The sequence below is a fragment of the Petaurus breviceps genome, unplaced genomic scaffold, assembly GCF_028583685.1.
Source record: "Petaurus breviceps papuanus isolate PSGF00001 unplaced genomic scaffold, PetGlider_PUasm1.0 90779, whole genome shotgun sequence".
Classification (NCBI taxonomy): Eukaryota; Metazoa; Chordata; class Mammalia; order Diprotodontia; family Petauridae; genus Petaurus; species Petaurus breviceps.
The window spans coordinates 416,042-560,220 of NW_027187344.1; the positions used below are offsets into that span (position 1 = coordinate 416,042).

The 144,179-nt window shown below is 37.9% G+C and overlaps 4 protein-coding genes and 1 pseudogene across 12 annotated transcripts; 1 reads left to right on the plus strand and 4 right to left on the minus strand.

Annotated features, from left to right (window-relative positions):
- Nucleotides 1-1,747: 1,747 nt before the first annotated feature.
- On the minus strand, nucleotides 1,748-12,257 carry ENTR1 (endosome associated trafficking regulator 1). 2 transcript variants are annotated; one of them, XM_069069197.1, is made up of 8 exons: nucleotides 12,034-12,257; nucleotides 9,684-9,799; nucleotides 8,504-8,911; nucleotides 7,999-8,072; nucleotides 6,696-6,807; nucleotides 4,556-4,618; nucleotides 3,348-3,487; nucleotides 1,748-2,837 (listed from the first exon to the last, which is right to left on the minus strand). In XM_069069197.1, exons 1-8 carry the CDS (start codon nucleotides 12,101-12,103, stop codon nucleotides 2,744-2,746), a joined length of 1,077 nt encoding a protein of 358 aa, XP_068925298.1. In that variant the 5' UTR covers nucleotides 12,104-12,257; the 3' UTR covers nucleotides 1,748-2,743. The 2 variants fall into 2 exon arrangements, with proteins under 2 accessions (XP_068925298.1, XP_068925299.1); XM_069069198.1 differs by lacking the exon at nucleotides 4,556-4,618.
- Nucleotides 12,258-12,333: 76 nt separating this feature from the next.
- On the plus strand, nucleotides 12,334-31,537 carry PMPCA (peptidase, mitochondrial processing subunit alpha). Of its 3 annotated transcripts, XM_069069194.1 has the most exons (13): nucleotides 12,334-12,487; nucleotides 18,157-18,359; nucleotides 18,546-18,625; nucleotides 19,473-19,555; nucleotides 20,601-20,695; nucleotides 24,025-24,125; nucleotides 24,981-25,244; nucleotides 26,604-26,696; nucleotides 26,787-26,905; nucleotides 27,073-27,163; nucleotides 27,752-27,814; nucleotides 30,292-30,436; nucleotides 31,207-31,537. In XM_069069194.1, the coding sequence occupies exons 1-13, from the start codon at nucleotides 12,402-12,404 to the stop codon at nucleotides 31,374-31,376; spliced, it is 1,593 nt and encodes a 530-aa protein (XP_068925295.1). In that variant the 5' UTR covers nucleotides 12,334-12,401; the 3' UTR covers nucleotides 31,377-31,537. The 3 variants fall into 3 exon arrangements, with proteins under 3 accessions (XP_068925295.1, XP_068925296.1, XP_068925297.1); XM_069069195.1 differs by lacking the exon at nucleotides 19,473-19,555 and having other exon boundaries at nucleotides 18,546-18,636; XM_069069196.1 differs by lacking the exons at nucleotides 12,334-12,487; nucleotides 19,473-19,555 and having other exon boundaries at nucleotides 18,217-18,359.
- On the minus strand, nucleotides 25,976-26,378 carry LOC138147042 (large ribosomal subunit protein eL27-like; annotated as a pseudogene).
- Nucleotides 31,538-37,219: 5,682 nt separating the features above from the next.
- On the minus strand, nucleotides 37,220-62,267 carry INPP5E (inositol polyphosphate-5-phosphatase E). 2 transcript variants are annotated; one of them, XM_069069199.1, is made up of 11 exons: nucleotides 62,167-62,267; nucleotides 57,550-58,644; nucleotides 54,739-54,862; nucleotides 53,215-53,312; nucleotides 51,451-51,575; nucleotides 49,962-50,081; nucleotides 47,305-47,412; nucleotides 45,116-45,277; nucleotides 44,855-44,970; nucleotides 41,749-41,885; nucleotides 37,220-39,872 (listed from the first exon to the last, which is right to left on the minus strand). In XM_069069199.1, the coding sequence occupies exons 2-11, from the start codon at nucleotides 58,398-58,400 to the stop codon at nucleotides 39,740-39,742; spliced, it is 1,974 nt and encodes a 657-aa protein (XP_068925300.1). In that variant the 5' UTR covers nucleotides 58,401-58,644; nucleotides 62,167-62,267; the 3' UTR covers nucleotides 37,220-39,739. The 2 variants fall into 2 exon arrangements, with proteins under 2 accessions (XP_068925300.1, XP_068925301.1); XM_069069200.1 differs by lacking the exon at nucleotides 62,167-62,267 and adding an exon at nucleotides 61,600-61,687.
- Nucleotides 62,268-63,541: 1,274 nt separating this feature from the next.
- Nucleotides 63,542-114,035, minus strand: SEC16A (SEC16 homolog A, endoplasmic reticulum export factor). Of its 5 annotated transcripts, none has more exons than XM_069069202.1 (32): nucleotides 113,885-114,035; nucleotides 102,232-106,020; nucleotides 100,448-100,584; nucleotides 97,002-97,099; nucleotides 92,910-93,036; nucleotides 91,609-91,801; nucleotides 90,756-90,930; nucleotides 89,720-89,862; nucleotides 89,205-89,266; nucleotides 88,943-89,081; nucleotides 88,187-88,432; nucleotides 86,089-86,186; nucleotides 85,139-85,220; nucleotides 84,687-84,804; nucleotides 84,376-84,487; nucleotides 83,805-83,910; nucleotides 82,315-82,455; nucleotides 81,028-81,141; nucleotides 80,371-80,563; nucleotides 77,862-78,125; nucleotides 76,906-76,988; nucleotides 74,295-74,342; nucleotides 73,941-74,093; nucleotides 73,227-73,307; nucleotides 72,661-72,717; nucleotides 70,882-70,996; nucleotides 69,775-69,912; nucleotides 69,271-69,356; nucleotides 68,606-68,680; nucleotides 67,943-68,002; nucleotides 66,926-67,000; nucleotides 63,542-65,183 (listed from the first exon to the last, which is right to left on the minus strand). In XM_069069202.1, the coding sequence occupies exons 2-32, from the start codon at nucleotides 105,943-105,945 to the stop codon at nucleotides 65,115-65,117; spliced, it is 7,302 nt and encodes a 2,433-aa protein (XP_068925303.1). In that variant the 5' UTR covers nucleotides 105,946-106,020; nucleotides 113,885-114,035; the 3' UTR covers nucleotides 63,542-65,114. The 5 variants fall into 5 exon arrangements, with proteins under 5 accessions (XP_068925303.1, XP_068925302.1, XP_068925304.1 ...); XM_069069201.1 differs by lacking the exon at nucleotides 113,885-114,035 and adding an exon at nucleotides 113,474-113,603; XM_069069203.1 differs by lacking the exons at nucleotides 67,943-68,002; nucleotides 113,885-114,035 and adding an exon at nucleotides 113,474-113,603.
- Between the last annotated feature and the right edge of the window lie 30,144 nt (nucleotides 114,036-144,179).

Sequence of the window (144,179 nt, forward strand, 5' to 3'; positions counted from 1 at the left end):
TAACACACAGGTAAAGGGGAGACTGCCCATAGATGAGTCAGTGACCAAAATACTTCAGGGGCAGGGAAGGCAATGATTGTAAAGACTAGAGTTTATTCTTTGTTTAAAAGATTTGGTACCACCTTTAATCTGTTTCCCTAGGAAAAGGTAGTTCATCCATCACTCACCTTTCCAAGGGGCTTTTTTTTTCTGGAGGAAATAGTACTTTCTGACATTTTCACTTTTACTATAAACAAGGTTTTAAATATGCTTCTACAGGGACCAAATTCTATTGGGACTGGAATGATGATGATCCTGGGAGAGGAAGGAAATCTGCCAAAAACACAGAACATCAAAGCTAAATGGGACCCTAAGGAGGCTGCCTGGCATAGTATTTATAGTATCCATATACATTATGGATATACTTGGGAGCCAGAAAGATCTGGTTTCAGATCCCAACTCTGATATAACAGAATTTTACTTAACTAGTAAGTAGCAGAGGTACCAGGTTCTCTTAACTCCAAATCAAGTATTTCCTTTCTTGATAGTTTCCTTGGTTGAGCTTCCTAGGAGTTTTCCTACAGGTTTTTTTTTTTTTGGGTTCTTCCTAAGGGATGGGGCCAGAAGCTATCTCAATAGTTTTCAAGTGGTACTTAATAAATACTTGTTGATTGACTAACAGTAGTGGTACTTGGTCTCAGATAAGGTGAGCTGGCAAACTTGGGCTGACTGCTTAGGGGTGGGGGGAGAGGGAGTGCAGAGAGGAAAGGGGAAATTAGTACTTGTTGATGGGGTCCAGTTAGAAAAACAATTTTATATTTAACATAACTATACATCTCTTGTTAAGTGTACTCCTGTAATTCCTGCCTACTGCTATGTGAGAGCCTGTGAGCCTGAAGGTATGTCTCTGAAGTAAGATAACTGAAGAGACATTTCATTACCAATATAATGCAGGACATTCTTAGAAAAAAAACACCATCAAATTAAAACATCTGATTAGAAGCAGTATGTGGCAAACATAATAAATGCTTCCATTGTAGCCCTTTCATACTGTCTTATTCTATTAGTAAGACAGTGTAAATAGCATAGGTATGCTATTTATTTTATAAATGGGGAAAGAGTCCAAGAAGTTAAAGCATCTAAATCATCTAAGATTGAACTGCTTAGAACTCAAGTCTCCTAGACTCTTTGGTTCAGTGCTTTTCCCACTAGGACACACTGTCAGGGAAAAAATGAAAGCAGTAGTTTGTATTTTAACACTTGGATCCATCATGTTTGGTAGTCTATACTCTATATTCAGAAGTCAGTGTACTTTGATTAGCATTTCCTTAAGTCAAAATTTTAATGTCTACCAGTAGTGTTTATATGTGTCATGTGTTTTATACATTTTTTTTTGAAACCCAATTTTTTTACTTTAATAAGACCAATCTGATCTGCAAGGATCAAAGTGCAAAAAGTGGATACAATATGGTACTAATAAGGCCACCAGCATGGGTTAGACATCCCCATGTGGGCCAGCTAGCTTCACTATTTGATAACCAGACTGTACTTCTAATCCCAACCAGCTATCTTGCAGATTCACCTTGCTGGTCCTAAGCATCGGGCAAACTCACAATAAAAACTGATCAATAAATTTGTGAATCAACTGAAAAGTGAATGCCCTGCTTGTGATGTAGTAACATAATGTTTGAACATGAAGGGCAGATGGTTTTGTAAGAAATGAAGTGGTAAAACACATCCTAATTTAGTAAATATCAAAGTTGTCACATTATACAGATGGAAAAAAACTATAATTTATTTTAAAAAAAATCCATTTACATCAAACAGCAAAAAAACCTATAGAATTTCAGTGCCCTCATTCACATCATAGAAAAGTTCTGGAAAGGCACAGGATAGAAAGTTCCCATGCCAACCTGGAAATGTCTTAAAACTGTTGCATCCTAAATTTAGCTGTATAAAATGTCATTAGAAAAGCTTAGTGATATACCATAGCATAAGACTTGGTATTTAAATATTAAGAAACCTGGTAAAAAGGTATACTTATTGAGTTTAACACTATAGAATAAATTCCTGCAGCAAACTTAGAAGAGCAACACATTGGTACTGAGAAGCCTGTTACAACTTCTAGCACTTTAATTGGTAATTGGTACTTATAGCCTGCATATATATGTATATATTTGTTTTTAAACTATATTTCTTGAAGGCACAAGTGTGAATCTTCAAGTTTTTAGGAACATTGGGAGATTTAAGAGGCACAGATACCCTAGGCAAAAGTCAATAGTTTATTATGTATGTTTTGTGTTGCAATTTTTATTCTTTTTCTTTTCCTTTAAAGGAGTGTTAACAAAAGACACTCAAGTTAGGTTCATCTTGTGATTAATATCCAGAAAATACTATAACAGACAATAGAAAGCAATACTTATTTCAGAACTCATTTTCATGTTAGAAAATTCCCTAAAAACATTAATTTCCCCCCTTTTCAAATGTTGGTAAGAGAGTCTTTGTTTATTAGAATTTGTGAAATATGACAGTTCACCTAAAAGAGTTAATATAAACTGCAGACCCACCTCAAATCCAACAGTTGCCACCCAAATGAGTTTTAAGGCTAATAACCCTGTGTATAGGTCATGAAATTTATATTTCATGATGAGTACTGAGGAAGATGACTGTATATTTAAAGACACAATTGTATTCCCCAAGTAAAGCAAGAAGTGATTTCAGCATTTAAGAGGAGCTTTAAGCTAGAAGACATTTCAGCGATTTGTCAAGGCTCTTCTTCCTTAATTTCAGAAATTCTGTCTACGGACTTAAGGATTTCAGCAACAAGATTCAGTGTTTCAGCTCCAGAAAGCAACTGCCTAGAATGAAAACATAAAAGAGATATAAAATATATAATTTTCTCTCCTTGTTTGAATGTAAGTTCCTTGGGGGCAAATCTCATTCACCTTTACTTCTTCCATTCTGGCAGAGCCCTGTACGTGGTAGGCATGCAATAAATATTTGCAAAATTAATCCATGTATGTTATTTACAGTGCCCAATTGTAATAAGATATTAAAAGCAAGGCAGAGAATTCTAGAATCCAAGAAAAAGATCAAGTAAAATAGAAAAAAAAATTAAATTAGCTCATATTTTTAAAAGAAACTAACAAGATGGATTAATGAGCTCACTGAAAAGATGACAATTATGCTATTCCTATTTTCCTGTGATTAAAAAAAAAATCACCAATTCCATGCCATCTGTCTCTTAAGTACATCGGAGGTGACAAAAGAAGAGCAGTATCCTTCTTATTCCCATTAAGCTTCTCATTGTGCCAGCTGGTTGTCCCCACCACTGCAACAATATTCCATATATCATACAGAGAACTTACTTTATTGAACTATGTGCATTGTTCATGACAACTCGGAGATTCTGCAAGGCAACATCTGTGTTTTGTTTAACTACTGTCAAATTGGCAGACTGACCAGATCGAAGGGCTTCATTGTCTCTCTTATAGTTAGTAAGCTGAGCCTTTAGAAGAAAGATGATATATTAAGATATATGATACAAAATAACATACTGGGCAAAACAGCATGCCTATGCTAACTTTCTCATTAGAAACCTCAAAAGAGCAGTAGAGACTTTGTCATTCAGAGTAGTTAGGAAGTTTTGCTAGCTGATAGCCTATAAACTTGTTACATCATTGTTCCATTGTCATAACTAGCTTTGCTCCTGTGAGATACATGGGATCAGCTTATGTTTTTTTTTTCTTGGCTAAAGAGTCATTAGGCTCAATATCTGCCACTTATGCAGTCAAATCTGTACATTAAAAATATCTTTCACATGTATATGTAGCTAATATCATAAGCTAAAATCACCTCCCCAATTCTTGCATTCTCCCTTTGAGTGATCACTTTGCCATTTGAACTGTTAAGCTCATCCATATTCTACTTGTGTACACATCTTATTATCTCTACTAATTTTTTAAGTTTTTTGAGGGCAGGGACTGCCTTCATCATCTTTAAAGCAGTACAGTATAATGACAAGAGCACCAAACTTAGGTTTGGAAGACATAAGTCAATCTCATTCTTGCCACTTACTGTCTGTGTGACTGTCAGCAAGTTATTTGTGCAGAGTAGGGATTTTATAAACATTGATTTGAACCTCTCCAGATGTTTCCTCTTCTGCAAAATGGGAATGATTATACCAGCTCTATCAGCCTCATAAGGCTGATAAAAGAACCAAATGAGGATATACGCCAAAGTGATTTGTAAATTGTAAACTGCTGTACAAATGTGACAGTATTAGTGTTATTATCTATATCCTCTTTCCTACCTAGCACAATGTCTTATACATATTAGATACTTGGTAAGTGTTGGTAGATGCATTTGCTGAAGTAAAAATGAATCATTCACAGTTATGGAATCATAAATTCCAGGACTTATCCCCAATTCCTTTGAATTTAGTCCAATTGAGGAGGAAAAAAAGGAGGAAGTATTATTAAAGGTTCACTTCCATGTTTCCTTTCTTGCACTGATTTGCAGCACAAGGTAGTGATACATGATATGCCTCCATGGAGGAACTAAAAATGTATTTTACCTGAAGCATATTTATTTCCTGCTTTAGTTTTGTAACTTGATTTTCTGCCTTCACAGCCCGCTTCTGTTATAAGAAAACCACTGACATTATAACAGTAAATTCTGAAAGCCACTTAAAACATATGGTTATTAATTCATTCATTCAACAAGCATTTACTAAATGTCTACTATATTGCTAAATGCTAGGGATAAAAATTTCAAAACAATGTGTTCTCCACAATCAACTTACTTTCTATTGAGGGAAATAAGATTTAAATTAAAAAATTCAATATAAAATATATACAAAGCAATTTCTAGGAGGTGTCATTAGCAACTAGGGAGGGGGAGGTTAAGCTTCTAGGGGTGGCATTTATGCTAAGTTTTGAATGAAGTCAGGGCTTTCTAGAGGCAGAGATGGAAGAGGGAAGTCCAGGTATAGAGGGCAGAGCCTGTGTAAAAGCACAGAGAGGGGAGACAGGATATCATGTATGAGGATTAACAAGCAGGCTAATTTGGCTACAATGCTGAGAGCATCAAGGATTGGAATATGCAATGTCTGGAAATATACAGGCTGGAGCCAGATTACGAAGGGCTTTAAAAGTCAAATGGACAAATCTGTATTTAGCATAGAAGCAAGAGGACCCTGAACCTTCTTGAGCAGGAAAAGTGTTATGGTCAGATATATACTTTAGAAATACCACTTTGGCACCTGTCTAAAGGACAGACTGGAAGACAGAGAGGATGGAGGCAGGAAGACCAATTAGGAGACTATTGTAATAGTTCAAACAAGAAGTGGTTAGGGCCTAAACTAGAATGGTGGCTGTATGACTGGAGAGAAGGGGTAGATGGAAAATACACCATGGAGATAGAATCAACAAGACTCTACCAATGATTGGATTCGAAGAATAAGTGAGAAGAGTAGATGTTAATATGAAAAAGATTTGATGATGCTAGTACTTGGCTGTTAAAATTTCTTGATAATATCCACACAGTTAGTTATATTTTTAAGGAAATGGAGACCTGCTACCTGCTATTTTTATTACTAGCTACCAGATCACCTGAATTAACATTCTTAACCAAATTTTGGAAAAAGCTAAATTTGCAAGTTTTTATCTTAGAAATAAGTTGCTTGAGAGATAATCTCAATTCTCAAAGAAAGGTATTATAGGTCTTTGAAAGCAAATAACTTGTCTTTTATGTTATCAAGAACCTTGATGCTTAAAAAATACTTAGTTGAAATTAATCACATTTAATTGTCATTAGCATCTACCACAACAGAAGTATGTAAGCATTAAAATAATGTATGTTGCAGGTAAATAACAACAGCAAGTTTACTAATTTTCAAACTAAAACAGTAAAAGTTAAGTGAAATTGATATTTTATCTAAGAAACCCACCAAAAGAGGTTTACACATTTAAAATCTGGTTAGACCATACAATTTTCTAATCATTAACTTAGAACTCCTTTCTAATCTGACAGCCCACAGAAGGAGTAATTTTTACAACATTCCACATAGGCATTTATCACTGTCTGAAAACTTCCCAATGATAGGACATTCATTTCCTTACCATTCCATTCTGGAATAGCTTGGCTTATTAGAAAATTCTAACTTCTATCAAGCTGAAATTTTTAAACTTTTACCAACTGATCCTACTCCTGCTCTGCTAAGCTTACATAGAATAAGCCAACTCTTTTGTATTCCATAGCCATCTTGAAAGGTCAAAAGCATCTATCTCTATTCCCAAAAGTTGGCTTTACAATATCCTATTTTTAACTCTATTTTACAGAAGGATATTTTAAGTCAAATGAACACAAAAATCCAGGTCTACCTGGCACTTTTTGCTGTGACTAACCCTATAATTTCATGAGCACAGGGAACTTCCAGTAAGGAAACATCCATAACCAGGCCAGATAAACACTCACTCAGCAACTTAACCACCATAAAAAACTGGAGCATTAAGATGCAAAGTGATTTGCCTAGGGATACTTGTAACACTAGCTATATTACTGCTCAACTAAATGCACAAAATACTAAAATGATGTTATATCCATCTTGTAGCTGACAGATAATAATTCATTCCTTCAACAGAATTTTCTTGACACACACATACACCTTATAGTCTCCCAGAAAACAAATTCAAAGAAAATTAAAAATTTTTTACAGTCATCAGTTCAAGATTTTGTTCCACTTGATGTACCACCGATTCAAGATCATGATAGTCGCTTTCCTCTTTTATAATTTTTGCTTCCAATTTCTGCTGAAGTGTTCTTACCCTTATTGGGACAAGGAAAAAGATGGGTTATTTTAATGACCATGGTTCTTTCAAAGAAGGCTGCTCAATAAATCTGTTTTTCAAAGAGGATTTAATATAATAGGGAACAGCTGTAGCATAACTATTGCTTGGTTCACAAATAACTTATTAGCATCTTTCAGTTAACTTTTTTTTAAAAAGTAGCTGATTACTGTTTTAAGAGTTGAAGTCTCTTTAGATACATTTTCTTATAGTTTCTCATACCAACTTTGTGATCCCCATTTTACAGATGAGAAAACTGAGGCTCAGAGAGCTTAAGTGACTTGCTCAGCATGTCACTGCACCCAAGACAGGATTTGGAAAAAGATAAATTATATCTAGTCAAAGGACTTGAGTTCAAATCCTGGCTCTGCCACTTACTTCCTATATAACCTTTAGTAAGTCATATAATGTCTTGGAGCTTAAGTTTCCTCATCTGTAAAAGAAAGCCTTAAGACTAGATGCCTTCTGACTAATGTGGAAATATGTTAAATGTGATTGTACATGTATAGCCTATATTAGATTGCATGCCATCTTGGGGAGGGGAAGAAAATTTGGAACTCAAAACCTTATAGAAATGAATGTTGAAAACTAAAAATAAAAAAATATGTATATTTTTCAAAAAGACTAGATGCCTTCTAAAGTACCTTCTAGCTCTAACTTAATGACCCTGGGATCACTCAAGTTCAAATCCATTATCTCTCCACTCTGTATAAAGCCTCTTGTTTTGGTCAGTTTATCTCGCCAATTTTATTATTTAAGGAGTGAAATGTTCATTTCAAATAACAGCTGACATGTATGTACAGCTTTTAAAATTTGTAATACACTTCATATACGTTCTCATTTGGGCATTCCCTTTTACAGAAGAGGAAACTGAGGCTCTGCATACTCATCCAGGTAGTAGCAGAGGAGGGGTTAGAACTCTTGTGTTCTTAACTCCAATGTTAGCACTTTATCCTCTCTGTCATGCTGCTTCTCACAGAGCAGGTCTATTATATAACTAAAAAAATTTGATGAAGAAGTTCACAGGAAATCTTTAAACAGAAAGGAGATTTATCAAATATCATCTCTTAGATCATGGACTATAACAGCAAAGCCATTGCCCTCCATTTACATAAACCAATCCTATGGGAAGATAAATGAAATTCATATTTCTGGATGTAAGTGTACATACATTTCTGTCTGAGATTCAGAGAAGTTCTGAATCTCACTAACTTTTCTTCTTAGCTTACAGTTTTCTTCTTTAAGCTGCAGAAAAAAGAAAATTAAAATGAGAATTTAAGATTCTAAACTGGTCAACAGCCTGCATACAATTAGTTGTGAAATTTCTTATTTGTAAAGGTAAAGAAATCTAAGACAATGAATAAAGATGTTTGGGTTTCTAAGATGTTTTATCCAGCTATGACACAAGTATTCTATTGTACTCACATCTCCCGTACTTGCATTCATTACACAATACTGTTTAAAGCAGCTGCATTCATATCTGTGAGCAATGCCAAAATAACTAACCATAGTAAACAGCCAACAAGCTGTAGCAGCACATTAGGGCTGATTGTGTCCTTTGCTCCAAAGGCATAGAGGCCATTAGGAAAGCAAGATCACTAGTTTTTCTCCATGAGAAACTTTCCAAGATATTTGAGGTTTATCAGGTAGAGGAAGAGCATTCCATCCACACTTACTGCTTCATAGCTTATCTGCAGCGACCGAAAATGCCTATCTCCCAAGTATTCTCCATGAGCAGCAAATTCTTGTGTATTATTCACTTGAGATGTAGGAGAAACACTTGAGTCACTATCATTTAAGGTCCATGGAGCAAGAGACTCGATGCCTGACAGTTCAGGTGTGTTGGTAAAAAAAGAAATATATGTACTACGTGGTGATGTGCCAGTAGCAACTCTGGAAGCATGAGTTTCTTCCATGGCAGATGGTCGGTAAGTCCCACTCCAATCATCATCTTCATCTTCATCCAACAAATCTCCAGCACCAGTTGGATCTTGGAAAAAAGGTTCCTCATAGTCTAAACCATATCCTACAGTTTTAGAAGTTGGGGAATTATTTTCAAGTCCTAATGCATGTCTTGTAGATTCCTAACAAAGAAGAAAGTCAAAAGTTACACTGAACAGTTTCTTTATTAGTCTAGAATAATAATACTGGTAATTAGTAATTTTTTACAGTCTTAGGTTCAATGTATTTTTATTTCAGAATTATAAAAAAATACCTCACTTCATTTAAAAGAGGTAAGTTGAGAAGATAGATGGAACACGGGGGGGGGAATAAATCATCTGCGTGTGACATTATGATTTGATTATATTACTACACTGATACCAAACTCTTCCGTGATTAACAATATCCTATGGGAAAATGTAAACCAATAGTGAAAATTCATTGAGATTTTTTTTCTCCCCTTACTGAACTTAAATGCAAATCCCTTCACAATGTATGTGTGATGACCAACTTTGATAGACTGGACTCTTCTCAGCAATGCAGTGATATAAGTCAAACCCAAAAGACTCATGATGGAGAGAAATATATGCATCCAGAGAAAGAACTAAGTTTATATCCAGGTGGAAGCAAAATACCTGATCTTTTTCCTTCTCTTATTTGGTTTTATGTCCTCTTTACCATTTTTCATTCCAGCTGGTACAATCCGTCCTTATAACCTGACTAATGTATAATGTGAAAGTATTTACAGATCCTATACTTGACTATAAGCCGCCATGGGGGGAAGGAGAGGGAGGGGGACAAAATGTGAAACTCAAGGAATTGTGGAATTGAATCCTGTAAACTAAAAGGAAACAAACAAATTAATAAAAAAAAAATCAGTTCCATTAAAAAAAAATGCAAATCCCTTTAAGTTACCTTAGTGTAAATTCTAGCATTTGTTGTTTCCTCTTTGGACAGGCCAAGGTTCTTGGTTTTCAGAAATTCTTTAAAGGAAAATGGATTTGCTTCATCCAGATCTTCAAGATTATCATCTAAAATAAGAAAAGCATATTTCATGAATGCTTAAAAGTGATTCAGATTTACTAGAAAGGAACCTTCCTTTTAGTTTTTCTTATAAGCAATATCATCTAATCCAGACCTAGAAACACCAACCCCCATACCGACTCAGGATAATTGATTTTAACAAGGTTAGTGCTAAACTAAAGTGAACTGAGGTACAATTAAGAAACTTAACACTTACTAGCAACGAGACACCTCTACAAGTAACTCCATTCTAAATTCTTTTATTCTTTTTCCTTTACCTCAGAGGACTTTACCTGGCAACTATCTCAAGTTTCCATATCTACTCTGTGACTTGCTTTACTTTTCTACTTCCCTACTTCTTTCAGTCTCCCATATAGTTAACTGCACTATCCTGATTTTCAGAACCTCCTAAGCCATGTTGCCTTTTCAGACCTTCCTTCTAGCCCTTTTATGCATTTTTATCAGGTCTCCAATCTTCTTGCTTTCCTCATCCCTCAGCTCCCTCCTACCCCGATCCAAGATCTAACAACTCTTTTACTGTTAGGAGTCCAGCTCCTTCCCACTCCCAAACTAGGAAACCTCCCTCTTTCCCCTCCAAACTCTGTTGAAGACTCATTTATTCACCATCCTCACCTGCTTTGTGTTTTCCCACCTCCATACTTTTGCCCATGCCTTTCTCTTCCTCCTTATCTGAGCCAATCCAAATCCTACCCATATTTCAAGGCCCAACTCTAATCTCACTTTACTCTTTCCAGACATCACCACCTCATAGCAATCTCTGCTTGACATGAATCCCATTCACATATATTTTTATCTGAGTTTCAGCAGTGTTCTGAATCTCATTAATTTTTCTCCTTAGCTTTTTACTGAGTATCTACTACATACATAGTGCAGTACTAGGTGCAGAAGACGATAAAAAAGGAAAAGACACAGTTCCAGGGGTTAAGTTGGGAGAATAGGACATGTCCAAGTAAAAAGGCAAAGAATGTAACATGTCACCAAGTGCTTTAGGATTAGTGCTATGTAAATAATATAGGCAATAAAAGATTTTAGATGTTAAGTTCCTTGACAACAGAGATAGCATCTTTCCCAGAGTAGATTCTCCTAAGGTAAATATTTGAGTGACAAGTTAGAGCTGCAGTCCTGGAATACTTAAAATCTCTACAATCACATGGTATACATAAAAGATTAGATAATTACAAAAGAGGACATAAAGCAATACCTGATAAGCCAAACGGGCAGTGTAAGTGCTCCATCCATTCTTAAGCTCCATGTAGCATAGAGCACACAAAATGAACTCAAATAACTACAATATACACAATTCAGTTTGAACATTTGAATACTCCCATCTGAAAGACCCCAATGCACAAGTGTAAGGGGATAAAAAGATGGATTGGAAACTATGAGTTTAAATCATAGCTCTGTCACCAACTACTTATGTGCTCTTGTCTTTTCCCATCCTATCAGTGAGAGGGATTGGGGCTAGAATTTAGATTTTTCTACATTCCTTTCCTTAATGGGTAATTCTATGGCCCAGCATGGACAATTAGAGGGTACTGGGCTGAGTACAGTGAATTGCAATGCTACTGGAGCTAGAATGGTGGAAGGCTATATTACGGCTTCAGAGAAATGGCTCTCTGTAGAAGGTGGTGCCTCCAACTCATAGCAATCTGAACAAGACATCTACCTCTTCTGGGCCTCATTTCCCCATCTGTACCAAAAGTCCCTTCCAGGCTGGATGATTCTGTGATTCAAGACTCAGATGCAAAATTAAGGGACATAGGGCAATCATAGATAGGAGTTCAGAGTAATGTCTTTCAGAATGGTCCTCAATCCGGAAAGCCTGTTGTTCTCACCACTTTCTCCTCTATAAAACCGGCAGTAGCAAACATTGGGTTTCTAAAATAATTTGCAATCTAAATGACTCTCCCCGCCTTTCCCTACTCCGGGGTGAACTTCTTAATATAGATGACAGACTAAAGAGTTAGGTCAGGCCTTGAGCTGTTAAGAGCCTGGAAAGCTCCCTGGAGACTGTGGAAGTCTAAGCAAGCCTCCTTAGAGGAGGAACATCCCCCACCTGGGCCAATCTTGGACCTCAATTTCCACTTCTGTACCCTGAGCGGATTGCCTAGATCTCTAGGTACGCTCCCTTCCAGCTCACACACCTAAGGCAGAGCAACTACGCCAGAGCGGAGCGGAGGACCGGAGGGAGGCTCTGCCAGTCTCGGTCGCTAGGTCTCACCGTCCTGAATGATGAGGCTCCGGGCTCGAGACAGCGGGGTGAGCCCCGTGCGGCGGGTGTAGCCAGACATCCCCGCACGGCCTTGACTCTGCCCGTGGACGGGGCCAGACCTCCACTACCTGGTCTCCATAGCCACAGGTCAGCTCGTCTAGGTTCAGCTCAGCTCGACCTAGCTCCGCCCGGTTCAGCTTGTCTCGGGTCTTCCGGTCCCCTCCCGCCTACTTCCGCTTCGCCCACCGGGCGCCGGAAGCGCGATCTCTTGCCCCGAGTGCAGGCGGCGGCGGAGGAGGCTGCCAGACCGCGGGGGCGTGGCCGAGAGGGGGTGGGGAAGCGGAAGTGACCGCAGAAGCGCTGGGCGGAGGCGCAAGATGGTGGCGGCGGCGGTGTCCATAACGGGGGCAGCTGGAGCGGCTGTGCTGCGTGGACCTGGAGTCTGGGGCCGCTCTCGCATGAGGTGAGAGGGGCGAGACTGCTGACTGACGGGCAGAGAGATGGAGGGACCAGGGCCAAGTGTGGGGAAAGACCAGGACTGCCCGGCCCAGTCCCAGGCCCCTCTGGGGGTACTCCGACGGAGGCCCCGAGGGGCCCGGCCAGTGACTGCAGCCTCGCTCCCGGCTCTCGTGGCGCCGCCCTCTGGAATCTTGACCCTTCGTTTCGTCTGTTCCCCTGCTCGGGACAGGCCATTGGACCAATCAGAGCCGTTTCCGCGTGGAAATGGGCACATGGGAAAACAGGATCCTGCTGTATGACCATGTGTAAGCAGCTTAGATTAGGACTGGGATTAGATTAGACTGGGAGAAGTCTAAAGACCAAGTAGTTCAACCCCCTTATTTAACAGAGGAGAAAACTGAGGCACGTGTGTCTAAAGTGACTGGCCCAAAAGTCGATCGTTGATAAATTTTAACGCCTCTATTTAGTTGCCTTTAAGGTTAAGCTTCCCCGAAAACATGCAGTTCTCTACCAATATGCAGCTTATCTTTTCCCATTAAAAACCTCCATGAGTCCAGAAAGGCCCTGAGCCGGTTCAGTTACAAAGATAAGACAGTACCTTCATCTATCCTGTGCTCCTATCATAGTGTTTCCTCAATATGTCCTGTGTTTTCCATTCCTTTGCTGTTATTTATATATTTCCCTCAGCCTAGAATGTCCTTCCTACAGTCTTCTTCTGGAAGAATGGTAATGCTGCTTTGAATGCAATCCCCTATAAACGACTCCTCTTTCCCTACCTTTATGACTTAAAATTCTCTAAGCTTGAAATATCCTACTTCCTGCTTTGGCATGAGCTCATTTTCCTAAAAATCAAGTCAAAAGTGACCTCCTCCATGAAACCTTTTATTCTCCTCAGATGGTAATGATTTCACTCACTTGGGACTTCATGTATATTGGGTCTGTGCCTTTCCAGATTTTTTTCAGATATTGTGCATTATTACTGATGTGACTTATTTCCATCATAGACTGTAAATTATGTGTTACATATGATATTTAAACTTTGTATCTCCTATCACCTGGTTTAATACTAAACACCAAGTAGTTGGTTAACAAATGCAAGTTGAATTAATTTGGACTTAGAAAAGTTGGATTAAGTGATTCTTCAGGTTACTTCCAGCTATAAAAGGCTATGATTTCTTCTGTGTCATCTAGAGTAAATGACAGAACCGGGCCTAACAATTTATGGTTATGTATAACTATACAAAATACTTTTTCCACACAACTCTGTGAAAGAGGTAGTGGAAATGCATTCCCCCCCTTTACATATGAGGAAAACTGAGAGATTATCAAGTGCTCATGCTCATCTTGTAAATATTACAGCTAAGATTAAAATATGGCTCTTCTGACTATTTCTGGCTGCTCCTTGTTTTCTTCTGCTTGTCATGGAATTTAAGCTGAGTACAAATATTTTTGTCATAAAAGTCTTCCTAATTCTTCTTTGTCATCAGTATATTGTGTCCTGCCTTAGTAATACTCACAGATAGTATTCCTACTGTTACTTATAAGGATTGTGTCCTCATGGCTGGAGAGCCAGTTGATTGATAGCTTTTTCTTCCCTTTGTACATGTGCTGTGTAGTCTCTCTAAATGAGTCATTATTCACTCCTCTACTTTATGACTTGGATCAAGAACTGTGTTCCTTGGTCCAGTTCTGTAAACCTAATGCCTCCTATATGTCAGAAACTTTCAGATGCAGTCACTTTTCTGTAAGACTTTGCTGGTAACTAAGACAAAGGGGGCCAGCTGCCATCCATCAGGTTAAGCAAATTCTTTGGCAGGCAGGTTGGATTGCACTCTTCTCCTTCAGAAGAGTGTAAAAGCCACAAATCTCTAGGCAAACCCATAAGAACAATGAACTAGAAACAACCCTAGAAAGCACCTTACCCGATACTTTCACTTTTACAGAGGAAGAACCTGAGGTGTTAAGTAAAGTGATGACATTGTCACACAGTAAATTAGTAGTAAGGCTATGACTTGAATCTAAGTTTTCTGGTGTCTAAACTATTCTTTTCACTATGCTACTTTCTCTCTCAGGAATATTAATTAACTTGAACTTAATCATAGGGAGTAGTGACTTAAATATTGAGGAAGAATTCTCACTACATGGTGCTGGAGGGGAATTCAGTATAATTTGGTTCCAGAATGCCTTTGATTTTTTATTGTACATCATCACAGGATGTGCTCAGAATGTCTATTTGAAATGATAGGATCATAGCTCTAGAACTGGAAATGACTTCAGAGCCTATCTAGGTCAGCTCCCCTCCCTTATTTTACAAATGAAGAAACTGAGATCTAGGGAAGTTGGTGACTTACCCAAAGTCATACCTTGTAAATGTCAAATATGGCATATGAACTTAGGATCACCAGCTCTAGAGCCAGTGTTTTTTCCTAACATTACAGGCTGCTTTGGTTTCCAGAGTGACCATAGCTGCTGCTCCTGAGCAGCCCTTCTGTGATTTAAAGTAGAAGCCACTGGTACCAAATGGTTCCTAGACTCAGATCATAATTGACTTTTTCAAGTAATTTTGACATCAGCTTTTGTGGTAATTAATACTAAACTACTGATCATGGCAGCTTCTCTTTTATACATTGTATAAAAAGCTTTGCTTTATTTCATCACAAATTTTTCTTAGACTTTGTACAAATATATCTAGAATCATATCTTTAAAATCTACTTCAGGCCTTTAAGGATCTGTCATTTTGTCAGTTTGGGAGTTCTCTCCACTGACCACTACAATTCTTTGATTTAGTAGATTCTGTTCTTTGATTGGTACTATAACCAAAAAAATCACATTACAGTCACTATGGTTCTGAGCCTTTCCAAATTTAGCACATGACAATGACAAATAAGCACATGACAGTATACACACACATAATGTGCATCGATTATATATATATATGTATGTGTATATGTATGTAAATGTATGTCTGTATGTGCATGTGTACACACACCCACTCCATTACCAGGCCCACAGAATTTTTTCAGCTTGATAGAATGTGTCTGAGCTTTCACTCTGTTGACATAGCTGTCAGGATCTCCAGGTCACCACCATCCATGATGAGGCATTAGTGTAGAACTCAAAATGGTGCTTTTAAAAAATATATGTATATATACTATCACTATTGAAGTAAATAGAACTCCCAGACTCCCTAAGTTACAAATGAAGAAATTGAGACTAATAAATGGATTGTCTAATGACACATGGTTGGTTAGTTATTTTTTTTTTTTTAAAGCAATTGGGGTTAAGTAACTTGCTCAAGGTTACACGGCCAGGTGTTTCTGGGTGGGTGCTAAGTGTCTGAGCCCGGGATTCGATCTCCAGGTGTTCTCAACACTGGAGCCAGTGCTCTTACTCGCTGTGCTACCTGGCCGCCCCTGGTTGGTTAGTGATTAAAGCAACAAGAACTAGAATTCAGATTTCTTAACTCCCAGTCTGATTTTTTTTCCATAGGATTTAGAACTGAAGGAGATCTTTTCAGGGTTATCTAATCCAACCTCCTCATTTTGCAAATGAGGAAAATTAAGTCCAGAAAGGTTCCATTTAAAGGGACACAGGTAGTATATGTCTGGGCAAGGAATGATAAACATGGAATCTCAGAGCTGAAAACATCCAAAATTATCTAGTTAGTTTCTATCTACATAAGAATCCTCTCTCCCTCCAAAAAAGCAAAAAAAAAAATTGGGGTGGCTAGGTGGCATACTGAAGTTGGCTCTGGAGTCAGGAGGACCTGAGTTCAAATCCGGCCTCAGACACCAAACACAAAAAACTAGCCATGTGACCTTGAGCAAGTCACTTAGCTCCAATTGCTCTGCCTTCCTCCAAAAAAGCAAACAAACAAACAAAAAGAATCCTCTCTACAGGATTTCAGTCAGTCTAGTGCAGATTAAGTACTTACTCCATGTAGGTACTGTGCTATGCACTGGGAATGCAGACAAAAAGAAAATAGTTCCTGCCCTCCTGGAACTCATTCTTTCACAGGAAACAAGCTATACTCATATAAGTAGATGCAAATATATACAAAGTAAATAAAATGTAAATTTAGGGGAGAGGGGTTGGATCAGGATGGTACCGCCAAGTCTTGAGGACTAGAGGCTTAAGAGGATGAAATCAGGAAGGTCTTAGTGTAGAAGGTAGTGCTTGAACTGAACTTTGAAGAATGCTAGGGATTCTAAGAAGTAAGGGGGGAGGGGTATATTCCTGGCATGGGACAGCCTGTGCAAAGGCCCAAAGGTCAGAAATGTAAATGGAAAACAAAAAGCGGGCCAGTTTAGGTGGGATGGTGAATTCATACAGGAGAGTAATGTGAAATAAGCCTGGAAAGGTTGCAACAGACTGAGCCAAAATCCACTGGAGCTTCAGCAGGAGAGTGACTTGGTCACAGGGCAACTTGATGGCACAGTGGATAGGATGCCAGGCCTAGAGCCAGGAAGACTCATCTTGTTGAGTTCAAATCTGACCTCAGATATCTACTATCTGTGTGACCCTGGGTAAGTCACTTTTACCCTCTTTACCTCAGTTCCTTATCTATAAAAGGAGCAGGCAAAGGAATTGCAAACCACCTCAGTATCTTTGTCAAGAAAACCCCAAATGCAATCATGAGTTAGACACAACAACAGGTTCTGCTTTAGAAATGTCACTTTGGAAGCTGTATGTGGAGCATGGCTTGTAGTCTAGGAGAGAGAGTAAAAACAGGGAAACCATATCTCTTACCTGACCAAGAGGTCATGCAGCTTTTGTTTGAATACTTTCCACCAGGTAGAACCTACTACTCTCACTGCAGCCCAATTCAGAGCTTTTTTGTTTTTCTTTACCTCAAGTCTAAATGTGTTTTGCAGCTTCACCCATTGCTCCTACTTCTATAGCCTTTTGGGACCAAATTGAAAATAATCTAATCCTTTTTTTTGTCCTAACTCTTCTCATACTTAATGACAACTATTATCTCTCCCTTAAGTATTCACTTTGGTTTGCCCTTCTCTGAACATTCTCAGCTTATCAGGTGTTCTTCCTAAACCATGACACCAAGAACCCAGTACTCCAGATGTGTTCCTCTAACTCCAAATTTAGTGTTGTTTACACTGTTAATGCACTGCCTCAAAAACACTCACTAATTTTATTTATATTATGCTTTATGGTTTAAAAAGCACTTTCCCTACAAAGCACTCAGGTAATTTGTACAAGTACCATTCCTTTTTTTTTTTTTTTTGGCCTTTTGGAGGGCAGTTGGGGTTAAGTAATTTGCCCAAGGTTACATGGCTAGTTTTTTTGTGTGGGTGTTAAGTGTCTGAGGCCAGAACTGAACTCAGGTCCTCCTGACTCCAGGGCCAGTGCTGTCCTCACTGTGACATCTAGCCACCCCGTGCCATTCCTTTTTATGGGTGAAGAGACTCAGGTTTAGAGAGGTGCACTGATTTGCTCATGGTCATATTCTTAAATGCCAGAGCTAGGATTTAAAATCAGGTTTCCTAATTCCTGGTCTAATGGTCATTCCCTTAGGATACAGGAATGTCTGTAATATCCTTTAGAAAGGAAGATCTCAGTCATGCGTATATCATCTGCATAAAGGTGACTATCACTGGTTATTTGTAATATCACAAGTGACTACTATTTTAATTGAGCATGCATTCCTGCTTTAGGTTTGGACTGACTGCATCCAGACGGTTTAGTAGTGGCAGTGCGTACCCCAACATTCCACTGTCTTCTCCCCTGCCTGGAGTGCCCAAACCTGTTTTTGCAACAGTTGATGGACAGGAAAAATTTGAAACCAAAGTCACAACATTGGAGAATGGACTTCGTGTGGCATCCCAAAATAAATTTGGACAATTTTGTACAGTAGGAAGTAAGTACATTTGTTGGTCAGTGGCCAATTATTTGTCTCATTTAGTTTGTGCATAAGTGTCTTCTAGTAAACAGTTAATTGTTTTAGTCATTGTTAAAGTCATGAATTATTTAGGAAATTGGTTTTCTCTTTTTTTCTTTCTATAAATTCTGGTTTAACTTGTTAATTTTTTCTTTTTGTTATTAGTTCTGATTAATTCGGGATCAAGACATGAAGCAAAATATGTTGGTGGAATTGCTCACTTTTTGGAAAAACTGGCATTTTCGGTCAGTATCTGGTATGTGGGGTTATTGAGTAGATAGTCTGGCTCTCAAGCTCTCCTCACCTCTTGCCTTGATTATTGCAATAGCTTCCTAACTGTTCTTCGTGCTTTAAGTTTGTTCTCTCTCCAGTTCCTCCTAAACACACCTGCCAAAGTGATTTTCCTAAATAATTTAGTCTGATTATATCATTTCCTTACTCAGTAAATTTCAGTGGCCCCCTCTTGCCTCAAATAGAAGTTCATCTGTTTGGCTTTTAAAACTTGTCACAACATGGGCCCTGACCTACCTTTCTTATCTTAATAACATTATTCTCCTTTCTATGCTCAGTAGGCCAACCAAACTGGCTTTACTGTGCCTCACATGTGACATACTGGCCCCTGTGCCTAGAATCTACTTTCTCTTTATGTTAACCTCTTAGAATTCCTGGTTTCATTTAAAACTACTACAATTTAAGGGGAATCCTTTGAGGGCAGGGACTTTCATTTTTGTCTTTGTATCCCCAGGGCCTGCCAAAAAGCTTACCATAGAGTAGGCACTTACTAAGTGCTTACTGTTTGGTTGATTATCAAGCCAGACTGTAATAACAGTAAAGAAGCAGATGTTGATGGCTAAAAACAACTTTGGTGAAATAGGAAGGATATTTGGATATAATTTTCATCTCAGCAAAGAAAGCCAAAGGAAATCAGTAAAGAAACCAAGTTAAACCACTAAATTAGTACGAAAAAGATGCAGCAATTTATTTGGAGATACTTATTTTTGTTTCTGGAGGTTTCATTATTTTTATGTGCTTTGAAATTAAAAGTAGATTGTTTTTAAAAATATGAACTCACAAGGAATTTTTTTTCCCTAGTCTACTGCCAGATATGGCAGCAAAGATGAAATTCTTCTTACCTTGGAAAAGCATGGGGGAATTTGTGACTGCCAGACATCAAGGTATATCAGCTGCTGCCTAAAATAATTTTTTAAAAGAATTTCTTTTTAACACAGTTTGTTGTTTTTTTTTTTTAACATAATAAATACTTCCCAGATGTTCCCCAGATAAATATTCCCTTCAAACTACTTTCCCTGAAAACTGCTAAGCAAAACTGCCTAGTAGCAGGTCATATGTCTCTTTTTACTTTTATTCTTTACTGATTATTAATACAAAGGTCACCTACTTTAAATAATGCTTAGTTTCTTCTAAGATAATGATCAGAAAATCATGGATTTAGAGCTAGATGGTACTGCGAGAGGTCATGACTCTGATCATCATTCAGAATCACAGTTCTTCCTTTGAGAGTACCCTTGAAAACACCACAAAGTTTTCAAAGTAGCGTAGGGTAGACCCTAAGTTACAAATTACATGGGATAGGAGAGACAAAACTATAATACCATACATCTGTATGGAAAAGCATCTACAGAATGCTATATACTAGTGAGCATAAACATGTAGTACAAGAGGGAAAGTTATGTAATGGTTATCAATGTATCAAAATCAGTTTTTCTTGATTCGTAATTTCAGTGACTCCCAACTGCCTACATGATCAAAATTTATATTCAAACTGAGCATTCATATTCAAGTCCTTTCAAAATTTGGCTTCTTCCATTCCACACTATAACATGAACTTTATACTCAGGTCACTTCACTGTCTCCTCAACCATTCCAGGTGTCTTCGGGGCTATGGCTTGCATTTCTTCTCTATCCCCTTCACTTAGCAACTAGTATGTGTTCTTTACACATTTTAACCAGTGAATTTTTAAGGTACAGAATGAAAATGTCTTGTTGATAGAAAGAAATAGAATGTGCCAGTGTTCTTAAAAATACCATTAATAGTTACTGACCCAATAGTAACTTTATTGCTCAGAATGAGACTGCTTCTGCAGAAATAGTTGATTCCCTCTAGGATGTTTCATTGTTAAATGACAGCTTAAAAAGCTAAACATAGCCATCCAGAATACAAGTCATTTTCTCTTCACAAATTCCATTGTGGTTTTTCAGGGATACTACCATGTATGCTGTGTCTGCTAATACAAAAGGACTGGATACTGTGGTCGGCTTATTAGCTGATGTAGTATTGCAACCAAAGTTATCAGGTATGATGCTCTGGTACTTCTTGAGGCGCCAAACAACAATAATTGCTATCAAGTATCTCCTATTATTCAGCATAGTATATACTGTATATACTTCTAGGGAAAAGAGTAACAAAGGCTGTGCTTTTATGCAAAAATTTCAAGCAAATCAGATGGAAAAAATTGATTTGTGATGTGATAATTAGCAATGGAGTAGTTTTTTTATCCATTTTAATTTTTTTTTATTTTTCAAATGTTTTATTAACTTCTGATTTACATCATTCATTTCCACCAGATTTTGAGTTAGAAATTTTCTCCCCATTTTCCCCCTACCCACCGCCCCAAAATAGCAGTCCCACAGGATATCCCCTCCTCTAGGCTGCTCTCTCCCATATTTTCTCCCATACCCCCTTCGACTTTTCCAGTGGATCTCTATGCTCTAGTGCCTAGTGCCTGTATATCTTATTTCCCAATTACATGTAAAATAGTATTAATAGAGTGTGTGTGTGTGTGTGTGTGTGTGTATTTGAGTATTTGATTTTAAAACTTTGAATTCAGATTCATTCCCTTCCTCCCTTGTCACCCACCCTTATTGGGAAGATAAGCAGTTCAGTATAGGTTGTACCTGTGTGGCTAATGCAAAACAATAACATAGTAGATATATTGTAAAAGACTGACTATATTTCCCTCCTTCCTATCCCACCTCTCACTTGATCTATTCTCTACTTTGATCCCATCCCTTTTCAAAAGTGGGTGCTTCCAACTTCCCTCACCCCCAGCCTGCCTTCCCTTCCATCATCCCCCCTCTCATCCCCTTCCCCCCCTACTCTCCTGGAGGGTGAGATACCCTATTTAGTGTGTATTTCGTTCCATCCTCAAGCCAAATTCAATGGGAATAAGGTTGACCCATTCCCTTTTGCCTTCCTATTCTTCCCCTCCATTGTAACCATTTTCCCTTGCCTCTTCTATGTGAGATAGTTTATCCCATTCTGTCTGTCCCCATCTCCTCTCATTATATTCCTCTCTCACCTCTTAATTTCACCTTTTAAGTATCATCCCTTCCTCTTAAATTGGTCCTGTGCCCTCTATCTATGTATACCTGTAAACATATATACACACATTTACATATGTATTCATATGCCCATATACCCTCATATATAGACATAATATATTTCTATTCCCTTCCAACTACTGAGAAAAGTTTCATAAGTTACAATTATTGTTTTTCCATGTAGGAATGTTAATAGTTCAACTTTGATAAGTTCCTTATGATTTCTTTTCCCTGTTTACCTTTCATGCCTTTTTTACTTCTTGTATCTGAATGTCAAATTTTCTATTCAACTCTGGTTTTTTCAGCAAGAATGCTTGAAAGTCCTCTATTCCACTGAATGACCATATTTTCCCCTGAAATATGATACTCAGTTTTGCTGGGTAGGTGACTCTTGGTCTTAATCCCAGCTCCTTTGATCTTCAGAATATTATATTCCAAGCCCTTCGATCCCTCAGTGTAGAAGCTGCCAGATCCTGGGTTATCCTGATTGTGTTTCCACAATATTGAAATTGTTTCTTCCTGGATGCTTGTAATATTCTCTCCTTAATCTGGGAATTCTGGAACCTGGCTATAATATTCCTAGGAGTTTTCTTTTTGGGATCTTTTTCAGGAGGTGATCGGTGGATTCTTTCAACCTCTCTTTTGCCATCTGGTTCTAAAACATCAGGGCAGTTTTCTTTGAGAACTTCCTGGAGGATGATTTCTAGGTTCTTACTTTGATCATGGCTTTCAGGTATTCCAGTAATTTTTAAATTGTCTCTCCTGGATCTATTTTCCAGGTCAGTGGTTTTTCCCGTGAGATATTTCACATTGCCTTCTATTCTTTCATTTGTTTGGATCTGTTTAACAGCATCTTGATTTCTCATAAAGTCATTAGCTTCCATTTGCTCCAGTCTAATTCTGAAGGAATGATTCTGTTCAGTGAGCTTTTGAGATTCTTTTTCCATCTGGCAAATTCGGCTTTTTAAGGCATTCTTCTCATTGCCTTTTTGAGCCTCTTTTGCCATTTGAGTTAGTCTATTTTTTAAGGTGTTATTTTCCTTAGTCAGGCTGTTGGACCCTCATTTCATAATTTTCTTGCATTGTTTGCATTTCTCTTCCCAATTTTTCTTCCACTTCTCTTATTTGCTTCTTAAGGTCCTCTATGGCCTATAACCAGCTCGTGTTTTCCTTTGAAACTTTTGGTGCAGGAGTTCTGACTTCACTGTCTTCCTCCTGTTCCATGCTTTGCTCCTTTTTGTCCCCAAAGTAGGAGTCTAATGTTGGAATCTTCTGTCTGCTTTGTTTCCTTTGCCTGGTCATGTTGCCCCTCAGTCACTTGACCCCTGGACTTTTTCCCACAGTAGGACTCTGCCACCAGACAGGGGAGCTTTCATCCCAAACGCTGGGGTTTTCTCAGTTGCCGGAGGTATTAGATGGGTACCCTCTCTGAGGTCTCCACACGCTCTGGCAAGCTGGACACACACTCCAGGACTTCCACCCTAGACTGCAATCCAGATCCCAGAACGTTAAAGCAAGAGCGATTACCCCTCAGACTGGTGCTTGGTCCCCCTGTACTCTGCAGGCCAGGAGCTGAAGCTGCCATGTGGAACTGGCTGGCTGTGCGGGGTGTCTCAGCGGCTTGTCGCCCTGGGGGCAAACGCCACGCACTCTTACTGGGTCCCAAAGTCCAGACTGCACTGACCTCTCACTTTGTCCTTTGCGTCTGTGTTGATAAATCTGGAAATGGCCACAGCTACTGCTGATCTGGAGTCCCTCTGGCCAGCAGCTGGTTAGGCCCACCCTGGGGCTAAAGCCTTCTCTTCCTAGTTAGAGAGAGATCCTGATCTTTTTTGGTGGAAGAGGTTTCCACAGCACTGAAATCATAGATCCTTGATATGTTGACAAGATTGATCCTGCTGCTGCTATTACTAAATTATGTACAGCACTTTAAAGGACTTTGCTGTTCATCATTTCATGTAAGTCTTCAGTAATCCCATGACTTAGGCTATATAGGTAATATCCTGACATTACAAATGAGGAAAGTGAGGCAGAAAGAAGTTGACTTGCTTATGGTCATATAAGTAGGTAGGGACAGAGCTAGAAGTAGAATATGCCCCAGTTCGGTGCTATTCCTTTGATACCACATGAGGTACTTTCTGCTAGTCTGGAGCACAGTTGGAGAACCCAGAAATTAAATAACATGTCATTTGACTACTCTTAATTTATGTTTCTTTGTACAAATGAATTAGCTTCTTACTCTTATGCCTTTTCTTGGATTTAGGATGGTGACTCTTATGCTTTGGATTCTTTGTTTTTATAGATGAAGAAATTGATATGACTCGAATGGCTGTACAGTTTGAATTAGAGGACCTAAATATGAGGCCTGATCCGGAGCCACTTCTCACAGAGATGATTCATGAAGTAAGATAAGCCACAGTTGGATTAGACCCATCATCCATATGGCCTGTACTCTTTCTGTTGTTAACCCCAAAGGGCAGTTTGATAGTTTATGCCTGTGATTTCATCCATACAAGTTAACCCGTTACAAATCTATTATCTACATAAGAAATCAAAACTTCGTTAGAATTAAATTATACACCTTCTTGTATAAAAAGATTAAAGATTTCATTTTATTTGTCCTGAAAACTACTTCCTTAAGAAACATTTAGTTTTAACATTTTCATCTGGAGAAGTAGATTCAGTCATTATATTGATAACACATGCTTCTGCTGAAGACCTCCTCACATGCCTCATCATGGAATGAAACTTGAGTTTTCAGAAATTAATTGCAGTTGAGCACAAGGTTTGAAAGATTCTTCGAAGCTAAAAGGCCTCAAAGTACAGGCCTTCTGGTGGAATGTGTGTGTGTCTGTCATGTAAGGACCAGCCTACCTAAGCTCAGAGAAGGTCATCACGTGAAGGTTGGTCACTATGTAATAATTGTTTTTTGGCCACAAAGACCCATCAAGACTGTCTCATGTCTTACCATGCCTTGTCTTAGCATGGAAGGGTTATGACTTGCATAGGTGAAAGGACTCTTATACTATCATGAATTCTTGAACTATACATAAGTAGGTGATTACTCTTTGTAAGGTAGACTTGAAAAACTGTTCTGTATATATCTGATGTACTAGAAATAGCTAAAGGATGCTACACATAAACTTTTCTCAAATGTATTGCAATGATAAAAGTCATTAAAGGCGTAAAATTTATTTTGATATTTGGGCAGACACAAAACTCTGAGTCCAGTTCCTCATGCCTTTCTTCTCTTATCAGGCTGCATACAGGGGAAATACAGTGGGTCTCCACCGTTTCTGTCCAGCAGAAAATATTCCCAGAATTGATCGAAAAGTACTCCATTCATACCTGAGAAACTACTACACTCCTGACCGGATGGTACTGGCTGGTGTAGGGATAGAACATGAGCAATTAGTGGAGTGTGCCAGAAAATATCTCCTTGGAATAAATCCAGTTTGGAGTAGTGAGCAGGCCAAGGATGTTGACAGATCTGTTGCACAGTATACTGGAGGGATTGTCAAGGTAATGCTAAAGTGAACTATCAAATTATAACTTTTCAGGGGCATCATAAAACTTTTAAATTGCATTCTGATCTAAGTTACTTTTTAAGGTTTATTGGTAAGGAATTGAAAATTTGAGAGGTGGTGAACTATAAGGACAGACTGTTGCATGCATTCTTAGATTCAGTCACTGCTGATACAACTATTATTTTGCTAAACTGTTTTTCTTGATTATAGGAGTTGGTTTAATTCTGGGGAAGGAGATAGGAGGAAGTAGATCCAGAAATAACTTTCATATAAAAAACAAAAGGTATCAGTAAAACTTAGGAAATTTTGTCAAAGGAATTAAAAATTAGTTGTCACCTTTGGATATGAATTTTACTCAGTATTGAAATTTGTTATAGACACTTGGAGGAGTATTTCCACATAGTATTGACGGTTAAACTGTTGCTACTTACACATATATATATATATATATATATATATATATATATATATATATATAGCATTTTATAAAGGACTTTCATATTTGTTATAAGCTTGTGATGTGAACAGAGTTTTACAAATGAGGAAACTGAGGTTAGACAGCTATTCATCATTCAGGTGACCTTAGTACCTGGTTCCTTTGATCTATAATCCAGCACTTTTTCCATCATACTATTATATTACTGATAAGTCTTTTCAGTAGAGGCTTAAAAAAAAATTTTTTTTCATTTTTAGTAGACATTTTATTTACTGACCAACACAGTAGTTCTAAAACCGTAGCTTCTGGATAAACCATTTATTTTTGCCTATTTTGTACCTTTCCTCAAACTTGACCTTGGCCTCTCTCCTTGCTTTACGTTTTAGTACAGGTTCACAGAACACATCCTTGTTGACAACTGTTTTGTCCAGTGCGATATCCACAGAGTATCTGGTGGGCATGAGGTGGTTGTAGTTATAAACTTTAACAAAGGACATGATTTTCGATCTCTTGGCAATCTTCTTTTTGCCCATTGGCTGCAGTCACTTTTCGAGGGTAGCGGTCAATACCTGCATGGCTGCAGGACCTGTCAGAGGTTCCATCATCAATGTTCTTGACGATGACGGCTCTGCTCCCTGAGTATCGCCCAGCCAGGACCAGCACCACCTTCCCGGGTTTCATGAACTTGCCCATTTCAACATGAAGCGAGTCGCTCCTATAGCCAAAAGTGGCTTTAAAAATTTTTAAGTTTAATCTAGGTGTATTTACTGAAATTTTCTCATGACCTTTAAAAAACCATTTCAACTTGGGTTTGTTTGTCTGGCTCAGATGATGAGCATTATATTCGCCACCTATTGTTTGTAAGACCTACTTGTTATTAAGGCATACTTCATTCATTTGTACTTGTGTTCCTCACAGATAGAAAGAGACATGTCAGATGTGAGTCTAGGGCCCACACCAATCCCTGAACTCACACATATTATGATTGGACTTGAGAGCTGTTCTTTTTTGGTAAGTGTTAAGAAGGACGATGCCTAAATTTGTGTTGCTGAATGTTTAATCTACTCACTGATTTGGTTCTTTTTCTCCAATCTCCTGCAGGAGGAAGATTTCATTCCTTTTGCAGTTTTAAACATGATGATGGGAGGAGGAGGTTCTTTTTCAGCTGGTGGACCAGGAAAGGGAATGTTTACAAGACTCTATCTCAATGTGCTAAACAGGTTGGTAAGAATCTTAGAGAAAGTTTTTCTTAGGGTTATTAAGCCAAAGTGAATGATTGCATTTTAGGATACTGATTTTACCTTGGAGGGTTTTTTCCTTCACGTGTACATTTTGTATTTGACAAAAAAAGCAGCACTCATGTTAAAATTTGGGTTTCTGTTTATAGGCACCATTGGATGTATAATGCAACCTCCTATCACCACAGTTATGAAGATACAGGCCTCTTATGTATTCATGCTAGTGCTGATCCTAGACAGGTAATTGTGGTGGCTCATTTTTAATTTCTAAAGCCGTATAAAACCTCTAAGATTCAATATCTTACTTGTTTTTATTAGTTTAATTTAGTAAGCCAAGTTCATTGTAATATTAAAGTACTTTATTCAGTACTTATATGACCTACCTGTAGCTTTCCTAGGGAATTCCTTAGAAATGTAGCAGAGCAGCTGTGTTGCAAGGGAAAGAACACTGGACTTGGAAATTAAAAGACTTAAACTTAATTCTCAGCTCAGCCATTTATTACCTTTGTGACCTTGGACAAATTACTTAACTTCATTGTGTCTTATCTTCATATGTGAGATGAAGTTGAGAATATATGGAGAGAACGTATTTGTGTCTAAGTAGGTACACGCACATCATATCGAGCAGTGTGATTATCATATGTTGTCATGTATTTTGGCAGAGTGCTTTGTAAACTGTGAAGTGCTGTACAGACATTAAATTGTTATCATATGGTAAGGAGCTAAGGTTTTAGATTGCATTTAGTGATGTTATTAAGATTATTTAACTGCTTAAAGAATGAACCATTGTTTGCTAATTATTATTTCCAACATCACATTCTCTTTTAGGTTCGAGAAATGGTAGAAATCATTACAAGGGAATTTATCTTAATGGGTGGAGCCGTGGGTGAGGTAAGTTATGCTTCTTTCCATATCCTGTGATTAGAGGAGTCAGTTGCAACATCCTGGCTATTAGAATAACACTGAAGGCAAAGAAATTATTCTCAACACATATTGCTCAATTTGAATATTAAATGTAAGTAAGGGGCAGGTAGCAGAGAGGATGAAGTACAATTGGAATATGAGATTCGTGGTTATATATAATTTGGGGATCAAAAATAAAATTCACGGGGTGGCTAGGTGGTGCAGTGAGTAAAGCGCCGGCCCCAGAGTCAGGAGGATCCGAGTTCAGTTCTGGCCTTAGACACTTAACACCCACACAAAAAACCTAGCCATGTAGCCTTGGGCAAGTTACTTAACCCCAACTGCCCTCCAAAAGGCAAAAAATGAAAAATAAAATAAATAAAATTCACCTTAATAGTATTTTTTTTAACTCAAGTTTATTTGCTTAAGTCTGAAAAACAGAATACCTTTTTGTACATAATCTCACTGAAACATAAACTAGAAAATGTGGTTTTACTTCTAAAAATTCATGGATATTTAGAGAATGAAAGAGAAAATAGTTGAATCAAATGACTTTTGAGATTGTAAATTTGGGTGACTGGGAGAATGCTGGTATTCTCAACTCAAATAGCCAAGTTTGGAAAAGGGTAACAGGTTTGGAGGGAAGATCATTTGCTTATATTTTAGATGTGTGTGAGATGCCACTAGGACATCCACATATAGATGTCTGGCAAATAATTAATGAGGTTGGACTACAGTTCCAGAGAGTAGGGCTAGATGTCTAGATTTAAGAGCCATCTGCAGCTGGATGGCAGTTAAAGCTATGGGGTTTGATGGATTACTAAGAGGGGAAAAAAAGGGACTAGGATAGAGGTGCCCACATTTAGGAAATAGAACACAAATGATTATCCAGCCACAAAGCTCTGCAGGAGTAGTCAGAAAGGTAAGGGGAAAGCAATGTACGGAAGTTAAGGGTGGAAAGAGTATCTAAAAGCTGAGGATGGTCAACAGCAGCAAAAGCCATAGAGGGAATCAAGAGGAAGAGAACTAGGAAAGGCCATCAGATTCAGTGATTAAGATCATTCATAACCTTGGAGAAGTTTCAGTACAATGGTATGGTTGGAAACCGAATTACAAGGGGTCAAGAAGTGAGTAGGAGGTGAGGACATCAAGACAAGATGAGTTTAAAACACCTTTTATAGAAGTTTGCCTGTGAAAGGAGGAAAGGATAGGATATCTTGAGGGGATGACAGGGTCAAGTGAAAGGCTTTTAAAGGTTGGGGGAGATCTGGATAGACATGTTTATATGGCAGCTGGGAAGGAGCCAGTAGAAAAGGAGAGACTGAAGATGAGATGGAGTCTTTTAAATGGAAAGGAGACAAGGGGGATGAGATGTGAGGTTTAGTATTATTGATTTAGAGCTAGAAAGGACAACAGGTTGTGTAGTCCCATCCTCTCATTTTATAGATGAGGAAATGACAGCCCAGGCAGGTTAAGGAATTTGCCCACTTAGACACATGAAGTAGGTATTGGAGATGGGGTTTTATCCGAGGTCCTCTAATTCCAGAGCAAGTACTTTTTCTATCATACCTCATTAGCACAAGGGGATGAGTTGGTGGGTGGCCTTCATACAGAAAAGAGACTTTGTCAGAGACTGGGACAAAGTAAAGAGAATATGAGGATTTTGAAGAGTAAAGGAAAAAAGAGGGAGTTATGTACTCGTTTTTCTTAAAGTAGAAGGTGAGGTCTTCTCTCAGGTTGGAAGAGAAAAAAAGGAACTGCTACTACTCTTATGTCAGTGCCGTAGACAATGATGAAAGATGAAAAGGAAGACTGCAGCATGAAAGACTAAGGGTTAGAGATATTAGGATTCAGGATAATGTATGTGGTTGAGCTGGTCAACTGTAGGGTCATGACATGAAGGGATCAGCGTAAAGGCAGAGTAAACATGATAGATTGGAAAAACAGGATAGGGTTAAAGGATTATCAGTCAAGGTGAGAGAACAGGTTTGGAGAGAAATGAGGCACTGAGGGAGATAGAAAAGTAGGAAGTCATTCAGAGGAAGAAATTTCAGAGGTCAGGATTATTATGGGGTATTCAGTATGGGTAATAATGAGAATTAAGATATTGTAGTCCCTGATGTGAAATAAAGTTAAAGGTTATAGGAATTTAGACCAGGATATTTGAGGAATTATCAGTGTCACAGTTCAAATGGACAAATATCAGAATTTGTTAAGGGCGGGAAGGGGAAATCCTGTCTTGATTTTGTAAACATGGGCATTGGTGAAATCAAATCAATCCCATGTTTTCATGATTTTCAATTTAGAAAAACATTCCTGTCTTCTGAGGGCTTTGCAATCCTTGTATTTTCTCAGTTGTGGACATAAATGAATAGACAAAGTTGATTGTATTTAGTGTTATTGATAAACTTTTTCCCATGGCTAATATTCATAAAATCTTGTAAAATGGTTATTTAAACATCCAGGTGGAGCTTGAGAGAGCCAAGACACAACTTATGTCCATGCTCATGATGAACCTAGAATCCAGACCTGTAATTTTTGAGGATGTAGGGAGGCAAGTGCTGGCAACAAACTCCAGAAAACTACCTCATGAATTGTGTGCTCTCATTCGTGAGTATTACATCCGTATGTGTGTTATATTTATAGTTATGCTAACCCAAAGGATTATAATGGCCATTTCTGGTCATATTCATTTCGGCTTTGGCCTTCAAAAAACTAACTTACATGACTTTTCATCCTCATCCTCTAACATAAAGCATTAGTGGAGCACCTGTTATGTGCAGAACTCATTGCCAGAGATCTTCATGTCCTTTAAGTAGTTTATTAAGTAGACTGTTATCAACCCATATGTTACCGAAGGGATTAAACCTTGTTACTTTAAGATGGTGAAATTCATAATGTACATCTTAGCTTGATACTAGAGATGGGATATAGGTAATCGTTGTTCAGTTGTTTCAAGGCAAACCAGAGTTAAGTGATTTGCTCAGGATCAAACAGCTGGTAAGAGTCTGAAGTCAGATTTGAACTCAGGAAGGTGTCTGTCTTCCTGACTTCTGGCCGGGCATTCTAGTTGCCATGGACAAATGGGTAGGGTGTTTTAATTAGAGCAGATACTGAGCCACCAAGAAAGAGCTCAGCTCAGGCTGTCCCAACTAGTCTAACCCTTCCTCGACCAATTCATTGTAGCATTAACAACTTTTAACTTCCTTTTAATACAATGGAATTTTTCTTCTTTCTCCTAGTTAGGTCTTTGTGAATTCTCTCTTAATTTGTTTATTGTCATCAAAGTGAATTTAATCTCGAAAATAGCAGCTCTAGTTTAAGCAAAAGTACATTCAGAGCAAAGTAGTTTTCAAAATTCCTGTTTTCCTCTGTCCTAGGTGATGTGAAGTCAGATGATATCAAGAGGGTAGCTACTAAAATGCTTCGGGGTAAACCTTCAGTAGCTGCCCTGGGAGACTTGACAGACCTGCCCACATATGAACACATTCAAGCAGCACTAGCTAGTAAAGATGGACGACTGCCAAGAATGTATAGGCTTTTCCGATAAGGAACTGATAAAGCCTAAACCACCCTGAGAATCCAGGGGAGCATGTTTTTTATGTATTATTCTTGGGATTGTTTTAATTTAGTACAAAAAAAAGATGTTTAATTATACAGAATAAGACATGTAGGACTGTTCTCCGGAATTAAATCAACTTCTGAATTAAACCTTTCCAGACTACACAACTTGATTTTAAAACTTTCTCAGGATTAAGTATGATGGCCACTGGAATAAATGTTTAACCACCTAAGTGTATAATTCTTCCTCTCCTTAAGGCAAAGGAGAGGTTGCTAACAGCTAAAAATAATCTCCAATGTTAGAGATGGATGGATACTTAGCATGAATTTTTTTCTTTTAAGTGATATGCAGGATCCATTTTGAGATTGATGTCCTAAATCAGGTAAGAAGACTGTGGGTTTTATCCAATCTAATGGATCCGTGTGGTGATAATATGAAATAGAGTTTTTCCTTCCAATTCACTGGAGATTACATAGCATACATACAAATCCTGCTTACTTGACTTGAAGTTCCCAAAGATAATACTAAATTAAAAGTGTACTCAGATCTAATTCTGAACTGGAAAGCGAGTTCAGAATTACATGGGAAACATTCACTTCAAAGCAGTATTGCTTTAAGCAAAGTAAGTATACTTTTTCCTTGCAGCTTTCCACATTCATTAGTTTTGCCCTTGACTAGGGAAATCAGCCTCCCTTGGAGGCAGCTAAACCAGAAGAGCACATAGCTTTCCTAGGGCTTTGTAGGGAGTGAATTAAGTGAAGACTTTCTCTTTCAGCAGTTCTTGATTGACCCAAACATTAGTAAATATGTTCTGGATAATTTAAGCCTGGATAGAATAACAGTACCAGGGTTTGTTTAAAAAAAAATTTAAATTAAAAGACTTAGGGAGCCATAGAAATAATTTGTTACATATTATCAGGAGTAAGAAAGGTGTAGTAAATGTATAATTTTTATATGCAAAATATCTTAAAAAGCAGTCTGGCTGATTGAAACAGCAATCACTGTTCAGTGCTAAACTCTCATACACCCAGCTCTTAAAATGAAATAGGGATCAGGGAGGGGATGTAGTTTATTGTTCTATAGAAAGGAATGGATCCTCAAACTTTCTTATTTATAATTAGAAAGCCTGGCCTCTTCTAAAGGTTTCTGAACTGGAATAGCCATACACAGTATTGTTTGTGGTTGACATCTTAAAGAAATCAAATAAAGATTTTTTTTAATGACTAATGCTAGGTATTTCATATTTTGCTAGAAAGTTTTCTTTAAGCCCCATATTCTATTTACCCCACTTACCCCTTAAGAAAAGGGTACAGATTGGTTATATCTACATAAAATTTTAACTTACATTAAAACTTAGTGGTGGTCTCTTCATATCAGGTTTTATGCCACACGTAATAGGAAGCAAAACTTAAAATCAAATAGTAGATAGCTGCAGTGTATGGATTGCACAGTTGCTAGAAATGTTTGTATATATAATTGGACTTGATTTAAAAAAAAAAAAGCAGATTTTTTTGTTCCTTTCTATGAGCTTGTCCTTTTGATTATTTATTATCTAGTGGCTCCTCCATGCTTACAAATATATCCAGCCAGGACTTTCTCATCCTTAAAAAATTTTCATTTGATCATGCTATCTACTCAAGTTGTCATTCTGTAGCTTAATTAAAAAAAAAAAAAGATTCTGAATTTAAAACGCAAAAGAGCATTTCCATATACACAAGAATACCAAGAAGATTTTATATGAAACTCAATCTCTTTCATACCACTTGACTTTTTCTTAAAGTATATCATCTACATCTTACTTTCAGAACTGTCCTGCTTGTCTTCTGAATTTCTCTTCAGAAAGTGTTAAAAATGGTCCTCCATGGGGCAGCCAGGTAGCACAGTGAGTAAGAGCACCGGCTCCAGTGTCAGGACGACTTGGAGATCGAATCCCAGGCTCAGACACTTAGCACCCACCCAGAAACACCTGGCCATGTAACCTTGAGCAAGTTACTCAACCCCAATTGCTTAGGGGAGGCCAGGTGGCTCAGCAAGTAAGAGCACCAAGCTCCAGTGTCGGGATGACCTGGATCAAATCTGGGCTCAGATACTCAGCACCACACCTAGAAATAACTGGCCGTATAATCTTGAGCAAGTTACTTAACCCCAATTGCTTAAAAAAAGAAAATGGGCCTCCTTTGGGGTATTGTTACCTCAAACTGAGGCAAAAGGAGAGAAATTCTTATAAGCCTAGTCAAGCAAAATTCACATAGTGGCCATATCTAAAAATGTCACTTTCTGTACCTTGCGACCATTACCTCTTACATTCGTATACCTCAATTTGTTCAGCCATTTTCCAGTTTTCTAAGAGGCAAAGATGCCCCCTTTATTTTTATCCCTAAGTACCTACCCCCATCTCTAATCTTTTAGGATCAAGAAGTTTGTTTTGCTTCTGACTATTCCCTCTCTGGTATTATCCTCTCTCTTAGTTTAACTTAACCCTATCCATGCTTGTTTTCCCTTGTTGAACAGTTTGATGTATTTCTACACCATAACTTCCTTTGTCCCTTTCCAAAAAGTGAGGATCATCTGATGCCCACTTTCCCCACACCTTCTTTTTATTCTCATGCACTATTACACTAATTATTCCTCCTTTTACAGCCCCCTACCCTCACCCCTTTTCAAACCCTTAGAACCAGTCTACCCCTAGATCCCTTATCACTGCCCTTTGAAGACAAGGAAGTTCACTCCCATTAGAATGTTATTTTCTACATCAGATAGGTCCTCCTAATTGGATCTTTAGGGCCTTCTCTGGTGATGCCTTGGGCCCTTCAGAGCCCCTAGACCTGGGCCATCTCAGGCCTTCCACTGTGGTGTTGCATTGGTGTGCATATTAGAAGCTCACTACCACGGGGCTTTTTAAAGGGAGCCTTCCACTCTTGGTGCCTCTGGGCACAAAGCCTTGTAGGCGACATATGTCCCTAGCTGCCTCTGGCTTTTCAGAGGTAGGGTAATAGGTTTTTCTGTTGCCTATGGACTTCTGGCTGACTGCATTTCTGGTGTGGAAGAAATTACTTAAGAATTTTCACTGGATTTCTTCATCATTCAGTAGGGAGGGAACTTAGGGTTTTGCTAAAGTATGTGGAGCTGGGTTGCCTGCCTCTCTCATTCATGGAGGCATCTTTAGCAGGAAGTCCAAATTATATCTTCTTTCTTCCTTTCATAGCCAAAATCCTAAGAAAAGTGGTCTACAGTTCTTTTGCTCTCATTTTTTCACCTTCGACTCATTTCCCAACCTCTTACAACATGGCTTCTAACCCTACCACTATAATGAAATTTCTATTTCCAAAATTATAAATGACCTCATTTATTAAACCTGGTGGACTTTTCTCAGGTCCTCCTTCCCTCTTGTTCTCTGTAGCTTTTGACACTATTCATCCTCCTCTGCCCCTAGCTACCCTCTCCTTTGGTATCTGTGCCATTGCTTTTATTCTCCTTACATGGCCTCCTTAGGTCATCATTCACCTACCCTTTTAAGCATGGAAGTCTCTAATCCTTCTTCTTACTCATAGTGATCTCAACAGCACGAATGGCTTTAATTGTCATCTAGCTACAGATAATACCCAGATCTATATATTCAGCCCTGCTCTCTGGAATTCCAGTCCCATACCAATAATTGTTGGGCTTTTTCAACTGTTGGCCCATTTGGTATGTCCAAAATGGAACTTATTTCTTCCCCAAAACCTATCCCCTTCAGAAACCTCTAAACTTGCCTGTTTCTATTGAGACCACCATCCCTCTGGTTATCCAGGTTCATAAGCTCAAAGTCAGCCTCAGTTCTTTCCTGTCCCTTAACACCCCTACAGCCAATCAGTTGTTGAGTCTAGTCAATTGTACTTTCATGTGTCTTATCTGTCCTACTCACACCCCTTTCCTACTCTGGGCACTAGTACCTTTGGCTAGCCTCCTAACTGGCTTTGTTTCCGGTCTGTACTTTTCAATAAGTCTTCCACATAGCTTTCAAATTATTTCTAGGTCACAATTCTCTATCACCAGGTTACTCAAAAAATTATATTATCTCTTAGATACAAACTTCAGCTTGCCATTTAAATTTTTGACATGAAGTTCTCTCTCTTTTTTTTTTTTTTTAAGCAATTGGGGTTACGTAACTTGCTCAAGGTTACACGGCCAGTTATTTCTGGGTGTGGTGCTGAATGTCTGAGCCCGGGATTCGATCTCCAGGTCGTCCCAACACTGGAACCGGTGCTCTTACTCGCTGAGCCACCTGGCTGCCCCTAAGCAATTGGGGTTAAGTAACTTGCTCAAGGTTACACGGCCAGGTGTTTCTGGGTGGGTGCTAAGTGTCTGAGCCCGGGATTCGATCTCCAGGTCTTCTCAACACTGGAGCCGGTGCTCTTACTTGCTGTGCTACCTGGCCGCCCCTATGAAGTTCTCTTTTGGTCTCAACCTACCTTTCCAGATTTCTTTTCATATTATTTCTCTTTATACACTATTTTCCAATCAAACAGGTCTGCTAGTGGTCCAAATCCTGCATTTCTGCTTTTTTGCAAAGTTTAGAATGCACTCTTTCCTTATGTTTGGCTCTTATAATCTCTTCTTTCAAGATTCATCTCAAGCCTTTCCTGATCCCAGTTGATAAATGTTTTCTCCTCAGATTACTGCATATATGTACAAGTTATGTCCTCTTGGTAGAATGAGCTCCTTGACAGCAACGATTTTGTATCTTCACTGCTTAGCCCATGGTGGGCAATTGACCTCAATACAGATTAAATACCTAATATGTACAAGGAACATGATAATGCTAAATACTAGATTTACTAGACAGCTTAGGTAAGAATAGTTTAAAAGTTTAAGTATCTGTGTCTCAATTTTCTGATGTTAAGTTGGAATATTTCATAAAGAAAACAAAATGTCCTTAGCTTTGTGTAGACACCTTATATCCCACTCACAAGTTAGTTACTGATCTAACAGAAGCTTCTGTGCAGTTTTGGCACACTAGCTTAACTAGTGGCAAGCTTTTTTGAAAATTTCTTTTGAAAATTATAGTGCCTTACTAGTAATCTAGTTGAAATTCTAAGAGACCAATTGATGAATGGTCAAATGTCCTAAAATCTAATTATACAAATGCACATTAAAAGAACCCTGTAGTTTCATTTCATACCTAACAGATTAACTTGACAAAAAAAGAAAATAACAGATTTTGGGGGGATTGCAGGAAAACAGGCACGCTGATGCACTGTGGCACTTACAGTGCTGCAAATTGGTCCGGGTATTATGGAAAGGAATCTGGCACTATGCTCCCAAAGTTATTAAACTGTGCATATCCATTGAGCCAGAGATAGGACTACCAGGCCTATGCCCCAAAGAGATCAAAGAAGAAGGTAAAGGACTCATACACAAGTATTTTTAGCAGCTCTTTTTGTAGTGGTACAGAATTGGAAACTGAGAGGGGGCCCATCAATTAAGGAATGGCTAAATAAATTATGGTACATGAATAGAACACTGTTGTATTGTAAGAAATGAAAGGGATAGTTTCAGTGATTCCTTGGAAGGCCTATATAAACTATTAACCAAGTGAAATAGAACAATTGATACAATTCTACATACATCTTGACAGAGAAGTGATCATTGAAAATGCAGAATCAGACTTACTTTTTTGGACATGTTCAATGTGGGAATCTCTCTTGCTTGATGATGAATTTTTTTTTTAACTAGAGTTTTGAAGGATTTTTTTAGGGGGGGGAAGATGAGGGGGAAGGCTGAAGGGAGAGAAAGATTTTTCTTAACTGGAAAAAAAGTACCAAGAGAAGATCAGGAAACCACAGACCACATTTTGGGTTTGTTTCTTGGCAATTTAGTTTTAATTGTGTAAGTACAAAAAATATATAGCTTAAGTAAGAAAAAATTCAAGATGAAAACAATTTATCAGAGACCTGATACACAAAAATCTTTTAAATAAACAACTTGGACTAATCAAGTCAAAATTTTAAGCAGATTTGATTATTGCTTGGGAAATTGGCAAATAATTTGCTTTTCATAACTTTTGCAATTGTAATTTGTGCTCAATCAAAATTATTGTAACTAATTTTTCAGGAGTGAATTCATTTCATAAAGAATCTAAATGTTCATGGTTAAGTAATTTATTCTACACAGAATTAGTGATTTTAAAAATCAGATTTATATAGTACCTTCTTCCCAAGTTCTTAAAAATTACCATATAAATGAATTCATGTATTAATTACAGTTGAAGAAATAAAACTTATTCCTCCTCATTTGTAAAAAAAAAAATTTCTGATTGAATCTGCAAAAATGTGCTCAGGTCAAATCATATTACAACAAAAACCAACATGATTTTTAAGTGAAATGTATGTCCCGCTTATTTAAGCAATATTTTATACAACATTCCAATAAAATGAAACTGAACAGTTCTTTGGAATTCTTCCTAATAGGATCTTACATATAAGAAAAAATAGCATTTCTATAAATGTCTTAGAGACTGAATTTTGTTTTCAAAATGTTCTTTGTTGACTCAAACAAAATTTTATATTTGAAAATTCAAATTCTGTAGTCTATTCCTAAAGCAGAAATTGGGAGCCTCACTTAAATACACTGTCTTCTGATGTATTTACAATAAATTTGCTTATAGGTTAGAAAATAGAAATCACATAATTGAAATTCAGAAAAATTCTGGTCAGTTGTTTTTTAGTCTTTTCAACTCTGAATATTATATATATATATATATATATGTATATATGTTTATATATATTTTTCTGCTAGAACTCTAAAGTCACTAAGGAAACACACCTACAGGTAGGATCTAGGTTCCCTTTATAAATTTTAATATATACATTTATTTTAAAATATAAATGAGAAAAATAAATATTAATTTAGAAGACTAGATTGAATCCACCTTGATTGCCACATATTCAAAGGCATGACATTTTTTGGTTATGAAACAAGAAAGAAAACAGTAATGAGTTGTAAACCCTCTTAAAAATCTGTAGTTGTTTCTCCAGGATTAGTGCAAAATAATAACACTCCAAATATTCAAACCATTAGGCAAGTAAATGAAAAGGATTTTAAACGATGCTATTCTGTGGTTGATTCTTTAAAAAAAAAAAACAAATGACCTGAACAGAGCAAACGACAGGACTATCTGCAAACATATCCTTTCTACAATGTTCCCTTGTTTCCCAAAAATCTTGAAGTAGTTCCAGAAAATGCCACTTGGGGGTGACTTCCAATAGAATGTACGGCTGATAAAATTTTTAAGGATGAATAATGAAGTTCTGTGATGACACTGCATGTATCATATCAATCCTGGAGAATCACCTCGTGCCCTCCTCATCCTTGGAGTCAAGTGGGCTTTTAGTTGGTGCTCAGATTTTCTAAGGGCAACCAGATTGTCCAGCATGGCCTCTTGTCCTCTTAAGAGTGACCCCTGGGTTTGGGGTTCATGTCTCAAGGACAGTCCTAAGTGAACCTAAACCACAAGGTTAGCCTTTAAAACTCCCCCAAGTACAACTGACAAACTGCCTGCTCTACTCCCATGACCTAATGCCCTGGGTAAGGGAGAGAAGTGGGCTATTAAGCAAATGGCTTACAATCCCATGGCATTCTATTCAGTAGTAAATGGGGGATGGCGTCTACAGGAAAGGATATTTCTATATAGGGGTTGGATATGTCTTTGGAGGCTAAATGTAGAAAGAACACACATGTACCCCTAAGAGTTAAGATGCACTAACTGTGGGGCATATGGCCAAAATAGCTATTTTTTAAAAAAGTGAAATTTAGTCAGTAATGTTTTAAAGAGCTCTTTGGCAGGAAATATTAAGGAAATAAAGTACTGCCTTAGATCAAATAAGCTGTTAGGGCAAAATGTAATTCAGGTGTTTGCCAAAGCTGAGTGCCAATGATTGTATTAATGCACTATTGGAGGAACACAATTGAAGAACCCTAAAAAAGGCTAGAAATACCTGAAATGTCAATAAGGACAGTTTGCCTTGCTCATAATAGCAGTACTACAAATAGAAGAGTGATTTATTTATTTACAAGAAATCTAAATTGTTCTTGGGATACCTGTCCTTCCTGGGACACTGATAAGTTAGGTACCACACCATTACTGAATTTTCACAGCCAGTGTGTTACTGTTTTTTTGTGAGATACAGAGAACAGAACAACTTTTAAGATAGTCTTCATGGGTCATTAAAGATGGAATAGTTGATTATATACAAAATGACTTCAGTCTTTTACAATGAGTTCTCTAGATGCAAAATGAAATACTCATTTGGCCTGCTAGGGTGATTTTTCCCTTACTGATGGCTTATCAGGTTCTTAGAAGGCAAGCTTTCTCAGGAAACAGTACAAATCAAACTGGATTTTTGATCTTTAAGTGCTTGCTGTTTCTGAAGTTCCCTTGAAATACGTCTTTTAATTCCTAATAAATAGAGGTCTCGATCAAATTTGCCAGCTGCTAGAGGAATGCTGTAAAGGAAAAAGAAACTGATATGGATATGGCTTCTTAACCACAAAACCAGGCAACAATTTGAACTATGTAAGAGTTACAACAAAATGACATTTCTTTGCCTTTGGCACATGCATACATTTTCTGGGTGCCTTTATAAAGGGCTCTTTGTGATTGAGTACAATAGCTTTGGTTAGTGGTCTCCAAACACCTCTAACTGGGTATGTATATTTACTTATTATATACATGTACTGCTATACTAATAATTATATTTATCTTAAACCTTACATGAAAATAGAAATTTAAAAGGATAAAATAAAGATGAAATAACCTTTGATCCTAGATGTAATTAGAAGCTTCTGGTATTTACTAAGTACCCAATTGACATTGCCAGTTGTGTGGAAGAGGGGAGAGACCCAAGGGAGGGCAACCTATTAGGAGGCCTTTGTTATAAAACACCATGGGTTGGTAAAAATAAGATTCAGGAAATAACTGAATCTGTGAGAGGAGGGAAAGTGAGGAGTCTTATGAATCTGGAAGACTAGTGGTGCCCTTAATAGTCATAGAAAGTTTGGAAAAAGGAATGAGTTTGAAGGGAAAGATAATGTAATGAGATCTGTGATTCAGTTTTCAATCCATCTGTGTCTGCTCATCCTGTGCACTAAGTCCTACTCAAAATACAAAACTAGGAGTCAGGACTCTTACTGGGCACTGCCCTGGAGAGCAGAGCCCACTTTCCAAGGAGGAAACTTAGAGCCACAAGGTGATGTTGGGGCAGGAGATAAGTACATTGTTTTTGTTTTTTTTAAAGGCGATCAGCATGATGTGACCTGTTCAGAGTCACACAGTACGTGTCTGAGTCTGTATTTGAGTCAGGTCCTCCTGACTTTAGGGCCAGAGTTCTCTCCACTGCCACCACCTAGCTGCCCTGGGATAAGTGCACTGAAATAGAACAAAGGGGCCCCAATTTGGAGACCATAGCTTTTCTTTCTGGTCTTAGCTCCTCTAGCTTTCTAATGTTCAAGGTAAGCCTGAGTCATCAAAATGGTCATTAAGTGTATAATGTGTTCAAGGCATTGGACATACCAAAAACCAAAACCAGCCCCAATCTAAAGATCATATTCTCCTGCTTGAAGAGTTGGCTTGCCATCCAACTTTGAATGTCCCAGTCATATCTATATCAAAAAACTTTGTTTTAAGAGGAAAAATTTTATGAAAGCAAGCTTTAAATTGGGCCTATTTTCAATGAGTTAATTTAGAGATGATTTGAGTTTAACCTCTTGCCCCAACCCCTGAGATAAAAATAAAGATGTCACACAGAGACACACCCCTATATTCTTAGAAAATTATAGTCCATGAGATTCAGATGCAACTTAGAATTTTTTTAAAAAATCACCAGGACTTTTAGTGAAACAAAAAAAAGATCTGCACTTGGCCGGGGGCGGGGAGGGTATTACACAAATACAATTCAAACAAATCAATATAAAATAATCACTTTAACATTAGCTATTGGCCCATGGTAATGGTTTCTCTGATTTATACAGCTCCAAAATGTGAAGATATGATGTTGAATTTACATCAACTCATTCTTTTTTTTGTTTTGTTTTGTTTGTTTTTGGAGGGGGGAAGGTAAGGCAATTGGGGTTAAGTGAGTTGCCCAAGGTCACACAGCTAGTTTTGTGTTAAGTGTCTGAGGCTGGATTTGAACTCAGGTCCTCCTGACTCCAGGGCTGGTGCTCTATTCACTGTGCCACCTAGCCACCCCTAAATCAAGTCAAATTCCAAATTCAAACACCACCACTTCAGGACCTGACAAGAATCAGAACTCTGGAAGTCCTAACCCTAAGATGCGCTGAAGTGACCCACTGTTTTAAGATGCATGAATAGGGCACTAACTTGTCTCTCCCAGGTCTCACTTTTACTCGGAACAGACCATACACTGGGCGATGATCAGAAGTCTTGATTCCAGGACAGGAAGAATACTTGACTGGGTAAATGTCATCTTTTTGACGGCTTTTATATACAACTCGGTCCTATAGGGAGAGATTACAAAAGGGAGGGAAACAAAGCTGAATTCCATAGTAACACATGATCTGCTCACCTTTCATTTCTTTTTTAAAAAATTTTATAGATATATTTTGTTTTTACTTCACCTACATTCCCAAATACATCATCCTTCCTCACTTTCCTAGAGAGAGATCCTTTGACAAACAAGAAAAGAGGAAAAAAACAGTTCAGCAAATCCACCAAGCCTGACATTAAGTGCAACGTTCACACCTGTTATGTCCCATTCTCCTCTCTCTTCTCTGGGACCAGGCTGAATCACTATAATTTCACAGCATTCTGTTCTTAGTGTTTGTTCCTCTTCACATTTACATTGTGGTGGTCACTGTGTACCCTGGTTTTTTTTTTAAACTTCATTTTATATCATTTAAGTGCTTTTCAATATTCATATTTTCTCACGCTGCAGTAATATTCTATTATATTCATTAATTTTAACTTGTTTAGCAATTCTCCAATCAATGGATATATGTACTTTGTCCCTAGCTCTTTGCTACTATAAAAAGTGCTAAAAGTAAGATTTTTATATTTATGGGAAAAAAATTTTTTGAATCTCCTTGGCGTATATATACATCCTAATGACATCTGCTATTGAAAAGGCATGGCCATATTAGTCACTCTCTTAGCATATTCCAAACTGCCTTCTAGAATGATTGCTTTAACCATGTATCAGTCTGCCCACCTTTCTGCAACCTCTCCAACACTAACTATTTTCACTTTTTATTACCTTTGTCAGTTCACTGGCGTTGAGATGAAACCTCAGAGTTGCTCTGATTTGCAAGTCTCTATCTATTAGTGATTTTGGAGCACTCTTTGATATGATTGCTAATATTTTAACAATTCTTTCAACTGTTGTTTATACCACTTATACAAAGGAAATGGATTTTGGTCTTACGATAAATCTGTATACCTCTATGCCTTTATTAGAGATAACTGCTACAAAGATTTTTTTTGTCCAATCAATCACTTCCCTTTTTTTTCAGTTGATTTTGTTTGTGCAAAAACATCCAATTTCATGTAATTGAAATGATCTACTTTATCTTTTGTGATTTTTTTTTTGCTTGTTTGGTTAAGAATTGTACCCCTTGCAACAACACTACTCAGTCTATGTCGCAAAAGAGATAAAAAACCAAAAAAAGGACCTATATGTACAAAAACCATTTATACCAGCCCTTTTCTGGGAATAAAAAATTGGAAATCGAGAGGATGCCTATCAGTTGAGAAATGGCTGAGCAAGTTGTGGTATGTGATTATGATGGAATAATACTGTACTATAAGAAATGATGAGCAGGATGCTCTCAGAAAAACCAGGAAAGACTTGCATGGGTTGATGCAAGGTGACATGTACTATGTACAATGTAACAGCAATATTATGAGATGATCAGCTGTAAATGACTTAGCTATCTATTCTCAGCAATACAATGATCTGAGACAACTCTGAAGGACTTATGATGAAAAATGCTACCTGTCCCCAGAGAAAGAAGTGATGGTGTCTGAATACAGACCATAGCACACTTTTTTTTTAAACTTTCTTTATTTTTCTTGAGGTTTATTTTGTATCTTTCACAACATGAAACAAAATATATTATGGATATGTTTTGCATGACTACACACAAATAACCTACATAGAATTACTTGCCTTTTCAATGAGGGGAAATGGGGAGGGAAGAAGGGAGAGAATTTGAAACTCAAGGTTTTAAAAAGAAATGTTTGAAGTTGTTTTTACATGTAATTGGGGAAAAATAAAATACTAAGTAAATAAAAAAGAATTTTCCCCCTAACCATAGTAGTGAAAGAAAAGAGACCTGATCTGGTTCTTTTCTAATATTGTAATTCCCCTTTCACTTCTTATGTTCTATTGTTTAAAACAAACATCACTGATCTCAATCCATTTCAGAACTCACTTCACTTTGAAGAATTTATTTCATTTGAGAGTTACCTGTGCTCACAGTTTGTATTTTTTTGAGGGGGGTGGGTGGGGTGGGTTGTATTCAAAGATTAGGACATTAGACTATAGAGCTGTCTTAAAGTATACCTTAGAATAAAAAAAAATCCATTTCTTTTTTCTTTCCTAATGTTCACTGGTGATTCTATTCAATGAGTCCTTGACAGGCAGCATGTATGTTTTCTCATGTGTTATGAAAGAAGAAGATAGCTACATGCATAGAATCTATCTGTTCCACTAGCTAAGCTTTAATAGTATATAACAGATCCAATGGTTTCTTAACCTTTGCCCATTCAAGAAGCATTACCACTATGGGGGAGTGTTTGATAGCAGACTTACAGCACAGGAAGGAAAGGTTCTAAAGCTGAGGCAGCAAAGGAAAGTCCACTGGTACTTAATGGGTATTTCATTAAACATTAGTTCTGTTAGTTCCTTTATGCAAAGAAATCTGGCTTTTCTACAAATGCATTTAGTAGAAATGGGAGTCTCAGAAAATATGTGGGATTTTTCTTTTAGTATTTACAGCTAACCGTTATAACTAATCAGATGATATATTCTTTATAATAACATTATTCCCCCCTGCCAAAGTCTGCTGAAATCAAATCTGATTCTATGGAGCCAAGAAAAAAATATAAGCTAAAATTCTAGGTAGTTTCTACATAGTGGAATTTTTAAAATAATCATTGTGACAACCAAGAGTCCACGTGTACAGATTTTCCAGTGGGATATCAATTTTGGAATTAAATGGGCTAAGCAAGGTCCGGGTTTCTTCAAACATTAAGTATTTGTTTTGGCAGATGGCCATAGGTAGTGTGTGATCCAATATGACATATGCAGAAAGAAGACTAAGTCAGTGAAGATGCAGGTATAGCCATGTACAACAGCGACATTTATGAGCTGAAGTCACACTCTCAGGAATATGTGAGCCTGCAGCTCAACACTGAGAAAAAGGCACTGCTTCCCTGCTAGGAAGGGGAAGGAATGAAGACCTCTTACTGTATAAGAAGGCGTCCTCTGCTTGGAAGTGGTATCATAGCTGTCCTTTCCAACATCAAATTTATATGAAGGGAAAAAGTGAATGTCTGCTTCCCTGAACCCCTTGAAGATGGATCCTGTAAGGCAGAAAGGCAAAGCAAGGATGATAAGGATGACTTTCTGTCCCAAGGTTCTGCCTGTTTTCACAAAGTCCATCAGGCCAAAATACCTCAGCTTTCCAAAATTTAAAAGCGAACAGAAAAAAATAACAATACTACTTACCTTTTTTCATTTCTTTAATAAGTTGGTCATGCTGAAGTAGCTCTGACATGTTCATCTCCAGATTCTGTTTCAGGATTGACTCTACTGCCATCCGTCCACCATTCAGTCGAAAATTGAAGTCTCCAAACCAGAATACTTCATCAAATCGACTTGTGACATCCACTGAAGCAAATATCAGAAGGTTCATTAGTGCCCTATTTCCTGAGCACCATAACACAGGTAATTTCAGATCCTGGCTTTTAGCCATGGATTAAAACAAAACTAGTAGGGATACTTATTGGACATAAAGCCCTGAATGGCCCAACAAAGACTCTCAACAAGAACTCATTAAATTCTAAGGACTGGCTATCTAGAGAAAAAGACCAGTTCTGGAATAGACAGAGAAGCTTGTCTAGAGCTGTTTAAAAGTAGCAAGGAAGAACGTCTGCTTAGCTATGCAATGGCCCACTATTTTGTAGGGTTCCCTTGACATTCAAATGCACAGAAAAATTCATACTAATAAAAAGACAAGGGTTATGAAGAGACAGTTTCAAAATAGAAAACATAAGTTTCTAATAATCAAGTAAAACATTTTTAACAAATATTCAAAAAGATGCAGATTAAAACAATTTTGAGATATCACACCTCATACCCATTAAATTAGCAAAACTAATTAAAAACAACAAAAATAAGTGCCAGTGAAGGAACAAGCATAATCATTCATTCCCAATGGAATTTAAAATTTGTTGAATCTTTTTGGAGAGCAATCTGATAGTACGTATTAAAAGTTACAAAAACAGATGTGGCTAGGTGGTGCAGTGAGTAAAGTGCTGACCCAAAGTCAGGAGGACCCGAGTTCGATTCTGGCCTCAGACACTTAACACCCACACAAAAAAACTAGCCGTGTAACTTTGGGCAAGTTACTTAACCCCAATTGCCCTCCAAAAAGAAAAAGAAAGTTAGAAAAATAATCATATGCTTTAACCCAATAAATTCATTATTGGGAATATACCCTGAGAGAGTTATTGAAATTTTTTTTAAAAGAAATTGTTCAAAGATTTCCCTAAAAGAATTATATGTAAGAGAAAAAAGTGAGAAACGTTTAATAATAGGAAAGTTGCTAAATACATAATGGAACATTAAAGTACTAGAATTCTATAATGTAATTAGAATCAATGAGTATAAGGAATACAAAAAACATAGTGCTTTATGAAATAATCCAAAGTGAAAAAAGTAGAACCAAAAGAACAGATTATATTCTAATTACAATAAAGTAAAAGGAAAAGCAAATGAAAGTGAACAGGCAAAGAATCCTTATGAGGACTTTGAGAGAATGACTGGCACATTGTAATACATTATATGCTAAAATGAACTTAAATGCAAATAGTTCCTAAGCAAGTTTAGTTGGTTGTACTGATCGTCAATGTTATGTTTTTAATAAAACACTGGAATTTTAACATTTAAATAAAACATTGACATTTTAAAATCTCCACTGATTTTTTTTCACTTCCACTTAAAATAGTCACAAGTCATCCAATGACAACGTGTAGTATTCTATCCAAAACAGAATAGTAAAAGAAGTCTTCCTGTTTAGTATGAACAAGGTACTATTTCTGTATCTCAAGTTTTCTTCTGCCAAATGGAATAACATTAACAATGAATGTGACCCTTGCAGACAACTGGGGTTGAGGAGATTTAAAATTATGCCCTCTTATACATTATGATGAAGGATGATCATAGACTAAACATTGTTTTTAGAATGGTGATTTTCTATAAATGAGACTAGTTAGCTAGAAGTTTTTTCTACAATTTATTTTAATTTCTACATTTGTTGATCTTAAAATTACTTCCGATGTGCTCCTTTTTTGTTTTGCACTTCTTTATATATATTACATAATGATATACATAAATATTACTATCTCTATTGCCCCTTGTGCCCATAGTAGACTCTAAGGGCAGGAACCATGACTCATCTAAACTTTGTATCACTTCTAGAGCCCTGCAAAGGACTTTGCACATAACAGACAATTAATAAGTGCTTACTATATTGCATTTTAATTAAAATTTTTCTATTATACAAGTCCCTAAGGCACAACAGCAAATATTCTTTCTGTTTAAGTGACTATGTAATTCATTACAAATGATAAAGAGAAAAATGTATAATGTCAGCATTTTTTTAAAAAAATGTACATTTAGATTTGAATACTCACAGGAACTAGATTGATATGGGTTTGTAACTGGGACATTCTTAGGAAGTGTAAGTGCTTGGATAGTTTTACTGTAGTCTAAAAGTCGGTCAGATACTTTCCCATCACCAGCTGCAAAAAAAGAAAGAATTAAAGCAAGTGTGTGACACATAAATTCATAAATTAAAACAAGGCCAGATACTCTTTGGACATTTAAAGTATGATTCATTTAAAGAAGACAAAAATTCCTGGGTCACAATGATTCCATTTTCAGAAGTTGATCTAAGTTAGCCAAATGTACAAAGTTTGGGGATTTAAAACAACATATTCCCTATTTCCCCTGAAAAATTTAATTGCCCATTGTGAAGAATTGACCACTGTGTTTACACTGACAGATACCTACAAATTTGGGGTCCAGTCTTTGACTCTTGTTTTATTAAGTCTGCAGAAGCCTTGATACAACAATCATAAAAAATCACAATTTCAGATCTGTCAGAAATAAAAGATATTTATGAAGGGTCTAAACCCCTTATTTTACATATGAAGAAACTGAGGCCAAAAGAGCAAGTGATTCATCTAAGGTCATAAGTGGCAGAGCTGAGAACATAATCTAAAATCATTTGACTCTTATACTTTGGTATTCTTTCTGCTGTTGCTGTCTTGTGCCACTATATTGAGAAGACTGTCTTAACTAATGTTATAGTCTGATATTCAAAGACACCAAAAACAAAACTCCAAAACAGGTGTGGGAAACCTGTGGCCTCAAGGCCATATGTGACCTTTTAGGTCTTTGGGTGTGGCCTTTTGACTGAGTTTAATAGAACAAATCCTTTTATTAAGGGGATTTGTTCTGAAGTTTGGATTCAGTCAAAGGGCCTAGATGGCCACATGTGGCCTTGAGGCCACAGGTTCCCCACCCTTACTCCAGACCTTCCCTTGTGCAAGTATTCACTGAATGATGTTTCAGGTGAATGGGAAAGAGATTGAAGAAGAGGATTCTGAAGGGTTGAACTATGATGGCTTACATGTCCCAATTACTTAACCTTTTGGAAAACAGTACAATTTCTCTAAGGTCTCAAGAAGCCAAAATGGTTATTTAGCTTTCTGAAGGGTTAAAAAAAAATGGTGATGGGGCGACTAGGTGGCCCAGTGAATAGAACACTGCCCCTGGAGTCAGGAGGACCTGAGTTCAAATCCAGCCTCAGACACTTAACACAAAACTAGCCTTGTGACCTTGGGCAAGTCACTTAACCCCAATTGCCCTACTTTCCCCCCTCCAAAAAGGAAAAAAAAAATTGGTGATGCAAGGAAGTTTCACCAAAGATCCCTGCTATGCTATGCTACAGTATATTAGGTAATCATCCAGAAAATTTGGCCCTTACTACTCTGGTCCCTCAAGTACTAGTTTCTCAAATCTGGAGATAACTGATAGCCTAGAGTGAATTGCCAAGTGTACACAAAGGTTAATTGGATTTTTTTGGGGGGGGGAGGGAAGAAGGGTAATGTTTATTCTAAAAAGTTAAGATGCACAGTAAATAGAGTGCCAGGCCCAGAGTCAGGAAGACTTGAATTCAAATTCTACCTTAGACACTTACTAGCTGTGTGGCTCTTGACAAGTCACAACTTCTGTTTCAGTTTCTTCATGTGTAAAATGGAGTTAGTAATGGAATCTACCTCACAGGGTTGCTGTGCGGATAAAATAACAGAATATCTGTAAAGTGATTTACAATGCTACATCAATGTTAGCTATTATTAAATTATCAAACTTTTAAATTTAGCTATAATAGATCTATTACTGAAGATGAAATCATTATTGACACAATAATTCACATCCATTTTAAGTACATCTTACTTTAAAAAGTATCCAGAACTGGCTTGAATAAGAAAACCAAAGTTTCTTCTCATTTTCCCTAGCATGGGGGCCCTCCAGGCATATATATTTTTGACAGTGAAATTAGAAGGAAAGTCTTGGTTTTCTTCCTCACATTAAAAAAAAAAAAAGGATATATCTAAAATATGGTGTTTGGAACAATTATAACATGTTGCACAAATTAACTGTATGCATTTTTACATATTTGGAGTTAGGCTTTTCTGAATTCATAAGCTGCATTTATTCGATTTATGAAGTCTCTACTATGTCTGACACACAATGCTAAGATCTGGGGAAACAAAAACAAAATATGTTCAACTCTCAGAGTTGACAAATACACTATGTATTTAAACAAGTAAATACCAGGGGCAGCTAGGTGGTGCAGTGAAAAGAGCACTGGCCCTGGACTCAAATCCAGCCTCAGAAACTTAACACAAAAACTAGCCACGTGACCTTGGGCAAGTCACTTAATCCCAACTGCCCTCCAAAAAGCAACAAAAACAAAACAAGTCAATACCACATCTCTGGAGGGTCAGGAGATCATCAGTGACTGAGGGATCAGTACAGGCCACGCAGTATATTAAAGAAGGTGCCTAAGACATTCCTTGAAGGAGTGAGGGATTCTAAGGCTCTGAGGAGGTCTCTTCATTTAATGATTGAGGAATCTACTGATTAATATAAAAACATCCAATAGTTTTATGAATATCATGCATGAGTAACTGAGTGGTACTTTATTCAATGTATTCAATTATAGAGATGAAAGCAGTGAGGTTTTAAAAATAAAATTTAACTCAGAAAATAAATGACTTACAAGTGAAGTGAGATGTAATAAAAAGAAAGGAGGTGCCAAAAAAGGTGAAGCTGACTCCCAATGACCCTTTGGTTTTTATCTGAGACACAATTCGAGTTGTTACTGTTGAATATTCTACCTCTGTATGTGGGAAGGAGAAAAAAAAGAACACAATTACTTTCCTATTTAAACTATTTAGTTTATAATATTGTTGCCTTTCCAATCTTTCCCAAAGAGGCATGTCTAACAAGTTTATCAGGAGCGGTTTACTCATTTTTTCCAGGGGGCAGAGGCTATCTGCCTGAACATTAAACCATCCTAGACTGCTATGTTTTGATAACTGTGTTTACTTTTTAGAATTCTCCTGCCTCTACCCACATTGGAAAGCTATCAGTTACTGGGATTCCTACCTCTGAGACCCTTCCTTCCCCCCAACACATACACCTAATTTTCTGCATCCACGTTACTTTGAGTTAGGCAAGGAGAACACTTTTCTGTGAAATAAACTGAGTAGTTTCAATAAGTAGAGTGAGTCCACAGGACTTCTCCTAAAAAATAAGCAATGTCGGGGGCAGGTAGGTGGTGCAGTGAGTAGAGCACCGGCCCTGGAGTCAAGAGGACCTGTGTTCAAATGTGGCCTCAGACACTTAACACAAAAACTAGTCGTGTGATCTTGGGCAAGTCACTTAACCCCAACTGCCCTCCAAAAAGCAAACCAAAAACCAAAAAAAAAAAATAAGGAATGTCGACTTTTGTCACTGCCATTTTGGCAGTTCAGAGGCTTTTTTGCTTTAGGTTCCACAGCTATGTTTCTAAATGGCTGAAATTGCCCCAAATCTAACCACTAAAGAAGTAGGACATTACTGCATAAAAGTAGTAACCTGGGGTGAAAATGTGTAATAGGTATTGTATTGACTTTTCTTATAAGACTTTGTTTTTCTAAATGAAAACACTTCTGGAGCCTAATAGTAAAAGAAACTAATCTGTTACACCCATGCATTTTTATGTTTAAGAAATCCATTATGGGGCGGCCAGGTAGCACGGCGAGTAAGAGCACCGGCTCCAGTGTCGGGGTAACCTGGAGATCGAATCCCGGGCTCAGACACTTAGCACCCACCCAGAAACACCTGGCTGTGTAACCTTGAGCAAGTTACTTAACCCCAATTGCTTAGGGGATTCCAGGTGGCTCAGCGAGTAAGAGCACCGGCTCCAGTGTCAGGATGACCTGCATCAAATCCGGGCTCAGATACTCAGTACCACACCCAGAAATAACTGGCCGTGTAACCTTGAGCAAGTTACTTAACCCCAATTGCTTAAAAAAAAAAAAAAAAGAAATCCATTATAAACAGATGTACTGTAAGAAGAACAAGTACATAAATGCTGTCCTTTAATGATAGCAAAAGGTCAGGGTTTTTTTTAGAGGAAATGCTGTATTTTCAATTCCATTGATAGTAGTATTACTACTCCTACCTTCTATAATTTCCCTTTTCTTTCACTACCTATTTCATACCTGAACAGAACCAGATGAGGTCCCGTCTTATAAATACTGACATGTAGAGTACACCATGGGCAGCTGAGTACAACATTACATAGTGGGGTCCCAATGTTTCCTGTAGCCGGATCTCCCACTCCCGCCTGCAGGAAAGAAAACAAAAGCAACAAATCTACATGTCAGTTCTGAAAAGATATGAACAAAACAGCTAAATGTGAGACTTTACATTCCATTCCGTTTTCATAATAGAAGAGCAAACTGGTAAAATACTGGCAAAGATAAGACTTAATTACTAGGTCTCTTCATTAAGTCATTTGGGGAGAAAAAAATATAAGAAGAAAAACAACAAAATCTAAGCTATTTTTTTTTTGCTTTTTTTTTAGAGGGGGGAAGGCAGTGAAATTGGGGTTAAGTGACTTGCCCACAGTCACATGGCTAGTGTTAAGTGTCTGAGGGTGAATTTGAACTCGGGTCCTCCTGACTCCAGGGCCGGTGCTCTATTCACTGCGCTACCTAGCTGCCCCAAAATCTAACCTATTTTTAACCAAAGGAAAACACTGCAACTAAAATCCTAGTAATAGCAATAAACATAGTGATGCATTTAACTAGTCATTTTTAGTCTCATAAAAAGGTCAAAACAGCTTCCTATTGTAAAAAAAAAAAAGGATTAAGTTTCTATGAAAAGCATGGTCCATAATAAAAAGAAGCATCTTTGATCTAAAGCCGTCTATGTACACAGATTACTGATTTCTAAGCTCTTCCTTGATGACATGTAGCCTGGCAAAAATGTCAACAATCAGAAAAACACAATAAAATTCTAAGAGTGTACCCAAACCAGATAGACTTCTCAATCTTAAAATGAATATATCAGAATCTAATACATATCCATAACAGAGTATTTATCTACATAATATGAAAACTTCAACTCAGAAACATGAGACAAGTATCTGGAAATTACACATGAAAATCAAGAATAAAATTCAGAAATCAAAGTTAAAAGCTGAGAAATGCCAGGTTAGGGCTTCTAACTGAGCACTCAGTATGTTTCCCTTTAGCCCTTAGTAATTTTTTAAGAATTATGTAACAAGGGGAGGCCAGGTAGCACAGCAAGTAAGAGCACCAGCTCCAGTGTTGAGAAGACCTGGAGATTGAATCCCGGGCTCAGACACTTAGCACCCACCCAGAAACACCTGGCCGTGTAACCTTGAGCAAGTTACTTAACCCCAATTGCTTAGGGGCAGCCAGGTGGCTCAGCGAGTAAGAGCACCGGCTCCAGTGTTGGGACGACCTGGAGATCGAATCCCGGGCTCAGATACTCAGCACCACACCCAGAAATAACTGGCCGTGGAACCTTGAGCAAGTTACTTAACCCCAATTCCTTAAAAAAAAAAAAAAAAGAATTACATAACAATCACTTCCTTAAGAAAAGGTAGGAGGGGAGGAAGTAGAACAAGAGCCATATGCTGTCAATATCACCGCTGGGCCACTGCAGACAAGGAAGCAGCGCCTCACACAGCCTTTCACACAGCACATGCTCTCAAAAATCTTGCTGATGATAATTAATTTCCATGAGTGGCATCTATCTGTTGTCTCAGATAGTATTAAATACAGAAAGGTTGAGCTTAAAGCAAGATCTTCTAGCTGTAGGAATTTGTAACTAACAGCTCAGGCTTTTATTCTGGCAAATACAAAATATGGTGAGAACTGGAAAAGTGAGAAGAGGAGAGGCACATGAAATAAAGATACAATTTAACAAAGCATTATTTACACTGGCTATAATACCTGTCTGAACAACCTTCTTGCACTCCTAAAACGTACATGTCCTGGACATACTCAGTTCCAGAAGGTAATAAAAAGTCATCCAGGTTACTTGGAAGTTCCTGAGCAAAAGTTGAACAAGCTTGTTAGATCAAAGTATAAGATGACAAGCAGCAGCATAAAGACTTGTAAAATATAATAAACAAAACAATCAAAAATGCAAAGTAAGGTACAAGAAGTATACAATAACACAATTTACCTTTCATTAGAGGATCACAAACACCCCATTTCTTATTGACATGTGGGTACCAGGTTATCCTATTTATTTTTAACCAAAGGTAGCCCCAAGAAGATAAATGACTTGCCCAAGGTCAAAAAGCAAATGCTTGGTGAAGCTTATAAAACAGCATAATTTTCTCTTTCTAAATATTCAATTACATCTAGAGTCCAGCAAATTTCCAGCTCTGGACTTCAGTTCCCTCATCTATAAAATGAGGGCGAGGTCTGGACTAATCTTCAAGGTCTCTATGCTCTGACATTCTATATTCTATGCTCTCAAAACACAGGCAATGCGTTCCACAAGCTTTCAGGGTAATCAATTTAAACTAAACCTTGTGAAGAGAAAACGTGCAAGCTTCAAAGGTGTAACTGGCAAATATTAATACCACCCTTGCTACTCTCTCAAAATTGTTCTTTTCAACTTATTTGTGAAAATATTTGCTATATTTCTGACCTGAATTGGATTTCTTAGACAAATGTCGTGGTCATAGCTGAATAGCAGGTAGATCTGTTTCAGTGAGAGCTGTCCAACCTCTCATTTTTAGGGTATTAAACCATTCTGAGATTAAGTATGATTACAATAGACCCTGCTTTAACAAAGTAGACCTCTGGATTGATGCAAGTTATTCATTTCAGAAGGAAACATATGAACAAAAATTCTAAAAAATACCCTATCAAAAACACAAGAAAAAATTTCCATGTACAAAAAAACTACCAAACTGTCTCCTGCTTTCTAAAAATATGTTTTGTTCCTGGTGAGAAACTGATCTAGATGACAAGTGGTTTTTACCAAGTCTCATAATGAAACCTCAGAATAAAATATTTTTCCAACTGGATTAAATCTGTGGCAGTAGCAAATTTTCTGTCCTTGATCTGCTACAAACAGATATGACAGAGAAGATAATACTTTCTTTGTTCTATTTCAAAGTCAGCAATTCTGCTATTTATTAACACTAAGTCATCAATCTCTGCAGCACTCTATCTAGGTAAATGACCAGGCTGCTAGTACACTATTCATTTTCCATGTGGGGATAACTAATTAAAAAAACAACAGGATCCCATCATATCATACTGCTTACCCATGGTGGAGTTATGAAGTAGCAGGTCATAGAAGAGAATTAACAAATTTCCACTTGTCATTACATTTTTAAACTGCAATTCTACCCAACAAAAAGGTTTACGATATATGGATATTCCTTCTGTTCTGATCTTTCCCCTGTCACTACTACAAGCTGCAAAAATCCCTGAGATCAAATACAGTTATCCAACCTTCTGGCCTTGCATGTTCCAAGTGGCCACAAAGAGTCCCACGTTCCGATCTGGAAAGTATCGGGTCAGTTCATCTGCTCCCAACAAGGTACCACTAGCTAAGAGACTTCCTTCCATATAGTTCCTATAGAAAGAATAAAACAGACTAAGTTCAAAATAATTAGGAGTGAATTCCAGAATCATGCTACCAAGTACTTACAAATGGTACAGATCTTCAAAGGAGAAATACAGCATAAGCATCCAACTATGTATACTCTCTGGAGAGATGCAGCCAAAATCTTAGCTAAGATCAACTCAGAGTAACATCATTTCTTCTGAAAAGGATTATAAAACTTTAATATTAAGACATCAATTTTCTTGAATCAAATCTGTTAATGGCAACTGCCTACAAAATAGGGGACTAACTAGAAAATGATTTGAAAAAGAATTGGCATAATTTTTTTCCACTTTCAGCTTTTAGTCACCATACCACAGTGGCTAATAAATACGGAATTATGATGACTTTATGAAAATATAGTGTACAAAGTTCTAAATTTAACATAATGTATATTAAGGTATGATTTTTCTTTTGCCCGTTACTAAATTCTTCACTTTCCCAAATAATTCATCACAGTGTTCTTTTGAATATTCCATTCCTTTCGTAAATTTAAAATAAAATTTGATTTCCAAAAAAATCAACTCACTTTCAACATTTGTCAAAGTAAGGCCTACTGTATAAAACTTGTTTCCTGAGTCATTTTTCAGACAACCAGAAAACAATAGTTTGGTAAGCATCACCATACAACTCGCTCACATCAATCCTCCTGACATGTCCTTGATACATTCCTGCTGCCCAAAGGAACTTTCCAATCTAATTCTGTAAGCCTGCTCATAGATAAAAGATTACTTTTGATGCCTAAGATAGAAGATGAAAAAGCTGTTCAATTCCCCTTTATTTTGAACCACATGGGAAGACTCATGATAATTCATCCTTGAGTAAGTGTGTTATTGATTACTTTCTGGGCCGTATCAGTAAGGTGGAAAGAACACTGGTCTGGGAGTCATGTTCCAGTCCTAGTTCTGCTACTAATCCACTGTGTGACCTTCAGTGAGTCACAGACAACAAGAAATTATTTAAGGGCTTATTATGTGTTAGGCACTTGCTAAACATGGGGGAAATGAAAGGAAAAAAACTGGTGCCTGCCCTCAAGGATCTCACATTCTATTGGAGTCCATGTTCTACTGTGGCAATTCAATTTGGATAAGACCTTTTGCATCACTAGGCTTCAGTTTATAATGGGATGTTCAGACTAGCTTTCTCTAAGGTCCCTGCTAGCTCTAAGTTTCAAAGATATGATGGGATTTCCTAGGAAACTAATATAATACTTAAACACAAAAGGTTCTTTTACCCTGTCAGAGGGAATGGAATGGAATCACTGAGTAAAGGGGAACTAGTTCTCAGTTTTTAATTCACGCATTAATATAGTTGTTCCTCCCTGTAATGGCTCAGTGGGTGAAATTCCAATGAGGACAAAGATAATTCAACATGGCGCTCACCAAATGCCTGAAACATTTCATTTCATTCAATAAAAATGTAAGCTCCTTGAAAGCAGTGTCTTTTATTTTTGTCTTTGTATCCTCAACATCTGACACCTAGTAGGCACTTAATAAAAACTGCTTGCTGGGTTGACTGAAACAGCAACTAAAGGGAAACCCTTGTAATTCATCTAAGTGCAAATTACATAATATGCAATGTTAGCATTATTAGTCCTTACCCAATTCTTTTCACTGAGGAAAAAAGCAGATACATTTGTAGGTATAACATTTTGAGATGATCATTCATCCTGGAGCCTCTAGCCAAAGAAAACATTAACCACCCCTTTCTTCAGCTTATCTCACACTGCCTAACTTTAAATTGACAACAGATGGAAAAGGACCCAATTTAATCATAATGCCTGTAGTAGTTCTATAGAAATTTAAATAAATGAAAATTTTCTCAACTGTCTTCTCTTAAAGGAAAAAAAGGGTTTAATCTAGATATTTTTGCTTAACTGTGATGAGAAGGTTCAATCTAGAAGGAGGAATGAAATGACTATGAAATAAAACACAAAAGTATCAATAAAATGTTTTAAAAAGATTTAAACTATTAAACTAAGGTTTCTGCTAAAAACAACATAAGAATTCTCATAATTTTTACATCATTCCATTATAAGGTGGCATGCTAATTTTAAATGATAAATGGCCTACAGTATGTTTAATTTCACCTGGCAGTGAACCATAATATGTCCTGGAGGCACGCTAAATCCTCTCAGGCCACAAAAAGTCAATATTAATTAAATATTAAAGCTACATCCTGCCAAATTACGGGAAATCATCATCCCTTAAAAGCATTCCTTAATGTAAAGATAACTTGCACCCAGCCCAGAATTCTACAGTAAAATTAACAGAGTTGGTCACTCACATAGTCTGTGTAAAGATGAAGAATCAGTAATAGCAGTTATCTTCAAGAAACTGTAATGTCATCTATATGGGCAACCCTCCACTGATGCCGATTTCAACCTTTCTACAATTTAGGGGATGGTGTTTTAAAGTTCCTGGGACCAAAAACCAATTATCACCTCATGGTCAACCTAGTGATGAGGTTCTTCAAATTCTGAAAGTTTGGGTCCTTGGACCACAGATAGAAAAACTATCATTAGGTCTATAATCTTTGGAAGCTTTCTTAGAATATAAAATATGACATTACAACACTCTAACCTCTTCCATTTGTCTTTGGCCCACCTCTCTGCAGAGGAATAGGACTCCAGCTGTCACATAAAATCAAGCACCTACCTGTTTCTGATATCCTTTGAGTGAATGGGTGTAAGAAAGCTGAATGAGGACTTCAAAGAGGTCGTGGAACAGTTGTCACAAACCGTACAGCTTTGTAATTTACCATCACTCAGGCTACTATCAGCCCGGAGCAATTTACTTTGAGCAAGATGTTTGTAATTTACATAATCTGGGTCAATTTTATTAGTTGTCCTTAGGGTTTCAGATGCTACATTCAATTCCAAAGGGGGAAGTGGTAATGGTGGCAATACTCTGGAAAGTCTGAGTTTGTTCCCTGAAGCTGTAACCCCATGCAGAAGCTCCTGGGGACCACTTGTCACAGTGGGAGGAGAGATTTCCAAGGAGGAAGGGGGATCTGTACTATTTCCTATATCTCCTGGCTCAGGAATATCCTGCAGAGAGGTGCTCTGTGGGCTACAGAGGCTGTGAGGAGCATTGTGGCCATCACGAACTAATGTCGTCAAATTTAGAGGACTTGTAGTCACTTCCTGCAGGGAGCCAGATGATGAACCTGTCTCATTAGGGTCTGTCAGGCTTTCTTGGCTTGCTCTAAAACGCCTTCTCCTCCAGCCTTTCTCATCTAAGGAAAATGTTCGCTCCAGCTTTGGTTTTCTGGGTGGTTTGGGGGTGATGGATTTGACTTTCATGTTAAATTTCATTTCCTCAGTTGTAAGTCTTAAGAGTCTATTGAAAGGAAACTCTGAGGTATTCCCACAAGGCTCATTCCTTTCAGGCAACTCATTCTTCAGCTCTGCTTCTTTTAGCATTGTGTCAGATTGTGAACTCACACAGGGTACTAGCTGCTGGGAAACTGAATGCTTAGGATCCATTATCACTGGCTTGGTTGGCATCTTCTGAGAATGTCCATACCCCCACCAAACTTGGGAGCTTGATCTTCCTGAGAAAATTCACCTTGTTAATTCACCATTTATCCCTCTGAACATCTGGGACATGCATTTGGATTTGGAAAGCCCAAATACCAAAGTCAAAGACCCTATAGATACTTTACTTTGAGGTGTGGAATGGTGCAAAATGGCCACAGTCAACTGGTGCATGGTTGGAAATCTTGACGTCATGGAGCCACACAGAAATTTCCTGAAAGGAAGGGAAATAATACACCATTAGAATTTATTAAATCATACTAATTAATGTCAAATTTAACACAAAGGATTTTGTAAAGGTACAAAGGCATCACATATAATCACCGAATGCACAGGCAATATGGTACCTATGTATAACTATATTTATAACTAGCTTTTGTATATTTGTTTATATATACATATATATGCATATATATGTAAATAGCTTTACACCAAAGGGTAAGACAAAACCCCATGTTACTAGTTGCTCATAGATTAGAAAATGATCAAACTGTGGTACCTGAATGTAATGGATTATTACTGTCACAAGAAACAACAAACATCAATATGAAGAAACATGGAAAGATTTCATGGGCTAATGTAAAATGAAGTAAAGCAGAGCCAGAAAAAAAATATACACAAAAACTATAAAAATGGAAATGAAGATAGAACCACTACCTTAAAACAATACATACTGAATGTTGTGAAATGATAAAGAATAATCTTAGGGGCGGCCAGGTAGCACAGCAAGTAAGAGCACCGGCTCCAGTGTCAGGATGACCTGGGGATCGAATCCCGGCTCAGACACTTAGCACCCACCCAGAAACACCTGGCCGTGTAACCTTGAGCAAGTTACTTAACCCCAATTGCTTAGGGGCGGCCAGGTGGCTCAGGGAGTAAGAAGGGATAACCTGGAGATCAAATCTGGGCTCAGATACTTAGCACCACACCCAGAAATAATAATTGGCCCTGTAACCTTGAGCAAGTTACTTAACCCCAATTGCTTTAAAAATAAAAAAAAAAGAATAATCTTGTTATCAAAGAAGAAAAATAAGACACCTCCTCCCATTCCTTTACAGAACCTATGGCCAATGCTTGAAGGTATGAAACTCTGCATATAATATCAGATTTTTTGAATGTATGGATTGTTTTAGAAAATTTCTCTTCCTTCTTTTCCTTTAAAAAAAATTCTGTTTATAAGTAATGACTCTCTGGAAGAAATGGAGGAGAAAAACAATGGGAAACTAGGAGATCTGGAAACAAAAAATAGCAATAAAAATCCATTTTAAAAACTTCCTTTGTTTCAGAAGGGAATTCATAAAACACGTGTTATACTTCAAGGGAACAGTTTCCAATTTTTCACCTTCTTAAGCAAGATCCAATTCTATTTTTTTTTTTTTAAAGCAAGCGGGGTTAAGTAACTTGCTCAAGGTTACACGGTCAGTTATTTTTGTGTGGGTGCCGAGTATCTGAGGCCGGCACTGATCCCAGGTCTCCCAACGCTGGGGCTGGCGCTCTTACTCACTGTGCCACCTGGCCACCCAACAAGATCCAATTCTTGCTCTTTGCTCATCAATAAATATTTCTATCTCCTGCTCTAATTCTCTCTCTCCATCCTTCCCGCAGCCTTAAAATAAATAGTATTCTCTATCTCAGGGAATCCAAACATAAAGCAAAGAAGGTCATAGGGGGTCCTTATATAAGAGACATAGCTCCAGGGAAGGACTGTGAGAGCACAGGCAAGTTTTCATTTCTTGGTCTTTGTGTGACATCCCATAAGCCACAGACCATTTCCAGCCCAGGGCAACTGACTTTCTCCTATGTCCTCGTCCAACAGGAATATTGGCAGAATACATGTGCACCCACAAAGGTGAGCCAGAAAGGCTCAACTTTAAAAGCCAAGTTTAAAAAATGGTTACTACTGAAGTTCATTCTGAGCTAGGAGAGCCACCTGAGAGTCTTCCCCTCCTAGTTTGATTTTTTTTTAATTAAAGGGGCCAACCTTGGACTCACTTCTTAAAGGGGTCTATTCACTGAATGAGTGTTACCTCACTTAGAATAACAACTTGAACAGACCTTAGCCTAAAAGGGTCAGGATCTCCCATTGCATCCTGGGTCATCTCCAGTTGTCCTGTTGAATATGTGGCTACTCAACCCAAATAGCTTGGGAGGAGAAAGTGAGTCTGGTGATTTTGCACAGCCCTCCCTCACTCAAAGCAAAGTCAACTTCAAGAAATGTCATTATTTCCCTGATGTCAGGGTCCTCTTCAAAAATGAAGGACAAACACAACATGTGAACAGTCTGACCTGCCTGAATTGGGACCCAAGCCAGTTGGGTAACTCAACTCATCTTCTCCCTCTCCCTCTAAATTCCTTCCTTCAGGGGCAGCTAGCTAGGTAGTGAATAGAGGGATGGGGATGAAGTCAGGAGAACCTGAGTTCAAATCTGTCCTCTGACACTTAACTAGCTGTGTGACCTTGGGCAAGTCACTTAACCCCAACTACCTTGCCTTACCCCCTCCAAAAAAAAAAAAAAGAGCTTCCTTCCTTCCTTTCTTTCTCTAAAACCAAACCTAAAACCCATTTCACTCTGGAGATTACAGATTGGATTGTAATAGGTGTCTGTCCAAGTTCCACTTAATGGCTCTATTTTAGGCTCTCCAGGCTCAGATTAAACAATAGTAACTATTTCTCTTCAGATCAGCAACCCACAGGGTCTTCCCCTCTCAGTTTGATTTTTTAATTAAAGGGGTCATCTCTTGACTCACGTCTTAAAGACATCTATTCACTGAATGGGCTTTGCCCCACTCAGAGAACCTGAACAGGCCTTAGCTTAAAAGGCCCACGGTCTCCCATTGCATCCTATCTCCAGTCGTCCTGATGAATATCTGGCCACTGGACCCAGATGGCTCTGGAGGAGAAAGTGAGGCTGGTGATCTTACACAGCCCTCCCTGCCTCAAATCAATGTCAACCGCAAGTCATGTCATCCTCTCCCTGATGCCATGGTCCTCTTCGAAAACGCAGGACAAACACAAGATAAAAAAAAAAAGCAGCAGTGTATAAGAAAGGAAAAGATCACAGCGACCTGACACAGTGGGTATAATTTAAATGCTCAAATGTAACATTCTGTTAACTATATAAATCATGATTACTCTCATACAGGTTTCCTCTTTCCCCATGGTCACTTACCCAAATGTCCTTACCCCCTCGCGAATGCCGCTTAGAGTAAGGGAGGGAGCAAGGAAGGAGGGGATGAGGAGCAACGATGGGGTTGGGGAAGGAGGAGGGGCGAGAATCAAGAAGACGCCCGGGGGGGCGGAAAGGAAGGGACGGGGCAGAGGGGTCGGGGAGACCCGGGCGAGGACAAGGGTGGCCCGAGGGCGTTGGGTCGGGAAGGGAAGGAGATCCTCGAGGTGTCGGGGAGGGAGGAAGAAGGGTGACGGGCTGGGGAGGGTCAAGATACAGGGCGCGAGGTGAAGGTCGAGGAGGGAGGCCGGAGAGATGGGTAGGAGGGCGGGGGCCGAGAGCCGAGGGGATGGGAAGGAGGGCCGGGGCCGGGGGCCGAGGGGATGGGAAGGAGGGCCGGGGCCGAGACAGGACGTGGAAGGGACAGGCAGGGGGTGGGGGTCAAGGAGGAAACAGTTGGGGAGACCCCGAGCGATTCGCGGATGGAGCCCGGAGAATGAGGCGGGAGGCCCCGCAGGGGATGCCTGCCGCGATTCTGGAGGGATCGGTACAGGAAGTGTCGGCGCTCACCTGCTCAGACCCCGCTCCGGGGCTTCGCTCCCCCGGGCCGCGCTCCCAGCTCAGCTCCTTAGCAACCGCGCGACTGAGGCCGGAGAAAAGGTGGCTCTGGCGGCGGGACGGAGCAGCGCCCCCTGGCGTCTGGAGGTCCGGTGCCCGCCCGCTGCCCCCCCACCCCCATCTAATCCATCCACGCGCCCACGCATTCATCAGTAAGCTCCCTGCACCCCTCCCCTTTCCCCTTTCAGGGCTTCGAGTAGGAAACCCAGCCTTTCCTCTCAAGGTGCTGGGGGAGGTTTGATTTGTGCGCCTCTCGCTGAAGGTTCTCGACCCCTGGGCTAGAAGAAGGGTTTCAATTTCAAGGGCTCTCCAGGTAATGCTTTGGTTAAAAATCCAACCCTCCTGTCTCCCTCCAGGTGTAGAAGGGCCCCTGGATCTGACTCAGCTTCCCCAAACCCCAGGGAAAAAATGTCATCTGTGCTCGTGAGAGTCTGAGATGGGAGAGGGAGGCAGTTAAGGAACAGAGGGCAAGCCACGAGCAGCTCCCATTTACTCCTAAAGTTCCAAAGTCCCTGGAGCTCCAAGTCCAAGGGGAAGAGGTCCAGAAAGGTATTAGAACGCTAGAGACCTGGCTTTACTCAGACTAAATTATCTCTCAAAGTTTCTTCTAGCTCAAAAAGACCCTTGAACCTATAAATTTCCCTCATTCTGAGCAGTCTGACAGCTGTGTATTCCATAATGCACTGCCTATAAACAAACACTAGACTACCCTTCATGGTTGCCTTTTAGGGCAATCTCCTCAAATGGAATTAATAACTAGCATTATGTAGGGTTTTAAGGTTTGCTAAGTAATTTGCATACATTATCATGTGATCCTCACAACAATCCTATGGGGTGGGTCCTCTTATCCTTATTTTACAGATGAGAAAACGGAGGCTCTGGGGAGTTGTCACTTGCCTAGAGAGTCTGAGGGAGGATTTGAACTCCAGTACTGATTACGAGTCTAATGCTCTATCCATTAGGCAACCCAGTTGCCTAAACACCTTGTGTTTTGCTTTTCTGTGAAGAATAGTTCAAACTGACCAGGTCATTTCTGGAGTCAAGTGATCCCTTAGCTTTTCTTTACTTTCAGGTAAAACATGTTATAGGTAGCCTGTGTTTACCACGGTATTCAAATGTGTTTTAGTATGTATCTCTAATGAATAGCAAAATGTAATTTCTACTTTGTTAATACCCCATAGACTGTAATGGTATACTTTTTAAATATTTGGATGTGGTCAAGACTTTTTACATGTGGACATGGAAAAACTCATTCGTGCCAGGATAATCATTTCACTTAATTTAGTTTGTTACCAATAACGACAAGGAAAGTAAAATATGAAAGTGCTCCAGAGCGCAAAATATTTTATTTAAGAATTTACAGTGTCAAATCTAACACTTTTAGGAAAAATAGCAGCTCCCAGATCAGAGGAAGCCTTCTTGAATTAAAAGGTGTTTGGCAGTCTATGCGGAAAGAACAATCAGCAGCAGGGCTGAACTGTAGGAAGCCAAGGATCCAAACAAAGTTTTGAAGACAAAAAAAAAATCACATTGACTGCTGATGAGAGAGTCCAGGAGTTAAGATTATGAACCATTAAACAAAAGACTATTTCCACCAGGACTTGCCTTTTTATAAATTGAAATGAATGAATTCTAAATTTAATTGTACAACCCTGCAAAACATTTTGTAATTTAAATTTCTCTTCCCTATTTAATCCAAATATTATCTAGAAAAAAAGGAAGGACCAATGCTAATTCCCCATTTACATCATTTCTACTCTTAGAGGTTCAAATACCAAAGTAACAAATTATTCATCTTCCCCCAGCAAAACCTAAAGAAAGTATGACCTATTGATTTTATAAATATTAAATCTTCTCTCTCATTGGGCCTCTTTAGACTTAACCAGTATGAATAGTACTGAAAATATCCTAAATTAAACCTAAAAGAATTTCAAGTTCATTAGGTAGAGGTCTATATTTGCAGTTTAGCATAACTGATATTCAACATATAAGCTACTTAAGACCTTAATATGGAAACTATTTGGGGGCAGAAATAATAGATTTCAGACAGAATTCTATTGTGTTGAACCATTTTCAAGATGTGACCATCGTAATTAAACTGTGCCAATAGTATGAGAGAAAAAAAAAGGCAACTTAACCATATTGCACTGTAAAAAAAAATCACTCCTCAGAAGAGTACAGCATTGACTATTATACAAGAGCTTTTTGAACTATACAATTTCTTTTACAATGAGGCTAAACACAAGCTACATACATACTAGGTAAAATCCAAACCAAATTTATTACAGTCACAGTTTTGATTTAACAATGGTTAATTTGGATCAGCTGTGGCCCCCAAGATCGGTATGCGCCAGTCATAGCCTAAGATACACGTTCTTTTGCTGATGCTCTCTTGATAACTGAAGACCCTTCATATATAGACAAACATCACTGTAACTTTATGTGCATTAAAATTAGTCATGGTCCTAGTAAGGCCACAGAGAGTTAAGTAAAAGTGGAAACATACTTGCTACAGGAAAGGAAATGCACTTCTGTAACTAGGGCAAAAATTAACTTTGCATTCTTAAATCACTCTACTAGGTTCCAAAATTATGAGGATGAGGGAACTGCCTTTGGTTGCAGATCTGAAGTTGGTATGAGTAATAGATATCAATTATTTCCCTCTAATGCTTCATAGATTTAGCCTTTTCAACTAGGATCTTAAAGGAAATGTGGAATTATTTTTGACAATAATTCACACATGGACTGCAAGAAAAGGAAACCAGAAGAAAAATCAGAATTAAATTACTGCTATGTCAATTTCAGAACAGAGTAGCTATGCCATGTGCAATAAATCTGAATTATCAGTACATCAGAAGAATTTCAAGTGTTACAATAGCTAATCCAAAGGATAAAATAGTCTACTTCAGTGTTGGATACTTCCTCTGACCAATTCTTCCCAGCCTGGAACTTCCAGTGATGGCTGATGGCTGAAATGAAATAAATTATATTAAGTCACAGACTGCCTCAATTACATGCAGAAGTAAGAAGTTTTCTTGTAATATATAATTACATAATTTATGGAGGGGAAACAGGCATGTGATAAAAATTAAATAGACCATTACAACCCAAAGAAAAACAAATATATTTTTTCTAAGTGAACAGAGATACTTTACTATATAACAACTGTAACTAGTTTAACTGTTGGAATTTGAAATGTTACAAGGTGCTTGGTGTCTATGAAAAAAATAATTTATATTTAAGTGCATTTCTATGATCAAAAGATATGAGAACCTTTTTCAAAAGAAGAAACACAAACTAATAATTACTAGAAAAGATGTTCAACCTCACTAATAATCAAAGAGGTACAAATTCAGACTACTAGGAAGTACCAACTTAGACTTGACAAAATGGCAAAAATACTTAAAAGCAACAAAATCCAACTCCCAGGAGGGGCTGTAAGGAAACAAGGAATATTGAATCATTGCTCATGAAATTGCAAACTTGTAGAATATTTTTGGACAATATAGCAGTACACAGTAAAAGTTACCAAAGAATACTGGTGGGGATTTAGAGGAAATGATTGAAAAGTTAAGATATATTATTTAATGAATCTAATTTAAAGGCTTAACTAACTTGCTGAACTGTTCAATGTTAAATTTACAAAAAGTCATCAAATCTTAAATTTCATTTCCTTTAAAACAGTTGAATTTTCTTTTTAAAAAGCTTTAGGTTTGAATGTCTATCAATAACAAACAATAAAATTTTAATAACCTGATAATATATGTTTATTCAGTTAGTCAACATTTCTGTAGCAGCTAAACTCCTAACAAGTATTGGGGAGTAGGGGGTGGGGAAGGAGTAGAGAGAGCATGTCAAGCAACCAAATCTGTTGCAAATTTAACAAAAATAAATGACATGCTATCAAGGTAAACTATAAATGAGTACAAGCAGACAAAGCATATGGCTGTGTATATAAAAAGAAAGAAAATGAAGTCGAATAATAGGAAGGAAAAAGGGAGAGGGAAGAAGGGAGGGAAAAATGGAGGAAGGGAATGAGGATTTATTAAGTGTTTACTATGCACCAGGCACTTTACAAATATCCTTATTTGGTCCTCACAACAATCCTGGGTGGTTGTTGTTGAGTTGTTTCAGTCAGGTCTGACTCACTATAACCCCATCTGAGGTTTTCTTGGCAAAGATACCGGAGTGGTTTGCCATTTCCAGCCCATTTTACAGGTGAGAAAACTGAGGCAAACAAGGTTAAGTTACTTGCCCAGGGTCACACATCTAATAAGTGTCTAAAGATGAATTTGAACTCACGAAGATAAGTCTTCCTGATTCTAAGCCCAGGGTTCTAGCCATTATGCCACCTCGCTGCCCACAATCCTGGGAGGTAGGTGCTATTATTATTCCCATTTTACAACTGAGAAAACCAATACACACAAAAGTGACGTGATCTGCTAAGTAACAGGGTCACACAGCTAGTAACTGTCTGAAGCTATATTTGAACTCCAGGTCTGGCACTTTACTGTACCATACCTAGCTGCCTCTAGATCTAGGTAAGGAGAGCTGAGTTACACCAAAAAGTAAGAAAAAGGTGAAGAACAGATAAATTGCTCCAAGAATTTTTACTGGTACCTGGGAGGGGGGAGAATGAAATATGGGAGAGGAAGAATCATTAAACATGTATATCTTAAACAACAGTGAAGAAGAAAAGTATGTCACTTACTTGTGCAAATTGAGAAGGATTATAGAATGGTACTGTTCCCACTGTAGCTCCTCCTGATGGTGGTAGATTGGGAGGCTGTAAACCATGAATAATCCACTTCATTAACACCATATTAAACAATAAAATTTACTTTATCCATCTGCTCATTTATAGAATACAGCTATCTAATTCAAATAAGTATTTCTAATTTCTATGGAGAAATGATTCAGAACTCACATGGAAACAGAACAGATCTTAGGAACTTCTTGCAACTCTGGGGCTATTTATGGCCCACAGAAAACGGTAAAAACATAATGCAGCGTGCATAACCAAAAGAACTTTGAAAACCAAAGCATGCACAAATTAGGAGAGCCCAGCATCAATGTAATGTTATTAAATTAGTACTCTGTAGCAGTTAGTAGAATTTATGTTAGATAAGACATTAAAAGGGTCTAATAACAACATTCACTATTTTAATATAAACATAAAAGCCATGACCAACTTTTCTAGCGGCCCCAACATAAACAAAACTTAAGTCTATGATACACATAAAGATGAAGCATTCCTTTACTGCCTAAAAAGGATGGTCATAGGGTTATTATTGCTACTCTCCTCTTTTGCTACAAACACATCTTCATGTTTTCAATCACAGAGAATCTAACTTGATTTTCAAAGTGCAGCACCTTGTTTTGAGCCTTCTGAATCATAACTCACACTGATGAAGTCAAGCATGTCACTTAAGACACTAAGAAAATAAATCCAAATAATATGCTCCTAAACAATGAATTTTTTAAACTAAGTTTTTTCTTTTGTGTATTAGTATATTCAAAATCAAAATCCTTAAGACCAAATTCAGCAAGGAACACTGCATCCTTAGTTAATTTATGTTTAGTAAAATAATAGTGACAAATGTTAGAAAGTGAACACATTCAGACCCCTACCCACCAAACCTTCCCCCGCCCCCCTAAAAGGGGGGAAATGGAATGAAACCAAAAATAAAAGCTTCCATGTTAACTGAAAACTGCCAGCCACATGTACCTGATTAAAATGCTGGCTTACTTCACGTGATAATGAACTCATTGAACTACAGCGCGAAAGCTACAAAATAGCAAGAACACACACAAAACACACACAAATAAAAAAATCATCATGCATGTCACTGCCCCAAGCCATAAATTTTATTTTCAAAAAGTTTTATGTTGCCATTAGAGTCAACCAGATATCAAAATTTTAAAAGCCAGTTAGTTTAAAATTCATTTTTAAACAAGTAGTTTTATTTAGTAAGAAATAAATTAGAGTTGATAAAAATTAGTTTGGGGAGGAAGGGAATTCATTTAACCTAAGGGAGCTCGTCCCCTTTATTGCAGCATGTACTTGAGAGATTAAAAGAATTATTACATGCTAGGATAAGGAAGGAGAAAATAAATAAAACCTATCCTTTAAAACCTTAATTTTGGAACATTTAAAGACACACTTAATTTTTCTGCTAGGAGCACTTTTTCATATTTTAACACATTTGACTTTTTTTTTTTTTGCATTTCAACTTTCTATTTTCTAACCTTTAATTTGTACTTCATAAATCAAATATATATTGAAGACAAAGCTCATTAAACATCTTATTTCAAAAACTCAAACCAATACAAATGATTGTGGAAATCATTTACAGTTGGGGAAAGAGGGAGGAGGAGGAGAATATCCTACCTCTCCTGACTGGCGACCATCCATATTTGAAGATGAGTTTTCAGAACCAGGTAGCAATGTGGCAGAGTTTAACAACTAACCAGAAAACAGAAAAAAGGTCAAGGCTGTTCTGATTAAATTATGTTCAATAATTATATATCAAATCCTTGATATCAGACAGAAGAGCAATGGATGCAGAATGAATTTTGTCTCAATCATAGGAAATTTTTTCTGGTATCCTATAAGGTAAAACTACCTTTTTTAAATTGGCACTATTAACAGAAAATTATCCATTTTAGAAATGTTTTAGGGGCGGCTAGGTGGCACAGTGAAAAGAGTACCAGCCCTGGAGTCAGGAGGACCTGAGTTCAAATTAGCCTCAGACACTTAATTAACACTTACTAGCCATGTGACCTTGGGCAAGTCACTTAACCCCAATTGTCCTGCCTCCCCCCCTCCAAAAAGAAAAAAAAGTGTAGTTTTAAAGGCATTTCCTTTACTAGTATAACTCAGTAGAGTAAAACTGCTAAATTATAAAACACAAGCACACAATTTTCAACCTTTCTACTCTCACATTTATGCTAAATGAGAAAAGACAACCTTAAGCATAACTATTTTGAGAGCTCAGCAAAACATTCATTTCCTACAATTAACTAAACTAAATATTTTCCTGCCTCACTGTTTACCTGTGGTTCAGCAGCAGGCTCTGGATCTGGTTGGTATGCATCTGGTGCCTGTCCCTCTAGGCCACTGTTTTCCACAGGCTGTTCCTCTGCATTTGCAAGAGAGAGAGAGAGTGAGAGACAGAGAGAGAGAGTGAGAGACAGAGAGAGACAGAGAGACAGAGAGACAGAGAGACAAAGAGAGAACCATTTTGTCATCATTCAAATTTAAATCTCTTGGAAAAATTAAATTATAATCACTTAAAAAAAATTCATGACGGTCCTTATTGGTGGGGTCATTCTGAAAGTGATTACAACTATCAAATGTGTAGATGAGACCCTGGCTTTTTAATTTTTTAAACTTTAAAATCTTTATCAAAGCTCTTTACAAAGAAGCAACATAGTGATTTAACTCCTGTCATTGTCATGGGGTAAGAAACAAAAAATCAGAATTTAGAAATAAGGTTTGTGGTTAAGGGCAAGGCTTTGATGGGGTATTAAGCAGAGGTTCATTATCATTTGGTATACCTGAATTTGGTACAAACAAGTTTGAAGGAATAGGAAGTGGTGCTAGTGGAGCAAATAAATCTGAGGGTGCAGGAACAGGTCCACTCTGTTTTGTTCCATTTGGGTTTAAAACATCAACATAACGAGCTCTTGTTCCTGCTGTGAAGAAGAAAGGAATCCTAATTAATACCAACATAATCAAGCACTTTTTATAGAAAACATTCAATTTTTATTTTGTTAGGGAAGAAAAGACTAGAATAAAATTTATAGTTGTATGGAGTACCTTTAATACTTCATATACTCATGTGTACCTCACTTTAGATACTATGTATAGTTTTTGTCTAGCTTTTCTTTTTATGGAGGAAAAGGATGGTAAAAAGAAGATTCTATTTACATCATTTTCTTTAGTCCTATTCTGATGCCTTATTGTGTCACAGAAGTGATTCTGCTTTTAGAAGTCAGGTTTCTAGAGGCCAGATTCTGATTCTAGAGGTCAAGGCAATGCAAATTCTGGCAAGTGCTACCAAGTTTTATAAACTCTGATTTATACCCACTGACAGATGATGCATCTGCAGGCCAAGTACCTAGCCAGCTCTGCTCTGAGAATTGAATCAGTAGGCTGGCTGCAAGGTCATAAGATTTTTCTGTCATAGAGGAAAGACAATTTACTAAGATAGAGAGGACTCAGGACTTGTTTCATTGCAAGATTCAAATAAATGAAATTATATATGCTAGAAACTTAAGTTTTTATTCCTTCATATTTTCTATTAATTTTAAATTTCTCTGCACCCAAGCCAATTAAGTATAGTATTTGATAATCTATGAACAACTTAGAGCCAAAGGATCTATGTCCCAGTCTTGGCCTCAGCTTTCTGATCTGTATGTGAAGGAGTTGTACAATATAATCTCTACTGTCCCTGCCAGCTCTAAATTCTAAGATTCTAAGATCCTACAATGTACTAAAGGAATTGGGCTTTTGTGTACACCCCCCCCTTAAAAGTCAATATTTTTAAAATGAAGTGAAAAACTGTTTAATTTGACAATCATGTTTTACAGTTCTTAGATCTAAAACATCTGTATGATGAAAAAAATCTGTATGTGTTCTATATTCCAGTTTGATAGTGTTACCTGCTTTTCTGGAGAACATGTTAACAGCAGTATTGGTGGGGCCACCAGGACCTGGAGGAAGAGCAGCCTGAGGAAGCTTAGGAAATGATGTTGGAGGTGGAGGTGGTGGCTTGTTCTGCAAGAAAAAAACAATAGCTAACTTTAGGAGCAAAGTAAAATACAATCTGATAAAAACTGAACATTGCTTTTAGTGAGTTTCAAGAGATAAACATAAAATTTCCAAATATATGGGGCGGCTAGGTGGCACAGTGAGTAGAGCACAGGCCATGGAATCAGAGAGCGTTCTGATTCAGAGGAGGACCTGGGTTTGGATCCAGCCTCAGATACTTAACACAAAAAACTAGCCGTGTGATCTTGGGCAAGTCATTTAACCCCAACTCCCTACACTCTCGCCTCCAAAAAGCAAAATAAATGGATAAATAAATAAAATTTCCAAATATAGTTGAAAAACAACCCCTTTTTTGTTTTTTACAAAGCCTTTTCCCAATAGGAAAAGTTTAGAATAGGTTTATTTCAACATCTTGCACTATATGCCATAATAAACTCAAAATAAGTAAATGACCTGAATTATTAAAGGTTACACATAAAAATACTGGAAAAGAAAAAAGATGAGGTATCTTTCATGGCTATGATCAGAGGAGGAATTAACCAAAAGGGTATAAAGGAAATCCAAAAAATTAAAAAAAGATAATTTTGATTACATGAAATGGAAAAGTTTTGCATTAAGAAAACCACACCTAGGATAAGATAAACAGTCCTCTACGAAAAAAATATTTTCATCAAATTATCTCTGCTAAGAATATATGGAACTAACACAAACGTACTATACCAAAAACCATTCTTGCATGAATAAGTGATCAAAGGATATGAACCAACAGTTCTCCCAAGAACTGTATTAACTATTAATTACCATATGAAAGACTGGTCTGAAATCACTAAAGGAAGATCAATGCAAATTAAAAACTCTGAAGTTTCAGGGAAAATTAGTAAAGATGATAAAAAATGGAAATAGTTAATGTTGAGAAGTTGTCAAAAGATGGGCACACTGATGCACTGTTAGTGCAGCTGTGATGTGGTGAAATCATTCTGGAAAGCAAACTGAAATTAAGCTAAGAAAGTAACTAAAATGTCCATATCCCACTGCTAGAAATATACTGCCAAAGAAGTAAATGATAAAAAGAAACTTCTCTAAAATACCCTAAAACGGTTAAAAAGCAGCACTATTTTTGTAGTTCAAAGAATTAAAATAAAGTAGACGCTAATCTAATAGGGAAATAGCTAAACAAACTGTGGTATCTGACTGTAATGGAATATTACTTCACTGCAAGAAATAATCAATATGGTAAACACAGAAATATGGAAAGACTTATATAAACTGATGCAAAGTGAAGTAAAACTGGGAGACCAATATATATACACAATAACCACAAGATTGTAAATGGAAAGAACAGCAGTAAAAAAATCAAAATCAAAACTGACTTCTGTGAAAGTATAAAGATGAAAACGGCCTCAAGGGATAGAAGACTAGACTTCATTCCCTGCTTTGCAGAGGGGGGTGACCAAAGGTGTGGAACAATGCATATAATGTCAGATTTGATTAATACATAGGCTAGTTTTGAATTTTTTTTCCTCTTTCTTTTCTATTCTTTATCATAAGGAAAGGCTTTTCTAGGAGAGGGGAAAGGCATATTGGGAAATAAACAGGGAAATACAAAAAGATAACAATAAAAACTAAAAGGGGAAAAAAAGGCTCTTTCCCAGTTAAAGCAAATGTCTTACCTCTTCTTCTGGCTCATCTAAATTCACCCAGCGCTGTTTCTTTCCATCCCAAACAATCTGTAAAGATTTAAAATCAAATAAAACAGAGGTTAATTTATGACATTTTAATTTTCCTAATTGTCTAGTTAAATACAAAAGACAGAATTGCTCTTAGAGGATTCCACCATCACTGTATAACTATTTTGTTATTGTTTAGTCATGTCCAACTCTTTGTGACCTTATCAAAAGCCTCACGCACCCTGTCACATCAATGCTCTCCACTGGGTTTTCTTGGCAAAGATAATAGAGTAGTCTGCCATTTTCTTCTCCAGTGGATTAAAGTAAACAGAAGTTAAGTGACTTGACAAGGGTCAAACAGTGTCTGAGGCTAGATTTAAATTCAGGTCTTTCTGACTAAAGCCCCAGTGACCCCTGGCTGCTTCCACTTTATACATATACTTATTATCAACTGATATATTTTTCATTTTTATTAAAATGTCTACACTTGCCTTCAGTCTGGTTTTAAATGTATTTGTGGACTAAAAAAGATATAAACAAATTAGTCGGTCATATTTAAAAACACTTACTGATTTGTTTGTGTCATCTGGCAGATAAGCTTCTGTTTTTTTTTTCCCATGTAGCCAACGAGAAAACCAAGACTCTCCACTCTACACATTTAGGAGAAAAAAGGCAAAATAAAAACAAGTACTTGGGAAGCTATTCTGCAAAATACCAACAAGTTAATGAAGGTATTACATCATCCCTAAGAATAACCCCATTTTAAGTTGGAGAGATGAGGAAGAGAAAGCCAAAAGCAGGGCCAAAAATACAGAACCAAGTGTCTCCTAGTCTTTTTTTTTTTTTTGGGGGGGGGGGGGGCAGGTGAAGAGAGACTGAATCTCCCTGTCTCTGAGAGTGGAAGTGCAGTGGATGGGATAGATCATTACAGGAACTATTAACCTGCCCAGTTTCTGACTTAGGCCAGTTCATCCCTTCTTGAGCAGCCTGGTGCTCAATTAGCTTTCAGGAGCTCACTACTCCAGCTTATAGCTAGAAAGAGTGTGGTCACTTGATTGCCTCAACCCACTGCAGCAGAGAATCTGCAGGCTGCAGCACTCCAAACAGCCTCAGCTTCCCCAGTAGCAGGACTTATAAGCATGTGCCACAATGCCAGAGTCTGTATTGTAAATTTTAAAATATTCTTCCAAGTTCCCTACTTATCTTCACATACCAAAAACTTTACACTAGAATTAATTTTTTTTCCCTAAAAGTCACTGTTAAGAGATATTATGTACTTTTACCTTTTTAGGTTCCTTGGCATCTTTTTTGACCTCTTTGGTTGGTCTCTTTACTTCAGAAGCAAAAGTTGGAGGGGGAGAAGGCTGCTGCCCGGCAGAATTAGAACGCTCTCGTCCTTTATAGGATTCAGTGTTCTGACACTTTTTAGAATAGTCCTATTCCAAAATATGGGGTATGCAGGGTTTATATCAATGCCAATTTACAGATTAGCTTAAAAGAAAGAGATTAGAAATCACTTTCGCATAAAACCTTAAAAACATTACTGAGATGGCAAAATAATAAAATGATTCAGACAGAAAAAGATGAGTTATAAACAAAAGTGAAAAGCTAGTGAAAGCAGCACTGATGTACTATACCATGTGTGCTGAAGACTGGGAGGTAGTTCTAGATCTTCGTCCTGGTGCCTGGTTAGATAAAGTGAGCACATGCTTATTAATAAGCAACTAAACGATGTCTCTGCAAATATTAAAGTTTTTGTGTAAACATTTAAATAAATTCTGATGCACAAGGAGGAGCATATTTACTCTTCAATTCTTACAGAAAATAAAAATATTTATTATACTTATGAATTATGTACTGATGAATTACTGATTTTAAACAATTTTAATTAAAGTTTCTGTTAAGTTAGACTTTAAATCCCCATTTTTAATTTTTCTAGGGACAAGTGCCTATAAGTTACAAAAAAGCAGATAAGAGAAGCAGCAAGGGTAAAGGAGTTGAACTCAGGGTCACGAAGACCAGGGTTTAAGTCCTACCTTTGACATATACTAACTAAAAGGACCAAAGGTAAATCATTTAACCCCTAGGCAGCTCTCTCTATTGTTTCACCACAAACTAGGCCAAGCAGAGTAGCCTTTTTGCAAATAGTGGCTTTTGCAGGGATGAACAATCTCCATTGGTTTAGAAAAAGTTCCACACTAGGAGCTCTATGAAATCACAGGTCTGGTTTAAAAAAAGAAGTAGGGCTGAAAATTAAAAATAAATAAATTAACATAAATAAATGAAGAAGGATCAAGTCAATTGATAACAACTAAAACTTAAGATATTGTGAACCCTGGGGAAGGTATTTATTATGGACATTTCTTACCTCAAGCAACCAAAAGAGTTTTTTTTCTTCCCTCAAGATTCAGATCATTAAATCTTCATTAGTTTAGCTCTCATTCCAAAAAGATATTTCTAAAGATGCTAAATTCTCATTAATATCTTGAACAGGGGAAGCAAGGCATTTTTTTTGACAAGAGAAACAAAATGTACTTTATTTCAGAATTTTGCTTGTTTTCTTGAAATTAGCAAGTTTTAACCTGATAGTTTTATGTGACCAAAAAAAAATGCACTTAAAATTGATCCTTTTAAATTCATTGGATTTATTCTGCATTTGTACATTATATAAAAACTGTCACAAAGTATTTGTGTTTTCTGTGGTTTATGTTAATGGCATCTTAAATTGGTACATTAAGTTACTAAATTAAAATACAGATTCTTCCAATTTGATTTGTGGATTACCAAACTCTTCCAAATTATTTTTTATTTTCTCCCCACCCCCATCCTATTTTGGTTAGGCTGTTAATAATGAACTCCTTCACCCAAGGTGAGGCAGAGAAAATACTTCCTCCAACTATGTCATACACTACTACATAATCCTTGTAGTATTTGCAGCAGTTTCTTTTGTGTTGGTGTTTCTATTATACAGAAAACGATGGTTGTTGACAGTTTAAGTGGATTCTACATGTTAAAATGTATAAAAACGGCATTTAAATGGAAACAGATAAAACAATTTGAGTATTTAGTTGGGCCATGGCATTACCCTTCCTCTATTAAACTGAACAGAAGAGTTGGCAGCATAATTTCTAATATGTGAAAGCAAAATCGAGATTTGAAAATGTCTGGTGTTACAAAGTTTGTTTAGATGAGCAAGGCATTTCTTAAAGAAGATATTATATTACAGCTTACACGAGAAGCTCTGGCTGCTCTTCTTGCCTAGTTTGTTGTAAAACACTGAAGATATAGAATATTTCTAAGAAATAAGTCCATGTTAATTATGCTGAGTAAAGTGAACAGAACCAGGAGAACACTGTACACAGTAATAGCTCTGTGCGATGATCCACTATGAACCACTTAGCTCTTCTCAGCAATACAATGATCCAAGATTATTCCAAATATGGAATATTTGGAATGGAACTCATGATGGAAAATGCTAACCAAATCCAGAGAAACAACTGGTGGAGTTTGAATGCAGATCAAAGCATACTATTTTCACTTTTTTAATGTGCGTTTTTTTTCCCTTTTGACCTGTTTCTTCCTTCACAACATGACTGATGTGAAAATATGTTTAACACTGATTGCACATGTGTGAACTATATCAGATTGCTTGCTGTTTTGGGAAGGGAGAAAAATTTAGAAATCAAACTCTTACAAAAAAATGAATGCTAAAAACTATCTTTACATGTTAACAGAAAAAAATAAAATACTATTTACATATAAAAGGAAAAAGAAGTAAGTCCACATTATAGGAAATGCAGTGAAAATTTTAGGGACTCTAAACAGAACCTCTAGGAGGGTAGGAATGTGGAGATTAGGGATTCAGGAGTACAAATACTAAAAGCTATGTAATAATGGTAAGTATATAAATACCCACAATTTTATAAATCTAAGTATTCTTTTACTTAGTTAAGGTAACTGCCTTCATCTCAATATGAAAAGGTCTATCCCTCTTCTCTTTCTCAACTTGCATTAGTTTAGAGGTGATTTATCTTTCTCCCATTACTTTCATCACTTCATTAGAAGCTCTTTTTTAAAAACTAATAAAAGTTTAGAATTGCTTCTTCATGTAAGCATTTAAAAGTTGATTTGATCTTAAACTCCTTTTTCAACTGCAGCTGTTTTTCTTTCCAACTACAACTGAAGAAGTAGTAATAGTGAATATCATTGGCACAGAGGTGACTATATAAAGAAATATAGGTTGAGTACCATATTGGCAAATTTCCCACCAAAATCCTCTTCTCTTTGTTCCGAAACAGAGTTCCTAATGGATGATTCCTGCAGCATTCTTCCTATTGATTAAAAAGATAGATTATTGGAGTTTTAGTATTGATGAACATTTAATGAAAACTAATATGAGTAAGAATATAATATGCAACTCCAGGAACATATTTAAGTTTTTTGGTGGGCTACTTTCAAAAATAAAGACTAAAGATTTACCTGAACTATTTTCAACTCTCTTTAAAGCCACATTTGAATTCTGACTTTCTTTAAAAAATTAAACAAAAAACCAAGTCAAACACATATCATGGAAAAGAAATGGCAGGAACTACATAAAATTTAGTTTTTAATTGATGATACCATTTATTGTGACCTCAGGATAAAAGTGATGATCTCCTCATGATGAGTCTCAAGCAGAAATTCATCAGTTCCATTTAAAGGATGACATCCTAAAGTTACTTTGATAGGAATGTCCACTATTATTTATATTCTGCATTATGATTTATATTTTACTTAAGAGCACTATTCTGATACCTTTTCAGGGTTGATTTGATCCTGGGTTCTTGAAGGCTAAGACTGGAGAGCATAAAAGCAGAGAATTCCTGCCATGCTAGAAAGGCTTCCCAACTCAAGGATGGATTTTCATCTGAGCACTGGATATTTGGCCACCAAATGATGAATCTATTTTTTGACTACAGCAATTCATCAAAATGGTCTCTACTGAGGCATGGAAGGATTGGAATATTAGGCTCATGAATGTGCATGTTGAAATCAGTGAAAAAATCTCCATACTGATGAAATCATAGATGTTGGAGAAGTACTAAAGTATCTAGTGTTTAACACTCAAGTAATTTTAGATGATCTGCTAAGTTTTCATCATGCTATTTCATTTAAAAAGAAAACCAAACCCTTAAATTAAACACAAGTTGCTTGAGCAGACCAACCTGTGTCCTGGTTTCTAGACTCTTCTGGCAGCTGATCTGTCACTTGGAGAGACTGCCCACCTGGTGATACATTAGGCCCTGGATACACAGCCGCATGCTCAGGACCATACTGATCTGAAAACCCAGGTACAGACACTGGTGGTCCATACACAGGGCCATGTCCAATAGGTCCAGGAGGCACTGGATAGAATGGTATATTGTCGGCTTTTTCTTGATGGAGGGAAGTAGGTATACTGCCTGAATTTTCAAGGATGGTCTGAGGAGCTATACAATAAAAGAAGAAAAACATCCTAGATTTTGAATTGCATAAAATTTAACTAAGCAACAGGAGGGTAGTGTCTTTTCACTAAACACAAATCTATTCATGACAGCAATGAGTTTTGTTTTTCCTCATATTTGGGGGTGGGGGAGAGTGGGAGTTGGGAAGGGAGCATAAGAAAGAGGATCTTAGCTGATTAAAACAAATCTTTTAAAAATTAAGGGGATTAAAATCTAGCCAAAGCTGTAGTAAAATGAGTGAATCAGAACTATATATACAGTATTAACTATAATTTTATTTTTTTAAAGAAAAGGAAGCAAAAGAAGGAAAACAAAGGTAAAGGAACTTAACTGAAGGCCAGGAAGCGGACATAAAAGCATTTTTTTTTGCTTACTGTTTCCTAATTTCTTTGGTTCTGACTTGTTACAGGTTAGGGGTTTGAGGTAATATAGTATTACCCTTTTTCTGTATGTATGTTTTTGTTGTAAGGTAAGTTTATCATTAAAAATAAATTTTTAAGTAAATAAATAAATTTATTTATAAATAACAATATAAAAAAAAATAAGTTAGTCTACGCCAAAATGAAAAAGAATGAATAAAAGATATAAGGTCAAATGAACTTGATGAAAAATAGAGAAGGGAAAAACTATAAATGGGGGTGAAGGGGAAGGGAATGTAAAGAAAGGATGGAGACAGATCCAAAATGTCAGAGCTACAGGATAAAAGAGAACCAGGTTTTTCAAAACAACAAACACAAAAGACAAGAGATAATAAAAACCTTCAAGAAAATTACAATTTATCAAAATTAAAATAATCAAAGAAAAAAATATAGATATAACCACAAATTACAGTAACACTTCTTCATTAAAATATTAGAAGCAATGGAGATAGAAAAAGAAACTAACCAAGACCTCAACACATGACAATGCTAAGAAAATCATAATACAAAGTTAAAAAATAGCTTGTCTTATTTTCTCCTCTCAGAACTCCCACAGTGCACTTACCAAAGTAAATGCATAATCTATGTTCACTTTTTGGAAGAAATAAATGATGAGTGAGTAGGAAAATTATCAAAAAAGATCCTGGCCAAAAATTGAATAGCAAAAGGATAATATCACAAGATGGGAACCTGTCACAAGTAAACAAGCCACACAACCTTATATGACTCAAAATAAACAAAGACATAACTCTCTTGGAAGAAGCAAAAATTGTACTGATTACCCATAAGCAAAGGTATCAAAGGAAATTATGAATGTACTTAAAATTTTTTTCAACATAATTTCCACTGAAACTACAATTGAACCAGCAGGTGGGTTATATCATCTCAGTTTTTTACAATGTCATAGGAGCAGAAAGCCCTACATGTACTAATCAATGTGTAATTATTTTATGTACATCTGTGCTAATGTAAATTACTTTTAATCTTCCTTGTAATAAATAACTGGTAATTCAAAACTTCATACCAAATATGTCTAACTTTTCTTCTTATAAACTTGTGTTAAAATGAGTGACTTGAAATTTGATATATAGTGATTAGGCAACAATAAGAAAACTGATCAAAACTGGTGGGGTAATGTTTTCTCATTAAGGTAACATGTATTGTAGATCTCCTTGATATTGCTAACATAAGAGTAAAAGAAGATTTGCTCTATTGTGGGGAAGAGTAGCACTCAATTTATAACATAAGATGCAAGGCAAACAGAAGCCATCATGCAAAAGGGTTATAATACGTTCAATAACAATTCATAAAAGATCAAAACAGGGGGCGGCCAGGTAGCACAGCGAGTAAGAGCACCGGCTCCAGTGTTGAGAAGACCTGGAGATCGAATCCCAGGCTCAGATACTTAGCACCCACCCAGGAACACCTGGCCGTGTAACCTTGAGCAAGTTACTTAACCCCAATTGCTTAGGGGCGGCCAGGTGGCTCAGCGAGTAAGAGCACCAGCTCCAGTGTCGGGATGACCTGGATCAAATCCGGGCTCAGATACTCAGCACCACACCCAGAAATCACTGGCCGTGTAACCTTGAGCAAGTTACTTAACCCCGATTGCTTTAAAAAAAAAAAAGATCAAAACAGCTCTCTCAAAGTGATGTAACTGTTAATCTTTTCCTTTAATTGCCTGTTATCCCTTTGTTTTCCTGGCATTAAAATGTGAAAAATTCCAAGCTTTCATTTTCAGAAAGATTTCTCCTAAGAGAAACTCCTTCAGTATATATTTACTTCTTAAATAGAGAATATAAAGCACTCACCTGAAGGCATAAGGCGAATGTTTTGGTTAGACTGCTCTGTATTAGGCAACAATGATGCTAATAATGGGTTGTCAGTTCCTGGACCAATTTCTTGACCATGTCCTGTGCCATCATATTGTTCCAGTTCAGAGCTTGGTGTACTTGGATACTGATGTGGCGTTGCTCTGTCCTGATTCCAAATTACATCACCCTCCTATAGGAGAAACATTTCAGCCATTTTTCAAGAAGGTAAAAATTTCAGGACGCATAATCTGCATTATAACAACCTTAATTGAGCATAAAATATTAATTATTAATACTTCTCAGTTACTCAATCTTCTTCACAAAAGTAACAAATAATACAAAGTGTACCTGTTTTTGTTAATTAGGAATCATAATCACAATTTAACAATTACATCTGAAATCTCCAATTTGTAAATAAATGAGGAAACAACTTTCTCAAACAAAAAAAATCACCAAACTGTCTTATCAGTAAAATGAATTCTAAGGGGCGGCCAGGTAGCACAGCGAGTAAGAGAACCGGCTCCAGTGTTGGAATGACCTGGAGATCGAATCCCGGGCTCAGACACTTAGCACCCACCCAGAAACACCTGGCCGTGTAACCTTGAGCAAGTTACTTAACCCCGATTGCTTTAAAAAAAAAAATGAATTCTATACCTCTATCTGCCTCTTCAATTGCTGGAGTTGTATTAACCAAGTAGGTTCAATAAATAATTCCTGTTCTGGTTTCTCTTTTATTTGAGGATCGAAGAGTCGTAATTGGGAGGCTATCTAGAAAAACATGAAAAATGAAGGGCTGTTACTATTAAGATCTGCCAAACCAAAATCACTTTTCAAAACAGTAAAACCTAGAGCAAATGCATCTTCGCTGCTACTACTGGAAGTTTTCGATGAACTCAACAGGTCTTTCAGAAATCTTATTAATTTAAACTTAGTTTACAGAATGGCACAGTAAACAGAGTCAGCCATGAACCTGAGTTCATGTTCTACCTCTTAAATACACTGACTCAATGATCCTGGGCAAGTCACCTCTTAGCACTCTTTCCTCACCAGGGTCCACTCTACACCAATGAAATCACAGGTCCAGACTATATCCCTTGAAGACCTATAATTAGACTAATTTAAAAAAAATTTTACTTCTTTTCAATTAACAAGCATTTTCCCCCCCTTCCTCCAGCCTTTCTCCTGTGTTAAAAAACAAAACAAAACAAAACAAAACACATGGGGCGGCTAGGTGGCACAGTGAATAGAGCACTGGCCCTGGAGTCAGGAAGACCAGAGTTCAAATCCAGCCACAGACAGTTAACACTTACTAGTCATGTGACCTTGGGCAAGTCATCTAACCTAATTGCCCTGCTTTCCGCCCTTCAAAAAAAACCCAAACAAATCCCAGAGGAAAAATTAGAGAAAAAAAATACTTATAATTATAATATGCATAGTCAAGCAAATCACCAGCTTAATTTCAAAAACTCAACTGAAATTTATCTTTATGCATTATGTACTAGTAATACACAGTAAATATGTACTTCTGCTTTAAAATATCACAAGCATGAGTACATTTGTAAACAATAAAACTACTGAGTAGGCAGAGATATTATTTTAAAGTTCCACACTTCATATGAAAGTTATGTAATATTTTACTTCATTAAATGAAGTTTCTAATGCACTGATGAACAAAGGCCATCACTATTTTCAGTGAACTATAATCATCAATAAATATATGAATCAGCATAAGTCATTAAAAGAACCACTTCACTAAAAGATGAACATTAAAATAATTATGGGAAGAAAATGTATGAAATTCCTATTAATGTTTGCTTAATAATAAATTATTACAAAAAGGAAGCTTAATTTTTAAAAGTTAAGATTTCACATCTATCTAAATATATCATAATTTTTATGCAATCAGACTACCTGAAGAAGCCTCAGTAAGACAGTAAGTACCTGAATGAGCTGGCTAATCAACACTGGTGAATACTGGCATGGTTGTTTGAGAATAGTTTTGGAAATGACTTCACAGTAATGAAAGGCCTGTGCAGCAAGTCCCATTTCAGCCAGTCGACAAGCATAGATGAATTTGAATACCTAAATGAATCAAATAAGGATGTAATATATGGCTTCCAATTACTGTCTGGTCACCTCTCACTAATGTTCACGTTTACTCTACACTAAAAAGTAAGTCATCATATCTGAATTGGTACATGGTTGCAAGCAGGTATCTTACATCTGGCACTAGAAAACAATCATTTCCAAATTCTTCCCTTCCACAAGATATATGAAGTACAAAGCCAGACAATACCCACGTACTGTACCCCCCCCAAAAAAAAACCCAATCTAATATTTTAGCTTTTGTTTCTTCTCCAGAATAATCTTTGCCTTTGCAATTTTATAATGCTAAAGATGGTCATGCCTCACTTAAAAGTAACTGAGATCTAGGAAAATAAGTCTTTAGAAACAAACCAGAAGAGTAGGGACTGTTCTAACATAGCTCATTATGATAACAATTCCTTATGCTGTAGATTAAATTGTGTCCCCTAAACATACTTAAACTCTGATGCAACATTTCCTATGATGGGGCAAAATGAAGAGATTTCAGGGCATGTTTCATAAACAGATCCAATTTTGAGAAACTAAAAATTCTAGGAACTAAAAGATTTTGAAAACCAAAATGCAAATAATTTTGAAATCCTTAAAGCAAATCATTTCTGATTTACAAGAGAAAACATTTCTGCAAGATTATTTTTCTACCTCCTACCTCTGCCTTAAATCTCTCATGCTGACAATCCATCCTCTACTCAATGTTGTGCAAAATAACCTCAAGGACATGGCTATGTCATTCATCTCCATGTTCCCAATGTAGGAATGTATTCCATTCTCCCCTCTGCTTCTCAGAATTCCTAGTTTTCCTTCAAAATTCAATTTAAATACTATCTTCAATATGAGGCCTTTAGTTTTCTCCCCATAGATGCGAGTGCTTCCACTCCAAAAATACTGTCTCATTCAGGGTGTTCCCTAAATCTTTGTGTAGTCATTAGCTTGAATACCTTAGTTGACTTTTAAATTATTAAAGCTTAAAATTGCACTAAGATTTTTGGCACACTGTACATTTCATTAAAAATGTATTTTGACCATACTGATATATGTTCATGTTATCTCTCACTACAGAACATAGGCTCTTTGAAGACAGAGATTATTTCATTTTTGTATTTGGGACAAGTAAGAACCCAGCACAGTGAATGGCACATGATACAAGTTTAATGCAATGCTTGTTGATCGATTCTGATAATTTCATGTCAAAAATTTCCTTAAGATTTAAAAAAAAAATTTAATCATTAGCTAAAAAATAAAGAAAGACTAACCATAAAAAAGTTTACCCCAACTCCGACCACTCAAATTCATAAATTGTAGATTTGAAATATATTATCAATTCTAACCTGAAAATTAGGCAAGAAGCATGGTTGGGTTCCCAGGGATTGTGCATATTCATAGGCTTCTGTTCTGTGAATAGCTTCATTGGTGGCAAATTTTAAAAATGGCAAACTATTGAGAGAAGGACAATTACATTAATTTGAAAAAAGGAAAGTACTTCTGATCAACAATAGTATGTGACTCAAATATATACCTAAGGTGAGTCACCTGGAACTTTACTATAGTTTTTTTTTTTAATGGCACAAATATCAAAGTCATTTGATGAAAAAATGGTTCTGATTTTACTAAAAGAGTAAAAGTTAAATGAAAAATAACCAGAAACTGCAATCTGAAGCTCTGACAAAAAGGTCAGAGTTTTCTTTAAAAACAAACAAAAAGGGGGCATCTAGGTGAAGCAGTGAATAGAGCACTGGCCCTGGAGGCAGGAGGACCCGAGTTCAAATCCAGCCTCAGACACTTAACACAAAAACTAGCCGTGTGACCTTGGGCAAATCATTTAGCCCCAATTGCCCTCCAAAAAGCAAAAAAAATAAGAACAAAATAAACAAAAAACAGTATAATCATTTGCTTCCCTACCTGTGATTCGATCCAATTAGGACAAGTTTTGTAGTTTTCTTAGTATAGACCCCAAATCCAATCTGGGCCATCAAATAGCAAAAGTGTGCAGCATCTAAGAGGCCTTTAGAAGCTAAAGAAATAGAAAATTGGTCTGAAATAGCTATCACTGAATCATTTTTGAAAAGAGGAAAGATACAAGGTTCCTAAAATCTACAGAAGCAAAATAAAAAAGACTTTCTTCTAAATATTTCTGATAACATTTAGTAAACTTAAAACAATTTGTTCACATTAGACAAATGCTATACTTTTAACTGCAATAACTAACTTACCAAGAGTATCACCCATGGTGGCTATTGTCCTTGACTCTACATCCATATTATTATTCAAGTTGGACAAAACCATAGCAAGATGAGGCCTCCAATCTCCCCATTTCTCATCTCCACAACACTAAAAAGAAAAGAAATCATTGTAATACATGGGAAAGGAAAGCTATTTTGGGGCAGCTAGGTAGCGCAGTGAGTAAAGCACCAGCCCCGGAGTCAGGAGGACCCGAGTTCGGTTCCGGCCTCAGACACTTAACACCCACACAAAAAAACTAGCTGTGTAACCTTGGGCAAGTTACTTAATTCCAATTGCCCTCAAAAAAAAAAAAAGGGAAAGGAAAGCTATTTTATATAGAATAAGGCAATCTAGGTCAGCAAAATGTGAATCTATGAGTAAATGCTAATAAACCAGGTAAGAGTCTAGAGTGCAGCACCCTCTTCTGAGGGTCAATACTTACTGTGGATGCAGCAGGCATTCTTCCAGACATGAGCTGGTAAACAGTTTGTAAGGGATCATTAATTGGAAGGCTGTTGGCAAACCTGTAATTACATAAAAACAAAAGGATACAATACAAGCTCAGCTTCTGGGAGATCACAGTTAATAAGTCAACTAACAAGTATCTATTCAGCACCTATTACATGCCAGGTACTGTGCTAGGAAGTTGGAGAAACAAAGACAACAAAACTATTCCTGCTCTCATTCTATTAGGAGGTCAACAGATTTAAGTACACGTGGAAATAAATACAAAGTATATCCAAGGTTAATTTCAAGAGAACACAAACAGCTAGAGGAGTAGAAATCAGGAAGGGCCTCACTTTAAAGGGATTCTAGGAAGTAGATGTTGACACGAAGTACATTATAGGAAAGAGGTGAGGGTACGGGAAGATGGAGGAGAGGAGGGAGGAGAGAGAGAGATGGTGGTCAAACTACACAAAGGCATGGAGAGGGAGGAGGTGGACTGTTGTATATGAGGAAACAGCAACTAGGCCAACTGGGCTAGAACACAGAATGCATGAAAGAGAGTAATGTGTAATAAGCCTGAAAAGGTAGTCAGTCTGGAGTTAGACTGTAATGGGCTTTAAATTGTCTGAATATTAATAGTGAAGGTCTGGATTAGATTTAGTCTAAAGCAAAAAAGTACATTTTGATGGAAAAAAAAAAAATGTGACAAGCATGGACCCTGAGGTGAAATTACAGAATTCACTAAAGTGTTTTCTGCCAGAATTAACTGAAAGGGTCCAAAACTAAATGTAGTAGCAACAACCCTGAAAGGGCAGCATAACTTCAGGAGGATTTCCATCAGCATATCATTTCATGAAGATAACCTATTGCTTCAAAAGAGCTAAATGAATAGTGAATTCACTCTAGAAGTGTATAAGAAGTCATGCCCAAATTAAAACCCCTTACCTGGTCATAACTCTTGCGTGTGTTCGGCTGTCCATTTTACTAGCAAGTAACAGAGCATGTCCCCATAAGCCATGTTTCATAGCAGATTCCAAAGCATCCTATTGACAGTTAAAGCAACGCCCCCCCCCCGCAAAAAAAAAAATCAGCTGAGAAGCAAATTTTTATCTTGTATAATATTAAATGAATGTCACAACTTATAAAATACAAACTTAAATGACCATACTCCAATGCATCACATGTCAATTATTTCAAAAGGAATGCTGTAATGATGAATCAAAAAGAAACCCACAATATATATTACTTTTAAGAACTAATTTCTAATTAGTCTCTTAAATCTTGGGGGGAAAATCATGCTTTTTTTCAGTATAAAGAATACACAATTTTAGGAATAAGGATCACTTTTTTGGGTGAAGGGGAGTAACAGGGAAAGGCAAGGCAATTGGGGTTAAGTGACTTGCCCAAGGTCACACAGCTACTTAAGTGTCAAGTGTCTGAAGTCACATTCGAACTCAGGTCCTTCTGACTCCCGGGTTGGTGCTCTATTCCCTGTGCCACCTAGCTGCTCCAGGGACCACTTTTAAAGAGAGAAGTTTTAACAGTATTCCTAAACTATTTTCTCTGGACTCTTGGTCTAAAAAAGGGGCTAGTCCTGAGATTTTGAATCCTCCAATTAAGGCTAACAGCTCTATCCATAGAATATCCCTCTCACACTCAAATATATATGATGAACTGTAACTCTAGAAAATGATTTAGGACTCAAAGATAATTTTTTTGGCTTATAGAAGTAGAAATATTCTTAATAGAAGTAGACATTACTCTTCAGTCAAAGAGCTGACAAATTCATTCAGATCAGCTGTGTAAGTAGTATATAAAATATTTATAGGGGCTCTTTTTTGGAATGTAAGGGAATACTACTGTGCTATAAGAAATGAGGAGCACAGCCCTGGAGTCAGAAGGACCTGAGTTCAAATCCTGCCTCAGACACTTAACACAAAAACTAGCCGTGTAACCTTGGGCAAGTCACTTAACCCCAATTGCCCTGACTTCCCCCTCCAAAAAAAAAAAAGTTACTTTTGGGTGGCTAGGTGGCGCAGTGAGTAAAGCACCAGCCCCGGAGTCAGGAGGACCCGAGTTCAGTTCTGGCCTCAAACACTTAACACCCCCACACAAAAAAAAACTAGCCATGTAAGCTTGGGCAAGTTACTTAACCCCAATTGCCCTCCAAAAAGCAAAAAAAAAAAAAAAGAGAGAGAAAGAAATGAGGAGCAGATGGACTTCATAATAGCCAGGAGAGACATATAAACTGATGCGGAGTAAGGAGAGCAGAACCAGAAGAACTTTGTACACAATTGCAGGCACAAGTATCTGTGACAACTAACTTTGATAGCCTGGGCTCCTCTTAGCAATGCAAGGTTATAAGACAACTCCAAAAGACTCATGATGGAAAAGGATATTTACATCCAGAGAAAAGAACTACAGAGTCTGAATGCAGAGTGAAGCAAACTACTTGCTCTCTCCTTTTTCTGTTTTGTTTCATTCCTTGTATCTCGTTGTTCACTCCATTGGTTATAATTCTTCTTTACAACTTGACTAATGTTTAATGTGAAGGTATTTGTAGAACCTATATTGGATTGCATGCTGCCACAGGGCAACAGAGGGGGAGAAAATTTGGAACTCAAGGGATTGTGGAACTGAATGTTGTAAACTAAAAGTAAATAAATAAACTTTAAAAAATAATATTATATATCAAATACTAGATCTATTACTAGAGTGTTCCAGGATGTGGTAATATAAAGGAAAACTTGAACCCATAACCAAAATTCAGCTTTGAATAAGTTTCCAAGACAAATACATCATCACTTGCTGCCCTTAGATGAACTGTATCACAGATGCTTTACCATCATGAACATCATTTATTCACCCCTCATCTCATAAGCACACACCTTAAACCCTCTTTACAAGCTGTTATTTTATATTACAACTATTCAACATATAAACTCACTGACCAGATGATACAGTATACCATAATGCCAAATATTTCATTTCTTACCAGGATAATGAAATTAGCAACACAACAGAATATCAAGGAACTGCTCACCTTTTTACGCCCATAAAGCAGCAGCTCTCTAAATCTCTCTGTCTCTTTTTCAAGACTATCAATCGTGGTTATCAAACTGTCAGTGAGAAATGAGAGCTGAGCTTCACCAGACTCCTCCTCCTCCACCTGCTCCACAGCCTCATTAGTAAAATCAATCAGGTTTGCCTCATTGGGTGACTTTCCAGGAAGCCACACTGTTTTGTGATCTCGTAGCAAGAGCTCTGCAATGTCTGTTCCCACAACAGTCTGTGGAGGTCGTGGGAGAAGAAAAGAGAACTATGAGATACTTCAAGAAACCAATGGTACTCAGCTAGACCAAAATGCCTGACTCACATCTGAGTGACATTAAGCAGTGAGAAACTCTCAATATCTAGAAGTGTAATAGGCATTTTATGAAAAGGAATGTAAGTAAAAAAAAATAACATAAAGTTAGCTAGGTGAAGAGTCCTTAAAGATCTAACTCAGATGAATTTAGGTAAAGACAGCATTAGTCCACGGCCATCGTCAGTCTAGAGCCAGCCAGAAACACCTACAAAATGAGAGGTTGAAATTATTTGCCTAAATTATTCATTTCTCCTCCCCAAGTTCCCTCCCCCACCCAGTCAAAGGAATTCCTCATTCTATAAGCATCATTCCTTAGACTCTTTTCACAAGTTGTTACTTTATGTTACAACTACTCAACATATAAACCAATGTTCAAGGGTTCAAAATTCTTTAAACACTTTTCAAAGTAAGAGCTAATAGAAAGATACATACCCCATTCTGTCTGCATAACAATACGATAAAATCCCAAAGAAGACTTGCAGATTCTTTATCAATTAGATTTTCATTCCGCAAACATTCTGTAGCTTTATTCTGCGCAAAATTTATAACGTCTACTTTATGGGTATCGTCTCTGAGAAAAAGAAACAACAATAAAAAGTCACTAAGTGCAACAGAAAGAATAGAACCTGAGAGGCCAGACTTAGTAATTTTTATTACAGAGAGGCACTATAAAAAACATTACTAACATACATACTTAGCAAGAGGTCCAGGGAAGGATCTCATCTCTTCCTGTTCAGAAGTATGTTGCAACATAGTCTAGACCAAAACACATAAGCAGACATCAGTCTCCTGTGTATATGAGGTGGAAATGCATATTTTGAATAAAGATGATAACCATTTTAAATAAAAATGTATTTCAATTAAATTGGAAATGCTGTCTATTCCTCCACATTTTGTTAGAAATCAAAGTAATACATTACTACTTTTAGAAACAATGTAAAACTGTGACAGAATTAAAAGTGGTATTATCATGTTCAGTAGAATGGTAAGGAAGAACAGTACAAGTCCCATCTGGCAACACCTCCCATATTTGTAAATACTTAAAACCAATATCTAATACCAAAGGCATTAAGAAGAATAGAAGACAAAACTCTAAAATTTGAAGATTCGGGAAAATATATTTTCTCTAGTTTCCTATTTCATAACAACAATTCATTGGTATATTTTCCCTACAATGTGCAGAGACCAAACTCTCAAGCATGTAGTTACCTCCATGCTGTGTATCTCAACCAAAGCTGGCTGTCCTTCAGAAGGTAAGTTTGGAAGCACTTTAATAAGATGGCCTCCAGGGCCAAATCTTGCACAGACATGAGGCACTGAAAACTTCTCAGGTGTAGTTGGTCTTGATGGAACTATGTTTTAAAGAAAAGAAAAAGAAAAACAGGTTTCATAAGCATTTATTTTAATGGTTTCTCAAGTGAATGAACACTTTATATTTCTAGAGGAAACATATAACTGAAGTTTGCATAAAGCATGATCATGGCCAAGTAAATTTCAAATACAATATGGGTAAATAGTTCTAAAACAAGATCTTATGTAATTAAAGTATTCAAATACATTCTCTCAAAAAATTTTAAAATGCTTCTTTTCTGAGCACAAAAAAAATTCACTCACGAAATAATAAAGGATATCTCATAAAAATTCTGTATAACTTTCTAAGTATTTTCCCTTGTCAGTCACTTTAAAATTCCATAATCTATAGATACCATCTCACATAATCCATTTTTTCATATGGTTAAAGAATCTAACTAAAATATAAAAAATCATTATTGCCTCAAATAATGAAATATGTTCTTCTGAATAAAATAATTGTAAAAATATTAAATAAGACAATGTGCCTGATATTATCTTACTATTTTGCTAACATTTTTCATAATAAACATCAGCTCCAAAGTGAAGTACTAGGAAAGCAAGGAGTTTGCCAGTGCTGGGTATTTAGAAATGCTACAGCTGCGAAGAAATATTAGAGTTGATACACTCAATTTTAAGTGATTTACCGAGTAAAGTACTCTTAACTAAAGTGAAAAGTACTCATTATTTGATAGTTATTTCCTTCTTTTGAGGAAAGCTTAGCTGGGATAAAATTAAATATTGCACCGAACATAGATTTTTTTAAGTTAAAAAATTCCAGACATTAATTCATCTATAAGTTTGGACAAAATAGCAAGGTAAGAATTTGGTAGAAGGGAGAGGTATACATAAAAGGAGTAATGCACTGGTCTAAAAGACAAAGTTTAGGACATACCTTGTTCCGAAGTTGACCATCCTGTTTCTGCAGGGTAGACATAATCTGTAAAACCCTGTGCACCACTGAAATTATTACCATAAACTCCATAGGAATAATCTCCATGAAGGGAGCCTGGTGGAGCTGGGCGTTCATATGAATTAGTAGTTACATCATTGTTTCTATAAACCTGGCTCTATTGGATATTTTGTTTATTTTAAAGAGAAGAGGAGAAAAGATGTCACAAAATTTGCAATTAACTATGTATTTATCATTTTTATAAGCAGTAGATACTTAGAAATGTTATAAATTATTGGAACTATAATAATAACTGTTCTTAACAAGATTGATATTGCTTCTGTGAGGTCCTTTAAAAAATATACATACTGGGGTGGGTAGGTGGCGCAGTGAATAGAGTATTGGCCCTGGAGTCAGGAGGACCTGAGTTCAAATTTGACCTCAGACACTTAACACAAAAACAGCTGTGTGACCTTAGGCAAGTCACTTAACCCCAGTTGCCCTCCAAAAAAAAAAAAAGCAAAAAAAAAAAAAACCCATATACACAAAGCAGTCCAAAAATCTTGCTCATAACAGTCAAGATTTATTCAACATTAGCTTATTTCAGACTGAAATTCTTTTAAAAGGAATTAAATTTGACAATTCATTATAACTTAATTACTTTATATATAGGGCTACATAGAAAGTAATGCCTAAAATTGGAAATATTAAACTTATCATGATGAGAAATAGGAATGTTGCAGCAAAAAAGACATCAAAGGTTCATTCAATGTTAAGCTACATCAGTGGGAACAAAATGTTATGTGCTAGGTTAAGGAGTAATGAAGTTGTCAAAACACACTTAATCCAAACTCACTTGATGAGAACGTGAGCTGAAGCTGCTGTGGCGGCTCTGTAAACTGTGGGTGCTACGGAGACTGTGGGCAGAATGTTCACTGTGGATACTACGCCTATCATCATCATAAGCATCTCTATGAGGTTCCGGTTCATCATCAAAACTCCCAGTAAAACGAGGGTCATACCTCCAGTGATCATCATATTTTTCAGGTCTAGAGGGAGCAATGAAGTAGAAAGTATATCACTTTGAAGTAACCCAAAGTAGATGTTGGAAATTAAAATAAGTGAGGGAGAAGGATCCTATTACAGAGAAAATACCAAAAGAAAGACCTAGTATATTTGAAATATACCAACATATTCAGAACAATCAATCAAGCAACAAGAATTTATTAAGAACCTATCTAACAGACACTATGCTAAATTTTGGGGACATAATGACATTAAATGAAGACAGTTCCATCCCCTTTTCTCACTTTTTCTGTCAAACCAGAAACAAAGTAGATACATATTGATTGGGGAATGACTAAACAACTCATGTTATGTGAATGTAATGAACGTATTCACAACATAAGAAACAAAGAATACGAGGACTTCAGAGAAACATGGTAAAACTTATAAGAACTGATGCAGAATGAAGAAAGAAAACAAAGACATGACTACAATACTGTGTAAAAAAAAAAAAGGCAACTGAATTCATTAAATGCAATGACCAATCTTGGTCCCAGAGAAGATGAAATGTAAATCCTTGCTTTCAGTAGAGGTGGGAGACTATGGGTAAGGAATGTTATATTTTCTGTCAGAGAGGGTGTGCTATATGTGCGCTGTCAGACACTGTCACTGTCAGTAACTGTAAATCAGTTTGGCTTAACTGCTCTTCTCTGTTACAAGGGAGGGTTCTATTGAGTATACTTGGAAATGATCGGCAAAATACAAAAACTATCAATAAAATATTTAAGTGTATAAAAGTTTTTAATCTAAGATAAAAAGAGAAATTATGTGACTATAATAGTATCCTGAAGACTACAATGAACATGCTGAGATACCCAAATACTCCAAAAACCTTTAAGGAAGCATATTTCTTCTATCTAAACTCAAGTTCTGAAACAAATCCCATCATGATAGCCTACTGAGGCTAGAAACACTATCAGGAATAACTGTTTATTTTCTTTCTTCAAATCAAGGTTATAACAGCAACCAAACATTATCTTAAATCCTTGAGACAAGTTTAGCTTTTAAACATACTGCAAAAACACTGGAACAAACAAAACAGATCACTTTTTCTTTCTTTAAAGATTGAATATAATGTTCTATTCCACTGACCTGTCACTATAAGGATATACTTCTTTCCTATAATGATCATGTTCAGTATCATACCAATATCTTCGGTCATAGCTCCTGGGGTCTCTAAACCTGAGATCATACTGATACCGTTCCCAGCGATTTGTATCTACAAGTACAAAATAAAGATTAGCACAGTAATTTAACAAGTTATTGATCTATCTATATCAGCTTACACTAATTAGCATAATTTCCATACATATTTGCTGTCAGCTTTTATTTTTTTCTATTTGCTTGCCACAACCCATAGAGCTTTGCAAGATTTAGATAGAAAATGTAACAAAGAAAAGGGTTTATCAACTTTCCTAATTCAGAAATCATAGGCAAAGAACTAAAGACTTTCAGGAGTGCAATTTTCCTTACTGTAGCCAGTTGAAAGCAAGTGCCTCAGAAGAGAAACGCAGATTTGGGAAATGAACAGGGTTTAAGAACAAGGTGTCTGAGAACAGGTATTGGAATTCTGGTTGATAGCAAAAGATAGGAATGATAGGCTCTTGTGTACCTAACAAGGGAAGAAAAAGGTATTTACCTCAAGTCTTATAGATCTAATGAGAGAGGTTTTAAAATCAAAAGAGAGAAAGAGAACTGCCTTTATCCATCCACCAGAGGATAACATAGTAGCTACAATGCAGAAAGAATAACAACAAATAGTAAGGATGCCAAAAATTCATAGGAGAAAATGCTTAACCTGAAAGGAGTTAACAGCCATGTATATGGCCTCAAATGTCTACATACAAATGAGCACAGGGGCAACAAATCAAGGTGAACTAGAGATACTAGTTCAGAAGAGAGACAGATTTGACATTGTTGTGGTTTGGTGGGATGGGGTTGATGACTAGAATATGGTTCTTTAAGGATATACTTCATTCAAAAGGATTAGAATAAGTAAACAAAAAGGTGGGACAAAGTGGTCAGGATAGACATTTATTAAGCACCTACTATGTGCTGGGCATTTTATAATTATTCTCTCATTTAACCCTCACATCAAATGGGAGGTATTTTTATTCCCATTTTACAGTTGAAGAAACTGAGCCAAACAAACATGAAGTGACTTGCCCAGTGCCACCCAGCTAGAAAGCACACGAGATCAAATTTGAATTTGAGTTGTCCTGACTCCAGGCCCAGTGAGCTATCCACTCTACCACCAGCTGCCCCTCCTATAGAACAGCATTGCATATTAAAAAGATCTACTCATGTAAAATAAATACAGGTGGGGAAATGATACACCCTCCTGACTGGATCTCTAACTCCTATCCTGAAACTGTACTAGTTTGAGGGAGCCTAGTTAACTTCCTGCCAAGCTGCTATATATATATATATATACACCACCAACCTCTACCAAGTCTTGCTCTAGTAAAAGCAATACCTACCTCTGCTTCTAAAAAGGGTTCAGAAGTCATCCATGTTCATCATTACATTACCCCATGGCTCCACTCATAGTCCTAGTGCCTTCGACTACTCCCCTGTATGTTGTTTTTCCTTATTAGAATATAAGTTCCTTGAAGGTATGGACATTATCTCTTTTGTATTTGTATAACCCCAATGCTTAGCACAGTGCCTGGCCCGTAAATGCTTAATAGATGCCTTTTCAATCAATCTTGTTATTCTCATCAACAAGATGGAGAAAACATGGGCTACAAGATAGTACAGTTAGGTACATTCAAAACTGTTTGAATATATTTGGGTTCCAATAAATGATTAATGTCAACTTGGAAAGAAGCTTCTACTGGAATGACTTAGAGATCTATGCTCGGCACTGTGCTCTTTAACATTTCTGCCAGTGACTTAGATAAGGGCACAGATGGCATGCTTAACAAAATCTCAGATGATGACACAAGCCTAAGAAGGACAGTTAATGTAATGGATGACAGAGTCAAGATCTAAAGTAATTTAAAGGGGTTGGGGGGAAAATAAGCATTTATATAGAGCCTACTATGTGGCAGGTACTGTACTAAGCACTTTACTTATATTATCTCATTTGAACAACCCTGTGAGGTAGATTTCCCAAACAGTAAGGAAGTTTGGGTCAAATCTAATAAAATTAAACTTAACACTGAGAAATACAAAGTCTTAAACTTGCACTTTAAAAATTAATATTACAAACTTAAAATAAGGAAGCCAAAGCTAAACAACCACTAGTGTGGAAAAAGGTCTAGGAATTTTAGTGGTCAGCAAGTAGAATATGAATCAGAAGTGATATGGCAGCCAAAAAAGCTAATTCTCTATTTATTTGACTGGGTCTGGAATTTCACAAATATGGGAATACCTAATAAGGAACTTTCTCTACCAAATGACGATCAGTGCCTTCAGTGAAATTTCTAGTCTTAGAGAGTCACCCTGGGGTAATAAGACCAGTCAGCATATGGCAAAGGTGGGACTTGAACCCAGGTCTTTCTGACTCCAATACTAGTTCTTTATCTACTACAGGGACTCTCACTCAAATTCTACCTTGGGCTGCATTAAAAAAGGCAAAGTATCTAGGACTCTGGAAGCGACATCCTTCACCCTACTACATCCTGGTCTGATCATTTCTGGAGTATTGTGTGTAATTGTGCGCACATCTTAGGAAAGACATTGATAAGTGCAGTGTATCCAAAAGACTGCACTTAAGATGGAGAAAGGCGTTGAGGTCATGCCACATGAGGATCAGTTGGAAGAACTGGGAATGTTTAGTTTAAAAAAAAGATTTAGGAAGGACATAATAAACGTCTAAGTATTTCAAAAGATGTCATGAGGAAGAAAAATTAGATTTGTTCTGCTTGCCCTCAGAGAAGGTGACTAAGAAAAACAGATGAAAAGGTACATAAGGAGAGATATCAGCTCGATAGCAGTAAAAACTTTCTAACAATTAAAGCTGCCTGAAAGTGGAATGGGATGCCTAGGAAATTTGTCAAAGACAAATTTTTTTTGCAGAGTTTATTCTTGTTCCGATATGGATTGAACTAGGTTGAACTATTTTAAACAGGTTGAATTACTGTGAAATCTTTTCCAACCCTGAAATTCACTGATTCATAGTGGGGCTTTTTTTGGAGAGGACAAGGCTGGGCAATTGGGATTAAGTGACTTGCCTAAGGTCACACAGCTAGTAAGTTACGTATCTGATCCTGGATTTGAACTCAGGTCCTCCTGACTCCAGGGCTAGTGCTCTATTCATTGTGCCACAGAGTCACCCCTGACAATGTGTTTTTTTTGTTTTTGTTTTGTTTTGCCTTTTTGGAGGGCAACTGGGGTTAAGTAAGTTGCCCAAGGTTACATGGCTGGTTTTGTGTGGGTGTGGGTGTGGGTGTGGGTGTTAAGTGTCTGAGGCTGGAACCGAACTTGGGTTCTCCTGACTCTGGGGCCGGCGCTTTACTCACTTTTTTTTTTAACGCATATATATGTATTTTCCCCTATAAAACTATACAAAATTCTTATTTTAATCCCCCCCCAAAAAATGAATCCACTCCAGATTGTGTCTACAGAGTTTGCTAACAGTAAAATACACTAATAATAATAAAGGACCTCTGGGAATCACAGGAAATCCAACTAGACCTGAATACACTATAGGAGCAATCAAATCTCTACTTATGAGAGGCATAGTTAAGCACCGTATTAGCATTTCCTAGTGTCTTTAACAGGAACACTATGACAACAGATGAACAATTAGGTCTGTGAAAGCAGACTTAGGAGTCCAGAATGTTTACAACATGCATGTACATGTATATTAGTACATGTGCATGTGTGTGTGCGTGTGTATATGTGTGTGTGTATAAATTTCTTCCATTTTCAGGAGAGGAAACAGGCTTAGCTTGCTCATGGTTATATAACCATTATTTATTACAACAAGGATTTGAACCCAAGTCTTTTCGTCATATGTAACTACTTTCTTCATTTACAAATGTGATTATTTTAAGTTAACTTTCCTATTAAATCAAATGTCAAAGAGGAGGATATAACAAACTGGAACGTTCCAAACAAAATCATACCATTAGTATTGTTTAGTAATTTCTTGGGATATTATCTATATTTGGACAATAACTATTCTTCTCTCTGCAAAAAGCATCTGCTAAAGACTATGATAATTTCTAAATGTACCTCCATAATCATACTGGCCAGGGTAATAATTTGCATAGTAATCACTCTGACTGCTCCATCCACCTTTAGAAGCATAATATCCTTCAGGATACCCCTGTCTGAAAAACATCAAATATAGTATTGTTAGTTTTTTCTTAAAGCATGACAAGATATCAGTTAAGGCAAAATGTGCTCAAATCAACAAGAGAGTAATTATAGCTATTTAAAATGTTTATTAAGAAGTATGGGACAGGAATGCTGATGCAAATTTACCAAATACCTGATACATTACTGATTCAACTTCTTCCCAGGTCAAGAATTGTCATGTAACAACCATTTAATGTGAAAAGAATGGTCTTTACCTGTTCTATATAAACAAAGCAAAGACAAACTCTAAGCAGAGTCCTTGCTACCAATCCCAGTAAGAGAAAAAAAGCAACTGGGCTATTAAGATCAATTTTCATTATTAAAGATGCCTACTCTTGCTCAAAGTTAATCATATTTTCAGAGTTTTATCATACTGTTTGCCTTACATCTGTGTAAGAGTTATAACTGTGTTTTACCTTAAAGCAGCTAGTTATATAAATCCAAACCTGCAAAAACAGCTAAGACAATAATTTATATCACAAAATAAATCTTGTTTTTCCAAAGATTTTACAACAGTTTTCCTTTAAACTGTAATCTCCCCTGTTGTATTTCTTATAGGACTTAGTTTGTATAGATTTACATAGACCTCTTTAGGACTCAATGTAACCTACTATATAAAAGTGAGTGCTGTGGTACATGCAAATACATATATTGCAATTAATGTCTAATATAAACTGGAATATAGGAATTCTGCTATGAATGAACAGTTTCATTTAAATTAGATCAAATCACCTAATCTTTATTAGATGTACACTCACAACCCAAGGTAGTGGCTGATTTTGATGCTTGAGTTATAATGGACCTAGAATGTCTCCCAAGCTAATATTGGACAGTAATTGTGACATACTTGGTGTGTGTGTTTATTTTAAAGGGGTGGGGTAAGGGCAGCATTGAGAGTCACTCTAAAGAGCTGTCTTCTAAGCTATCACTTAGAAGAGGAAGAGGGAAGCAAATCATAGTTAAAGTTACAAAAAGCATTCTCAGCTTCTCTCACCTTTTCTTTGGCTAGACTCTTTTTTTCAGTATCATTGCCATCTTTAGCTTCTTGTAATGAACATCTATGATAATCTGCAGACTGGTAAGCAGAGAGAAAACTGGAAAGGCTAGAAGGACCTTACTTGCCTAAACTTCCTTGTCTCTCCGATCTCTAAGGAATTCAAGAAACAAGTGCTCATTTGCTTAAAATTTCAGCACCTGAAATTAACCAATGCTTTCTACATGGTAAGGTAGAAATCTATAGAATCTAGAGTATTGAATAGTATCTGAACATTTAAAGCTTTGCAAAAAGGCTTTTTTTTTTTAAAGGGGAGAATATAATTTTCATTGTGCTTTATAAAAAACAACTGCCTTTAAAAATATCTATGTATCTTACAATTAACAGATGCACAAGGCAGCCAAATGGACAGAGGTAAGGAAAGGAGAAAGTTTTCTCTTCAGAAAAAAATTTTAAAAGATTTACTATGAAATACATAATTCTGCTAAAATAATGAATATTAATGTAATTACTTCATTAATGAAGTTTCTCAGCCTCACAGAGAACTTTTATAACCAGAAAGCAAAACATAGATTTAAACATTTTCTGTAATAATATCTACATGAGGCCAAATGATGCTTCTATTCTTACACTAAGCAGTCAGAAGTACAGGATTTGACAATGCAAGACAATTTAACATATAGTTGACAGTATCCATGTACTCTCACTAATTTTTTCTCTCTGACCGCAAATTATAGTAGAAATGAAATAGGAAGGAAAATTGTTCTCCATTTCAAAAGAAATCTGCTCTCTGCAATGCAAAACCACTTTCATGGATTTTGTAAACTCCAAGTTGAAAGAAATGTGATAAATCATGTAATCCAACCCCCTAATTTTACAGAGGAAATATCTGGTGTAAAATCTTATTCCAGTGAAAATATAACAGAGATAGTTGTAAACAGAAACACAATAAAATGTAACAGAATAATAAGACAGGTCCTCATTTCAGATTCTATAAGCCTATTCTGATCTCTTGTTATATGTAATGGGTAGATGGCAGGGTCTGATCAGCTACTTACTGGCCAAAATCTTAATGTCTAATATTTAAGTAAGTTATCCATAACCAATAGTACCTTGGTTCAGAAAAGCAAAGGAGGACTGGCCGGGAAACAGGCTAAATGTATGTGTTAAATCGTCAGAAAGAAAAAAGCCAAAACAAAAAGGAGCTACAGCAAAGGAAACAAAAGATTCCTCTATCAAGGACATAATTTTTAAAGGAAAGAATTTAAGGAGAAAGGTTCCAGCACATATGGTAGGGGGTTTAGAATAGAATTCATGGATGCTATTTTTCCTATGCAAAGTCACAGAATTTATACATACATATAAACACACATGTACACATATATGTACAATTACATAATAGGATTTTTGTACTTTCATCCTGTTTCAAAGTATGCAAATTAACATTTCATTGTAAATTGTAACCTTTTTTCATAACAGATATATATATATATATGTATATATATATATATAACTAGTGTCAACATCATTAGTCTATAAAGAGCTACAATACCGATGTCATCTCAGCAATCAACTCAAAAAGAATAAAGGTAAATCCTTGTCCTCAAGAGGGAAATGGATTACCATAGTTACTAAAGTCATAGCCATTTTGAGGAGGAATGGATGTAGGGCTTTTTCTGTGTTTAATATATCCCGTCTTCCACCCCCACCACCACACATAAAGGGCTGAAGTTTTCAGTACCAACTAAACTTGCTCCTGAGACTTGTTCAGGAGCCCTAGGTGACCAGCTTTGCCAAAAATAAAAAGAAGAGTATTTAAGCACTACTTTACTTTCTTCCATCACTTTTCCAAGACTTCAGAGCCTCCTCGATTATAGGGGAAATTATATGCTGGGTCTGTCTGCACCAGTAAGCAGCAGCAGAAGCAATTTCCTTAGTATTTCTCTGAAATGGGGGAAACCAAATAGAGGACAGAGGAAGGGGAGTGTAGAGATCAGAGAGTATACACAGACTTCACCGGTCCTGTCCAGGAGCCTGCTCTACCATAGTTCACAACTTAGAATATGAGGTTAAATTACACTAAAATTGGCCCTACAATTTTTAGTGACTTTTAAATGAACAGTTAAACATTGTTCTTAGCACATTAAAATCAAGTACGAGTTAATCCTACAATTTACTTTGAATATTTATAGCAAATTTACATTTGCTGATTTATGACATTTAGACTAGTTGCTTAATGTACATAGTAGGCATTGTCCAAATCACTAAATGAGCACCATTTAAAAACAATATACTAAACTAGAAAAATTAAATTATAGTTCCATACCTGGAAGACGGTCGATCTGAGCAGTGACTAGCTCTGGAACTTGGACGCTCTGGCTCAGCATATCTATAGTTTTCAGCATAAACAGCACTTTTATCATAATGTCTATAACGAGGGTCATATGGGGCATAGGCATCCTCCTAGAAAAGAAGAAGTCTTACAACTTACAAACTTAGAAACATCATTAAATAAATAAATTAATATAGTTTGAATAAAAACTTTTCCCTAAACAGTATAAGTGAATTTGGCATTTTGAACAACCACCAAAAAAAGTGATATTCATGAAAATATCTAGCAATAGAACTTTCTCTAATAACACCAACAATTGCTCCATGTTCACTAAATATATAAATCTTATTCAAAGACTGCCAACAAAGTAACAGACAACACCAATTCTACCTGTGGCTAACCCTGGCATGGAACCATTAGGCCTCTTTCTCTCAACTATAAAATTCTAAGATTCAATGATTCTAATTATCAGTCACCTCTATTTCACTGACACTCTTCTAGCAATTAAGCAAAAAACACAATTTACCTGGATAATCTTGAACTTAACTAAAAGTTTTGAGAGCTGGTTATAATGTTATTCTGTTCTTAGATGGCTTCTTGAAGGCAGGTCAAAGAATCTCAAAGTTCTCTATAAGTAAATCTATTAAGTGTTATAACTCAAAGACTGAGATTCTGAGGCAAGAAAGAAATAAAATGATTCGAAGTAAATTTCAGAAGACTTGTATTAGAAAGTTGGGCTATGAAGACTATTCACTCAAAAATGCCAAAATCTTCTTCCCTACATCAAATCCTTTCTTCCTACATAATCAGCCATACATAGTTGTGGAAAGTATACTGGACCATGAATTGAGAAACCTGCATTTGTATTCCTGTCTTGACACCAACTAGCTGTGTGACTTCATCTCTTTTGAGCTGAGTTTCCTCATTTGTAAAAGGGAGGGTGGGGGAAGGAATAAAAGGTGCTGGTAAGGAGAAAGATCTTGAACTAGATGATCTCTAAGGTTACAGAGCTAAAGTTCTATGATTCTAGGTTTACTTTTTTCATTAGGCAAATAAGTTAATTTTTGTGTCTGAACTGAAGGATTTTTCAAAATCTTCCGTACAAATATCACTTCATCCTCCACTGAAGGCTAGCTTTAGCACCTCCACAGAAGAAGCTCACATATGACTCAAGATTCTTGAAGGTTACACTGAGAAGGCAAGCCCCATTGGCCTATAAAGGCCTCACGGGCCCCAGGCAATTGTTGTCTAAGGAAAAACCCATCCAAGTTCAAAGAAACTTAGCACCATAGCTTTAGCCACCAGGTGAGAAATGTTTTTGACCTTTACAAGTCATCAAGACCATCTACTAAATGTAGAAGACACACCATCTGCATCTGTGGAGAGAACCCACACATGATGAAATCATAGATCTTTGAGGCACTTAAATAATATTAATAAATGTAGTAGCAGCAGGTTTTCCCTTACCTGTTAGTTTTAATTAATATTAAAGTTTATACTCTCATCATTTTTCTTGGCTATGATTCCATTAGTTTAATAAAGTATTTTTCCTAAAGACTTCTACCCTGATGATGTTAAAATGATTCAAAAATCATTTCTAAAGTTTCTTACACTGGTCTTTATAGTAAAAATCAGAGCAAAGCTTCACAAATCTATACACTGATTATCATCTAATTCAATACAACATATATCTTGGTCATGGACTCAAATACCAAAACAAAAACTACAAACAGTAAGATAGTTATAAATATAGGATGGCAAAAAGCGCTGACACTTACCGGGTAATAAAGGGAAGCTGTTCTAGGATCTGAAGGATAGGGTGGTGGGTACTGAGGCTGGTAGGCCTCATAAAGATGCCTGTAATAGTAATAAGCTGACAGGTTCTGAGTTGGACCAAAAGCATTCTGAGCAGTCTGTGATGGTGGCCACTGCTGCTCCTGCTGACCAGCTGGCTGGCCAGAGTGAGCTGAGGTTGCTGGAACACTAGATGACTTTGAGAGCTGCTGCTGCTCCACGTTACCCTGGCTTGGTACCTGGGCTGAATTTCCTGATGGTAACAAATCAGGCTGATTTCCCGAGTTTGAAACCTCAGATGCTGTCTTGGGCACCTGAGCAGTCAATGACCCTTGCTGCTGAGGAGGTAAGGCCTCTGGCAGGGATTTATCAAGAGCAATCTGGTGCTGTACATCTTTTGTTACCTGTTGGTAGAAATGTTCTTTATCATGCAATTCAGGCCCAGGCTGACTTTTATGATTAGAGATGGCTTGTTGAGAAAAGGCTGGACCACTAGAATGTGATGTATTATGTGCTCCCACAGAATTGTCTGTACTGTGACTTTCCAAAGTCCGGTTCAATGTAAAATCAAGTGCTCCAGAGGTTTCTTCCTGATAATTGGTGAGATTTGCTTTATTAGCATGGGATATTAGGGTGCTGTTCACTGGTGGAACTAACATTACACCGGTGTTTCCAGTAGGGAGATTAGTGCCCGGAGAAGCAGACAAATTAACCACTGGTTTAACAGCAAATTCAGAAGGAAAACTTTCTGAATTCTGATTTTTTTGACATTCTGGAACCAAGTTAAGTGGCATCTGATGAGATGGTGGTTGAACTAGTAAGTTGGGAGATTGATTAGAAACCATTTCAGAAGTGGTACCCAGACCTTGTGAAAAATTAGTATGGGAATGATTGGTAGGTAATGGTGAATTAACAGGAGATGCAGTTTGAGTCCCAGACGAGGGAATGCTTTCCCCAGGTACACCAGTACACAGAGGCTGACTACTTGGGGTAGACTTGTCCCCCGCTGCAGGATCTTTGCAAGAACGATTATTTTCATTATGACTTAATTGATTAGACAAGGAAACAGAAAAATTTACAGGCTGGGTCAAATTATAGCTCTGATTAGGCTGGGCAATCAAGATTGGTTGATTCTGTAAAGATTCAGTGGGTGGTGAGGACAATAAACTCGCATAACCAGAACTTGCCTGAGACTGAAGGGCCTCCTCTTCTCCCATTTTGGGAGGGTTCTCAAGATTTTCAGAGGACACACTGCCATCCTGAGGGGTATGTATAGGAATAGAGCCTGGTTTACATGGCTGCAGACTGGATAATCCCTCATCTGGAGGTTGAATAATTTCAGGAGCCTGTGCCTTAGCAGGTACATAAAGTGCAGGAGCAGCTGGTGCAAGGAGGACATTTCCCCCAAAGTTAGGTAGTTCATTCTGTGCCCACAAAGTAGTTGCAGGGCTCTCACACTTTTTAGTAGTACCCTGAACCCTTGAGGGTCGTTTTTCAGATGCCATGGGCACATTTTCCAAAATTGTTCCCCCGCCATGGGGAAGCACATTAACAGCTTCATCAGTTGTTGTAAGAGGCAAAGGATGTGTATGGGGGGTAAAGAATGTTTCCATGTTGTCTGGAGGCTGTTCCAGATTACCTGGTGAAGCAGCTGGTACCATAACATTTGGCTTACTATTGTTCTGCTTGGAATGGTTCTCTCTCAGCTCACCTACCATGTTTGCTCGGTCTGCCTCAACAGGTTTTACCCCAACTCCATGGGACCTTACAGGTTCAAAAGAACTATTTGCACTTGTCTGAAATATTCCCGTAGGTTTAGGAGGGCTTGGAGTTGGAGGCTGGGAGAGATTGCTATGATAACTTTTATTTATATTATCATTTGTCTCTCCTACTAAAGGAGAAGAATCAATCTGCTTAAAGAAACTATCTGAAGTCTCTTCATTAGGCTTCCCAACTTCTTGCTGAATAAATGTGCCCACTGATTCTTGGAGTCTTGTTGAGCTAGAAACACTCCTATGACTTACGCTACTATAGCTGGAGGATACACTATCAGATCGGACTGGATGAGGTACTGAATCAGGTGCCTCTAGATTTGGTCCTCCTTCAGCATAACTTACAATACTGTGCTTTGAAACTGATTGTCCCGGGAGTGGGCCATATCTGAACTGATCATTTGGAGAGGAAGGATTCAAATTCAGGGGTTCACTTGGTGGAACTTCTTGATTCTGAATGCACTCTAAGTTCTCAACATTTTCATATTGTGAGCCAATGGCACCACAAGTTTTAACAGTACAAGCCTTGTCATCATTAACATATATGTCACAGTTTTTAGTGGTTTGTTTATCATGTTGGTTACTTGCAGACTGAGAAAAGTATTGCTGGGCCTCTATTCCCTGTTGAGTAGTCTCATTAGCTGAACCTTTAGGAACTGATGCCTGAAATGGAACACTTGTTCCAACCTGCATAGGATGAGGAAGGTGATGGCCTCCATGTTCAGAATTTGGTGGAAAGCCATCAAAGTCAGACTTAACAGTAGGGTCTCCTTTTTCTGATGAAATATTTTCCTCATTTTCTGCCTCTTCCCCTTTGAAAAACATCGGGATAGTTCCTGAATTCATTTCTGGGAGTACATGACTGGTTACAGCCTCAGTTCTAAATTGTGGTTGGTTTTCTAAGCTATTTCCCTGAGCAATGGGATTAACTGGAGTAGGGTCTGGTAATTGCTGTTTACTCACTCCTAGATTCTGTCTAAAATCCTGACTGGGCCAACTACTATTAACTCCTGGATTTTGCCTAAACATATTTTCAGGCTGAAAGTTATTTGCTGTGTGGTTGCTACTCTGAGAAGAGACTATCTCATTCCTTTCACTGCCGACCAAGTGTCCTGATGTAGAAACTAATGGAATATGTTGCTGATATCCAGGAACTTGATGCATATTTGCTTGAGGAAGAAAATGAGAACTACCAGAAGCGAGAGGAACTGCATTCTGAGAAGGTGGTTCAATGTATGGTGAGTAATTCTGAACTAAAGACTGTGGACTTCCTTGAACTGGTCTCCACTGAACTGGGGTTTGCTGATGAGGCTGAGGAAAAAATGACGCTGTAGTTGGTGCCGGAGTGCCACCATTTGGATCTTGCTGACTCAGCGGCCTACAAGGTGGAGGCACACCACTCGGAATATGTCCCCCAAAAGAATTTTCAAGTCCTGCTCCAGGATTATAATGTGAAGGAACAGATGAAGCCTGCATTCCAGATTCTGCAGTTGGATGAATTTCTGCACTACTATTCATAACATGTCCAGGCGGCACAGCAGGAGCCAATACATTTGTAAAAGAGTCAGTATTTACTCCAGGTTGTGATACAGGCCCGGACAAAGATGTATAAAGTCCTTGTGAATTATCCCCTGCATGGGTATGAGGTACATGCATACCTGGTGGCTGAGAAAACATTGGTGGGGAAGGACCCTGCATAACAAGTGAGTTGCCTTTGGACGGATTGCCTAATGCTGTTCCTTGTGGAGTCTGTCTGCCAAATGCAAAAGGATCTGTTACAGGTTGCACTGGGCCAGCTACAGCAGTCCCTGGTACATTAGCCCGCCTGCTATATGGGCTGTTAGACCAATACAAATTACGAGGACCTCCTACTGGAGGTGGTCCACCTGTTCCAGAAGGAACAGTCTGGGGTGGTGGCTGCATCATTCACTTCTTGCCAAGTCAGTCTTGCAAAGTCAGATGCTTTTTGCCCAAAGAAGCTGAAGACAGGTTCTCCTTAAACTAGAAAAAGAAATTTTAAAGAAATACAAAATGTTATAAAGAAATACAAAAAGTTAAAATGACTAATGTATATTCAAAGAACACTTTATGAAAAAGTTCTTAAAAAGGTTTTAACTCATTTATGGACTTAGTAATACAACCCTGCTAGTAACAAAGTTTTTTACACTTGCTTTATCATTATACCCACACTACCTTCACTAAAATGACAATCTATTTGACTTGTTTAACAATAGGATAAGGACCACCAAAACTAAAGCACATCACATGTGTAGCATTTTTCTATTTTTAAGAATGATTTTTAAAAGAAAAAGAAATATAAACCAGAACTCTCCATCATCTTTACAAACAAAAGGAAATGAGGTAAATTTAATGTTTTCACCTAAAAGGTCCTTTATACCATAAAGTGTCTTATTCTTTTAATAATAGCTTTTTAACAGTTAACATTTACACTTTGCATATCGCTTTACAAATATTATCTCATTTTAACCTCATGACAACCCTAGGAAGGAAGTACTATTATTATCATCATTTTACAAATAAGAAAATAGAGCAAGACTAAGGTTAATTAAATTGCCCATGGTCACACAACTACTAAGTGTCTGGGGCACAATTTGAACTCAAGTATTTCTGAAACCAAGTCCAATACACTGTACCACCAGCATAAGTGGATAGTTGATGGTTCTAAATCTACCCACTAACAAAACAAGCTTTATCTTGACAGCCAAAATAACTGTAGGCAACACTGCTTAAAAGCCGAAAACTAAACATAATTTTAATGTAGCATCTAAATATCAACCTAAAGTCCCAATTTGCAAATTTCCTAAAGAAAATAAAAGAGGGGGGAGAGAAAGTCCATATAATATGCAACATATTAAATTCTAAATGAAAACAATCTATCATTTTAGGCAACTGTTCACCTATATAATAGTTGCATACTTAGCTCAGTCTCTATTTTCTATTTATTAATATTTTTGTTTCTTAAAAAATAGTTTATCTAATAAAATAAACAGAGGTAGTTTAGTGAAAACCCCGTAAGGAAAAATATTATGAAAATCCTCAAACGTAATAATTATTATTATATAACTTTGACCTTCACAATGTGTCACATATACTATTTATAGGCCATGTACTTACTCTACTTTCCCAAATACTGATTCTGATAAATCCTCTACTCTTTTTATACAGTTCATTTCCCCCCGATGCTTAATATCGAGTCTAGCACATAGTAAGAGCTTAACAAATGCCTGTTGAGTGACTTATTTCAAGCTAAGCTAGAATCATATCAAAGCAAATACTCGGCTTTATATTGCTTGATGGTAGAACAAATACTCTCGGATTTGTGAAATGATAGCTTAGAATTCCACTCAACTCACACAAACTATAGCCTCATGACTTAATATCGTAATATTTCAATTAATGAAGATGCATTGCACAAACAAAATATATTGTCAGAAATTTTTGTCAATCACTTAGCATTTACTAAGGGCCTCCTATGTGCCAGGCACTGCGCTAAATGCTAGGAATACAAGGAAAGATGGAAGACAATCATGTTCTCAAGATGCTTATAGTCTAATTTGTTTCTAGAAGTAAATATAACAGAGGGGGCAGAGGAAATGTGTTCCAGGACAAAGATTCCCTCACTACCCCTGTCATTTCAAAACTCTATTCCTGTGGCACAGAAGCTAGGGCTTCATCCCACTTTCTCTATTTTGTTAAAAGGAGCTTTGTCCCCAGAGATTTATTAATCCAGGTTAACAATGTGGTATAGAGGAAACAGCACCATATTGAAAGTTAAAGACCTGCATTCTATCCCTGTTTCTACCTTAGACCTTCATTTCACTTCTCTAGGGAGAATAAGGAAGTAGACAAGGGGTCTGTCTAAGTCTATAAATCTAAAGATGATTCCAGTGAAGCTCAGATCCTAAGGTCAGAACCCGAACTGTTGACTTACAAGACAAATCTTAGCTGAATTTCATTATAAGGTTTTTAAGTTTTCACAGAAATCTTTCCCTAATTAAAAAAAAAAAGTCAGGGATCTTCCAAATCTTACAGGGTATGCTAGTTTAGAAATATTTTATAAAGTAAAAGAGAAAATTACTTGCCCACAAAAGTTTTTCCTGCCCTCAACAGCATTTTTTTTTAACACTATGACAGGTGACAATACTCAACTTTACCCCAAACCACCCCCAATTTGAACATTCTATGCCTCTACTAAACATTCCTTCCTCTTTTAAACAGTAAAACAATGCACACAGGCATTTATTACTAGTAAGTATGGCACTTTAGGAAATTTTACATTGAGTGAAATTATTATACAACTTTAACTCAACTTAACTTTATAAAGACAAAAAGACTTTCAAAGAAACCAACTTATCTTCTCATAGCTAAATTATTCATAAGCTGATCTCTTCAATTAAGCTGAATTGTGCTATGTTAAATACCCTCGTACACACCATTTTCTGCACAAATACCTTGCTTTCACCAAGACTAAGCATTCATTAAATAGGTGCTTTTAAAAGTGTTTGAGCCTATAAGAAGCACTTAAATACAAGGTCAACGAAACCCCTACACTCTTATTGTCTATCTATATATGTTAATGTGACAACTCTCTTTAAATAACTGGCACTAGAGAAGAATGGCAGATACATGGAAACCACCCACTAAATTCTACCAAATACACTTGGCCAGAAAGAAATCAATCTACCTAAGTATGAAAAACTCAAAAGATCTTCTATTTCTTCGAAAGATTTTTACATAGTCAGGGACTAACTTACAAACCACCATATTTTAAAGACTTTTCAGTGGAATTTACAGAAATGCTGTTTGTAACAGAAAGCATTGCTGAAGTGATTCAGCCAGTAAGAAAAGAGGCAAAGCACTGCTTTGCCCTCTGACCTGACTTGCTTTGCAATATGACATTGCCCTCATTATCAAAGATGGAACAATAAAAAAATAGAAAAAATAGTGCACAATGTCAAGATAAAGTTGAAATGTACAAAAATAATTCTGAAATAACAACCACACACCAAATGACTGTGAGTTGATTTACTTGCTATCCACCAGTATCCCAAGATAAGAAATGTCCTTCTTCCTAACACCCAGGGTCATAAATGTTTAAAACGAAAAGTCAACTAGCAACACACATCCAATCTAACAAGCAGTTTAAAATTTAAAAGTATAATGCTGTACTAATGCTGATCTCAAAACACCTTCTAACAAAGTGCTTAGACACAAAGTTTCTACTGTAGATGTTTTCAGAAAAAGAGATAACTGAAATTCCTCTTACAATAAACTTGTTAAAAATACAGCTCAAATTTCCCCTGTAGGAATATACTGGCTACCTCTGAAATGAAAAAAACATATCCAAGAGTAAATGTCAAAATAAAACCATACCTAAAGAAAACCCTTTCTCAATCAGTAAAGGGACAAAACATTCATCTACTGAGGCCCCTCAGAGCAGAGACCAAAGAGACTAGAAATCAGAATGCTGTAGTTTCTCCTAATAAAAGGTTTCAGGTTTCTTCTAAGAAGTGTCTGAATCTTTTTTTTAAGCGATTTACCCTACACAGAAGATTGTCAAAAAGACTCCAAGAGATCTCTAGAAAGTTTAACCACTTGTCCAAGACCCTTCAGATATTGTCAATTTAGCCTGTAGCTAAAAGAACAGTCCAAATTCCTTTAATTTCAACTCAGCTCTGGGATGTTTTTATGACCTGTGGCCCACATGCAACCAGTCATGACACTACATCTACTGGATGTGAAAAATCTCCAGCAGCTCAAACTCCATCAGGAGGTCTGAAAAGTACAAACTGTAAGGTAAGTAAGCAAAGTCATGCTAAGATGTATTATACTAAAATTCCAAAACCTAGTTTTATCTTCAGCAGCACATCCTCCATGAAGTGGGCTGATAATGGAGCCCCTGCTATTCAAGTATTAATCCTCAATAACCATACCAAAATAAAGGTCCTAAAGGACTCAAAAGAAAATCACTGATTCCTATCAAAAGAACGCCACTCAGTTCCAAGCCCTATGCAAAGGAGGTGGGACAGTGGTAGGGAAGCAATACAGGATCTGCATGACATGTTTCCCCAACTCCTCATTTCTGAAAGCATCTCCCCCTTGCTATTATTGACTCACACCCACCCCCCATTTTTCTTCCTGAAATACTCCTCTCCCTAGAGCTGTAATATGTTCCCTACCTCAGCCTGGTGAATTTTCCAACTAGCTGCTTCTATAGTACTATCCTTACCCAAAATACCTTCCCCTAATTGCTACATCCTAAAGGAAATTTCCTTTGGATCAACAAAACATTTCAATTCAATTTCACATTTCTTTTTTTTTTTTTTTGCCTTTTGGAGGGCAATTGGGGTTAAGTACCTTGCCCAAGGTTATACAGCTAGTTTTGTGTGTGTGTGTGTGTGTGGGTATTAAGTGTCTGAGGCCAGAACCGAACTCAGGTCCTCCTGACTCGGGCCAGTGCTTTACTCACTGCGCCAGCTAGCCACCCCAAATTTCACAATTCCAAGTCCAGAAAGGCACTAAGGCAGTAAGCTTCCAAAAAAAAAAAGCCCTGGACTAGAATTTAGGACACCTGAGTTCTAGTGTAGATCTGCTCTAGCTCTGTGACTGTAAGTCATTTCAATTCTAATTCTCTGACCTGGCTGTCAAATATGAAAATAAATGTCCAAAGAGTCACAGGGGTTATGCAACTGCTGTTAACTCTGAGAAATACCACAAAGCTCACAGAGGTAATACCTCAGCTCTGGGTTACTGTTAATCCTCAAAAATAAAATAAGTCATTTCAGTTCAAATTCCTTGACCTGGCATTCAAGACTCTCCATAACTGGGTACCACCTTACTCTTCAGCCCTACTGTATGCTGCTCACTGTAAGCAAATGGCTTTCTAACCAAACTGACAGAATCTCCCCTAAAACACAGATTTCTCAAGCTTATATGCAGTTGTTCTATTCCTTATATGTGCTCCCTGCCTCAGCCTAGTGATTTTCTATTCATCCTTTAAAGGCTTTCCCGGTGTCCTAATCAATTGCCTCTCTATTTAGTCTTTACTCAGCACTGTTCTGTAACTGTTCATTGTTTATTACCTTATCTGTGCCTGTACTATACACTATAAGGGCCGGATCCAGGTTTGAACTTTTTATCTTACCTAGCAACTTAGTACAATGTTATGTACACAACAGGCTCTTCATAGGACCATAGGATTTAGAGTTGTAAGAGATTTTAAGGGTCATTAAATGTAATCCACTCATTTCGGAAAAGAGGAAACCATAAGCCCAGAGCTCCCAAGGGCACACAGTAATAACTGGCAGGGCCAGTATATCAGCCCAGGTCTTTTGACTCTAAATCCCCAAAACTCCTTCTGTGGGTCTCAGCTTTCTTATCTTAAAAAAAAGGGGATAACACTTGTAGCTCTTCCTGTGGACTTTTTTGGGTGAGGCTTGGTTTTCACTCTAAGAAAAAATAAGGAAGGAAAGGGGAGAATAAACCATAATAAAAGCTAATAGTAATTAGAAACATTGGAGACAACATAGTGTAGGGAATTTAAATTAGTGCTGGACTTTAGGAGACCTGAGTCCTGCTTCTGATGCTCATGTACTGTGTCCAATCACACAGTCACCACCCTAGTTACAGGCCCTCATCATCTCTCACCTGACTATTGCAATAGCCTTCTAATTGGCCTCCCTGTTCCAATCCAGCCTCTACTCAGCTGCCAAAAGTGATTTTCCTAAAGCAAATGTATGACTATGTCATACATACCTTCTACTCAATAAATTCCAGTGGCTCCCTTACCTTTGAATCAAATTTAAAGTCCTTGGTTTGGCACTCATACCACTTTACGACCTGGTTCCTTCCTACATGTCCAGTCTTAAATTTTTCTGATCTCCTTTCTATGGTCCACTTGCACTGGCCTATTTACATTCCTTGGAACAGGACTCTGTCTCCTGACTCTGTGCTTTGTACTGGCCATTTCCCATTTCTTCTGCCTCTGCTTCTTAGTTTTCCTGGCTTCCTTCAAGACTCAGTTTTAAACCCCACCTTTGGCAGGAGGCCTTACCTGATCCCCCACAGTGCTACTTACTTCCTTCTGAGACAACATTCCATTTACTTTATTTCTATCTTGTATGTACATAATTATTTGTCTGTCCTCTCCCTTATTAAAATGTGAGCTCCTTGAGGTAAGAGACCTTGTTTTTGCCTTTATTTGTAATCGCAGTGCTTTAGCACAGTGTTGGACACCAAGTGAGTGCTTAACTCTTGTTAATAAATGCTGACTGACCACTAGCAAGTCTCTTCACTATTGTTTCCTTCTCTCTAAAATGGAGAAACTACTCTAGTACTACCTACTTCAAAGGGTTGTGAGGAAAGCACTTTGTTGTGTTATTGGCACTGAGAACTGTGAAAACTGTACAAGGAAAAAACATACAAGAAACAAGAGTTATTGAAAGAGAGTAATACTGCAAGAAGAGTAGCATGGGAGTCAAAAGATCTGCATTCTAAACACAGTTCTGTCACTATGGGCAAGTCACTTGCTCTCTCAAGACCTCAGTTCCTCCGTCCCAGTAAAATAAGAATTGGACTAAATTATCTTTGTAGTATTGCAGAATTTGCAAGTTGGAAGGGACCTTACAGATCCCCTATTCCAACCTCCTTCTTTTATAAATATGGAAACTGAGGCCCTGAGAAAGTACCTTACAGAGAGTATGCACTTATAAATGTTTAATGGAACAAGAACTGACTCAAGAAATACACAGGCAGTAAGAGTACCAGGATTCCCACAAATGTCCTTCTGACTCCAAGATCCAAGGGTCTTTCAATTGCATGAAGCTGCTTCTCTGAAGAAGCAACTCATCTGGGGTCCCAGGCTAATTGGGTGCTGGAAAAGGTCTGGAATCCAAATGTCCTGGCTGCTGGCCCCCACCTCGCCCCCCTGCCACCACCACTGCAAGAAGGCTGTTTGGGGGGGGGTTAGAGGGGCGGGGGAAGAGAACAAGGAACACCAAGGGCAGGCATGGGAGGGTTTCCTAAGGGCCTCCCGGTTCTGGGTTTAGAATCCTGGAATGCCAATGCAGGAATGCTCCCTAGGAATCACAGGATGTCGAGCTGGAAGGACTCTTGAAGATCATCCAGTTCCAACTCTCTCAGGTTACAGACAGAGAAACTGAGGTTCGGAGAGCGGAGGAAACTTGCGCAGTCACAGGGTGGATTAACACTGAAGCCACTTAGACAGAATCAGACCTCCTGACTCCAAACCCACTTGAGGGTCCCCTCAGCTCGGCTCTTCCCAAGTCCGGAAGGCTCCCCGGAGGCGGCGGCGCCTGCAGGCTCAGAAGGAAGTGCTTAAAAGAGTGGAGACGCCCGATGCTCGTGGCGCGTCCCCTCTCCGGGCCGGGGGTGCCCAGTCAGCTCCGGCCCCCACCCTCCACCCCCTGCTTACCTGACAGAGCCCCGGTCAGGCCGGGCTCCCCCGACCCACAAGCCCGCCGCGGGGAGGCCGCTGCGGCCCCACCGCCGTTCCCCGAGCGTTCGCCCGCCCGCTCCTCTCAGCAGCCGCGAGGGAAGGCAGCGGCACTGGCGGTAGTGGCGACAGAGGCTCCGACTCCCCCCAGCGCAGACCCCACAGCAACTGCAGCCATCTTGGCACATCCGGCTCCGGTTGCCTCGGCCGCCGCCGCCGCCGCCGCCGCCGACGTGTCCGACCCTTACGTCACGGCGTGACCCCGCTTCGTCCCGCCCCCAACGCTGGCGTCCTAGCCTTCGCGGAAGTGGAGGGTGGTTTCTTGCCGGGGGCAAAACTATCCAAGTTCTCTCTGCAGAGTGAGGTTCGCGGAGGAGCAAGATTCCTTACCCACAGGTCAATGTGAAAAAACTATCTTGAAAGCTGGTTCCCGTCCCCTTCGCCAGGAAGGCTCGGCTATTTCCGTCAATTACAAAGAGAACCGAAGCTGGGGAAGGTTTTGAGTGCGCGTGCGCTATAGTTCGGGTTTTTCCCGTCGAAACCCTAGAACTTCTTAGGAGACGGTGGCCGAATTTTTGACACATGCGCAGAACATCCAACGTCCTACTCAATAACAATCGAAGGTTTCGGAAACCCAGACTCTTCTTAGACAAGCCTGTTGTCAGTTGCGTTCCTATTCCCTGTGTTCACAAGTTCAAATCCCACTTTAGGCAAATTAGTTTATATTCATTGGATCTTACACCTGGAGCTGTAAGAGACCTCGGAAACCATCTACTCCAAACCCTTATTTTACACTTGAGGAAACTGAGGAATTTAAGGGCTTTGCCCAATGTCACAGAAGAGGGCAGAGGCAGCATTTGAACCCAAGTCTTTTGACTCCAAATGCAATGCCTCTTTTGCCTCTAGGATGAGGTCAAGGACGGAGAGGAATAGTCAACAGATGAAAGGCTATCAAAATAAAATCTGTTCTTGACTTTTGTCAAAACGTCACAGTGACGCCTTCTGTCAGCTTTTGCTTTATTATGTTGGATTTAAGAGTTAATGAAGCCATGTGACCTCGATCTAGTCCCTTAATCTCTCTAGGCCACTGTAACCTCATCTGTAAAATGAGGGGGTTGGATTAGATGACCTCAGAGGTGTAATGGTCTAGAAAATAGTGATCGAGAAAGGTATGGTGCACTATAATAACTTAACTGTTGGAATTTTAGAATAGGGGAACGGTTTTGCAAGCTTGCCCTCAGTAGGTGATTGCATCACCCAGCAAACCTCACATGCTACTAATGCTGTTTAGTTTTTTCTATAGCCGATTGGCAGAGCACCTTCTACATTGTAAAAGTGACTCAGACTTTGACTGTTCTAAGACATTAAGTGAAAAAAATAGTTTTGTCATTTGTTCCCCCATACCCTTTTGAATTAACATGATCAAACAGAGCTTCTTCATTTTGTTGTGATCTTAAAAAGGGGTTTTTTATGTTTTGGGTTTTTTTTGAAAAGTTTAAACAGATCTAATGTAGCAAACAGTCATCTCTGATAAGTTAACATTTACATTAAGGGAACTTTTCCAATTCAATTCAACAAGTCATTATTTGAACAAGGTGGTGCCCAAAACCCAGAGCCAAGTGCCATGAAAACATAGATGAAAATAAATGGCTCTTTTGTCATAACTTGGGTGAGGTGGATAGTATATTATCATTCCCATTTTACAGATGGGGAAACTAAGGCCCAGAGTGATAGGGCTTGCCCAAAGTCAAAGAGCTAGTAAGTGTGCCAGCACTTGAACACAAGTCTCTTTACTCCTTGCCCAACCTATTCTTTCTACTATCCCAGACTTCTACTCAGAGATTATAATCTTGCAAGAGAGAAAAGGCTTACCCTTATTGAACACTTAGATGACAATATAAAACAAAATGTGATGTGCTGGTCAAATGTAGTAGGGGAAATAAAAGTACCGTTCAGAGAGGAGAGGAGCAAATGTAAAGAGAAGGCTTCTTGGAATCCTTGAAGGTCCATCAGGAAGTAGCAAACAAAGGTAGAAAATTGATATTGTTTCCTGGCAAACACACGGGCTTAAAAAAAAAAGATTCTTATTTTGAAAGGGGACTTCCAATTAGTTACAAATCATCCCCACGTAGCTATAAGAATATCTCCTATTGCAATAGCCTTCTGGTTGGTCTCCCTGCCTCAAGCCTCTGCCAGCTTCAGTCCAGCCTCCATTCACTTATTAAACTGAGCTTTCTAAAGTCTGACCTCTCCCCCTTCACCCCATTTACTGAACTCAAGTGACTCCCTATTTCTTCCAGGATCAAATATAAAATCCTTTGTTTGATTCTTAAATTTTCATAACATGTCCCTTACCTGCCTTACCAGTCTTCTTACTCCTTACTCTCCTCCATGTACTTCCTAGACACTGACCTCCTTGAATTGGCTGCCCAAAAAGCTCTCCCTCCTCGTCTCTGCCTCCTAGCTTTTCTGGCTTCCTTCAAGTCTCAGCCAAAGCCCTATCTTCTGAAAGAAGCCTTTCCCTGGCCTCCTTCATCTTAGTGTCTTTCATCTGAGACTGCCCCCAATTTATCTTGTAAATATCTTTTTTGTATAATAGCAAGGGCTATTTGGGGGGTGGGGAGGTGTTAGGAGTACAAGTGGAGGGTTACCTTTCTTTATATCGTCAAGGTTAACAATAATGATAGCTAACATGTAGAACCTTTTATGTTCCAGGCATTGTGCTAAGCACTTTACAATTATCTTCTCATCTCATCCTTACAACAACCCAGGATTGCTGTATCATCATCATTATTATTATAGGTGCCATTGTTATCCCTGTTTTTCAGATGAAGAAACTTTGGCAAACAGAGGCTAAGTGATTTGTCCAGGGTTACAAAGCTAGTAAGTGTCTGAAGCCAGATTTCACTTCAGGTCTTCCTAACTCAAGGCCTGGTGCTCTACCCATTGTACCACCTGACAGATTTAATAGGTGCATGATAAATTCTAATTGATTTACTGATTGTTTTAAAGGATCTCCCAAGGGAACTTTGATAACTCATTTACTGTGTTACCTTTGATAAATAAATCACTTCCCCCTATCTGGGCCTCAGATTCCCCTGTTTTAATATGAGGGATTTGGACTAAATGGTTTCTAAGGTCCCTTCCAGCTCTGATTCTATATGATCTCTGTTAATTGGTGCTTGAATGAAAGCAGATTGACTTTCTACCTGGGAGAGCTATCCAAAGATAGCCTTCTGCAGTTGCCTCCATGGAACCAGAGTGAGGGGGTAGGAATGAAAGCCATAGGGACTGACCTTTTTGGTGGAGAGGAATGAAAACCTAGATATATTTTTAAATTTTTTTTGCTTTTTGGAAACGGGAAGGTAGGGCAATTGGGGTTAAGGGATTTGCCCAAGGTCACATGGCTAGTTTTGTGGTAAGTGTCTGAGGCTGAATTTGAACGCAGGTCCTCCTGACTCCAGGACCAGTGCTCTATTCACTGCGCCACCTAGCCTCCCCTGAGAACCTAGATGTAACCAGTAGCCAAGTTGTCTCTATATGACTTGGTGGCCAAGATACAAGGGGTCCAGGACAGAAGCTATAAAGAGAAAAACCCTCAGTTTATTAAGTTGGAATGTCTATTCCTTTAAGAAAAACAAAAAACAAATGGGCAGCTCAGTGGTGAAGTGGCTAGAGGACTGGCCCTGGAGTCAGGAGGACCTGAGTTCAAATGTGGCCTCTGACACTTGACACTTGCTAGCTGTGTGACCCTGGGCAAATCACTTAATCCTGTTTGAACAACAACCAAAAACCAACCTTTTAAATATGCAAAAAACAATGTTTGGGTTTGCCATGTCTGCCAGTAATGAGATCAACTGATTGTTCTCTACCCATGTATATTTGGTAAAGAGTTTAAAATTTCTTTAACTTTTAAGTTATCATGACTTTCAAAAGGTAGCATGATATGGTGAATAAAAGGCTGCCCTTGAAGCCAGGAAGATCTGGATTCAAGTGCTACCTTTAACTCATGCGAGCTGTGTGACCCTGAGCAAGTCAGTTATCCTCTCTGTGCTCTGCTCTGTACCAGTGACAGGCAACTCAAATAGAAACAGGGACCACTGAACCATACAAAAGGATCCCTGTGGGTCAGTCTGTCAATCAATAAACATTTATTAAGTGTCTACCATGTTCCAGGAACTGTACTAATTGTTACGGATAGGAAAAGAAGCAAAGGCCAACCCCTCCCCTTGAGGAGCTTGCAATCTAATGGGGAAGACATATAAGTGACTGTGTACGAACAAGCTATATACAGGATAAAGGGAAAAGAATTAAAAGAATGACAGGCCTGGCATTAAGAGAGGTTAGGGAAGGCTTCTTGCAGAACATGGGACTTAAAGGAAGCCAAGGAGGTCGGTAGTCAGACAGGAGGAAGGATAATAGTCAGGAATGGGGGTGGAGTTGGGGGAACACGGCCAGAGCCAATGCCCTGAGCCTTGTTTGAGGAACAGACAGGGAGCTATTGTCACATATTGACTTAGATAACCCCATGTTAACATTATCTTTGCTCGGTCATACTTTTCTTTAACTTTGTTAAATAGTTCTCATTTACATTCAGGCCACATTCAGGAGTGTTGCTTCCATGTTTGATGCCTCTGCTCTAAGCACCTCTTCCAAACCATGAGTTATGGAGAAGATACTCTACTGTATTGGTAGACGGAGTCTCCTCACCCTAGGGTCCTCCTCTTCCGATGCAATCAGGTCCATCCCCTATCCCTAATCATGTTTTGTATTTTTGTTTTTGTTGTTTTTAAAGTGTGCGGTCATAAAATTTAAATTTAGAACTGAGAGAGATCCTTGAGAACATCTAGTCCAATTTCTTCATTTTACAAATAGGGAAACTGAGGTCCAGAAAGGTTGTGACTTGACCAAGGTCACAAAGACAACAAATGGCAGAGCTGAGATTTTACCCTACACTCTTTGATTGTAGCCCAGCACTGGACTGATGTGGACTTGCTTTGTGTGAGTCTGGTATCCATGGGAATGGGAATACCTTCTGGGAGCTGGATAATGCTTCAGGCATGGATTGAAATGATTGACATCTGAGGTCAGTCAGTCAATAAGCATTTATTAAACATTGTACCAGGCCCTGAGAATATAAAGAAAAAAATTTAACAATCTCTACCATCAAGAATGTTACATATTAGGGCAGCTAGGTGGCAAAGTGGATAAAATCGAAGTTCAAATCCAGACTCTTACTAGCTGTGTGACCCTGGGCAAGTCACAAAAAAAAAAAAAAGAGGCAAAGAATGACCTCTTTTACCTAGTCCAAAAAAAAAATCAGTCTGGAAGGGGAGGACCCTCAAGGTTTCTGGTCAAAACAGAAATAGTTGCTGTTTACACTCACTCTGAGCCAACTGGGTCCAAACAGTGACCAAGTAAGGCTTGGGCTGGAACCTGTTGTTGACCAGTCAATGAGAGCCAGGGTGATTTGGGTTTAAGGATTGGTCCTTAAGAAAAAAATCTATCCCATAAATACCAAGTTATCTTTTGAAGGTTCAGCAACCAAAATTTATATTTATTTGGGCAGAGCACCTGCAGGTAAGGGGTATGATGCCCTATGTGAACAGAGGGAGAGAGAGAAGCAAGGAAGGAAAGAAGGAGGGAGGGAAGGAAGGAGCTGTGTTGCCCAATTGGAATTGGCCAGTTGGCTCCTCAGTGGGGCAACTACGACTACTCACAGGTTGTTGTGTGACCTTCATTCTTGAAGAGGACCATGACATCAGGAAAGTGATTCCATGACTTGCAAGTGAATTTAAGTGAGGGAGGGTTATGTAACATCACCAGCCTCTCTCTTCCAGAGCCATCTGGGTGCAGTGGCAAGATACAGATCAGGATGACTGGTCCCAATGCAATGGGAGATCTTGACCCTTTTTAAGCTAAGGTCTTTCCCAGGTCTCACTTTGTCAGAATCAATGTCCATTCAGTGAATAAGGCTAGGAAATGACAACTGTGATGAATATAGAGAAGCCTGGAAAAGCTGATGTGAACTGATTCAGAGAATTAAAAGCCAAGAAGATATCACAACCATGATATTGCAGATGGACAAAATACCCATCACAAAGCAATAAAAAGTAAATGTTACAAAGTTATAAATAACAAAAGCATGTCCCCAAAGAAGAGGAAGGAAGAAAAAACAAGTTTTTAGAGGAGAGAGTCACCCCACACCTTCACAGAGATGGAAAGTCACAGGTATTGAACAGTGCACATATTTTTATTCTTTTTATGATATATTAATTTGTTTTACTGATTATTTTTTACTTTTTAAAAAATGATGACTCTCTGGGAGGGAGAGGGAGGAGGAATATTGGGGGGAAATTAGCAATGTAAACACAGAAGATTAATAAAAATTTCTTTTTTGAGGGGGCTTGGTAGTATAATGTATAAAGCATTGAGCCAAGAATCAGAAAGATCTGAAGTTCAAATCTGGCTTCAGACTGGTCACTAGCTATTTGACTCTGGGCAAGCCACTTAACCTCTTTGCCTCAGTTTCTTCATATATAAAATAGGTATAATAACATAACCCACCTTGTAAGGTTGTTGTAAGGATCAAATGAGTTAGATTATAAAGCTCTTAACACAGTGCCTGCCGCATAGTAAATACTATATAAATTCTAGCTGTTGTTATTGACCAGCTAGCTATTATTATTTTTAAAGCAAAAATTCTAACAGTTAAGGGAAAAAAGGCTGTTGCAGCCCTCCAGACAAGAGGTGATGAAAACCTGAATTAGGGTGAGTGGAGAGAAAAGGGACAGTTGTGAAGAAAGAATCAACAAGACTTGGCAGCTGACTGGTTATGGGTGGCAAGGGGCTGAGGAAGAATGAGAGATTGAGGATGACACTGAAATTGTGACTGGATGACTCAAAGGATGGAATTGCTTTTGGTAGAAATAGGGAAATTCAGGAAGGGGATGGGTGATGGGGTTAAGATAATGAGTTCTGCTTTGGACATGATTGAGTTTGAGATGCCTATAGGACATCCATTTTGAAATGTTTAATAGGTGGTTGATGATGCAAGACTGGTACTCTGGAGAGAGTCTGGAGCTAGTTCTATAGATCTGAGAGTTATCTGCATGGATATGATAATTAGAGTCATGGAAGTTGATGAGATCATCAGGAGAGAAAAAAGAGAGGAGGGCCTAAGACAGAAGTATTGATACAATTAGGGGACATAATATGGAGGATATTCCAGCAAGGGAATAGGGAGCAGTAAAACAAGTAGGAGGAGAAAAGAGAGGTCATTGTCACAAAAACCCAGAAAAGACAGTGTGCAGGAGGAGATGGTAGTCAGCAGTATTAAATACTATATGAAGGTCAGGAAGGATAGATTTGGCAATTAAGAAATTATTAGTGCTAGGGGTGGCCAGGTGGCTCAGCAAGTAAGAGCACCGGCTCCAGTGTCGGGATGACCTGGGATCGGATCTGGGCTCTGATACTTATCACCACACCCAGAAATAACTAGCCGTGTAACCTTGAGCAAGTTACTTAACCCCGATTGCTTAAAAAAAAAAAAAGAAATCATTAGTGCTAGAAGGCTTGCATATAAAAAACATGATAACAACAGTGGTGGTGGAGCTATAAATTGGGCTGTATTTTGGAAAGCAATTTGGAATTATGCCCTGCTAAGCATATTCTACCTTTTCTTGTTCCTCCCCCCCGCCCCCCCAAAAAAACAGGTCAAAGACATAAAGGTTTCACATACATAAAAAAAAATGTAGAGGAGCACTTTTGTTGTGTAGCAAAGAACTGGAAACCAAGAAGATATCTCTCTACTGGGGAATGACAGTAAATTATGGTACATGAATATAACAAAACATTACCTTGCTAAAAGAAATAATGAATTTGAAGAATTCAGAAAAACTTGAGAAAACCTATATGAACTGATATAGAGTACAGCAAGTAGAACCAAAAGTCATACAAAATGACTAAAGCAATGTAAATGGAAAGGAAAAGTAAGGAAACTATATGCTATACATTCGGCTTGGTCCTAAAGAATAGAGGAGAAAATGTACTGCTCTCCCTTTGCAGAGGTGGGGAATTCTGGGTGCAGAACATTGATTGAGTATAGGTTCATTTACTGAACTTGTTTTTTTCTCTTTGTTATAAGAGATGGCTTGCTGGGAAGGGAAAGGAAATATTGTGATGTAAAAACAAAGGATAGCAATGAAAAAAATTTTAAATGAAAGAATAATGGAGTCACTGGTAACTTTGGACAGAGGAATTTCAAATGACTGGTGAGGTGGAAACCAGATTGCAAGTGGTTGAGAATTAGTGTGAGGTTGAGAAGTAGATGGAGAGAAAGGAAATTTTTTTAGCAGTTAGGCTAAGATGGCAGTATCAAGTGAAGGTTTTGTTTTGTTTTGTTTTTTAAGATGGAGGACACCTGTGTGTGTGTGTGTGTGTGTAAGAATAGAGATTATTGTATCTTGTTTTGCTCCTAGAGATGTTTTTAAGAAATGGTAAGCACTCCCAGGTTGTTGGGGGCTCCCCATTTACTCTCTTTTCTCCTTTGACCCTGTCCTTTTTCAAAAGTGTTTGCTTCTGATTACCCCCTCCCCCAATCTGCCCTCCCTTCTATCATCCCCCCTCTTTCCTGTAGGGTAAGATATCCAATTGAGTGTGTATGTTATTCCCTCCTTAAACCAAATCTAATGAGAGTAAGATTGACTCATTCCCTTTCACCTCCCTGCTTTTCTCCTCCATTGTAATACTTTTCTCTTGCTTCTTTTATGTGAGATAATTTACCCTATTCTATCTCTCCCTTTCTCCTCCCAATATATTCCTCTCTTACTTCTTAATTTTATTTTTCAGATAACATCCCTTCATATTCAACTTACCCTGTGCCCTTTGTCTATGTATACATACACACACATATATATACACACATACACCCACATATATATTCCCTTCAACTATCCTAATACTGAGAAAAGTCTCATGAGTTACAGATATCTTTCTGTATAGGAATGTAAATAGTTCAACTTTAATAAGTTCCATATGATTTCTCTTTCCTGTTTACTTTTTCTTGCTTCTCTTGCTTCTTATATTTGAAAGTCAAATTTTCTGTTCAACTCTTATCTTGTCATCAGGAATGCTTGAAAGTCCTCTATTTCATTGAATGTCTATATTTTCCCCTGAAGTATTATACTCAGTTTTGCTGGGTAGGTAATTCTTGGTTTTAATCCCAGCTCCTTTGACTTCCCTAGTATCATATGCCAAGCCCTTTGATCCCTTAATGTAGAAACTGCTAGATCTTGTGTTATCCTGATTGTATTTCCACAATACTCAAATTGTTTCTTCCTGACTGCTTGTAATATTTTCTTCTTGACCTGAGAACTCTTGAATTTGGCTATAATTTCCTAGGAGTTTTCTTTTTTGGGATCTTTTTCAAGAGGTGATCAGTGAGTTCTTTCAATTTCTATTCTACCTTCTGGTTCTAGACTATCAGGGCAGTTTTCCTTGATAATTTCTTGAAAGATGATGTCTAGGCTCTATTTTTGATCATGGCTTTCAGGTAGTCCAGTAATTTTTAAATTATCTCTCCTGGGTCTCTTTTTCAGGTCAGTAGTTTTTCCAATGAGATATTTCACATTGCCTTGTATTTTTTTCATTCTTTTGGTTCTGTTTCATAACATCTGAAGTTCTCATAATGTTATTAGCTTCCATTTGCTCCATTCTTGATTTTGAAGGAATTATTTTCTTCAGTGAGCTTTTGAACTTCCTTTTCCATCTGGCCAATTCTGTGTTTGAAGGCATTCTTCTCTTCATTGGCTTTTTGGACCAATTTTGCCATTTGGGATTAGTCTATTTTTTAAGGTGTTATTTTCTTCAGTATTTTTTTGGGTCTCCTTTAGCAGACTGTTGACTCGTTTTTCATGATTTTCTTGCAACACTCTCATTTCTCTTCCCAATTTTTCTTCTACTTTTCTTACTTGATTTTCAAAATCCTTCTTGAGCTCCTCCATGTCCTGTGACCAATTCATTATTTTTCTTGGAGGCTTTTGATGCAGGAGTTTTGACTTTGTTGTCTTCTTCTGGTTCTATGTTTTGATCGTTATCACTAAAGAATGATTCTATAGTCTGATTTCTCTTCCTCTGTTTGCTTATCTTGCCAGCAAAATACTTGACTTTTGAGCTCTTTGCCATGGTAGAACTCTGTTTCCAGAGTGGAGAGTGCTGTGTCCCAAATTTCTGGGGTTTTGCACAGCTGTTGTCAGAGCTTCTAGGCACCTGCCTCAGAATTGTGAGGAGGACTGTCTCTCCACAACCTCAGCGAGTTCTGCCATGCCAGCGCTCCTCACCCCAGGACTGCCACCCAAGACTACGACCCAGATCCAAGCAGAGCAAAGCAAGAGAATCCTGCCTCAGTGCCAGCAAAGAGATTCCTGCAATTGCCTTCTGATCAACCACTTAGTCCTCCTACTACTGTGGACCTGGAGCCCAGGAAGCAGATGCTGCCACTGCTGCTGCCACTACCTCCGCCTCCCTGGGACCAGGGGCCACATCAAGCTCCTCTCTCACCTAGGTCCAATAGAGTTTCTCTGCTGACCTTTTATTTTATCTTTGGCATTTATGGGTTGAGAAGTCTGGAAACCACCACAGCTGTCAGTGATTCAGTCCCTTGAGGTCTGCTCTGGCTGCCAGTCTGGCCCTTGAAGGACTGTACTTTGTTTCCAGCTTGGTGAAATAGAACCTTCCTGTGGGCCTGCCAGGCTATCCTCAACAGGAGGTGTATTTCACTCAGACATTTTGTGGGTTTTGTAGCTCTAAAATTTGTTTAGAGTCATTTTTTACTGGTATTGAGTAACAGGGGACAAGCTTAAGTAAATTTCTGCTTTTACTCCACCATCTTGGCTCCGCCCTCAATAAGCCTATCTTGTTTTGCTAGTATGATGGTTGAGCCCATCCTGGCTTCAGGTAAAAAAAAAATTTTTTAAATAAATGGCTTGGACCTTGGGGTCATTCCCCAGTCACAAGTATCCTCACTATTAAGCCTTTGTCATTGACCTCATGCATCAGGAGGGAATATAGGATAATGAAGAGTATAACCTTGAAGAGTTTGAACCAATCCTGACTTTGATGGGAAGGATGTGACTAGTGCTTTCTCCTGCTTCTGCATCAGTGTGAGTGTTCCTAGTGAGCACCACACCCGCTTTCTAGGGAGAAGTGTAATAAACACCTTCCTCTGCCCATTCTGTTTCTGAGTTCTTTCAGTTGAGAATGGGTCTATCACATAGATCATCCTGAGGGCACACCACCAGGGAAGCAGTGGACCGCTCGTCTGTCCAGGCTAACTCTTACCTGGGAAGTCCTGTGATCCCCACAACCATGTTTCTCACATGTGTGTTTAGAAGCAGCTAGAATTGGGCTGTCTCTTCAATGTGAGGGCTCGAATCAGCCCCTATTACATATGGATAGGGAATCAGAGATGGAAGATGAGAGGATGAAGGATTGGGAATAAGGTGACAAGATATAGGATGAAAGAAGGAGATGTGGAGGAGGAGGGGTTAGGTGATAAAGCCCTTTCCAGCTTTATTGTCCTGTAAGTCTATAAGTGATGAGAAGCTGCCAAGGGTTTGGGGGTAGGGTGGGCAGATGAGGATAAGGAGAATAGGTGAATGAAAAAATGAGGTTTCTGGGCACAATGGAGAAGTCCAAGCTACTGCAACCAAGTAGAAAATGAAGGTAGATGTATCTATTTTGCACTGCCTGGTTTCTACTCCTTGGAATGAGTTCATCTATTCTTATCTCTGTGCTGCTAACTTAAGCATGGATACCACCTCCCTCAGTCTCCTCTCCCTTCTGACTGGACTGGACGGTGGAATACCTCCTCTCAAAGGCTTCTTTTATGGAGGGCAGAAATTGGATTTTCAAATAACTCCATTTTGCATCTCCTGCTTTGCTGGGTTTCAATTCCTTGGGACCCAAAGGTTTGCTGGTTCCCCTCCCTCCTTCTACCTTCTTTCGTGTTTTCTCTTTCTCCAATAGATTGTAAGCTCCTTGAGGGCAGGGGCTCTCTTTTTCTTATTTGTATCCCACCTAGCACTTTGCACATTGCTTGGCATGTTGTAGGCACTTACATGGTTATTGAATTGAATTGAATTTCAAAGGAAGGGTCCAGTTGGGGTATATGTGAAAATAACTGATGTAAAATCAAAAGGCATGAACACCACTTTTGAAAGAAAGAAACAAATTCCAGGGAATCCAGCTACTACCCTGGCAAATAAACTTCAAGCACATAATTGCTATGCAGGATAATAATAACCATCCCCATAAAGAAGAATTTGAAAAATAACCCTCACTGCTTGGTGACCATTATTAAAGCCACAGAGATTCAAAGGGTTCACTTTGCTTACCCAAATTATATTATTAGAAGAAAATGAAGCATCTGTGAGTAGATAATCCTTATTATCAAGCTTTGGCTAGTGTCACCAAACTTATCCATGGCTTCCCCCCCCCCAAAAAAAAAAATTCCCTTTCACTTCCTGCCCAGCCAGCAAGGTCTTTTCAACTAATCAATAAGAATTTTACTGAAAAGCCACTCCATGCAAAGCCTTATTCTGGATGTGGGGAAATTAAAATATGGTCATTGGATTTGGTATCAAAAGGCATGAGTTTGATACCTAGCTGTGTGACTTACTGCTTGGGCAGATCAAATTTATTTACTAAGCCTCAGTTTCTCCCTTGTAAAATGAAAGAAGTCAGACTAGATTTAGAGGCAGCTAGGTAGGACAGTGGATAGAGTGTTGTGATGGAAATACAAATTTAAAGATCTTCCCTGCTCTTAGGCCCTTTGATAGGCTTAAGAGACTGAGAACCTTCCTTGATTTGAAAATATGCTCTGCCTCCTAATAGGCTGAATGTGGTCACATGGAGCCTGTGGCAGGAGGCTTGGTTTTCAGCAATGCCCACACCTTGATGCTGTGTGATTGGGCAGTGGATCAAGAGGGTGGTTACATTCTCTGACCCAGGAGAAGGCTATAATCCCTCATGTGAGGCTTTGCTTTGGTTCTGACTTTGAGAAGTGTTCTGTGATTTGATCAGATGAGACTCTGGGAAGCCATTGTTGAGAGTCCCCCCCACCCCACCCCTTTGAAAAACCCAGATGTTGATGGTAACTATGATTTGGTATGGGTGTAATGATTGGACAGTTTGGAAGCCTGTCTGCTTGATCTATTTCTCTGTCTTGATAATTCTGTCTGTATACTCTGAAGTTCGGGATGCTGACCTTTCCCCTGAACTAGGTAAACGATACATATTTGACTGATTAAAGTAAGCTTGTTAACCCATTTTGAGTTGCTTTCCTTTATCAAAGCAGATCCAAGAACTTGTGTTGGCAGCCACCCTGGTTCCACTGGGGTGCTTGCTGATCCAAGTGCCAGGCCTAGAGCCAAGAAGACCTGAGTTCAAATCCAGCTAGTTACTGTGGGCAAGTCACTTACCTTCTGTTTGTCTCAGTTTCCTTATCTGTAAAATGAGCTTTACGTAGCACCTACCTCCCAGGATTTTTGGGATACCTTGTATTTTCTTATATGGTCCCTGAACTCTAGGGTGGAGTGGCATTTTGTATGTTAACTTAGGGTGAGCAACTCCATTTTATTTTAGGCATTTTCCATAATACAATAACAGGTGTGTATAGTTTAGTGATAGCCATGTGTCCCCCAGATTTGATAAATAATTACTAAAGATATGTTTGTCCCTAAAAACTGACAAAGATCTGAAAATGATTTTTCCAAATCTGGTAAACAATTAACACTTGCAAATAATGTTAGCTTTGGTTAATAGTTTCCTTTCTCCATAACCTTAGGCAAGAACTCACTCACCGATCGGAATTTAGATATAACTTGTACATACCCTTAGCCAAAACCATATAAACTCACCTTGAGGCCTAGTCATAAGCCTGCTCCCAGTGGGAGTTCCCAGGTAGGATAGATGATTCTCTTTCTTTCCCCAGATCATTTTCAAATTATGATAAAAACAAAAACAAAAAACAAAAAACCTCTTTCATTCTGTAGGCCCCATTTAGATGTCAGTTGAAATTTGTTACTGGTTAGAGGGAACTCCAAACTGTTTGGGTGAGGCCTTTTCATGTGTAAATTAAGTATTCTGCACCTTGGGAGGGACTCTAAGGTTTTGAGTAACTCTGTTCCTAATGAAAAGGCCAGGAAGACAATGAATTTGCCTCAGGGCACAAATTGCCTCAGTACTTTAGTCCCCAGTCTTTCATTTGCCTTAAGAATTTGAGAAAAGTACTTGGATGGTCACAAAAAATTTAGGATGCGCCTCCTCATTTAGGGAATCCAGTTTTGAACCCACAACAGCAGTCTCTACTTCTCTCATTATCTTCCAGAAAGGTGACAGACCTCAGAGGCAACACTCTTAAGGAGTAGAGCCATAGAGGCTTCTGCCGGTCTTATGCTCATGACCTCCGCCCTTTCTGAAAAAACAAACAAAAAACCCCCCACAACATTCTAACTGAAAAGTCCAGGAGAAAGATCTCAGTGGTATCTAATCAAGCCTGAGGCTGGAGGTGGTTAGAGACTGTACTTGCCCAGAGAAGATTAGCCTAGAGATTGGCTGCCTGGAGACCAGAATCCTGCACAGATGTTTCACCTTTTAAGAAGCCAAGCCCCAGTGACTGAACAACCTGGCTGATCCAACCTGGCAGCAGCCATGTCCTATGAGTAGTTAGCTTAGCAGCTTACTGGCTCAGATATGTCTAGCAGAGACGCTATGCCCAGTAAGGAGCCAATCCAGCAGCCAAGTGACTCTTCTTGGCAGTAGGTTGACTCTATGAGAAGCAAGCCCAGCTAAACTACCCATTTAGCATAGATGCTACATGAATCTCAAGAAGACCCTCCAAAGAAAGCACATCTAAGCCCTGCAGTTCTAGAGTTAATTACATTCCTTACATGTATGTATGTATCACTTCAGTTGTACTTTAATTTTGTTCCCACTGATTTTGGGTGTCTTAGTGGGAGAACATGCCCAAGTTTTGGGAGGAGATTGCTTTGTAAGTACAGTTCTTATGGTACCATTTAAATAAATGCCTTTTCAAAGAGGTCATTGAGTCTATAGGCTGATTATTGTTCCCAGGAAATCCCCAGGTAGGGGCCTATGAACTACAGAATTAGGAGTTAGGAGTAGTTATCCACAGAATAACCCCTGGAACCCAAGGTAGCCGCTAACCATTCTTGAGGTTCTATTGTCAGTTTGAGTGGGAGTTGAGAGACTGAGCCCAATGAGGAAACTACAAATAAAATTCAGTTCAACAAATATTTATTATGATTAGTGGTATGTCAGACAGGAGAATGAGATAGTCCTTTGCCCTTGCAAAGATTGTGGTTTAGATAAAGAAAAATAAAAGAAGCACACTAAATAAATATTTGACAACCTTCTAGACTTTGTAAAACATCCACATATGCCTAAGGCATGATCCCTTCCATCAAAAATTGGGGAAACAGGACATACACATATGTGAACAGTTAGTTTTCAGTCACCCTGAATATTTGTTAAGCCCCTAATACGTGTTAAGCTGTGAGGATACAAAGCTAAAATGAAGCGGTTCCTGCCCTCTATGATATGTTGGAGCTCACTCATTTACCAGCACATGTCTGCCTTGAAGAGTTCACATTCTATCCAGGGAGACAATGTGTGCATAGATAGATAGACACAAGGTAATTTGAAGGGCAGAGAAAACACTAGGCCCTGGAGAGAATTAGGAAAGGGGCTTAAACAGAGTCTTAAAGAGTTGTGATTTAAGAGGCAGGATTAGGAAGGAGTACATTCCTCTACATTCCATGTAAAGAAGTCCAGTTTGACCCCAGGGTCCAAGAGGAGGGCTAATCAGTGTGAAACAATAGGGGAAGACATATGACTTAAGTGGTGGAATAATTGGTGCAAAGATTTTTAGTAAGAAATAGGAAATACCAGTTCAATCAGATTTGGGATATAGCGAGGAATATAGGGGAGAGCTTGATAATTAAGGTCAAAGATTTAGAATTGAAAGGGACCTTAAGGCCATCTAGCTCAACCTCCTTATTTTACAGGTGAGGAAAATGAAGCCCAAAATGGGCCCAAGTGCCTTGCATAAGGTTACACGGGTAGTTAAGTGGCAGAGGAGAGATTGAACCCTGGTCTCCTAACCCCAAATCCAGGGTTCATTCCTGGTTCTACTGTTATCTGGTTTTGTGACCTTGAGGAATTTTATTCCCCATCTCTGGATCTTAGTTTCCCCATATGTAAAAATAAGGGATTACACTAGATGATTTTTAAGTTTTCTTCCAGCTCTGACATTCAGAAATTCCTCTGAGCTATGAACATGAATTAGAAAAAATCGTTTCTTTATTGAGACAAAACGCTGCACTGGCAGCGCTCTGCCAGCAGGGAGAGGCAAAACCCCGTCAGAGCTGTCTGAACTGAGGCGCATTCCTGTGGCCCCAGGGAGTTGGGAAACCTTTCTGTTTCCTTTGCCACATAGTCATAGAATCAGGAGTCTGAAGGAACCTTCAGAGAAGATATATTCTCTCCTCCCTCTTAGGAATCCCCTCCCTATCAGTTTAAGTAGCCCTCATTTTTAGCATATGTAGAGCTGAAATCTCTCTCCTTGTAACACGTACAGGAAAAAGAGTAAGCATGGTGTAGAGGAGAGAACTTGGAATCAGAAGTCTCAGGTTTCAATCCTGATTGTGTCTAATAGCACTAAATCTCAAATCCTCCAGAGCTGATACATTAATAAACTGTCCTCTAGAATCACACAAAATGTTAGCTCCCTCTGCATGATAATATTACATATTTCAAGACAATCATTATCTGTTAGGACACTACTTGAAATCATAGGTTCATTATAGCTGTTAAGTGTCTTGAGGCAGAATTTGAACCCAGGCCTTCCTGGTCTCAAGAAAAGAGCTTCATCAGTTGAAACACTTAGCTGCCACTAAAGTCCTTTCTTTTCCAAGTTAAACATCTCAAGCTCTTTCAAAATGTCTTCCTATGACATGGTTTTGAGTCCCTTTCCTAATCTTTTTTAAAATCTTAATTTTTTTAATATGAACTTGATTTTCAACAATCACAAACATCCCAGTATATAAAGAGTGAAACAAAATTGATTATGAAACTGTGGACTGACTGCTATGATATGCTTTGTTTTTAAGCACGTATGCAAGTCAGTAACGAAATTGCCTTGTGTTCTTTTCTGAATACCTTTTCGTTTTCTTCTGTGTATTTTTAATGTTTTATTGATTTCTTTTCTTCAATCTTTGTCACTTCCCACGACCTCACCACACCTCTTCCCATAGAAGACCTCCCTTATAACAAATAAATATAGTCAAGCAAAACAAATCAATACATTGGCCATGGTTGGCTTTCTCTCTGTTCCTCACACCACACTCCATCTCCCGTCTGTGCCTTTGCACCAGCCACCCCAGGATGCCTACAATGTCCTTTTTTCTTATTTGTGCCTTATAGAGTCTACCTCCTCCTTTTAAGATGCAGCTCAAGCACTGTCTTCTGCATGAAGCCTTTTCTGATCCCTCCAAATGCTAGTATCCTCCTTCCCAAACTGACTTGTATTTAACTGCTTTGTATATATTTATATTTGTGTACTTTCTAGTGTACTTTTTGTTTATGTACTTTCTGTACATGCTTGTCTCTCTCCTCCATTAGAATTTTAGTTCATTGTGAATTTATTGTGAATTCTTTCTCCTTGTGTCCTCAGTACTTAACATAGTGCCTGGAAAATGATTGGTGCTTCAAAAATACTTGTTGATTATTGATTAATATCTCATTCAACATCTCTAGTTATAATCACTGCTGTGCCATAAGACAGAAAACATACTTCATCATTAGCCTTCTGAAATGGTCACTGAGTTGTTCAGCATTCTAAAGACTTTCAAGTTGTTTTTCTTTACATTATAGGGATCAACATATAAATTGTTCACCTAATTCTGCTTATTTCACTCTGTATCAGTTCATATATGACTTTACATGTTTCTTCTTACTCATATTTTATAGGATCATGGATTTAAAACTGGAAGGGACTTAGGTGGCCATCATTTTACAGGTGAGGAAACTGAGGTTTAGAAAGGTCAAGTCACTTTCCCAGAATTAAACAGTTTTAAGGCAGGATTTGAAAACAAGTCTCCCTGACTCCAAGTTTAACACTTACCTCCTGCCCCACCTAGCTGCCTCAATTGTCATTTCTTTTTTTTTTTTTTTTAAAGCAATCAGGGTTAAGTAACTTGATCAAGGTTACACAGCCAGCTGTTTCTGGGTGGGTGCTAAGTGTCTGAGCCCAGGATTCGATCTCCAGGTCTTCTCAACACTGGAGCCGGTGCTCTTACTTGCTGTGCTACCTGGCCGCCCCCAATTGTCATTTCTTACAAGCACAGTAATGTTATATTACATTCATATGTCCCAGTTTGTTTAACCATTCTCCATCTCTACCCATTTTTATTCCAATTCTGTTTTTACAATAAAAAATAACTACTATAAATATTTTTATTTATATGAATTCTATCTATCTTTGGCAAATTTGGGGGGATATGCATATAGGTCATGGTATTGATGGGTCCTACAACTTGTCAGTGTTCCTCTTAAAATGTAGCACCCTAGACTGGATGCCATATTTTAGCTGTTGTTTGAGATGGGTGGATATGATAGTATGATTCTGACCTCCCTCCTTTTGGACCCGAGACTTCTAGTAACATTCTCAGCTAACACTTATTTAGCTTATATAGAACCCCTGCCTTTTTTCAAGACTTACTAGGTTGTGTCACCTCTTACTGTAGGCTTTTCTTGATCCCCTTTAGCAGTTAGTGTTTTTCCTTCTTTTTCAAAATTACTTTATATTAACATGACTAATATGGAAATATGTTTTACATGATTGCACGTATATAGCCTATATTAGAAAAGGAGCAGAAGAGGAAAGGAGGGAGAAAATTTGGAACTCAAAATTTTTTTTGAATGAATGTTAAAAATTGTCTTTACATGTAATTGGAAAAGAAATGCTGTTTTAAAAAAGAAAATGTAAAGTAAATGTTGAGTAATATTAATAAATATTAATTAAATTTTAAAAAATACTTTGTATTTACTTCTAGCTATTTCATGTTTACTTGTCCAGGCACCTGCCCCAGGAGAAAGTAAAGGGTCTATTTTCATTTTTGTCTTTGTTTCTGCTAGTACCTATCACCGTGCCTGTCCTCTCATCTATTAGGTAAAATACTTGTTAAATGGAATTAGGAGCTTTGTAAAAACTCAGAATTTTTTTTAATAAAACCTTAGCAAAGTGGAAAAGGATGTTTTTGTTTGTTTGTTTAATTCTGGAATGCCAATCATTCAACTAATAAACATTTATTAAGTGCCTACTAAATGCCAGGTGCTGTACTAAATGCAGGGGACACAAAAAGAAGCAATAGATAGTCCCTGCCCTCAAGGAACAAACAATCCAATGAGAAGGACAACAAGCAGACACATATATACAAACTATATAGAGGATAAATAGGAAATTATTAAAGGAGGTAAGGCACCAGAATTAAGAGACATTAGGAAATGCTTTCTGTAGAAGATGAGACTTTAGCTGGGTCTTAGCTAGGGAAACTAGTAGGCATAGATTTGAAGGGAGAGCATTCCAGGCATGGGGGCCAGCCTGTGAAAATGCCTGCAGCTGAGCAACGGAATGTTTTATTTGTGGAAGAGCAAAGGAGGACAGTGTCACTGGATCAGAGTGACAGGGAATAAGGATAAAAAGACTAGAAAGGTGAGGAGAAGGAGCAGTGCTAGGTTATCATAACCCAGGGCTTTGAATGCCAAGTAGAAAATTTTGCATTTGGACCTGGAGGCTATAGGGAGCCACCATTGTTCATTGAATCAGAAAATGACATGGTTGGACCAGCACTTTAGGGAAATCATTTTGGTAGCTAAATGGTAGATGTGCTTTGGAGTAGGGAGAAACTTGAGGCAGGCAGACTTAGCATCAGGCTACAGTACTAGTCCAGGTGTCAGGTAAAGAGGGCCTGCACCAGAGTGGTGGCACTATCAGAGGAGAGAAGGGAGCATGTTCCAAAGATGTTACAACAGGGAAATCAACAGGCAGGCATTGGCTAACAGATTGGATATGAAGGGGGTGAGAGATAATGAGGAGTTGAGATAATGATAAGTTGTGAGCTTGAGGGGTCTGGGAGGATGGTGGTGCCCTCCAGAGAAATAAGAAAGGTAGGAGAGGGGAGGATCAAGGGGGAAAGAAAATGAGTTCAGTTTTGGATCTGTTGACTTTAAAATAAATGCTGTATATTCAAAATTGGAGATGTCTCTCTAATTGGTTATATGAGATTGGAGATCAGCACAGACGTTAGTGCAAGATAGATTTAAGAATCTTTAGCATAAAGATGTAATTAAATCTGCGGAAGCTAATGAGATCACGAAGTGGTATAGACAAAAAAGAGAAGAGATCCCTGGACAGAACCCATGTCAGTTGGAATAAGGAGAATGTACAGACTTGAAAGTGCATGTAGACAGAAAACAAAACTCACCCTACTTGCTTTATTAACAAAACCAGGTAAAGGTCTCTCAACTTTGAACAAACTTCAGGTGTAAAAATCCAGATTTTTCACAAGTGGTAATTGGGGTGTGTGGGGGGGGGGGGTTTTCTCCTTCATATAAGAATTTCTCTAAAATAGGAAACTCCACTTATTCACATAAAACACATTTTTATTTGTAAAAATTCTCCTCACAACAGTTTTTAGGAACATAACCAATCTATGAAAGAAAATCCACCTACTGTTTTGTTTTGCTTTTTAAAGTAACTGACTTTTTGCCCAAGTGGTACCAGGGATTAGCAGAACCAGCCAGCAGCTTTTTGATCTCCAAAAATAGATTGGGAAGGGTTTGAACATATCTGTTGCTAATATCAGTTTTTAGAAGTAGAGGGTGAAAGTCTGTAGGTTTTTAAGGAATCTGAGACCCTCCAAAACACTGCCTTTTCAAGTTACATCAGCACTACAATACAGCACTACTACAATGCTGAACAACCATGGTGCTTTTAAGTTAGCTTTGGAAATACAGGTAAGACTAGATCAGGTCCTTCTCCTTACAAAATTCAGTCTAATATCACAGGATAAGGCAAACACACAAAAAAGAATATTAAATGAAAAAAGTTAAAGCAAAATCAAAAGGGTAGCAAAACAAAAACAAAAAATAATCTCCAAAAGGGAAACATAGGTAATGGTAACATAGAAAAATAACATGGTAAAGGTATCAGAGAGGTACAAAACAAAGTGTGCTACATGAAATGTTGGGGTTGTGGCAGAGGAGGGAGACTCCATCAAGATATTGTTTCAGTTGTATTTTAGACAATTGGTAGAAATTTAGCAGAGAGGGAAATTTAGGCCACTCCTGGCAGCAGAGAGCAACAGTTGGAGCAAAGACATGGAAGCAGGAGAATTCAGGGCACATTTTAGGAGCTGAGAGAACGGTTTGGCCAAAGCTACACAAATAAGCATAGAAAAGAGAGTTCAGAGAGGTGGCCAACTGAGCATTTTGCAAAGGTTTTGAAAGAGAAATCCTCTTTGAAAACAAAAGGGGAAAATTATGCCCAGGGGAGAGTTATGCCCAGGTCTTTCTTCTGTATGATTCTGCCATAATAAACACCTTCCATTCAGAAATTAGAATGCGAATCCCTGTTCTCCAGGGGATGATCTTCCAGACTCTTCCTCCCTGGATGAGGAAACGGAATGTGATGAAAGCTTGGATTGGATCCAGTGAGAAATCACTTTTCTAAAGTCTTTTATCTTTGCTTCTGAGAGATGTTCCTGAAAAGTGACTGGAATCACAACTGCTTCCTTTATCTCAGTGTCCCTTGAGCGGATATGACTGACACAGGCTGCTTCTCAGGATCTAAGAGCTGGAAAGGACATTGGAGTCCATCTAATTCAATACACATCTGACCAAGAATCTCTTCTATGACATAACCACCTAAGCGGCTATGGAGCCATTGTTTGAATATTTCTAGGCAAGGGGGATCCATTACCTCCCTGAGGAAAAACATTATGCTTTTAGATAGCTCTAATAGTTAGAAATTTTTTCTTTGTATCAAACTTCAATCAGTCTCTTTGCATTTTCCATCTGTTCCTTCTAGCTCTACCCTCTGGGGCCAAGAAGAAAAACCAACTTCCTCTTCCACATGACTGCCTTTCAGATACTTGAAGAAATCAAATCTATCCCCTGTCTTCTTTTCTTCAGGCTAAACATCCCTACTGCTTTCAATCAGTCTAAATATGAGTCAAGATCTTTAGGCTTTTTACTCTCCTAGTCACCTATCTTGATACTCTCCAGCTTCATAATGTTCATTCCTAAAATATGGCATCCAAAATAGATGGGGTAGAGACTGCAATGATTTCATTGGTGTAGGTTAGTGACAAAACTATCTCTACTCCCAGTGCCCAGCCAGCATCTTCTCTTCAGGTTAGAATCTTAAGAGTTTCCTAAAGCACTGAGAGGTTCAGTGACTTGCCCTAGGTCACACATCCAGTATGTGTCAGAGGTAGGACTTGAACCCAGGTATTCTTGACTTCATGGCCATCTCTATGCATGGCATCATGCCGCCTCTCTTTGAACTGAAAATAACTTAGTTAAATTCAACAAGCATTTATTAGGTGCAGACTGCGTGTCAGGCACAATGTTAGACCCTGAGGATATATACAAAGATGGAAACAATAGACTCTTTGCCTTCAAGCATCCTGCTTTCAGACTAGCTATGTGGCTAAGTGGCTAGAGCACTGGCCCTGGAATCAGGAGGACCTGAGTTCAAATTTGACCTTGGACACTTGACACATTTGCTAGCTGTGTGACCTTGGGCAAGTCACAACCCCAATTGCCTTGCCTTCCCCCCAAAAAAACCCTCCCAAGAAGCATGCTTTCTACTGAGGGTAGAGAGAACAACATGTATAAGGATAAGTAAATGCAAAATACATATAAAATAATCAGTGAAGGCAGTTATAGATGAGCTGAGACTTGAAATGGAGTTAGGCATCCCATGAACTGGAAGTAAGGAAGGAGAGTATTCCAGGCCTTGGGGATATATATAGTCTGTGAACCAAATTACTATTATTATCAGAAATGAAAAGGGTAAATGCACCACTGATGAGGATGAAATTAAAGCAATTTTTAGGGGCTATTTTGCCCAATTGAATGCCAACAAAACTGGTCATCTTTAGTGAAATGGGTGAATATTTGCAATAATATAAATTGCTCAGAATACCAGAAGATAAAATAGAATGCCTAAATAGCTTTATCTTAGAAAAAGAAATTGAACAAATCATGAATGAGTTCCCTAAGAAAAAAAATTGCCAGGACCAGATGGATTTACAAATAAATTCTTTTTTTTTTTTTTTTTTGGCGTTTTGGAGGGCAATTGGGGTTAAGTAACTTGCCCAAAGTCACAGGGCTAGTTTTTTTGTGTCAGGTGTGTGGGGCCAAATTTGAACTCAGGTCCTCCTGATTCCAGGGCCAGTGCTCTATTCACTGCACCACCTAGCTGCTCCATTAATTCTTTTTTAAATTATTGATTTTAAACTTAGATATAAAATGAGAAAAGAAAAGAAAAAACTTTTCCACGTGTACAACAGAACATGAGAGGATTCAATATAAAACAATAAATTTCCATTTGAGGAGAACATATAATAAATACTACACGTTGTTTTCAAAGCTACCCAGCTTTTCTGTGCTTCCTTTGAGGTTTTCTTTTGTTCTCTACTATGAACTTTTTATTTTATTTTTTTTCTCCTCCTTCTCCATCCCTTCCCAGAGAAGGCTACAATTAGACACAAATTTATATAAATATACATATATGTCTATAAATACACATAGGTCTAAATCTTTCCATGTTTTTCTAAATGAACCAACTCATAATTTCTTATATCACAGCAGTATTCCATCATAATCATATACATACAGCTTGTTTAGTCATTCCCCAATCAAAGGGCTTCTATCATTTTAGCCAATCTTATAGGTATAAGATGAAATTTCAAAGTTATTTTAAATTGCATTTCTCTAATAAATAAAGATTTGGAGTATTTTTTCATATGATTATGTATAATTTTGATTTCTTCATTGAAAAACTGCCTTTTTTGGGAAATAAGATATACAGGCACTGGGGTATGGAGATCCATTTTGCCCTACTGGAAAGTTGGAGGGGGAATGAGGGAAGATATAGGAGAGAGCAGATTGGGGGGAGGGGTATTCAGTGGGATCGCTATTTTGGAGTGGTGGGTAGGGGAAAGATGGGGAGAAAATTTGTAACAAAATCTTGTGGAAATGAATGTTGTATACTAAAAATAAACATAAAATTTTCAAAAAGTTAAAGAAAAACTGCCTTTTTGTATCCTTTGACTATTTATCAATTGGGGTATAACTCACATTCATATAAATTTGACAAAATTCTTTATATATTGCAATATTGAATGATATTGATGACACATAGTGTAGTTTCCCTATTTTTCCTCTTTTAAATAAATCTATTTTAGCTTTGTCTGAGATCATGATTACAACCCCTGCCTTTTTTACATAGTAAATTCCACTCCAGCTATTTATTTTAACTCTATGTGTATCTCTCATTTTTATTATGTTTTCTGGAAGCAACGTATTGTTGAATTCAAATTTTTAATCCATTCTGCTATCCATTTCTGGTTTGTGGGTAAATTGATCCCATTCACATTCAAAGTTATAATTACTTCTGTCTGGAATTCCCTTCATCCTCTTTTTCCTCATTATCCTTCTTGCCCTATTTGCCCCCCCCCCCCACTCTTCTGATTTACTTCTACCTGCTACCTTGCCCTCCTATTCCTTAGTCTATCCACCCCTCTAAGTGTCCTTCCCTTATATTTTCCCCACACCTTCTACCTTAATCTACCTATTTTTCTAGGAGTTTCTTCCTTATCCCCTGCCTCCTAATTCTTTTTGGCTTCTTTTTTTTGGAGGGCAATTGGGGTTAAGTGACTTGCTCAAGGTCATACGGCTAGTTTTTGTGTTAAATGTCTGAGGCTGGATATGAACTCATGTCCTCCCGACTCCAGGGCCAGTGCTCTACTCACTTCACCACCTAGCTGCCCCACCTGCCCCCTTCTTCTAGTTCTTAATCTACACAACCTTCTAAAAGTCCTCCCTCATCCTATGCCCTTGCCCTCTTATTTCTTTTTAAATTTAGAAGACTTTTATACCCTTCTATATGTATATGTTGTTTCTTCTTTAACCTATTTCTGATGAGAGTAAGGTTCCAGCATTACCAGCTCTCCACCCTGACTTGCTTCTTCAGCATCAATTCTTCCTTTCATGTTTCATTTGTGTGGGGGTAATTACTCCTTTTTATCTCTCCCTATGCAGCTTCATTTTGTAGAAGCACCCATCATACACAGTTCATCTCAAGCCTTTCTTTCAAACTACCCAAATAATAATGATAGTCAGAAGAGTACCGATAACATCTTTGCATATAAGAAGAAAACAGTTTGATCTTATTGAATCCCTTATAATTGATCTTTAATATTTACATGGATCTTATAGGTCACATTTTCCATTAAGTTCTGTTCTTTTTGTCAGAAGTAGCTGAAAGTGTTTCAATTCATTAAATATCCATTTTTTTCATTCTAAATTATATTTAACTGTGCTAGATAAGTCACTCTTGGTCATAACCCCAGCTCTTTTGATCTATAAAATATAGTGTTCTGAGACCTCCAGTCCTTCAACATAGAAGCTGCTAGGTCTTGAGTGATCCCAATTGTAGCTCCACAATATTTAATTTTTTTTCTTGTTGCTTGTAATATTTTCTCCTTAACCTGGGAGCTTTGAAACTGTATATTCCTTGGGGCGGCCAGGTAGCACAGCAAGTAAGAGCACCGGCTCCAGTGTCAGACTCACCTGGAGATTGACTCCCAGGCTCAGACACTTAGCACCCACCCAGAAACACCTGACCGTGTAACCTTGAGCAAGTTACTTAACCCCAATTGCTTAGGGGTGGACAGGTGGCTCAGCGAGTAAGAGCACTGGCTCCAGTGTCGGGATGACCTGGATCAAATTGGGGCTCAGATACTCAGCACCACACCCAGAAATAACTGGCCGTGTAATCTTGAGCAAGTTACTTAACCCCGATTGCTTTAAAAAAAAAAAAAAAAGAAACTGTATATTCCTGTAAGTTTTTCTCCTGTGATCCCTTTCAAGTGGTAATTGGTAGATATTTTCTATTTCTTCTTTACCTTCTTGTTCTAGAACTTCAGGGCAATTTTCCATAATAATTTCTTATAATATTATATGAAGATACTGTTTTTTAATCATAACTTTCAGGTAGTCCAACTATCCTTCCTTGATCCGTTCTCCAGATCAGTTGTTTTTCTGATGACATGTTTCACATTCTCTTCTATTTTTTCATTCTTTTGGTTTTGTTTTATTATTTCTTGTTGTCTTATAATGTCATTAGCTTGCCCTTGCCCAATTTTAGTTTTCAAGGAATTCTTTTCTTCCTTAAGTTTTTGATTCTCTTTTTCCAGTTAACTTTCTTCTAATAATTTTCTTGATTTTCTTGGATTGCTCTTATTTTTCCCTAATTTTTTCTTTATCTCTCTTAATTGATTTTTAAAGTCCTTGTAAATTTTTTTTCTTCCAAAAACTCTTTTTGGGCTTGAAACCATTTGACATTTCTTATTGAAAAAAGAAGTGGCTTTTTTAGCTCCATTATCTTCCTCTGAATATGAACCTGGATCTTCTCTGTCTCCATAGTACCTATCTATAGTTAGGTTCTTTCTCCTTTGCTTGCTCATTTTTATTTTGTTTTATTTTATTTTAGCAGCTTATTATTTTAATTGAATATTAGTCCTGAAGTATGAAGAATTATGCCCCTGGCCTCAGATCTTTATTGCTGTTACTTTCTAAGCTCTGTACTGGGGTCCAATCTTGGGTGCTTCTCTCCACTCATTAGCCATAGCCAGGGTCTCCAGCCACACTGTACAGCAAATGCTCTTATTCCCTGTGGTCCCTCCAGTGGCTGTAAACTTTCCTTCTCCTCTTTGCCCTGGAACCAAAACCAGGGTCCATGCTCCCCCTTCCCACTCCCCCCACTCACCAGGCATGTGCTAGCACAGCCTGGGATGATATCTGGTCAACATAGCTGTAATTGGCATTCTTCAACAGTAGACGGTCCTTCAGCACTATCTGTGAGATGAAAGTTCCTAAGGCTGAGGCTGCCTCCCAACTCAGATGTTGATTCTATGGATTGGGCCAACCACTGCCCCTGGAGGTCAATTCTTTCCTGAGGTTCTCGCAGGTTGTCTTAGGAGGACAACTGCTTTACTCCTACTTTTGTTTATTTCTACTGCTCTACGATCACTTAGAGGCAATGTTCCATCCTTTTTTGGGGAGGAAATTTGGAGAGCCTGAAGTCTTCTGACCTGCACCACCATCTTCCCAGAATCCTCTCTTACAAGTGAATTCTACCAAACATTTATAAAACATTTAATTCCAATACTATATAAACTTTTTGGAAAAGCTAGGTAAAGGATAAACCTAAAGACCCCAGTTTTGGGGACAAGAACTCACTATTTGAAACTGGAATATAGTATGGCAGAAACTGGGCATAGACCATTATCTAACACCATATACCAAAATCAAGTCTAAATGGGTGCATGATCTAAATATAAAGACTGATACTGTAAGCAACCTGGGAAAGCAAGGAATAGTTTACCTGTCAGATTTATGGAGAGGGGAAGACTTTATAACCAAACAAGAAATAGAGCATTATAAAATGCAAAATGGATAATTTTGATTACATTAAATTAAAAAGTTTCTGTACAAACAAAGCCAATTTAACCAAGATTAGGAGGGAAGTGGAAAATTGGGAAAGAATTTTTACAACCAATGTCTCTGATAAAGTCCTCATTTCTAAAATATATAGAGAATTGAGTCAAATCTATAAAAATACAAGTTGTTCCCCAATTGATAAATGGTCAAAGGATATGAACAGACAGTTCCAGAGAGGAGAAAATTAAAGATATCTACAAACAAATGAAAAAATGCTCTAAATCACTATTGATTAGAGAAATGCAAAACAACTCTGAGGTACCACATATCACCAGTCAGATTAGCTAAGATGACAAAACAGGAAAATGACAAATGCTGGAGAAGATGTGGAAAAATTGGAACACTAATGCATTGTTGGTGGAGTTGTGAACTGATTCAACCATTCTGGAGAGCAATCTGGAACTATGCCAAAAGGGCTATAAATAATTTCATACCCTTTGACCCAGCAATACCACTTCTAGGGCTGTATCCCAAAGAGATCATAGAAGTGGAAGGAAGACCCATATGTACAAAAATATTTATAGCAGCTCTTTTTGTGGTGGCAAAGAATTAGAAATCAAGGGGATGCCCATCAATTGGGGAATGGCCAAACAAGTTGTGGTATATGAATGTAATGGAATACTATTGAGGAGCAGATGGACTTCATATTTACCTGGAGAGGCTTATATGAACTGATGCTGAGTGAGAAGAGCAGAACAAGGAGAAATTTGTACACCATTACAGACACAATGTATGTGTGATGACCAGCTTTGACAGACTGGACTCTTCTCAGCAATGTAGGATTATAAAACAACTCCAGAAGACTTATGATGGAGAGAGATATATACATTCAAAGAAAGAACTAGAAAGAACAGAATTTGAATGCAGATTGAAGCAAACTACCTGCTCTTTTTTGTTTTCTTGTTTGGTTTTGTTTCCTCTTTTCCATTGTTAATTCCATCTGTTACAATCCTTCTTTATAATCTGACTAATGTCTAATGTGGAAGTATTTGCAGTTCTTATACTTGGTTGCATGCTGCCATGGGGGGGGGAGAGGGGGGGAATTTGAAACTCAAGGGATTGTGGAAGTGAATCTTGCAAACTAAAAGTAAACAAATTAATAAAGATAAAAAAAATAAAAAATAAGTTCCTTAAAAAAAGAAATGTCAAATGAGGGAAATAAGATAAAGTAAGTCTGGAAAAATAAGTTGAAACTAAACTATGAAGGATTTAAAATATCAAAGGGGAGTTTCCATTTTATACTAGAATCGATAGGGAGTCAGCTACTGAAGCTTCATAAGCAAGGGAATAACTTATCAGACCTATACTTCAGCAATATTAATTTGGCAGTTGTGTAGAGGATGAATTAGAAAGGGGAGAATTTGATGGCAAGAAATCAATTAGAAGATTATTTTAGCATTTCAAATGAAAAATGCTAAGGATCTGAACTAAGGTGGCACTCTAAGGGAGAGGGGAATGATTGGAGATGTGACAATAGAATCACCCAAAATGGGCAACTCTTTGGATACAGAGGGTTAGGAAGAGGAAGAGCTATGGACAACTCTGAGGTTTTAAATCTGGGCTGCCTAGATAGGTGTCCTTGACAGGAATAGGAAAGTTAGGAAGAAGGGTAGGCTTTGGAGGGGTGTGTGTGTGTGGGGGGGAGGAAATGAATTCTGTTTATTGTGTTAAGAATGAGATGCTTATGGAATATCAAGGTAGAACTATCCAGCAAGCATTTCATTTACAGCTAGATTTTAGGAGAGAAATAGGGGCTGGATAGGTAGATTTGGGAGACATCAGCATAGAGGAGATTACTAAGTAAAGGACAATGACAAGCAGATAGGAGAATCAGGCAAGAACAGAGTCAAAAACCCAGGGAAGAGAGGGTAACCAAGAGAAAGTGGTTAGTCAATAGGATCAAAAGCTAACAAGGTCAAGGATGAAGCCACTCATATTTGACAATAAGAAATTATTGGTAACCTTGGTGAGAGCTGTTTTAGTCAAGTGGTGAGGTTGGAAACCAGTTTTCAAAACCAGAAAAGGGAGAAGAGACATAGGACAGCAGCTTGAAGGCTAAGTGATAATTTTTTTTTAAGATGAGGAGATCTCGGGGCAGCTAGGTGGAACAGTGAATAGAGCACCAGCCCTGGCTGGCCTCAGACGCTTAACACAAAAACTAGCCGTGTGACTTTGGGCAAGTCACTTAACCCCGATTGCCCTCCAAAAAGGAAAAAAAAAAGATGAGGCGATCTAAATGGTTTTAGGCAGCCAGGATGGAACCAATGAATAAAGACAGATTAAGGATTGGAGAATAAATGAAGGGGCAAGTTACATGTTGGAGATGAGAGAATGGGGTTATGGATACAAATTGGTATTGGCAAAGAAAGGGTTCTCTTCTTCCTTGGAGACTGGTGCAGAGGAGAAAATGGGGGATGATGAAAGTATTTGAAAGGTAAGATGGGGAGGGGGGGGAAGGGAGCTTATAAGGTCTCAAGTTTCTTGGTGAAGTATGAGGTGAGATCCTTTGCTGAGAGGGACAGGAAAGAGATGGTTTGATGACCCAACGTTTAGAACAAGTGGTTCATGAAGTTCAGGACTAATCCTGTGAAAGAGTGAGAAAGACTCTATCAAAAAGTACAAAGATTGCCATGAAGTACTGAGCAGCTGAGATAGAGAACAAATTTGTAGTTGCCCTAGGTAGCATGTTGACCCAATTGGACAACTTCCTCAGGTGATATGTTTAGCAGCACAGGAGCAGGGATGGAGAAAGCAAATGGTGGAGGCCATCCCAGGTTGGGATTTGGAAAAGGATGACAAGGAATAGCAT

Excerpts from the sequence above, each read along its gene's own strand:
- ENTR1 (XM_069069197.1), bottom strand. The coding sequence starts at position 12,103 with ATGTCTGGCTACACCCGCCGCACGGGGCTCACCCCGCTGTCTCGAGCC. Across the intron at positions 8,912-9,683 it reads ATGCTAGAATTTACACTAAG|GAATCTACAAGACATGCATT; the intron begins GTAACTTAAAGG and ends CTTCTTTGTTAG. Across the intron at positions 3,488-4,555 it reads AGGAAATAAATATGCTTCAG|GCTCAGCTTACTAACTATAA; the intron begins GTAAAATACATT and ends TTTCTTCTAAAG.
- PMPCA (XM_069069194.1), top strand. The coding sequence starts at position 12,402 with ATGGTGGCGGCGGCGGTGTCCATAACGGGGGCAGCTGGAGCGGCTGTG. Across the intron at positions 12,488-18,156 it reads TGGGGCCGCTCTCGCATGAG|GTTTGGACTGACTGCATCCA; the intron begins GTGAGAGGGGCG and ends TTCCTGCTTTAG. Across the intron at positions 18,360-18,545 it reads ACAATTTTGTACAGTAGGAA|TTCTGATTAATTCGGGATCA; the intron begins GTAAGTACATTT and ends TTTTGTTATTAG.
- INPP5E (XM_069069199.1), bottom strand. The coding sequence starts at position 58,400 with ATGCCAACCAAGCCAGTGATAATGGATCCTAAGCATTCAGTTTCCCAG. Across the intron at positions 50,082-51,450 it reads CCTCATCTGGTTCTGTTCAG|AGGTAGAATATTCAACAGTA; the intron begins GTATGAAATAGG and ends TCCCACATACAG. Across the intron at positions 45,278-47,304 it reads CCCATATCAATCTAGTTCCT|TGGATGTCACAAGTCGATTT; the intron begins GTGAGTATTCAA and ends TATTTGCTTCAG.
- SEC16A (XM_069069202.1), bottom strand. The coding sequence starts at position 105,945 with ATGATGCAGCCACCACCCCAGACTGTTCCTTCTGGAACAGGTGGACCA. Across the intron at positions 100,585-102,231 it reads CAGCTTCCCTTTATTACCCG|GAGGATGCCTATGCCCCATA; the intron begins GTAAGTGTCAGC and ends CTTCTTTTCTAG. Across the intron at positions 69,913-70,881 it reads CATGTTCTCCAGAAAAGCAG|CAGGAACAAGAGCTCGTTAT; the intron begins GTAACACTATCA and ends TCTTCTTCACAG.